General features: G+C 39.9%; 8 protein-coding genes and 1 long non-coding RNA gene across 13 annotated transcripts in view; 6 read left to right on the top strand and 3 right to left on the bottom strand.

Annotated features, from left to right (window-relative positions):
- LOC134642759 (E3 ubiquitin-protein ligase rnf213-alpha-like) overlaps positions 1-23,926 on the top strand; it is a 51,510-nt gene extending 27,584 nt beyond the window's left edge. Inside the window, exons 33-59 of the mRNA XM_065472029.1 lie at positions 2,234-2,354; positions 2,716-2,816; positions 2,919-3,098; positions 3,957-4,102; positions 4,314-4,416; positions 4,602-4,716; positions 5,186-5,390; positions 5,475-5,665; positions 9,619-9,750; positions 10,038-10,148; positions 13,414-13,656; positions 14,245-14,344; positions 14,842-14,876; positions 14,975-15,078; positions 16,649-16,802; positions 17,025-17,199; positions 17,382-17,470; positions 17,579-17,830; positions 19,537-19,666; positions 19,915-19,992; positions 20,360-20,540; positions 20,853-21,057; positions 21,712-21,789; positions 22,255-22,452; positions 22,576-22,665; positions 22,877-23,055; positions 23,709-23,926. Coding sequence (XP_065328101.1) covers positions 2,234-2,354; positions 2,716-2,816; positions 2,919-3,098; positions 3,957-4,102; positions 4,314-4,416; positions 4,602-4,716; positions 5,186-5,390; positions 5,475-5,665; positions 9,619-9,750; positions 10,038-10,148; positions 13,414-13,656; positions 14,245-14,344; positions 14,842-14,876; positions 14,975-15,078; positions 16,649-16,802; positions 17,025-17,199; positions 17,382-17,470; positions 17,579-17,830; positions 19,537-19,666; positions 19,915-19,992; positions 20,360-20,540; positions 20,853-21,057; positions 21,712-21,789; positions 22,255-22,452; positions 22,576-22,665; positions 22,877-23,055; positions 23,709-23,862 — 3,850 coding nt within the window. The 3' untranslated portion in view covers positions 23,863-23,926. The remainder of the gene's footprint in view (positions 1-2,233; positions 2,355-2,715; positions 2,817-2,918; positions 3,099-3,956; positions 4,103-4,313; positions 4,417-4,601; positions 4,717-5,185; positions 5,391-5,474; positions 5,666-9,618; positions 9,751-10,037; positions 10,149-13,413; positions 13,657-14,244; positions 14,345-14,841; positions 14,877-14,974; positions 15,079-16,648; positions 16,803-17,024; positions 17,200-17,381; positions 17,471-17,578; positions 17,831-19,536; positions 19,667-19,914; positions 19,993-20,359; positions 20,541-20,852; positions 21,058-21,711; positions 21,790-22,254; positions 22,453-22,575; positions 22,666-22,876; positions 23,056-23,708) is intronic.
- A 5,920-nt stretch (positions 23,927-29,846) lies between these two features.
- Positions 29,847-35,963, bottom strand: lsm4 (LSM4 homolog, U6 small nuclear RNA and mRNA degradation associated). The gene is made up of 5 exons (XM_063495192.1): positions 35,853-35,963; positions 35,293-35,334; positions 34,824-34,922; positions 33,552-33,732; positions 29,847-30,742 (listed from the first exon to the last, which is right to left on the bottom strand). Exons 1-5 carry the CDS (start codon positions 35,853-35,855, stop codon positions 30,624-30,626), a joined length of 444 nt encoding a protein of 147 aa, XP_063351262.1. The 5' UTR covers positions 35,856-35,963; the 3' UTR covers positions 29,847-30,623.
- A 1,316-nt stretch (positions 35,964-37,279) lies between these two features.
- LOC134643457 (pyroglutamyl-peptidase 1-like) lies at positions 37,280-47,075 on the top strand. The gene is made up of 5 exons (XM_063495823.1): positions 37,280-37,421; positions 39,148-39,200; positions 40,217-40,333; positions 42,111-42,343; positions 43,195-47,075. Exons 1-5 carry the CDS (start codon positions 37,388-37,390, stop codon positions 43,388-43,390), a joined length of 633 nt encoding a protein of 210 aa, XP_063351893.1. The 5' UTR covers positions 37,280-37,387; the 3' UTR covers positions 43,391-47,075.
- Positions 47,076-48,864: 1,789 nt separating this feature from the next.
- On the top strand, positions 48,865-60,895 carry LOC134642695 (regulator of nonsense transcripts 1). 3 transcript variants are annotated; one of them, XM_063494647.1, is made up of 24 exons: positions 48,865-49,239; positions 49,615-49,757; positions 50,425-50,514; positions 50,893-51,060; positions 52,209-52,389; positions 52,481-52,642; positions 52,976-53,060; positions 53,378-53,476; positions 53,648-53,756; positions 53,980-54,139; positions 54,394-54,512; positions 54,615-54,779; positions 54,895-55,009; positions 55,467-55,610; positions 55,883-56,096; positions 56,221-56,338; positions 56,549-56,705; positions 56,852-56,994; positions 57,208-57,382; positions 58,192-58,270; positions 58,364-58,528; positions 58,908-59,128; positions 59,614-59,736; positions 60,053-60,895. In XM_063494647.1, the coding sequence occupies exons 1-23, from the start codon at positions 49,069-49,071 to the stop codon at positions 59,731-59,733; spliced, it is 3,303 nt and encodes a 1,100-aa protein (XP_063350717.1). In that variant the 5' UTR covers positions 48,865-49,068; the 3' UTR covers positions 59,734-59,736; positions 60,053-60,895. The 3 variants fall into 3 exon arrangements, with proteins under 3 accessions (XP_063350717.1, XP_063350716.1, XP_063350718.1); XM_063494646.1 differs by having other exon boundaries at positions 52,976-53,063; XM_063494648.1 differs by having other exon boundaries at positions 52,976-53,102.
- Positions 60,896-62,627: 1,732 nt separating this feature from the next.
- ddx49 (DEAD (Asp-Glu-Ala-Asp) box polypeptide 49) lies at positions 62,628-69,289 on the bottom strand. The gene is made up of 13 exons (XM_063494649.1): positions 69,059-69,289; positions 68,752-68,875; positions 67,653-67,738; positions 67,166-67,287; positions 66,736-66,923; positions 66,133-66,273; positions 65,810-65,885; positions 65,423-65,499; positions 65,140-65,237; positions 64,966-65,040; positions 64,592-64,680; positions 64,333-64,404; positions 62,628-62,878 (listed from the first exon to the last, which is right to left on the bottom strand). Exons 1-13 carry the CDS (start codon positions 69,171-69,173, stop codon positions 62,708-62,710), a joined length of 1,434 nt encoding a protein of 477 aa, XP_063350719.1. The 5' UTR covers positions 69,174-69,289; the 3' UTR covers positions 62,628-62,707.
- Positions 69,290-71,906: 2,617 nt separating this feature from the next.
- On the top strand, positions 71,907-120,675 carry LOC134642892 (homer protein homolog 3-like). The gene is made up of 11 exons (XM_063494958.1): positions 71,907-72,322; positions 76,230-76,275; positions 95,159-95,315; positions 97,525-97,656; positions 98,132-98,239; positions 103,924-103,932; positions 106,645-106,781; positions 109,292-109,448; positions 113,579-113,689; positions 114,621-114,701; positions 116,060-120,675. The coding sequence occupies exons 2-11, from the start codon at positions 76,253-76,255 to the stop codon at positions 116,243-116,245; spliced, it is 1,101 nt and encodes a 366-aa protein (XP_063351028.1). The 5' UTR covers positions 71,907-72,322; positions 76,230-76,252; the 3' UTR covers positions 116,246-120,675.
- A 560-nt stretch (positions 120,676-121,235) lies between these two features.
- uba52 (ubiquitin A-52 residue ribosomal protein fusion product 1) lies at positions 121,236-123,207 on the bottom strand. Its single transcript, XM_063496451.1, has 5 exons — positions 123,133-123,207; positions 122,602-122,713; positions 122,123-122,209; positions 121,713-121,815; positions 121,236-121,393 (listed from the first exon to the last, which is right to left on the bottom strand). The coding sequence occupies exons 2-5, from the start codon at positions 122,702-122,704 to the stop codon at positions 121,300-121,302; spliced, it is 387 nt and encodes a 128-aa protein (XP_063352521.1). The 5' UTR covers positions 122,705-122,713; positions 123,133-123,207; the 3' UTR covers positions 121,236-121,299.
- Positions 123,208-126,957: 3,750 nt separating this feature from the next.
- LOC134642917 (uncharacterized) lies at positions 126,958-127,792 on the top strand. The gene is made up of 3 exons (XR_010096333.1): positions 126,958-127,072; positions 127,332-127,404; positions 127,604-127,792. It is a non-coding gene; the product is annotated as an uncharacterized LOC134642917 (long non-coding RNA).
- Positions 127,793-129,469: 1,677 nt separating this feature from the next.
- Positions 129,470-139,408, top strand: arrdc2 (arrestin domain containing 2). Of its 3 annotated transcripts, XM_063496450.1 has the most exons (8): positions 129,470-129,556; positions 130,379-130,633; positions 136,138-136,355; positions 136,454-136,556; positions 136,650-136,906; positions 136,996-137,158; positions 137,493-137,653; positions 138,061-139,408. In XM_063496450.1, the coding sequence occupies exons 2-8, from the start codon at positions 130,381-130,383 to the stop codon at positions 138,112-138,114; spliced, it is 1,209 nt and encodes a 402-aa protein (XP_063352520.1). In that variant the 5' UTR covers positions 129,470-129,556; positions 130,379-130,380; the 3' UTR covers positions 138,115-139,408. The 3 variants fall into 3 exon arrangements, with proteins under 3 accessions (XP_063352520.1, XP_063352518.1, XP_063352519.1); XM_063496448.1 differs by lacking the exons at positions 129,470-129,556; positions 130,379-130,633 and adding an exon at positions 133,458-134,760; XM_063496449.1 differs by lacking the exons at positions 129,470-129,556; positions 130,379-130,633 and adding an exon at positions 133,487-134,751.
- Positions 139,409-142,009: the final 2,601 nt, after the last annotated feature.

The raw sequence follows: 142,009 nt of genomic DNA, 5'->3' as shown, positions 1-142,009 counted from the left end.
TTTCTGATGATATAGAAACAAAAAAACTGAACATTGGTTTTTTTGTGATTGCAGCTTGCAGGCAGCAACATGTATTAGTGCAAACAAAATAAAGGGCATTGTCCTCTTTTCCAGTGAGCTGCTGTCAATGATGACACAATCTCATTTTAAGTGTGAATATATTGCCAGATGGTGCAAGAAGCAACAATACAGTGTAAAAGTAGTGACCCAGTATAAGTCAAATGTGAGCACAAAAGTAGCCTACGTAATTTCTTCCTGGAAATTCTAAGTATTAAATAACTACTATTACTCTTTGAACACTAACGAAAGTAACTCAACTGTGTAATTCTACAATGCTGCACAGTATCGTCACATGAAAAAAATTATTTTCTATTTGGGACATTGTATGTTGGGTCAAGCTTTTCATCCAACTTATTAAAGTCCTGCTTTACCACTATGTGACCACAGCATAAATTTCCATCCACCGCTGGCTCTTCCTGATAATTAGCAAGTGTAGCTTGTTGAGTCGGTTATTTACAGTGGCTTGCAAAAGTATTCGGCCCCCTTGAACTTGAACTGAGTCAATACTTTGTAGAACCACCTTTTGCTGCAGTTACAGCTGCCAGTCTTTTAGGGTATGTCTCTACCAGCTTTGCACATCTACAGACTGAAATCCTTGCCCATTCTTCTTTGCAAAACAGCTCCAGCTCAGTCAGATTAGATGGACAGCGTTTGTGAACAGCAGTTTTCAGATCTTGCCACAGATTCTGGATTGGATTTAGATCTGGACTTTGACTGGGCCATTCTAACACATAGATATGTTTTGTTTTAAACCATTCCATTGTTGCCCTGGCTTTATGTTTAGGGTCGTTGTCCTGCTGGAAGGTGAACCTCCGCCCCAGTCTCAAGTCTTTTGCAGACTCCAAGAGGTTTTCTTCCAAGATTGCCCTGTATTTGGCTCCATCCATCTTCCCATCAACTCTGACCAGCTTCCCTGTCCCTGCTGAAGAGAAGCACCCCCAGAGCATGATGCTGCCACCACCATATATGACAGTGGGGATGGTGTGTTCAGAGTGATGTGCAGTGTTAGTTTTCCGCCACACATAGCGTTTTGCATTTTGGCCAAAAAGTTCCATTTTGGTCTCATCTGACCAGAGCACCTTCTTCCACATGTTTGCTGTGTCCCCCACATGGCTTGTGGCAAACTGCAAACAGGACATCTTATGGTTTTCTGTTAACAATGGCTTTCTTCTTGCCACTCTTCCATAAAGGCCAACTTTGTGCAGTGCATGACTAATAGTTGTCCTATGGACAGATTCCCCCACCTGAGCTGTAGCTCTCTGCAGCTCGTCCAGAGTCACCATGGGCCTCTTGGCTGCATTTCTGATCAGCGCTCTCCTTGTTCGGCCTGTGAGTTTAGGTGGACGGCCTTGTCTTGGTAGGTTCACAGTTGTGCCATACTCCTTCCATTTCTGAATGATCGCTTGAACAGTGCTCCGTGGGATGTTCAAGGCTTGGGAAATCTTTTTGTAGCCTAAGCCCGCTTTAAATTTCTCAATAACTTTATCCCTGACCTGTCTGGTGTGTTCTTTGGACTTCATGGTGTTGTTGCTCCCAATATTCTCTTAGACAACCTCTGAGGCCGTCACAGAGCAGCTGTATTTGTACTGACATTAGATTACACACAGGTGAACTCTATTTAGTCAATAGCACTCATCAGGCAATGTCTATGGGCAACTGACTGCACTCAGACCAAAGGGGGCTGAATAATTATGCACACCCCACTTTGCAGTTATTTATTTGTAAAAAATGTTTGGAATCATGTATGATTTTCGTTCCACTTCCAAGTGTACACCACTTTGTTTTGGTCTTTCATGTGGAATTCCAATAAAATTGATTCATGTTTGTGGCTGTAATGTGACAAAATGTGGAAACGTTCAAGGGGGCCGAATACTTTTGCAAGCCACTGTACATTTGGGTGGCACATCAACAGCTACTAGTATCTCCTTCTTCATAGTCTTGCATATTTTGTACTCTGCTTTGTTATTGGTTATTTAAGAAGTTCCATGTTTCTCACTAAATTGTTATTGGAGGCTGACACACAGCTCAGTCGTGCCTAGGCTTATCTTGTTGTTTGAAGCATAAATATTTTATATCACATAAAAATTACCAGAATGATATGACACAGCTCTATTAGTGTGTATATATAATCCAGAAAATACTAACTGTGATCATGGACTGTAATATTTTGCAGTCATGGTTGGAAGCGCATCTACATCCTGTCATTGTTTGTGGAACATTTGATGCTGGGTTTCCAAAATGAAGACATTCAGCTCAGGACACTGGTCCTGAACCACATTAAAATCCTTAGTAGAGTAAGTGTGTTTGTGTATATGTGTGTGTTTGTTTTTAGTTTATGTTTTGTTTTGTTTTAAACAAAAGGTCACAGTCACACCTAATCAAATAACCAATCATTATTCAGCGCAAATTGTTTGATTTAGGTTTAATTTACAAAATAAAAAGACCTCTGTATTCTACCATACATCAGCAATTTCGCCTATGCAAGATGATGGAGGCACTCTTTTTGTCTGTAACCTGTCCATATTGCACAGAAGTCTGTTTTAATGAGACAAAGCACCTTAGTTGGGCATAAGATCGTTTTGTTCTTTTGTCTTAAATAAATTAATATAATGATTATAATTACTGTATTCTTTGTTATTTTAACCTATGTTTAAGGCTGTGGAGAGAAACTCGGATGTAAAGTCTACACAGGCTTTTGAAGCAGTAGTTGAAGTCCTGAAGTCCTGTAAACAGGGGGCAACTAATCAGATTTTCAGGTAAAGCCTTGTTTTGCTTTAAGCTGGCCTTTAAATGAATTTATATGAAATATGGAAGAATTTAAAGGTAATTTGACTGATGTCGGTTGCATTTTCCTGAAGGTTTGGAGGTGAATGTGGGGTGTGCATGAGAGAGCCTCTAGAACCAGTGGGGCTGCCATGCTATCACATCTACTGCTTAACCTGTATCAAGGAAAGCCTTGATGCAGGACAGGCGTTCTGTCCCACCTGCCGCCAACAATTACCAGATGACTTCCAGCCACATGTTTCTGAGGACACAAGGTGAGATTGTTTATTTGTGTAAATAGCTGATAACACACGTGTAAACATTCACAGGAATTGGCTGTTAGGAATCGGCTGTTTTTCACATTCATAAATATAGAGCTGCTTTATATTAAAGCCTTCTCAGAAGTACCTTAAACAGCTTTAAACTTAAAGAGTATGTGCAAAGTTTTTCAATCTTAAGGCTTCAGCAAAGGTTCAATCCAGAGTGCTGACATGATACGTGTTACAGGCTTATCCTACTAGAGTATTTGAAGGAATTACCTAAATGATAATAAGTAGATATGCAAAACATCACACAGGTGGAACCTACTACTGTCTGTATGCTTCAGGGTAACAAGATTGGCTCCTTTTGCCCCTTCCCTGGTTCAACTGTTATGGCAGGATTGCCATATTTGCCTTTATGAAATATAGTTACAGGCTGCCACTTATAATCGATGTGTCACCCATTCGTTCTACAACATTTTCAAATATAGCAGTACAGTGGCTTGTTGCTTAGCACTTTTGCCTCACAGCAACATGGTCATGGGTTCAAACCTGGGTAAGGTTGTTCTTTGTTGAGGTTGCATATTTAACCATGTGCTTGTGAAGGTTTTCTCTGGGAGCTCAGGTTTCTTCTGCTGTGAAAATAAAAGCTAATGCTATGTCATCCCAGGACACTCTTGCAAAAGAGAGTCTCAATCTCAAGAGTTTCACTTTATAATTAAAAATATTGTTTTGTAGTGTGCATAAAACACAGTATTAGTAAGTACACTGACATCCTGAGAGAGAATCAGTTCTGGGGAATCAGGTTACAAAGCTTAACGTTTGGCATAGTGCATATACATTATGTTTAATTTACATTTTGTATCTCTCCAGAGCATCTATCAAGAAAAATGCAGGATTCAGGCAACGTTGCAACAGTTTCTTTATTGATCTGCTCTCTACTATGTGCTTCAAGGACAATACACCTCCAGATGGAGGTGTCATCGCCCACCTTTTTTCCTACCTGATGACTGAGACAGGTACCACTTTGGGGGTTTTTTCACCTTCTTCTCTAAAGAATTTGGAATCCAGAGATAATTTCTCTTGGAATTACATGTGATCACTATGACCATAAATAATATAAATCATTTCCTTCCAGATTTCAAAAATTACAAAAAAGTGATCAAAATCTGCTAGAATAAATTACTATTGGTCTTTTTTAATGTTAACTTTAGATTATTTTCCAAACAGATCAGAAAGAGATTCACACCAAAGCTTTATCACCTTTTGACGAGTCTCCAGATAAAAACCCAGTTGTGCGATCTGTAATTCTCAAACTGCTACTGAAATTCAGGTAGGCATCCTACTATAAATATGTCACTGTAAATTACTCTTAGTCTGAATTAACATAGCTGTTTCAATGTTTTGAGCAGTGTTGAAAAGTTTCTCAGCATTGGGAGTTTTGCATGTTTAGTAATAAAATGTGTGAAAAGACTTGAACTTGTTTACCTTACCCTCTACGATTGACCTGTGTTTCAGCTTTGAAGAGGTCATGGAATATTTGCAGCAGCATTTGTCATCTGTTGAAGAAAGCAGATTTGTTGATGATGTGGATAAAACAGAGCTCTATGCCTTATACATCAACTGTTTGGAGGTAAAACTAGAAAAAAAACCTTTGGAAATTGTATTTAATAGTGTTACATTATACAAATAAACTGATGAGAAGAAGGTTTCACCTTTTTAGGAATTAAAAAGGATTTATAAAGACATTTTTTAAATTTTTCTAAAGCAAGTGGTAACTGAAGAATAACCACAACCTTTTAGGGAGCATGTATTATTCTCCAAAAACAAAAGTCTGAAACCCACTAACATAATGTAAATATTCTCCTTCTGGAATGAAACTGATCAGCAGAAGGAGGAGTCCTCTGTGCTGGATTTAGTGTAAATGTAAAAGTAGTTTCAGTCTACAGGAGTTGTTTATGTATTCTCAAACATATGTAGTTATCCAGCTATATCTGAACAGGGCACAGTTTGAATACCAGCAGTATCACAAAGTCCTTGGTTTTTTTGCTTGTTGCTGATAGAGGTCAGATGAAGTGACAGTTAACTGGTGATATTTGCAGGACTCCATCTGGGAGAAAATGCCCCAGGAGGGCAACAAAGCTGCAGAGTTACAGTGTTTCATTAATGAAACACAGTTCCTGCAGTCCTTTTTGGCTGAAGTCACTTCTGCTCCAGCAACAGTCTCTATTCAACACCTCCAGCATATTGCCCGACTGCGTGTGACCCTCATCATGGCTTCCCAGCTCATCAGTGACAGACTGTCAGGTGAGATATAACTTCACTACTGCATTGCACTACTATAGTTTCCAGTGCTTAGGAACTAAAACAACCAGTCTGTCGTTGTTGCAGGCAACAATGTCCCAGATGGAGCAGAAGATTTTCTAAACATGGTGATAAAGCTCTGTGGGGACAGTGGGAATAATTGGTACCGTGTTTACCTCATCCGCAAGCTCAGCGAATCACAGGGTGTCGAGTACGTTCAAACAATGGTGAAACAACCTGAGTTCTTCTGGCTTTTCCCTGAAGAGATACATCAGCAGGTACTTCAACAGTCATGAGTTATTTTACTGGCAAAAATATGAGTCAAAAAATAAATTCATGTACTTTTCTCCAGAGTATGAAATTACATCAAAAGTTATTTCATGGCACTTTATTATATAAGGTAAAGACCCTACAACATTTTAGACAGAAGTGTAAGCCGTAGTATAAGGTGAATGATAAGAGGTAGAAACGTTTGTACTGGGTTTTTGTTGGGAGGGGGATGGAAAAATACTAAAGGACACTCATTGGAGTAATGGCAGGGCTGTGTGTCAATATGCATACTTGTGTGTTGCGTTCTCGTGAAGTTGTGATACGTCATCTGTCAGAGACCAAGTACTGTTCCAATTCAAAGTACGCATCAAGCTGAGAACAATAAAAAATTCCCAGATGTGCTCTCGCTCCTTCCGTTTTATCGAGCATGCATTGGTTGTGACTTGTGTGGACTTGGTACAGCCAAATATCCCAGAATACATTTCGTCCGAAACTCAAACGCTAAAAACTTTTAAATACTACTCTTTCTGGGTCACAAAATAAACTTTTAGGTTATTTTCAGGAGAGAATGTAGCTCTGTAAACTTCAAATATCTGCTTGATTTATCAAAACATCACATATTTGCAAAAGTGCTCCAACATTTTCTGAGACGTTTGTTACACACCAGCTTGATAACAGACTGGGAGGTCAAGGTTCACTAGAGCCGACGAGAACAGCGGACTCACGGCACATCGTTTTCAAAACCCCCGCGGTCTTTCGCTACTCAGGTTAAACATGATATATAAGTCACTTAGATAAATGTTAATGTTTGGTTTATTTCAGTGTTCTATTTGTTCCTGAGTAAATTGGTTTGGCTGAGATTAGCTGACTCTAAATTAAATCTAACATTAAAAATATTTAAATTCAGGAGGAAACATTTTCACTGGGAACAAAAACAGCATGTTAATAAGTTGAGATTCTGAAGGCTGTTCCAAACATGATCCGATTGTATTTTAAATATTTGTTTAAGTCCCTTCCAAAACACCAGCTGTCTATTGTAAGTTTTGAGTGTCTACTACAGTAAAAATAAAAGTGTTCTAACATCTCAACTGTTTTAATTCAGGCATACATGTAAACTATTTTTATCAATAGAGAGATTAAGCTTGTGTTTCAGTCATGTAGTGACTATAAAACTATAAAACAGATGATATGTAAGCAATGTGTAGCAAATTAGTGCTTAAGATACTTTTTAAATTATCTTATTTCTTTAAAAAAAATCTACTACATCATGTGTAATTTTTTTCATGTCATGTGTAATTTCCATTGCAAATATTAATCACAGTTAAATTAAGAGAGGACGGCAGTAAAAACTCCGGAGCTGTGATGTCATCAAGTATACTAACGTTCCAATTGTAGAATGATCAAGAGTCACACGTTCTCTGCAAGTCTGGACTCCCGTGCAAACTTACAAAGTCCGGACTTAACGAGAACGTGAGTACGGACTTGCGTACTTGAGAATTAAGAAACGGCCCAGGTCTCGTGTGTCTGTGAGTTATGCCTCCAGTTAGATAACACCCACAACCTCCAATAATGGAACATGGTGTCAGAAGAAAACTGAAAATGTTATTTGGGCATAAGCGAAGGTTTTCAGCATTGGGACCAGGTTAGAGGTCAGCCAAGGAGGAGCTGTGCAAAAAGAGACGTGACGATATGAGTCAGTTTCAAGTCACCCCGCTGGAGAAGTTCACTTTCAGGTCCGATAACTGGACAAAATGGATAAAGCTTTTTGACAGATTTCGCATCGCATCTGAATTGGAGACGCAAGCGGACGAAAATTAAGTGAAAACCCTTATCTACACTATGGGTGAGGAGGCAGAGGACAGATTGGTATCCTTGCACCTGACTCCCGAGGAGGCAAGTGATTATGAGACTGTTAAAAGGAGGTTGGATGCTCATTTCGTAGCCCGCAGAAACATATTTGAGCGAGCAAAGTTTAACAATCGACAGCTTCTATACTGCACTGCATTGTCTGGCAGAACATGGTGGATATGGGACTTTGCATGACGAAATGGTGCGAGACAGATTTGTCGTGGGTCTGAAAGACAAACGATTGCCAGAACAGTTACAAATGGACAGAGAACTAACAATAGAGAAAGCGCTTAACAGAGCCAAAGGTGGCCCACACATGGGCCAGCACAAGGCCAGTTGCAGACACACTGGTGGTCCTGTGATCCATGTGTGGATTACCTCTGATCCTGATCTGAGCCACCAAAGGGCCGTCATTCTTTGCGGTATGTGGGCCATGTGTAAGTTGTGTGCAGCCACGGGGCAGTTGCAGACACACTGCTGGCCTTGTGCTGGCCCAGATGTCAGCCTAATGTGTACCTTAATCAAGCCATGTAATAAAAACATGTGTTGGAACATAATAGTGCAAAAGTAACATGACGAAACTCTGCTCAGACAGTGAATGGACTGATTCTTATATAGCGCTTTTCTACTCTCCCACATTACTCAAAGCGCTCTATACAACATGCCACATATACCCAATCACGCACTTTCTCTAAACTGAGTGCTTCCTAACTACATTCATACACATACACTCTTGACATACAGACTGGAGGAGCCAGGGATCAAACCACTAACCTTCCGCTCAGTAGGTGACCTGCTCTACCTCCTGCACTGGAAAACATGAGTAAACCCTCACTAGGTTTTAGATAAAGTGTACACTCACAAACCTCTCAAACCTGCATTTGAAACATTGGCTACCATAGCAGTATAGTATTGCAACATGGCATTTGGGTCTTCTAACTAAAATAGGAAAATAGGAACATAGATAGTGCCACCATTGCCAGACCTGGCCCACATCTGGTTGACATACACCCTGCCATGACACCAGTCAGTCAGAAGTGTCAGCTTGATGCCAGAATCTCGGCCAGACCTGTTTTCCGTGAGCCTTGGCCACATAAACCAAACCATAATCGGGCCAGATATGGCATGCCATCACATAAACAGTGCCATCTACGCCAGGCCTGGTGCATATCTGGATGACATACCACTTACCATGCCAGAAGTCAGCCAGCTTGATGCCGGCTTGACACCAGATCCGGGCCAGATCTGTTTTCTATGAGCCTGGGCCACATGCAACAAACCAGAATCGAGCCAGATATGGCATGCCATCACATAGACAGTGCCATCTATGCCAGGCCTGGCCCATATCCGGATGACATACGTCTTATCGTGCCAGAAGTCAACCAACAGTGCCAGCGTGGGAGACTACAGTATGAGCAAGATGTGGTAGAAACCAGTTGTGTTAAAGGGAAAGAAAACAAAAAAGAAAACCCTAGAGATAATACAAACAGCAAACAGGGAAAAGCACAACTGGAGCACAACTGGAGAATGAAGACACAAAGTGATGACATGCAGTAGTGGCATTTAAATGGATGAGCAGTGAAAGAGTTGCAAATGCACACAAGTTCAGATAGATAGATATGATACAAACCACTGCAGCGCAGTACCCATATTACCTACAGCATGCTCTAATCGTTCTAATAGGATATTATAGTCTACAGTATCGAACGCGGCACTGAGGTCTAGCAGAACAAGCACAAAGATGAGTCCACTGTCAGAGGCCATAAGAAGATCATTTGTAACCTTCACTAAAGTTTCTGTGCTGTGATGGGCTCTGAAACCTGACTGAAACTCTTCAAATAAGCCATTCCTCTGTAGATGAAACAAAAACAGCTAACTGTAGGTATCAGTTAGCTGTTTGACAACTACTCTTTCAAGTTTGAATGGGCATGGAACTGCAAGGTCCACCCATAGCACAGACATTAATTATTTGATTGTAGCTTTTCATTTACAAACACTGAAACAAACCATGGTGTACAACTTATGCCAGTTATTCAACTAATTCATAGTCACCAGAATAACTCAGGTCTAATTTATGTACTTAAACATATTTGCTTTGTAATTTCATTCACAGTGTCAAAAGAATGAAGATGGAGGCCTGATGGACCAGTATCTTGTGTATGGAGAGGAGTACAAGGCTGTGAGAGATGCAGTTGCCAAGGCACTAGTAGACGGCAACATCGAGCAGATAGAAGAAGTCTGTGAGGTATTTCTGTCCTGTAATAAATATATTACGGACACTCCTTCATGTTTCATCTACCTATTACTGTTATATTGTTTTGATGAAACCATGGGTGGGTAGTTTATTGAAACATTTCTCATTATTCATAGAGCACTGCAAGTGATGCTGTACAGTATCACTGCTAAGACCGTAAATGCTTAGTTGTATAGTTATTGTACTCACCATAGTGCTGTACTCTGTATGCCCATTTTTACTTGTATCTTTATTTATACTTGTGATTTTTATTATTGTTTTTATTTGAAATACACTAGAAATGTATGGCTACACGAAGGAATCGGACAGTGTTCCTCCTGCTGGCTCTTTTCCGAGAGGTTACAACTCTGTACAGATCTGAAAACAGGAGTCTTCATCCTACTCCCAAGGTATGAACAATGGCAAAATTAGAATCTGGAGAAAATGGATAATGTATTCAGACACTGCTAACTTAATTTTTTATCTCCAGTGGAGATAAAAAATTTTAAGAAACAGCTCTACTCTACGCTCTATCCCAATGTCTTAATTCCTAAGCCTAGCTCTAAATCTGAGTCCAGCCACCTTGCAGAGGAAAGTAATTTTAGTCATTTGCAGTGTTGGGCAAGTTGGGCAATTATACTTACTAGTTACTTCTTCAAAAAAGTAACTGAGTTAGTAACTGAGTTACAAGATTCTAACAGTAATTAATTACTAGGAAAAGTAACTGTTGCGTTACTTAAAAAAAAAGTTTAACCCTCTGGGGTCCAGGGTATAATTGGCATATTTTTGACTACTTTTGATTTTCCCTCTACATTTCACCTTTAAAAACTATTTAATTTGCCTTGTTTGGTATCATCCTTTTCAGCACAACCTCACGTGTCTGAATTTACAGTTATGTTTTCATTTTGACATACTGTATTAGCAAAACTGATCTAAAATTAGACAAAAAACATAAAATCCGAGTAGAAAAAGTTATATTTTTACTGTAACAACCACAAACATGTTTATTGAATCATATTTCATAACTTTAAATGCAAATATAAATTGTAAATTTTAAAATCCTATGCACAAGTTTTGCAAACAACAAAGTTATTTGCAGCCATTTACCTTTTACCCTTTTCTATAACCATTTCAAACTGTTTACATAACAATCAGCTGTTCTGCATTCAATAAGATGCCACACAAATTATTTGTGCCACTCCAAAAATTTCTGTCCACTATAAAGGAGAACATCACAGCCTGATACCTGCAGGTCTGACAGCAGCAGGTGTATCACTGCTACTGTTTTCTACCTGGAGACACCGTTTACACTGTAATCTGCCTTTGGTGGCTTTTTGGCAGCACCTGTAACATTCAGCAGTCGCCTCATTGTTCTGACACACAACACAAAACTATCCACTACACACTAACTACACAAGACAACACATTAACTACACACTCCAAACACGCTAAACGTCACAAATTTCTCACATCTCAAAACTCGCTCTCTCTCATTTCCGCTCTCTTTCTTTCTGTCTCTCTCTTTCTCGCCATCACTTCTAAAACTTCCCCCTCTTCCTAAACAACCAAATGTCATGTTACCATATAATTTTTTGATTGGTCGACATTGTACATTTTTCCACCAAGACGAAAGGGCTGTTTTTTGTTTACTTTTAATTTTTTTTTAATTTTTTGGTCATAAGCAGAGAGTGCTTGCTAGCGCTGTCCTTACACAGTAAACGTGCCGAAAGTATTCAGGAAAAAACAACTCGTATATATTGTTTATCATGACTCTGGTTTTATGTGGCCTATCAACACAATTTAAAAACTGGTATATATCACCTTGCTGCTTTGTCATCTTAAAGTGGTCATGTGATTGGTTTACTACGACTACTTTATTCTTCCTCAGCCAAACAGCAGCACTCATGTGATTGTTTTGCCCCCTTAGCTCCACCGTTACTTATTACGCCGTTATTCCCATCACTGGTCATTTATACTCGTGACCCTGCTCTTTTGGTCACTCCCAAGATTTCATGACTGTAGGTGAGTGCTGGAATGCAGATAACTGATAAATTACATCTTGGTTCTCTCTTCACTATAACAGTCTGGTACAGTGCATTACTGCTGAGGCTACACCAATCTGCCGGTCCAAGTTGCACTCCACCTTGACATCACTCATGAATAAAATCCCAAATCCCAGTGGTAAACATGAGTAAACCCTCACTAGGTTTTGGATAAAGTGTACACTCACAAACCTCTCAAACCTGCATTTGAAACATTGGCTACCATAGCAGTATAGTATTGCAACATGGCATTTGTGTCTTCTAACTAAAATAGGAAAATAGGAACATAAAAAGTGTCATCATTGCCAGACCTGGCCCACATCTGGTTGACATACACTCTGCCATGACACCAGTCAGTCAGAAGTGCCAGCTTGATGCCAGATCTGGGCCAGACCTGTTTTCTATGAGCCTGGGCCACTTAACCCAAACCACAATCAAGCCAGATATGGCATGCCATCGCATAAACAGTGGTATCATTGCCAGACCTGGCCCATATCTGGATGACATACGTCTTATCATGCCAGAAGTCAGCCAGCTTGATGCCGGCTTGATACCAGATCCGGGCCAGACCTGCTTGCTATGTGAGTATATACTCTACTACCAAAATTATTTACTATTAGCTGAAAATGACAAGTGGTGGAAGAAAAGAAGCAATAAAATACCATGAAAACACCTCACTACACAAATCTGTATTACTGGAAAATTGTGCATAAAATATCAAAATTAAAAATAATTGATCTGCAAAAAATGTTCTCCATCACTATTAAATGGATTAATATATTCTGTTTAATGTCCACCATCATATTCTATAAAGCATGTGTTTGCAGTAGCAAACTAACCCTGTGAGGACTAATGAAAAAAAAACACTTGTTCATAAGCTAAAACACTGGCCTACATCTTGATTTATCACAAAGTGTATTAAAATATTAATTTAAAAAAATGCTAAATTAGAGGGCTTGATCTGTGTATGACATGGTTAACTGTCAATATCTACAGCTAGTTAGACTATTATATCACAGATTGCCTTGCTAATGTATTAAGGCTGAGGTTCCCAAAGTGGGGGCGCGGTATGAACAAAAAAAAAAAAGAGACTGCTCGGACACTGCTAGCATAATGGACAGGTTTTTGACAGGGCTCCCACACAAATGCAAAGCAGAGAATGAAGCATCACCAAATATGCTTCCAAACCAACTTCCTTCGAAACCAAAGACTAGAAAATATGATGAAACATATCTTGGCTTTGGCTTCGCCTGCACAACGGCGGTGCCAAGGTAGGTCTCCCCAACAGAATTTGTTTCCCCTGCGTCAGGAGCACGCGCTGGGCTGTCCAAATCACGGACAAACAGCATCCCAAATTATTCATTTTTAGTTCACAAACACTTCTTATAATGAAATTTTGATGATATTAGCTCTTTATATATATAAAAAAAATACAGTGGGATACAAATATCAGGCTTACCCTCCCACAATTTGTTCCCCAGTTCAAATCACGGACAAACAGTATCCCACAGTTGTTTATGTTTTTAAACCCATTTTGCACAGAGACATTTATTATTATTAATACTGTTACACAGTAAAAAAAAAAAAAAAAAAGTGTGTTGCTTCTCTTAGTTGTTTTCTGTATCCCCAACAGCAATGTAATGGATTTGATGACCTCATTAACGGCTCAAGATACCTGCCTCAAAGAGAAGTAAGAAATTTTGCGTCAGCATTGATTTATAACAGACTGGGAGCTCTTACCATCCAACCTGGTAATACCATTGAGGAAAACACTGTCATCGAGCTGATCATCCATCTAGCAGCTGTGCTGCTCACAGGGAATCATCCTCTGCTGATGCCACTGAAACACATTGGCCTGTCACCTGAAAATATGCAGGTAAACAATGTGATTGTATATAAAAGATTGATTTAGCCACATGATTTTACCCATTAGTTTGTGGAATCACATTTCAAACCCTTGATTTTAGTTTTATATCCAGAAATGACTAGGTTTGGATAAGAGAGTGGTATGCTAATGTGCCTTTGAGCTATGTAATATGGAGTCAGGTTTATCTACAAAAAATAAACAGTTTTGGGAATTGTTATTTCAAAATAGTGCTCAAGGATGGACAGTGACCAACACATTTAAAATCTTTTTTTATATTAACCATTAAATCATCACAACTCCCACATATTAGATATTATTCCCATTACAGATACTCTGAGATAATGTCATAGTTAAGGCAGATGTTAAAACGAAGGGGATGAAAGCGAAGCTAGTCCTTATTGGCTGATAAAATGCACAAAATAAGAAAGTCAAAAAAGAAAAGGATCCAGGAATACAACTCAGCAAACACAATAACACTCAAAAATAGAAGAAGGATACATCTGTGCTGCTTACTCTCTGCAATGGATAACTTCAGCAAGATAAGATTCATGTTACCTTTATGGCATTTCTTAGATTTTCACTTAATTTAACCTACAGAGGGCTTTTATACCCACAATGCCTGATGACATGTTAGCTGTTGCCCAGGCAGCCATACAACAACAAGAAACACACTATCAGGGCCAGCTCACTTGGTATGGTAAGTATTATTCCTTTCATATATGCAAGTAAATTCATTTTTAATGATCTTTTCTTGTAACTGGGTATTCTGACAATTTGACAACCTTTACTTGATTTTCTCCCCTCACCAGGAAATCTTTGGATAACCTGTATTTCAGTCATCATGCTAAACCTTAAATGAGTTGAAAGACATTATGAAAAAGAGATATGGCTCCCAAAACAACCCTGAATTGAAATCTTTGGTAGAATTCTGCTACACCAAATACAATAGTACTTCCAGGGGACACAAAGCTTTTAAAAAGCTTCATTATGGGGCAAATTCACTAGAGATTTGTTTGTTTTGTTGGTTTTTAAGATTTAGCTGGTTATTTTTGCTGACCATTGAATAAAAGTTAATATAGATCGGTCAGATGTTTTACCAAGATGGCTATCAGGTAGCAAGACTTGGTTCAGGAGTAATTTGCATAAACTTGACCATAAATTCACAGATTAATCTATATTATGTTTTTTTCACAGTCTGCCCAAATAATCACCCTTGCTGTGTTGATATGGTAAGCCATTTTTATGCTGTTCCAGTTAATATATTCTTCACAATGATTACAGACTTGATGTGTTATAATTATACTGTATGTGTAATCTTGCACTGTAGTGCGGCCGGCCCATGGAGAGAGGCCGATGTCTGGAGTGTGGCGAAGAAGTTGGAGGGGAACATCACATAGCCTTGCCTGGATTCACACAAGTTCCGTTGCATGAGTGAGTGTCAGTAATTGTCAAGCAAAATACTGCATTAAATAAATCTCTTTACTGATAAAGTAAAACTTTGTAGAAAAAATTTGCTAGATAATTTGTCCTTTCTATTAAAACAATACTGGAATATTAAAAAGAAATTATTCTGGTATTTCGCACGAGGGAACCATCAAAAATGCAGATAAATTGATTTTGTACAAAACTTTCTGTTGTATAAAATGTGAATGACAGAAATCATTCAAGTTTGGGTTTTTTTATTGGTAAAACTGTTAAAAGAAGCACATTTGTTATGCTAGTGGTTTTTTTTTTAAATCAATATTATCCTTTATTTTGTGAAGTAAAATAAACTAAATTCCCATTGTCAATTTTTTAAACATATGATAAGTTTTAATTTTTGTGCATTTAAAAAGTTTAACAATGAGACTGCACCGTGAACAGAAAATTCTGACGAGACGATTCCGACCAGTAGTTTGATATCATTGAATTGCTCTGTCACGGCGATGTCTTTTGAGAATGGATCCAAAAGCAGACACTGAGAGAGGAATCTTTAAACAAAAGCGAGACTTTATTTGGGCTGATGTAAGGAGAAAACACAAAAGCTAAGGCGAAACAGGTATGACAACTAAACTGGAAAACTAACTATAAAAACTATGAAGACTGTGAGAACTATGATGTGGAATAAACAGACGACCTGACAATGAACAAAGGAAAACAGAGGACTTAAATACACACAGGAGGTGATGAGGGGAAGTGGAAACACATGGGGAAACAGCCAACTAGAATGAACATAATGATGCCACAGGGGAAATGACACTAAACACAATGACAAAGACACAAAGACTGTTTCAAAATAAACCAGGAAACACTGAGAAAATAACAGTAATCAAAGAATAAAACTAAAACACACAAAACACTGGGTCACAGACCCAGTACCATTACATACTCCGTGTATTCATTGTGTTGGAAAGGTTTAGTTTAAAAAAAAAAAAACTGTAAAGAATGAGTTCAGATTTTTTTTCAAGGATACTGCAGAAAAACTGGTTAGTATTCACAACCAGTTTGTATTAAAAAGAGGCTGTCACATAGTGATATCAAATTTTCCACAAAGAAAGAGTAACATATATCTTCAAAGACAAAATGTCAGTCAGAATACTTTTTTTTGTTTGTTGTATACAATACAGTTTTTTCTTTCTTTAATTTCTTTGTTAGCTGTGTTTGCTGGTTTTTCTTCCAGAGATTATTTCTTTTGAGATTGTAGATGCTGCATGTGTAATATAAGAAGCAGAGTTCAGTTTGTTTTAGAACGGCAACAGTTTGGTCTCTTTTTCTTAGAGTGGGTTTATTTGTCTTGTTATGGCTGTACTTTAAGTATACTCTTAAAAACAATACATATTTTATGCATAGTATAACCTTGTGAACTAATTGTCACTCATTTAATTTTCTAAAAGCAGCACAAGGGTAATATTATATTAACTATATTAACTTTCACATGTGTGCTTGCACTTCTAAATGTCACCTGTTTTGCACTGGGAGGAGACCTACTCTACTTTTGACTCATGCAAATCTGTTGTTTTAGGGATCAAACACGTCCTGGTCACATTCTGGGAGACCCTCAACGGAGAAACAACCCAGATGCCTTAGATACCAAAAACATGTCTCTGACTCCCTTTACTCTGGTCCGGCTAGTTACACATCTGGCCATGATGCTGGGAGCCTCAGAGAAACCCCAGGTGAGCTCTAATTTAGGGCTCTTAACCATCATAAATAAAGTATCTAAAGCTATTTTGTACAGTAGCTCTAATATTTAAGCAGCTTTTGGTGACTTGGTGAGACTAGCATTTTTTTAGGTTGTGTGTAGCTCACTGATTAATATTCTGCAAAATAGTTAAACTCAATGAACAATGTTGCTGTCTTGCATGTAGTATGATGCTATTATCCACTATTTTTTTCAGGTTGTCCAACAGATAATCCAGCCACCTGTGGAGGATGTCAGTTTGTTTCTCAGGCTGCACATAATAAAGGATCTTGAACAGCTGTCACAGGCACTGGGAAAAGGAGCTGACGACACTGTAACATCTGTTCACTTGGTGCTCAGATCACTTCAAGAACTACCACATGCCAGTAACTGTAAGGAAGCCATTTGTTAAAGGACTTACATGGCAGGACAAAAGACTGTGAAACAAACTTAATAATAATTTGAATAAAATAGGCACCCTTAGACAGGAATTGTTTGGGAGGATTAAATGTCAACAAATATGGAAACTGGTATTTGACTGTTTAACCAATGGCTATGTAAATGTTTTTCCTAGCTATTATCGACCCTTACCTTACATCCAAAGAATCCAGAAACACCTGGGAGACTACTGTGGCTACAGATATTATGACACCAAAGTTGAAGGCAATTCTTAAAATCACTATTTACATGTTTTGACTTTTTTCATTTTATAACTGATATTTTTTCAGTCTTATTTGTACATAACTGCCTTTGCCAATATTTTGTGTCCAGGATCTTGACCAACTCCTACAAGAGGCAAAGGGAACCATTAGAAATGACTCCCGTGTATCTTCCAACTTCATCATAAGGACGATCCACGGTGATGACTGTAGCTTCCTCGCCTCACTGCAACAGGGCTCTGAGGTCGACAGCTCAGCAGTGTGGAGCTGCAGGGAGAGGCTGTCATTGCTCAGCCTCACACACATCATGGAGACTAATGATCAAAAGGAGGAGCTCCCCCTGCTCTGGAGGTTCCTGCAGAAGGTGTGTGTCTCACAGATGTAAAGCTTTCACAAAATTATTTGGAATTCACTGCTCTTGTGCATTTCAAACAATCCTGAAATTTTCCTTTTGTGCATCCTTTATGTAACACCCGTCCCACGTTCTATTGAGAGGGGTCCTTACTACTGATACTCCCTTTTTGATGCTTGTGACATGAATTGTGCAATAAAATAGACTATATGGAAATAAACCAGACGCAAGCAGGTCAATTATAAAATACTTCTAATAAAACAAAAGAAAATAAGTAACATTAATAAAGTTGTTGAGCAATGGTTAGGTATCTAATATCAACTGTAACCAAATGATTAAATAATATGGTGGGCCCACACACACTCCTTAACTGCAACAGTCTTTCTGTGTTAACAAACACCTCATTGCAGGCCTGAGTCATGGCTCGGGTGCATTGGGACCTAAAACAACTTGGCCGCTTCACTTGTTGCCAAGCAGTAAAATAAAAAGCATGTGCAAACAATAGTACTCACACCTCCAGGCAGTTCAAGGGGATAGCGGGGGAAACTGTGTCAAGGCCACTAGCAGGGCGCGGCAGCAGCACTCGCAGCTACCGTATCCACGTGTTCCCACATTAACACATAAGCACAACAGAAGGGACCTCTCTGGCATGCCAGCAAGACCTCTGTCTCCTCCTACCAAATCAAATAACCCAGCTAAATGCCGATTTACATACCGTTACATACTGTCTCAGCGATATTACCATTTGCTAAATATATGAGTAAATATATGAGTTTCAAACACAACTCACAGATTCATATTTACCTCGCAGTAGGGTACAACAGTTTTCACACTGATCGTCAACCTGAAAATAAAAGTTTGTCACCTTCCCATGAACTCTGCGTCCACATGAAACTGTTCCTCATCTCTCCTCTCTCTTTCCGCGGAGTGAACACGGCTCCCCACTTACTCCAACCCACTCTACCTGAGACTACTTCAGGATTGGCCCGGAACTGTAGTACATACCAATACCATTACAGAAAATAATGACATACACCTCAAAATGCAAATAAGAACGCTGTGCATCTAATTAACACACATCACAAACCTTACAGGCATTTGTATTCATTCTTAAACACACATAACATTTACATTCAACCATCAAAATAAATATAGCCAGGGCTACATTTAGACTAAATGTCAAATTTGTCCTTATATATTATGACTTTTGATTTTTCTGTAGTTGAGCTCTTTCACTGCTTTGATTTCTTTTTTCCATTTTGAATCCCATTATTCATAATAGTGTTGTTTCTAAAACTATTTTAGAAATATTATTGATTATTACTATTATTTCCTGTGTGCACTAAAAGTTTTACTTATAGAGGGTCACCAGTATCTAACACTGATAGAAAGGTGGGGTCAGTTCTGGGCAGTTCACAATCCAATCACAGGGCTGACATGTAGCTTGACTTCAGACTACAAGCCCAAATTGGCATATAAAGACATGCAATCATTTGTGCCTGCTTCTAATTTGGAATTACAGATTAGCCAAACCTGTGAAATCTATAGATTTGATTAAACTACAGTATTACTTTGCAACACTTATTATCCTGATATTCTATATATAAAATCATAATAAATTACTCTTTAAAGTTTCAATAAGTGGGTCAATATTCTCAGTAACAGAATTAGAAATGACCAAAGATGTGATAGCCATTTATCTTAACTTCTTTTTACAGGAAAGAGAATTTCGACATATCATATTCCTCCCAGAAATCCTAATGCTGCAGAAACGTTTGGTGAGAAAGTACCAGAATGCAACTGAAGAGATCGTGGGCTCCATCAGAGAATTCATTGATCAGCAAATAGGTACAGAGATTAAATGGACTTTAACTTTGTTTTTTTCTGTAAATATGAACAATTGACTGTTGTACTAATTTGTATTCATTTGAAAATCAAAAACAAAATCTATCACCAAAGTTAATATTTGCTGCAGGGACAACTGACATATTTTTTTCTGTCTGTTTCATTTCATGTCATAAAAATGTAGTCACTGTTTCTTTGCCTTTTGTCTTTTTTTAAGTTTTTAGTCACTGTTTCTAAATTACTTGTTCCAGACATGAGCCCATGGTATCAAAAACACAGTGAGACCTTCCTGAAAACATGGAATGAGCTAAGAGTCTCTGTGACCGGCAGTAAGTAAAGCACTTATTCTGCTCTTTGTCTCACCTTCACATTCAATCTATTTATGTTATTACATATTTTCTTGTCTCTCCTTAAATTATTTTGTTCTGTGCATTGTGTTCAAATTAAAAAGATAAATAAATGAATAACATGTCTTCAATTTAACTTAAAATGAGAACAGTGCAGTTCTTGATTGATTTCAGTTGCCCTGTGAGAACATACATTTACAGTGTACTCTACATGACAATAGTCATCATTTTGTCTCCTACAGTCGAGTATAATAATTGGTGTTTTTGTGCATATACCACATAAGTCAAAGTAATGGAAAAAGCTCTATTACAAATAAGGAATTATTTATCTGTCCTTTCAAAACTATAGATGAAATAAAAATTCCAGAAGAATTTTGCAGCAGGGATTTGGACCTGGACAGTGACCTGCAGTACCTCCTGCCCCGTCGGCAGGGTCCAGGCCTGTGTGCCACAGGGCTGGTCAGCTATCTGGTGACTCTCCACAATGAGTTGGTGAATGCAGTGGACCGTCACACAGGAGAGGACAACAGGTACTTTTTAAAGCAGTTTATTCTGCTTTTTTTTCTACCTATCTATTTTCTACCTATCTGAAACTTCAATAGTCTTAAGTTAGGTGAGTCAAATGAGTATCATTCAGAGGTGTTAGTATTAAAAATCCTTCGTTTCACCCTGGAGCTTGACATAGAAACACAGAGCCACATAACCAATTACTGAGTCAGTGCTATTGATATATTATATATTGTAAATATAATACAGTTCAGTTTTGCAACATTTAACCAAAATTATTTGGAAAAAGAAATGTTGGAAGATTAAAGTTCATATCTGCATTGTGATGTCTGCAGTGACTACACAGTGAGTCTGACGGAGCTAATGGAGCAGCATGTGATCAGCTATGATGTGGAGAAGGACCTGTTTCCTCTGGTTTTGTCTAACTGCCAGTACAGCTTGGAACGTGGCCACGAGACAATATCTGAGTATGACCTGCCCAGGATCCAACAGCAGATCCTCACCCGCTTTCTGCAGGGAAAACCTCTCATTACCCGCGCAGTGAGTCCACACAGCCTGGTTTGGTTAAAACATATGTCCCACACCTTAAATGACCCAAATTCCTAACTACTGTACAATCTGGTGTTGACTGGATTGTGCATTACCTTCAGGGATCTTTCAAGCTCAGAATGAATCTTAGAAGGTGGTCATGCAACACCCTTGGTGTATATTTATTTGTTTTTATTTTTTGCATGATTCAACACAGTGAAATCTAAAAAGCACAAATGAGAAGGAAGTTCACTTTCTGTTAAACTTCTGTCATAACAGATGGCAGGGGGCAAGCTGAAGCTGAACTAAAAACAATACAAACACAAGCAAGACTAAGCTATTATTGTTTATTCCACATTTTTATCACAGGAATTGCTACAGCATGTAGATGTGGTTGTAAAGACCTCTGTGCAGCACATTGTTAAACAAACAAATAGTGTAATCAAATGTGTAGACCACTTCACTACGGAGATTTCATTTATTGTGTTGGTTAACTTCATTATTTGAGTTCTCATATTGTATCTATTCTGTGTGGTCATACTTATTTTGCAGTAATATCTATGTGTTTATATTGATTCACCACTTTTGAAATCCAAGCTCAAAACCATTCTGTTTAAAACGGCTTTTTTTGTGATCCCTAAACCAAACCCCCTGTTTTTTATTAAGGGAATTCCCACGTTGGTCAACACGCAAGAGAGAGACTATGAAACCATTTTCAAAACTGTTCATGGAAAAGTGCCACAGGTACAGTACTGCGTTAGCAAGTTATCACTACACTTTGATGTAATTTACAACTCTACATGATTATAGCTGTCTATGTATAAACCCCAAAATACATATTTAAGGTACAAAATTTCCAGGTTAAACAACAAATTTTTTTTCACTTTGTTTGTGCTGAGTCAAAAACTGACCCAGTACCAGTTAACAGCAAAAGCACTAACACATGATATGTGGACTTTAGATAGTAATGGATTATTACAGTTATACCAGATTAAATTCTTGTTTATCACCAAATCACAGATTTATTTCAGGCCTAATAGTTACAGCAAATAAAGCAATACTCCTGACATTCATCCAGCTGTATTTGACTTAAAAGTACTACTCAAGCTTTACATTTGATATTTATGCACATGTGCATGCACACAGCAATAAAGGGATTTACATAACTTGTGTCTTTTAGGTTCACTAATATTTTTGTTTCTCTATCAGAGTGTTCTGACATCTATGGCACAGAATACTGTGTCCAGACAGCTGGACTCCTACAGCGAGGTGTGCGAGGCTCTCAAGATTGTGGAGCTGCTTCTGGGTTTCCTCTCAATGACTGGTGGTGATCCCACAATGAAACTGGTCACTTACCTTCAGGAAATACTAAAGATGGACCAAAACATTGATCATCACATACTAAAGGTCATTACATGTACATTCTTTCACTCTGAGCCTCACATGTCAAACATCAGTATTAATAATAAGACAAAAACCAGATAGAGCAAACTGTTTATAAGTTGTTGAGGGGTTTTCACTTTTTTGCAGGCTTTTAGCAAATGTGAACTGCAGCACTGTGTTTGTCTGTGGCAAGTCCTGTCCTCTCTCAGATCTGAAAAAATGCTGCAACTCAAAAGAGTAAGTTTGATTTTTGCCTTTTTTTTTCAGATTCAAAATTGCCAGATTAAACATCATATGCTTATTTTTGAAGCTTAGCTTCAGTGTTAGATTAAATGAATGTGGCTTGTACTAAAAAAAGCACTAAATGGTCAGTATGACCATTAACCATATATGCCAATCCATCTACCATATACATACAAAATGCATGACTGCATGTCTTGTTAAAAAGGAACCCTTTTCGGGGTATCCAGCCGAGTACCAGGTGCCACTGACTGAGAAAAACAAGACTGAGCTGAAAGGATTCATGTCCAGAGGAAATGTGGACCAGTGGCTGCTTGAGATGCACGAGTTCCTCTTGTTGTGTCTGGGCCGCCTACGGGCAACTGAGGACTACAATCCATTATGGAGGTAAACCTGTTGTATAGTACCAGATTTTTGTTTGGTAATGCCATTGTTCTGTTTGGCCCTGATTTAGCAGGTGTGAAGAAAGATTTACATCCTAAACCTCACAGTCACTGCAGATGATCCTGTGTAGCCAAAATATGGATATATAAGAGTGATCTCAGAGATGCAAAGATATGCATACAGTTATAGATTAGTCTGAATGAAGCAAAATATTTTCATCTAAGTATTAAAAACTTAAAATTATTTATATTTAAAACTGTGTTAGTTTGTCTAATTAATTTTCAATTAAGTCTCTGAAAATGTGTGACAGTGTATAAAAATGACTGTAATTCCTAAACAGTTCATGCTACATCTTTATTAAAATACTTAAATTAAAGCTTAAAATCTGCACTTCCATCACGTCTTAAATTTTTCATTTAAAATCAACTGCAATGGCGCAGAGAGGCAAAGCTATCTTAAAAATGGTCTTTGTCCAATTACTTTTGAGTTTTTATGCATATTTTATGCCACATCACTATAGTGCCCCATCGTTTGGCCTTGTCTATACCAAAAGTGTGTCTTTATTATAATATGTTTTTAGTTTTCCTGCTAAGTAAAATTTATTTGCTCAAATGTAAAGTTATCTATTAAATGAATATATTCTTTCTTTCTGACAGTCTGAAGGAGGCGGTCAGTGCCTACATGGATCGTAAAGAAGTAGAAGTCGCTCTTTACGTGGAGGAAAACTTCTCTGAAAATCTGCAGCTGTCTCAGATAATTGAGACCTGGAAATACACCATCACAGCCAAACAGGAGTTGATGATGGAGTAATGAACTGAATAAATGCATAGAGAGATATTAGTTATCTAAAGAAGTAAACAAAGGCATTTTTTTCTGCATTTATTGATGTAATAATCATAGGATGTGTTGTGCTGTTAATTTGTTTTTGAATTATTTTAGAAATTCAATTCAAAAACCAAAAACTATATTTACATTTTAATATTTAATTTTTCATTATATTTTACTTCTCTTGCGAATGGTTTGAATTTTAAAAAGAAGAGTAATATTATCATGCTGCAAGGAGTGAATAATATTTCTCCATCTAATAGTCCAAAATGCAGCAGCCCGCCTCTTGACTGGTACCAGGAAATTTTGCCCTATTACTCCAGTTCTAGCTAGCTTGCATTGGCTGCCCTTAAGGTACCGTATTCAATTTAAAATACTACTCCTTACATTCAAAACTATTAATAAATTGGCGCCAAGTTATCTTAGTGAACTTCTCAAACCACATACTCCTGCTAGAACACTTAGATCTGCCACTCAACGACTTCTGACCCAACCCAGATCTCGGCTGAAGTCCCGGGGTGACCGTGCGCTTGCTCTGGCTGCCCCGGTACTGTGGAATACCCTTCCTCTCGACCTCCGCGCATCTGATTCCATTGCACTGTTCAAATCACGACTAAAAACCCACTTATTCAATCTTGCCTTTCCCTCTAGTTAATATTTCTTTTATGATTTTATATTATGCACTTTTATGCTCATTTAATTTCTTGTTTGCTCTGTACCTGTTGCTTGAGTTATCAGATTTCTATGACGTGTGTTGAACCAGAGATCTTAGTTTATAATTTAACTTTAAGTCATACTACTTCTTTGAACTCTTTTATTTGTTTATGGTCTTGTTGATGTTTGACTTGATTTGTTTATAAGAAAGATTAGAAATTACCTTTAACCTCTGTGAAAACAATGAAACAGCAAAGCAGAATAAACTCAAGCACATCATGAGTGAGCTGCTCATGTATTCACTGTGAGAGTATACACAGTATGACTGCTTTGATATATTTTATATATCATTCTTGCATGATTATGTTTTTGTTTTAAAGTAAAATCTTTTAGGGTGAAGTAACAACAGGATGGATTGATAAACTAGTACAAAAACTGCACATTTTCCATTTTTTCTTACATGTTAAAAAATTATAAATGTTCATCTGCATAAAAGTGACTTGAATACGTTCATTTAAACAAAACATTTGGCTTGCAGTATGAGATTATTTCCATTTATCTGTGGTGGAAAGGTTTTATTTTTATTTTTTTAGATTTTTGTGTGTTAAGCAACTTCATCAAACATGAAGTATGTAAGGAGATAAACTGAATGAGTTTATCAGTTTTATTTTTCATCTTTATAAACCAACAGGTTTTACTCTTCTATTTTTGTTTTATTATTTTAATTTTTCATTCCTTTACTGAGAAAATTGATGATGATTCACTGTTTTTATGGTATGTTTAGCATTATTCTTGCATTTATTTTACAGCTAAAGAACAAAATATGATTTAAACATAAACTAGTAAAGAAATTAATGATTGATAGTTTTCTTTTTACATTTTACTAACAGTGTGAAATACTTTTTGCTTGCATCAATGTGAAAGTCAATATTTTACATTTTAGCTATTTTCTCTAATACTTGGATTTGAAAAATTAAAAATAACACTGAGGCTCAACAAAAACAATGATACACAGCAAGGCAGATAAAACGAATGTATTATTTCTTCGATATGAGCCACCTGCTCATGTGTTGCATTTTGTCAATCTAAAAAAATACTAAGAGTTATTTAGAAAATTCAGAAATGCATTGTTGAATTTGACAATCATATAGTGTGAGACTTTGTTGATTTACTCTTTATGCCAAAGGATTATGTACACTTTTCTTTTTTTTTCTGCTTTCTTTTTTTTAATCAAGTATATTTTACTATTGACCAGCACTCAGAGACAAAATTGTATTACTTTTTCTTACATATATCAAGTATCCTGTATTGATTATTTGTTGTGTATCTGCTAAAAGATTAAAGTACATTGGAAAATGTTTCCTCTTTAATAGTCAATGAAGTAGTTGTTACACACATGTGACCTGAAATATATTATTCCTGCCATAGTTACACATTTTCAGTCACTTATTGAAATTTAACCCCCTCTAAAATAAAATAAAAATAAAAATAAAAATAAAAAGATCTGTTCAGCTTTAGGAGACTGTCTGACTTAGATATCTTCTATCTTATCTGGTTATTTTATGATTCATTGTGAGTAAATCAAAAATGTTTTTTAAAAATTTAAATACAATAACATTTTTTGTTGTGTTTTATGGTTGTTTACAGTGCGTTGAAAAAAATTCCTACCCCTTCAACTTTTAAACATTTTGTCACATTACAGCCACAAACTTAAATGTTTTTGATTGAGATTGTCAGTGACAGACCAACACAAAGTAGCACATAATTGTTAAGTGGTACAAAAATGATACATGGATGTGGATAAAAGTTGTAGATAGGTTTAAAGCAGGGTTAGGTTGCAGGGTTAGGTTGAGCAAGGAAAGCACTGGTCAGAGGAGTTTCTAAGAGGCCCACGGTCACTCTGGAGGAGCTGGAGAAATCCACAGCTCAGGTGGGAGAATCTGTCCGCAGGACAACTGTAAGTCGTGTACTCCACAAATCTGGCCTATAAAGAAGAGTGACAAGAAAAAAAGCCATTGTTGACAGAAAGACATAAAAAGTGCTGTTTGCAGTTTGCCAGGAGACATGAAGGGGACACAGCAACTGTGTGGAAGAAGGTGCTCTGGTCAGATAAGACTAAAGTTGGGCCTAAATACAAAGCGCTACGTGTGGTGCAAAAGTAACACTGCCTGCTCATCACCCTGAACACACCATCCCCACTGTGAAACATGGTGGTTGCCGCATCATGCTGTGGGGATGCTTTTCTTCAGCAGGGACAGTGAAGCTGGTCAGAGTTGATGGGAAGATGGATGGAGCTGGAAGAACCTGGAGGAAAATCCTAGAAGATCCTGGAAGAAAACCTGTTGGAGGCTGCAAAGGACTTGAGACTGGGAAGGAGACTCACCTTCCAGCAGACAGTGACCTTAAACACAAAGCAAGAGCTACAATAGAATGGCTGGGATAGACCCCACACCCGCAACCAGGCTATGAGGTCAGTTTCCTGATCATTAACATGCAAATTGTAATGACCACTGATCAATGGCCATGAATACAATTCACATAGATTTGGAGAATGTCTGCAATCACAGCATTGCAAGATAGTGAAAGATGTATCCCTATGGCTCCTCCTCTTTCTTTTTCATGTAAATAGCCTCCTTGACTCCCCGCTCAAACCAGCATTCCTCCCTGTCCAGGATGTGTACATCCTCATCATTGAAAGAGTGTCCACTGGCCTGTAGGTGTAAATAGACTGCGGAGTCCTGGCCTGACGAGTTGGCTCTTCTGTGTTGTGGCATTTACTTAGCCACAGGTTGTTTGGTCTCTCCGATGTATAAATCATGGCAATTCTCCTGGCACTTAACAGCATATACTATATTACTCTGTTTGTGTCAGTGGACCAGATCTTTGGGTGAACTACTTTTTGGTGCAGCGTGTTTTGGGGTTTTAAAGTCACGCAGACGTTGTGTTTAGATGTATCTCAGCTGTTCCGATACTCCTGACACATAACCCAGATAGCAAGGAAACATTGAAACAATGTTGAGTCAATATCAGGCGACGTCATTGAATCAACATTGAAGTGTGACGTTGACCTAACGTCACTCTTGCACCCATTTTTAACGTTGAAACAACGTCAGGTTTTGATGTTGAATCAATGTTGAAACCTGACATTGATTCGACGTTATATTTTCTAATACTGTTGACATTGAAACAACGTCAGATTCTGATATTGAAACACTGTTGAGCTATGGTGTTGATTTTCCACCTCTTTCGCACAGTTGTTTTTTATTAAAACAACAGTTAAATCATGACTGGAAATCTACCTTTCTTTATAGTTATAAACCTCTACTAGAGGTTTCTGCTTAGGCAGCAGTTGTCTTGCTCTCCTGGAGCTTTCTTTAGGTGCCTTCCCAGCTTTGACAAAATTCCAGCTAGGATAACCACATTTACTGAGGCCTTTTTCATATGATGTTCTTCTGCTTCCCTGGCTGCTGTATCTGTGTGGATGGTGTTCAGTTCAGGTTGTGTTACAGGATGAAGGTGATCATACCAAATACTGACTTCCAAGCTTATTAGAATTGTACAGACTCGAACTTTTGCATGATATTCTAATTTTTCACCTGTATACTATTTATTTCACTAATTCAAACTAATATATGATATAGACTCAATACATGTAAAGCAAGATATGTCAAGCCTTTATTTTTAAGATTTTGTTGATCATTACAGCTTATGAAAACCGCAATTTCAACATCTCAGAAAATTAGAATATTACATGAAATCAATAAAACAAGGATTTTAAAGAGGGAAATGTCGGACCTCTAAAAAGTATAATCATACATATGTACTCAGTACTTGGTTTGGGCCCCTTTTGCATGAATTACTGCCTCAATGCAGCATGGCATGCATGCTACAGCCTGTGGCACTGCTGAGGTGTTATGGAAGACCAGAATGCTTCAATAGCTGCCTTCAGCTCTTATGTATTGTTCAGTCTCATGTCTCTCATCTTTCTCTTAGCAATGCCCCATAAATTCCCTATGGGGTTCAGGTCAGGCGAGTTTGCTGGCCAATCAAGCACAGTTACCCCATGGTCATTGAACTAGGTTTTGGTGTCTTTTGCAGTGTGGGCAGGTGCCAAGTACTGCTGGAAAATGAAGTCAGCATCTCCATAAAGCTGGTCTGTGGAAGGAAGCATGAAGAGCTCCAAAATGTCCTTTTAGACAGCTGCGTTGACTCTGGACTTAAAGCACAGTAGATCAACACCAGCAGATGACACAGCTCCCCAAATCAACACAGACTGTGGAAACTTTACACTGGACTTCAAGCATCTTGAATTGTGTGCCTCTCCATTCTTCCTCCAGACTGGGACCTTGGTTTCCAAATGAGATGCAAAATTTGCTCTCATCAGAAAAGAGGACTTTGGACCACTGAGCAACAGACCAGTTCTTTTTTTTTCCTTTAGCCCAGGTGAGGCGCTTCTGATGTTGTTTGTTCTTTAGGAGCAGCTTGACAAGAGGAATATGACATTTGAAGCCCATGTCCAGGATCTGTGTCTGTGTGGCAGGTCTTGATGCACTAACTCTAGCCTCAGTCCACTCCTTGTGAAGGTCCCTCACATATTTAAATGGCCTTTTCCCGACAATCTTCTCCAGGCTGTAGTCATCCCTGATGCTTGTGCACCTTTCTATTAATGGGCTTTGATACAGCACTTTGGGAACATCCACCTTCTTCCGAAATTACCTTTTGAGGCTTTCCCTCCTTATGGAGGCTGCCAATGATGGTTTTCTGCACAACTGTCAGGTCAGCAGTTTTCCCCATGCTTGTGATTCCTATTGAACTGAACCAGCCTAACGGACCATTAAAGGCTTGGGAAGCCATTGCAGGTGTTTTGGATTCATTAGCTGATTAGAGTGTGACACTTTGAGCCTACAACATTAAACCTTTTTACAATATTCTGATTTTCTGAGCTTCTGAATTTGGGGTTTTCATAAACTATAAGCCACAATCATCAAAATTATAACAAATTAAGGCTTGAAATATATTGCTTTGCATGTACTGAGTCTATATCATATATTAGTTTCACCTTTTGAGTTGAATTACTTAAATTAACTTTTTGAGTTTCACCTGTATATATCTAGGTGGTGGTACCTATGGCTCAGAAGGTAGGTAGGTAGGTCCATTACTTAAAAGGCCCCAAAAGGCATAGAATAAATCACTGTATGAATTAATGCACTTTGACTATTCAGACTAGAAAAGCTTGATATCAGCACTCCTTAATTCACTAGAATGTTGAACAAGACCCTGAGCAGAAAACAGACTCAGACATGAGGACTACTTAATAATTACAACTCCTTTAACAAAAGCTGTTTTATTCTCATGTTCTCCTGTAAATAAATTACAATATCGTCTTTTGTTACAAAAATAAAATGAAACCCAACCAACATGTCACATGTTGGACTCTATCCATTTCAGACTTAAGAATATGAGAATCTTTTTGTCTGGATATCCTAACTGGTTGTCTTACAAACGCTTTAACAGAAGTGTTAATTTACAGGGACTGAATTTGTGTCTCCTGGTTATCAGTCTGCTGTTCACCTGCTGTGACTGACCCGACAGCGGAGCAAGCATACAAAAAAGAAAGGTCTCAAACCACAAAACTTCACAAACAACAAGGAAAACAAAGTATTCATGCAACAGAAGATGGGCCACTACACCATGAAAACTACACCTGAGGAGACAACCGCCAAAAACTAAAAGTAAAAACGTTTTCCCAGTGTACCAACAGACGCAAAGTGGAATTTAGATAATGTGGTTTATGATACAAAATGTTCTTGTTATAACGATATACAAACTGATGCTAAAGGAGGAGTCTGCCAGCTCTGGCCGATACACTGGCATCTTCATAAAAAAATGTTAATATCAACTTCCAGATGTTAAAAAACAAAATTCAGTGCAAAAGCACGGCTTCTCTTAACGTCTCACAGTGAGATTTCTGTGACAATCAGTCCTAACAAAGATCACAGCAGAAAAAACACACCACAGAGACTTTTTTTCTTCATGTGCAGAAGGAAGAATCAATGATTAACAGGATGTTGTCAGAGGTGCAGCGTCGTCCTTCAGTGCTGGTTCTTCATTCCCTGTGGTTTTCCTGGTTTCTTATCCGACTGCTGCTGCTGCTGCTGCTGCTGACCCCGACCAGGGCCAGTCATCCCTCGGCCACGGCTGCCAAACAGACCTACAGAGAAGATACAAGAGAAAGTCTGTGTTAGATCAGGTAACAGAAAGTATTCCCAATCCCCTGTAAACATGACCAAATCTTAATATTTAAAATTGATAGAAAAAAATACATAAAATTAATAATGCAGTTAAGGAGAATTGGTATGTATTAGTGGTGCAACGGATCACGTTTGATCCGTAATCCGAACCGATCCCACTCCATGGTTCGGCATGCACGTGATCAGAAGATTCGAAAAAGAAGAAAAAAAAGTATGTGTATGGTGCGCGTGGTGGGTCTGTCAAGCGATAGTTATGGCCAGTGCTAGCGGTCCAAGTGGAGGAGCAGAGGAGTTTGCGGTATTTAAGCAGCCCTTTGCTGCCCAGTCCGACCGGGCTAAAGCTATTACAAAAGCTATTGGGGTGTTTAGCTGCAGACGGGAGGCCGTATTCCGTTGTGCAAAACAAGGGGTTTAAACTATGATGAACGTGCTTGAGCCATGCTATGATATCCCGTTGCGCGTCCACTTTAGTGGCAAGATCGTTCCAAGCATGTATGAGCAGGAGAAGTTTAAAGTTATGGCTGAACTGTCCCAAGCATCTTCTGTTGCCCTAACTACTACAAATGGGTGGACCTCCAGGGCAACGGAAAGCTACGTGACCGTGACAGCTCATTATATCACAGCGGAGTGCGATATAATGAGCGGTATGTATTATTGTAGGGTCTACCTTACAATATAAAGCGCCTTGAGGCAACTGTTTTTGTGATTTGGCGCTTTATAAATAAAATTGAATTGAGTGGTAGATACAAAGCCCTATACTGCCCTATATTGAACCTTTTTTTTTTTCTTTTTTTTTTTTAATAATTGCGTGGAATGAGTCTTGAGTTGAATGTTTTTAACAGGCAAGAAATACTTCAATAAGTGAATACGCAAATGTTAAATCTTTGTCTTTTTTCTTTTTTTGCTGATCCGAAAATTGATCCGATCCGTGATTTAAAACTGTGATCCGATCCGAACCGTGAGATTTTTGATCCGTTGCACCACTAGTATGTATCATTGAAAACAGAAAAAATGTAAAGTTATAAAGAACCTGCCACCAACACCAAGTAAAGACCAATATACGTTTAATAACTGGAAATGCCTCACACCTGACTATCACAGGTTTGTCAGAGGAAAAAGAAAATCGGGGGTGAAAGATGCACTTGGGAATTAAAACTCCATTTTCTAAGAAAAGTACCTTAGCTAGGTCTAGGGAAATAGGGAAAAATCTGGTACTACTGCTCTAGCAGTACAGACTTTCAAGAGTGTATCTTAAGTTAACATAGATCCTTCAAACCCCCAAAATTTTTTTAAACAAAAAAGGAAGGTAGTAGATATGAAAAGACTTTAAATTAAACACTTACAAGTAGTGCTGGGCGATATGACGATATATATCGTGTGGACGATAGAAAAGTGTCTATCGTGCCATTTGTCTTCTATCGTTTCTATCGTTTCTGACCCGAATTTTACAAATTATTACATAAAATATATCATTAACCCTTTACAACCGGTCGGAGCAGGCACACTCCGTTTTCCCTAACTATTTTTAAATCCCTGTAGAACTAGAACCACATAAGGTAGCGCAATAATGTTTTTTTTTTTTTGAATATGAAACCGTAGGAGTTGTACTTATATCTTATTCCATTAGCTTGCCCTAGGTCACGGTTTCCTTCCACATATGGCTTTGCAAAAATTGCATAAAAAGCACTTGCAGCAACAAAAACATAATATTCCAGAAACACGCTTTGCCAATCCGATCAGCTGTTCATAACACTTCCTACGTTGGAATGTAAGTCAGCGCGAACTATCGCATGTCCGCCATTACCTGTCCGAAACCGGAAGTGACGTCACTTTCGCGGAAAATGTAGTTTTTTAAGCTTCAAAGTCTATGTTGGTGTTTTTAAAAGTCATGTTTGACTTTATGCTTTTCTGTATCGTTTCTGGGATGCTTAGAAGTCAAATTACACTGTTGGAAATAGTTTATTTTGATGCACATGCTGTGTTTTTGCAAATTTGCATTAATTTATTTTCATTTATATATAAAAATTTGTGTATCTCAAAAATAAAACTATGAAGACACTCAAAATAAATAAATGTAAAGATAAGCTCTGGCGGACTTGGTTCTATGGTAGGTCGTAAAGGGTTAAATAGCCTGTGGCTAATATATTAGTGTTGTCTTCTCACTATACATGCTCTTAACTTTATGCAAGAGAAAATAAAGTATAAAAAAATGATATTTTTCGCAAAGAAACTCTGTCTTGTGGTTTTGCAACATGGTGCTGCTTTACGTGCACCCGGATTTGCGACATACTTTACAGTAACTCAAAACAAAGACTGCACCCTCTCCACTCGCTGCTTACAGACTGCATACTTTCCAGATGACCACAGGTCAGGTGGTATATCGTGATATATATCGTTATCGTGATATAAAATAATTCATATCGTGATAAATATTTTTTCCATATCGCCCAGCACTACTTACAAGAAAAAATTATGAGGCTCCTGTTGGTCAAATCATGCATAAATGTATGTGGTAGAAGCTGTCAGAAATTTCAGCTATGATTACAATAATAGTCATGGGTTCCTAGATTGGTTAGGGATTCGATAATTCTTTAACCTCAGTGAAATTAAAGTTGAACTTAGATAATTCATTTTTACACTTATCAGGTGTAAATTTGTTAATTTATGAACACTCTGGAAAGAACTGACAGAAATGTGGAAACAATACTCAATACTGTCCCATGTTTATTAAGACATCCAGCACAAACAACAAAAGCTGCTTCCACTCACCTCGGCCACCTGCTCCTCTTCCTTTGCCCTGCTGTTTGTTCTGCTGGGCGCCTCCACGTCCACGCCCCTTCGACACCACATCCTCCTTCACCATATCGATGATTTCATCTGGGATTCGCAGATATTTGATGGTGCTTCCTCGGATGTAGCACTCAGGCATTCTCCAGAACTTATCTCCATCCTGTGAGAGGTGGAGTGGGGATGTCGGTTCATCAGATTGGCTTAACAATTAACTCAAGATTAAAAGAAAAAAAAAAAAAAAAAAAGCACTGTCTCATAAGAACAAACAGCTACATATATAGAAATATCTGTACTGAAACAATACTTTAGTAGTGTATTTACAGCAAAAGGAGAAAAAAAATCCAGAAGTTCACTCTCATTCCTGTTTCCCATTCAAAATTCCATGTAGCTATTTAGCTAGAATAATGTGTGGCTCAGTCCAAATCAGTGTTTTTGGAACAGTTAGAGATAGGGCTGTCCGATATGACCAAAATCTCATATCCCGATATAAGACATCTATCGTCCGATAACGATATAAATCACAAAATTTTTACATTTTCTGAAAATTCTGTGAATCTCAGGCGGCTCAACTTGCGTGAAGTGTTTCCAGCTGGTCGTCCTGTACCTGGAGTCGAATGTTTTAACCGATGCATGAAACTATACATTTTTAGACATAAGTTGTAACGGCCGCCGTTTTCTTTGTGAGTATTTATTACACAGCGTGCTGCGGGGAAAAGCCTGTTCTAACGTTTGAGACTAAGGTTTATCTTTTTAGCACCTGACGGCTCTTTTTTGCTTCTCATCCGTAAATACTCTGCATACTCTTTCACGTGATTCAGTGTATTTTGAAAAGTCTCAACAGGACCTTGAGCTTTATTCTGAAAGGTTTATGTGGAAAATAAACAAGCGGACACGCGATGGTTTTAACGACAACGCATAATAACAGGCTCTTATCCGTCTGTAGTGCGGTTATTTTAAATATAAGAGAAAGAGAGAACTTTAAGAAATTAATATAGCCACTAAAATATTGACGTAAACTGTTTATTTTGCGACACCACGAAACAAACGATAACGTAAAATGAAATGATAGACGTTTTTATATCGTCATCCGATATATATCGTTATATCGAACAGCCCTAGTTAGAGAAAAGCAGGGCTATGATGATAACTCTGCACACATCAATGACAGCTTCAAGTAATCACTGAAAACTGTCTTTTCTAACCATCAGTCATTAATCTAGAGCTTTATTGTAAGAGCAAGGTCAGTGTTACCCTGGATGTGCAGATGACTTCTCTCAGGTTGATGTTCATCCAGTTATCACAACTGACCAGGTGACCGTTGTACGTCTCTCCATTCTTCAGCTCCACCAACTACAGAGAGAAAAGATGAGGGGTGGGGGTGGGGGAAAGCTTGTCTTAGAATGTTTTCAGAATTCAGAGCTGTATTAAAAGTTTCAATACTCACTACAAAAAATAAACTGAACTTGTGCCAATTAAAGTTCTAAAAAGAAATTAGGACTGGCGATAGTTTAGCAAAATAAAATGAGACAGTCAGAGCTGAAGCCACAATTATATACAGTATAAATTTCAAAAGAAACCTGAATCATTTTCTGCTCACACACTTACAATTCACTGCTTTCTACATGTAAGAAATCTTGAGATGTCACTTTCTCTCCTCATGACTATTATTATTTTACAGCCTGTTATATAAAATTGTATACATGGTCCACGTTAGTCTCACCATAGGGTGGTTCTGGGCAGTCTTCAGCAGAGACAGGGGAAGCTGCAAAACAACAGAGAAGCAGGTCAAACATGGCGAAACGTGTGTAATCAACAGCATTTACCGAAGTGAGCACTGAAGCGAGAGTACATAAAACAGCCAGGAGTGTTTTATTCCAAAGAAAACGTCTCCATAGCCACGGTGTTTGGCGTAAAGACATGAAGGTGCTCTTATGTTCAGGTTTTTTAAGAGTGCCTTCAGGTCTACGTCGTTTACTCACCGACTCCTATGAACAGTCAGTAACCTTAAAACTGCAAGAGTATGGAGCTAAACGAGATTATAAATCCCCGCCTCAGCACGTTGAGCATGACCTAAAAGCTTTCTAAAGCTATGTGTTAAGCCTGCACTTATTTAAAAACAACTAGTTTACGTAAACGATGCTTAATTTAGCTGCTAAGCTAACTTCACATAGCTAACGTACCGAGTATAGAGAAGCAAGGCGATGCTGCTAGCACTGAGAATGCTAGCTGAAAATCTAGCACTCAGTGCCACTGAAGAGCATAAAAGTTTTAACAACTCACCATTTTGATGGTTTCTTGATGGTTTCTTTTTTTCTTTTAGTGTCTTACTTGCTAACACGATTTTCCCACCTACTGTTATTCTTTGTCTTCCGGTGCGGCGAGGCGCATTCATGGCTGTATTATATGATGCTGCCCTCTACTGTCAGAAACACGCATTTCCAATATTAAATGAACACGAACTGTGCGAAGATTAAAATGTGTATTTCTTCCATATGCACTCGAGATCTCTTTTCGTGTTTGCCACTTTAAAGGGATAGGAATAAGAATAAATAAAAAAATATCAAAATAATCAGATAGAAAATTAAAATTGCATTTTTTTTATTTTAGCTGCATCTCTCCTATTCCCAAGATATACTTAAGGTATACTTAATTTGTTTTAGTTACAAAAATAGTTTACCAGTGGGTGTTTAATTTAGCAGAGAATCCCCTTTATCTGAACCATGTTTTCTCCCAGATTTTAAAACTGGTAACCGGAGACTGTATGGCGTTCTGGTGGTGAGCAAACAGTTAGATGAGTTATTTAAAGAATTTTATTCTTCTTTCTTCTTACATTTTTAGTCCCTTACCAATTGTTTGAAACTATTGATTGTTAAAGTCAACAAATACACTGGGAAGTGGAGGAGAATGATCCAAATAACTGAAAAGTTTTCAGATATGAGACACACGATTTACATGAAATCCAAAAGCAGGTCAACAGCCAAAAACACACTGAGTTCAACACATTGTTCATCATTATAATGTAGAATACAACCATAACCATTTTCTTCTTATTTTAAAGCAGTTATTAGCAACAGCTCTCCAGGTTTTCTGAAGGTCTTTCAAAGTTTTTCCTTAGAAATTCGTTGCTTTTTAACATTTACAGTCCAGTTGACCATTTTCAGAGAAATGCTTTTTGTTTTTTTCTTTCTTTCTTATACCACTTACACTGACCTATATCATTTAAGTATAAAACAGCCATATTAAAAAAGGTCACGAGAAAGCTTAATAGAGTTCAAGTTGTGTTGAAGAATAAAGGTAAATATTGACTTTCATGCTGGTTAGAATTGTATAGACTCTGTTTTTTGCTTTATATTCTTTATTTTCATGTATGTTTGCACATGCTTCAATATATATCTGCACCTATTTCCCATTTTACTTGCAAAATATAAAGAAAAACGGGTAGCTCAAGACCTTTGCACAGTAATGTAAATAGTTTAATAGAAAATGAAAATAATATTCATTTTTGAAGTTACATCTTTAGCGCAGGGAATGAATGGATTTATATTTTTTTAATTAAACAAATAAATAAATGAGCAATTTAAAAAATCTTTCAAAAATGTATATTGCCTTTGTATACATTTTTGTAGCTTTTCGGGGGTTTTGCTGACGTAATCACGTCACGTCTTAGGCTGCCTGCGGAAGGAGGGAGTACCTCCGGTTTGGTTTGTGTGTGGGAGAAGGAGCCGTCAGCTCTGCGGGTTAGACTCTCGTTCTAACCCTGTTCAAAGTAAAGACCGAGAAAAAGAGGCAACGGTTCCTCGTGAACGGGACGGGAGATGGATAACAGTAAACGGGCTGTGGTCGTTACAGGTTTGGGATCTTTTATCCGCTGTCGTTGTCTCTTTTGTCTGTTGAGGAAAAGTTGAGGAGACTAAAGCTGCTCCATTAATGGCGTCAGGTCGTTCCTGCTCCACTCTGTTGCAACTGTACAGAAAGAAACGAGTAGTTTTGTGGGAGTTTTGACCCTTTAGAGTTTTGGGGGGAGGCATTATTGAATAGTTACACGCTACAGACCGGTTCGGTGGTCTCACCATTGTTTTAGATGACTTCAGTTGAAAGGCCGCAGACAGTAAACAAATTACTCCTCCAAAAACAAGCGCCTATTGTGTTGTCTACACATTTGTTTTGCTCTATGGACACGGTATAATATTTGTTTCTAAATGCTTTCAAATAGCCCGTGTTCATCTGAAGTGTTAGTCACTAATAATGAGCACAATACCATATGGCAGCAAAGGTAATAATGCATATATTTTCATAAATATTAGATGTTGTTAGTTGTGACTTGGGACATTATTGAAATTATTTCAGTTTAAAAAAAATCTGATATCATAGGAGTTATGTCAGTAATCTACAAAATATAGACAGATGAACAATAGATAAAGGTGAAAGCACAATACAGAGAGATTTTAATAATGAAACCTTTAGCCTAAATTATTGTTTTTTTATTCTTTATTGCTTTGAATTATTTGTATCGTCCTGTCCAATTGTTGTGTGTGATGCCTTTATAGATCTGTGGCTAAAAATACATATCCTATTCCCAAACAGGGACTAGGTTCCACTATTGATAAGTTATTGAATGAGTTTCTTTATGCTAGCTCATCCTGTTTAATCTCATTATTTTGCATTATGGTATGCTAGCGTGGACCTAGAGCTGCTGTTCATCAACCAGTCTCTGTGTTTTATTTCAGAAAACTTATTTTGCATCACTTGTGATTCAAAGTTACATCCCTATGTAATAATCACCAATTTATAATACTTGTTAATATAACAAGTACTGTGTATGCACATATTTGTTTATCTAAATCACACTCCGACGCAATTTCAAGTCCAGCTACATGAACATATTTTTGTTAGTGCAAACAGCAGTGTTAAATGGTGAGGTTTGGCAGAACAGACACATTAATTTGCTATTTACAGACACAAAGGGGTGCAGAAACGCGTCTCCCCAGCTGATAGGAGAAGTGTAGATTGCCTGGGAACAGCACCTTCACAATAGCAGGCTGGCTGGCAGCTGCCGGCCCCTCACTCTGCTCTTTTTCAGCAGCCTGTCAGACAGACTGATCCCCTCTCCACCCAACCCCCAGGGACCCAGTGACCCTAGGATAGACAGTGGGGCGGGGGAATCAGTGATAGAGCCTTATATAAACAGTCCTGAGTGAATTTCCATGGGCTGCTGAGATTTTACAGTTTTTCATTTGCAGTTGTGCATCAGGGGGTCTTTATTTTATTAATAATGAGGTGCATTCTTCAGAACAACAGTTTATAATCTCAAATAACAGGCAATTACATCTCAGTCATGCTACTGAAAAGGATGTTGCATTTGACATAAAAGACTAAATGTATACCTTTATATTGCAAATCAGCATCTCGCAGTCAACCCAAATCTTTAACAGCCCCTTTTTCAATCAGAAACTACATTTAAGGTCGTATCAGTAGAATTATTTAAAAAAAAATAAATCAGTCTTATAAAAATGGCTGTTTTTGCAGACACCACAAACATAATCCACATTAATTCAGCAGCTGACATCTTTTGCAGGTTTCGGGCCATTTGGAGAGCACACTGTCAACGCCAGCTGGGTAGCAGTACAGGTATTTATTGGCTTTCTTTGTTTGTTTGTTTCAGCATCTAATAAAGAGGTAATAATTTGCATAATTAGTATTTACACTTAAATTATTTTTTAAAAAGTCTGTATTTGATACAAGTTAATGTGCCATATAGTTAAAGTATGTGACGGTGTTGGATATATATATTTCTTTATACTAAACTTGTCGGCATTTTTGTCGTTTTTGCCGACACTTGGAAGATGTCCGTGCGGCAGCTCTGTGATGCTGCCGGCTGCCGGCCGGCTTCGTACTATGTAGCAGTGTTCATCAGAGGTTTTGTGTGGGGGGATGATGGTAGTTGTCAGGGTGTCTAGACGGACTTGATAAGGATATTAAAGGCAAACAAAAGGGCACATTGTGGCAGGGTCACAGACGTGGTCAAATAAGCCTCCTTTCAATACAGCTGGGAGGTCAGTGTCCAGGGCTATTTGTCCTGCAGGGAGACTGGGGGAGCTGTTGGGTTACTGGCTTTGAATTTGATACAGATTTGTTTGTTTTTATATGTGAAGTCAGTGTTTGGCATATTTTATTTCTTGATTTTGCTTTTGAAGAAGCCTGGGTTTGGGGTTGAAGTATTTGTTCATTCTGTTTGCCAAGTTGACTGTAAAATTATACCATTTGGGAATGGCAAAGCATTAAGAGATTTTTCATTTTTTTAAGAGACGAGGCATACAGGGAGTGAAATATATTTCCCAAGTGACCAAAAATTCCAAATTTGTGGAGACATATTTTGCAGGGAAATTAGCTGTCAGTGAGCATGAAGTAAAAGTGATAAGAGCACAGGCAAAGGAGGCAGCCTACAGTATCCTGTAAAGCTACTTTCAGCTGCTCTTTTATTCACAAGGGGTCGCCACAGCGCGTCGCTCCGCATGACGAATGCATTTCATGGCTTATCTACTGCAATTTTTGTAAGTTATCTAAATTTAACAGAAGAAGCTGAAACTGATGTTTCAACATGTGGAATGATTTCTAAACTTCAGGTTTTAATTTTACTCTGACAGGAACTGAAGAAGCTCGGGCTGGGCAGTGATGTGGATCTGCATGTACACGAGGTTCCTGTTGAGTACCAACAAGTCCAGAGTTTGGTTCCTTCATTATGGAAGCAGCATCATCCACTGGTAAGAGGAGAGCCTAATTTAACCTGACAGCATTATCGCGCTTTAAGACTGCCGTCCCCCAACCTTTTTTGTGCCACGGACCGGTTTATGTCCGACAGTGTTTTCGTGGACCGGCCTTTAAGGTGTTGCAGATAAATACAACAAAATAAAACCAGTACCAGTACCAAAAAAAGAAGAGTTATTCATAACACAAGGGAAAAGACCCAGGGACACTGAGTTAACGATAAAAACTATTTAAAAAAAAATAAAAAATAGCGCTAAAAACTGAAACCATGAATTTCACACCCGAGCCTCAACTCTTGCGGCCCGGTACCAAACAACCGGTCCATGGCCCGGGGCTTGGGGACCACTGCTTTAAGAGGTAGAAGCCCCAGTGAACAATCCGATGAATTATGGGCTTGAAAGTTAGGGGTGGGTTTTTATAATCGATTTATCGATTAAAATCAATTCTGGCTTGGATAACGTGAAATCGATTCATTAAAATCCTGAATCGATCTTTTCATATAAATTTATTTTGCCCGAAATGCCAGAATCTCAGGTGAAACCTCACTAAATTTCAACAACCACCAAACAGCTAAGACAGTAAATGAGAGCAGGTACACGGATTCTGCACAAAGACGTAAACACACAGCGCGGACCCGCAGATCAGAATCAGTGAGATGTCGCCTTTCTCACCTGACGGCACGGACACGGTCGGGGCTGAAAGCCGACAGCTCGCTGATTCTGATGCGCGGTTCTGCGCTTTGTGTTCACGCCCTTTTTGCGCTGATTCTAAAGCTGTTAGTTTTATCACTCTCCAAACAATATTGACTGAACCAGCAGCAAAAGAAGATCCAAACTACGCTTCACATAAACATGAATTCACTCTTACTTTTACTGTTTTGCTTCCACCACAATAAAATCACACTTCATGCACAGCTCTCTCTCTCTCTCTCTCTCTCTCTGTGTACTTCAAGAACAGTTTCCCGTCTAAAAATCTGTTTTCTGCATTATTCGCTTGCTTGTTACGCACAAGTCTACCGTTGTTTACAGCGATGTCGGCCGCTGTTCTTTTTTTCGTTTTACATACTTCCGAAAAGAAAACCTAATTTCTGCCGTTCAATACTGAACAAATTTAAACTTTTTAAAATTATGCAAAATGCAGAACGCTTAGCCGTGTCTCTAATAAAACCGCTGTAACTTCAGAGGTAACGTTCATATGTTGATTAATGGTTTTCTTTCGTTTTTGATGTACTGCAGAATATTTTTATAAAATCCCAGGCCAGGAAAACCACCTTCATGTTTTTCTGTTTTATCTTCAGCTACTTTGACACAAAGGCATCTGCTGTGATGCTCACACCTTTGATAAAGTCTTGCGTGTGTCAGCTTCCTTTTTATAGATACAAAAATATGTTAATGTACTGATCTGAATTATAATATTTCTGACTGTCAAAATTTCCCAGATTCAAATCGAATTGAAACAAATCAAATCTAATCAAATTGAATCGAATCGTGGATCGAATCGATTCGGGACCTTGTGAATCGGAAACGAATCGATTCTAGAAATCAGTGACGATACCCAGCCCTATTGAAAGTGCCTTTGTTAAAAGCTTGCTATGAAGGGGCTACATTGTAAAATTCTGCTTGAGCTTTTATCTTGAGTTTCCTTGCTTTTTTTTGTTTCAGTAAAATAATCCTAGGCCCTGTTTCGAGAGCATGGATGCCTCAGGTGTAAGGGAAGCCTACAATAGTCTAGTAATTCTGACTTTGTGTTTTTATTGTTTTCTTTGTTGGACAGTTGGTAGTTCATGTTGGAGTTTCGGGTATGGCCACAACTGTCACGCTGGAGAAGTGTGGAAGAAATCACGGCTACAAGGGCCTGGACAACAGCAGCTTCTGCCCTGATTCACAGTGCTGTGTTGTTGGAGGCCCAGACTGCATCAACTCGATCATTGACATGGAATCGGTCTGCAAAAGAGTGAATGCATCAGGGCTGGGAGTAGCCGTGTCTGTCTCTAGAGATGCCGGGAGGTCATTATTTAATGTGTTTTTTCTCTTATACCAAGTTGTGTATCTTTATCCGTCCAACTGTTGCATATACTGCTCACATGGCGGTACTTTTAAATAGAGATGGCTAGCTCAGAACTCGGCACAGATATGTTGCTATGATTGTAAATACTGAGACCTTATCAGCGTTTTTTTACTGAAGTTCAATTATTGGAGCCTGACTAATATTTTTTTGTGGCAAATGTTTGAAAGAAACTGTAATCACTATTTTTACTATAATGACAGATCGAAAACAAAGTTCCTAGTGATGAACAGACAGAGAACCTTGACTTGAATCTGAGCTTTCTGGAGTTTTTTATTTTTATTTTTTCTCATGGTTTGAATTTAGGGTTTTTGAAAGTTTCTACACTAGACTGACAAATTAGCTAGTTGCTTTAACTCTGCAGTGATAAATGCACTTAAGCTGCTAAACTGATGCTTTACTTGAAGTAAAGTCTGTCTTAGTCGAATCTAGAAGTTTTGAGAGAAGCTTTAAGCTTTACATTTCAAAGGCAGCCTGAAATTGTTCCGCTAGGCCACAAACAGCAGTGTTTCTGATACACTGACAGCTGTCAGTAACGATATAAACAGTAGTCACATTATGCAGTTTGGCCTTTGGGAAAAGGCAAAGTATGTTTACTGCTGTCAAGATCTAGCAGTGACATAACAATGCTTCAGTGTGACAGGTAGTGATTAGGGCTCTTTGAAGGTATGTGCACAGTTGAGTGGCTCAGCTGAGAGGCGAGTATGCGTCATGTAAATGCTGTTTTGTTGTTTGTTTGTGTTATGGAGTCAGTCTCTTCATTTATTAAATACTATCCTCCCTTCTCTGACAGGTATCTCTGTGATTTTACCTACTACACCTCTCTGTACCTGAGCCACGGCCGCTCTGCCTTTATTCATGTGCCTCCTCTTGGAAAGCCTTACAGTAAAGAAGACCTGGGTCGTGCACTGCAGGCCGTCATCCAGGAGATGCTGGAGCTTATGGACCAAGCTGAGGGGAAGATTCACTGCCAACAACACTTCCACTAAGTGACCTCCATATGCCAACTAGCCTCTCCAGCCCTTACCACACAAGAGAAATTGCACTTAATCACAAGTAGCCAAACCTCCCCCCCCCCTTTTTTTTTTAAACTGTATCTTTAATTGGTAATAATGACACTTCACAGTATAATCTGCTTTCAAAGTTTGTCTTGCTTCTTTGCTTCTTGCTTTGCTAGGCCTGATTCTGTTACGGTCTCATTGTAACGTAAGCTTTCAAAGAACTGGAAGCATTCTGACATTGGAGCAAAATGTGAGGAAAAACCAGATAAACACGGGAGCAAAATGCTGCTTGTGTTGTTCACATGCGGTCGCAGCAGGTGGTCTCTAATGTGGCGGATATTATAACCTGTAACCCCAAATGTGACTCCTAATAATGCACCTTATAGGGGTAGGGTTATTAAAATTATTATAGAAGACACATTTGGGGGAAACTGTAATCAGAATGGTTCTTTCTCAGATTTTTTTTTCTTAGTTGGTCACAATAGGTTTCATGTAGCACACATAAAAGTCTGCATTATGGATTAATATGAAACATCCAGCAGTAAACTGCTCATTTTATTTTCCTTCACATATTCTCCTCTCTGTATTCTAAAGCTTATCTGTGCTTTTCTCATTTATATTGAATTGTTTTCTTGAGTCCTTTTTCTTTATAAGAAGTTGTAAATTTGCCTTCTTTGACAAAGGTTATTTAAATCAGGGAACGGGTTGGTTCCAGCTCACATTTCCCCAGTTTGTCGGCCCAGTTCTGACAGAAACACCCCCTTCTTTCCAACCCTCCCCCACTGAGATCTGGCCCCGGGATGTGCAATGTTACTTCACAGATCTCATTCATTGATTCAGTGGGATAATTATGTCATACATCAAGGCTGCACAACTGGATTTTAACTGTAGAAAGTATGTATTAAACTGTAACAGATGAGTTATATAGAGTGAAGTAGTTCATATCATGTAGCCTTGTTGTTAAAGCGCACTTTGGGCATGACTCTCCCAGACTCACTGGATGGTGAAATAGTGACACTTGCTGTGATTTGTGTCTGAGGATGCCTGCTTGCTTTGACATTGCATATTTTATCTTAAACCTTTTAGAAGTCATTCTTTTGTGGTTGTGCAGCTCTAACTGTTTCCTTGATTAACTTTCTGTCGTTCCTGTCATTAAATCAGGTGTAGCTGCTTATTTTATCTGAGAATCTGATTTGATGAAGTTGGACTTTGCTTTCAGTCAGAATTGGGCCTCATTTCTTTTCTGTAGCACTTATTTTCTTTCTTTTCTTGTGTATTTCAGTTTTACTTAATCTGGAATTTGGACAGCATTTCTCAAGCAATGTGAAAGCTTCTGTTTTGTTTTTATTTTCTGTCACTTTAACTTGTGTAGCTTTCTAGACCTCCATTGTCAACCCTTTTCCTCACGGTGATTAGGACGTAGAGCAGGAATGCATGGCGATGACAGTAACACTCCCAGAGTAAATGCTCTTTTTTCTTTTTTTTAAAAAAAAATTGGATTGTTGTGTTTTGTCATCTCGATCACTCCCTGCCTCCTGAGAATCTGACTGCCTACACCTAACACAGCTTCAGTTCAAGTAATTTTGGCCTGTAATCATTTATATACTGCTAAATACAGTGTTCATGCCCCAACGATAGATCTGCAGTGGTGTGAAAAAGTGTTTGCTCGCTTCCTTTTTTTTGTATGTTTGTCACACTTAAATGTTTCAGATCATCAAACAAATTTAAATATTAGGCATAGATGACCCAAGTAAATGCAAAATGCAGTTTCTAAATGAAGGTGTTTATTATTTAGGGGAACCTACATGGCCCTGTGTGGAAAAAGTGATTGCCACCCAAACCTAGTAACTGTTTGGGCCACCCTTACTAGAAACAACTGCAATCAAGCGTTTGCAATAACTGGCAATGAGACTTTTACAGTGCTGTGGAGGAATTTTGTCCCACTCATCTTTATAGAATTGTTGTAATTCAACCACACTGGAGGGTTTTAGAGCAGGAACTGCCTTTTTAACTTTGCCTAGGCCACTCCAAAGCCATTCAGAGTTGGACTTGCTGGTGTGTTTTGGATCATTGTCCTACTTCAGAACCCAAGTGCGCTTCAGCTTAAGGTCACGAACAGATGGCCGGACATTCTCCTTCAGGATGTTTTGGCAGACGGCAGAATTCCTGGTTTCATTTAGCACAGCAAGTCTTCCAGACCCAGAGGCACCAAAACAGCCCACCACCATATTTTACTGTTGGTATGATGTTCCTTTTCTGAAATGCTGCACAGAACATTTTCCTAGCTCTCTCGGGGATGATCAAGATGTTTTTGGCAGATGTGAGATGAGTCTTTCTATTGTTTTTGGTCAGCAGTAGTTTTCTCCTGGAACTCTCCCATGGATGCCATTTTTGCCCAGTCTGTTTTATTGTTGAATCATGAGCTGTGACCTTAACTAGACGTGAAGTCTTTGATTCTTTAATGTTATTCTGGATTCTATTGTGGTCTCCTGGATGAGTCCTTGCTGTTCACTTGGAGTAATTTTGGTGGGCCAGTCACTCCTGGGAAACGTCACCACTGTTCCAAGTCTACTCCATATGACATAATGACTTTCACTGTGGTTCACTGGAGGCCCAAAGCCTTAGACATGGCTTTGCATTCCTTCCCAGACTTTATTGCTCAGGTGTTTCTTTAGATTGTGGCATGATGTGTTGCTTTTTGAGATATTTTAACCTGCTTCACTTTGTCAGACAGATTCTAGTTAAGGAGTTTTTTTGATTCAACAGGTCTGCCAGTAGTCAGGCCTGAGTCTATTTAGTGAAACTGAACTCAGCTTTCCAAAAAATTTGGTTAATCGCAGTAAATTCATGATTAACACATGGGGCAACTACTTTTGGAAATTTCTCTCTCTTAATCAGTGAAATCATCATGTAAAAACTGCATTTTGCATTTACTCGGGTTATCTTGGTTTAATAGGTGACAAGTATAACAAATATGTAAAACACTTAGAAATCAGGAAGGGGACAAACACTATTTCACACCACTGTATTTATGTCATAATACCTGACACTGTGTAGTGCTTCAGTAATAATTAAGCAAGTTGGTGCCATTAAATTTGAGTAAATTGCCGTTTTTAGCTTTGTATTTTGTTTTAATGCTGTTCTGTACATCACAAAGTGAAGCACGGAGCTGAACATAACTGAATTCCATCTCAGACCTAAACTTTTTATCACAGCTCATTTCTTGGTTGTGGTGTTTCAGAAATCTCTGATGTTGTTTTAGGTGCTGATATTTTACCTTGTGACTTTGTGTGTGCAGAGAAGTTTAAAAAAAAAAAAGAGTTGTGTAAGAACAGAATTTCTTCTCACAAAAGTTAAAGCCTCAAATTTACATATGAGGTGACCTCTGACCCCAAACTCCCTCCTGTGCCTTGATGTTGGTTATGTGTTTTATGAAAAGGCCTTACTAATTCTCAGTGGGTCAGTTCAGAGATGTAGTACTGATGCTGTCCTTGTGGCTACCTCAAAAAGTACTTTCTTTTTCTTTTTTTTTTAATATCAGTGTGTGCTCTACCTGTGTTTTGGGAGTATCCTCTGAAAGGTATGCTCGTCAGCTTCATTAACAAAGCACTGTTACAGTAAGTAATCCTGGCTTTGTAAAGGAAAGGCTTTGAAATAAAAGAAGTACAAGTGATGTTTGTGCTTTTCCATTCAGTACTCACTCCTATTGAAACCTTGTAATCGACATGTTGGTACAATGACCATGAAAGGCCTGTCACAGTTATTACCACGAGGCTCCACTCTATTGTTAATGACATCTACATGATTGTGATTCACCATCACAAAACACGGGTCACAACTCACAATATTATGAAGAAGTTAGGTTGCCTATATCTTAATCAGATCAGATCTCTAGCATCCTCTTCAGTCACACATGCCCATCACTACATCCATGATCCTTCTCTGTGGTCTATCCCAGTATACCCAGCCTTTTTCTCTAACTTTGTCTCCAAACTATTCAGCCTAAGCTGTGCCTCCTGATCATTCTCTTGGTTACTATCTTTAACTCTGTCGCCTCAACTTCTGCCTCCTGTCTTTTTTTTTTCCTTCCGTTTCATTCTTGCTGCTATCCTCCTGTCACCAATTCCATTTGATTCTGTTTTATTTACATAGCACCAATTCAAAAAAGCATTGGAAGATTATATTGGAAGATAAAGACCCTGGAATAAATCCCCAACAATCAGACAACGCCCTATGGGCAAACACTTGGCAACAGTAGAAAGGAAAAACTCCCTTTAACAGGTAGAAACACTCAGGGAGAGGTGGCCATCTCCTGTGACCAGTTGGGGGTAAGAAGAGGAAGAAGGGACAAAAAACCCAATGTGGAAGAGAGCCAGAGATTAATAATAACTAATGATTGAATGCAAAGTGGTGCATAAACACAAAGAGTGAAAATGAGGTGATTGAAGAAGAAACAGTGTATCATGGGAAGCTCCCTGCAGTCTAGGCCTTTTGCGGCGTAACTAAAGGAAATTTCAGGGTTGCCTGATACAGCCCTAATTATAACCTTTTTAAAAAATCAGTTTTAAGCTTAATATTCAAAGTAGAGAGAGTGTCTGTCTCCTGAATCCAAACAGGGAGCTGGTTCTATAGTGGAGGGGCCTGAAAGATGAAGGCTCTTCTTCCCATTCCACTTTTAGAAACTCTAGTAGAACCACAAATACTCTATTTATGCGGTATGGTACTGTGAGATCTTTAAAACAAGTTAGGACCTGATTATTCAAGACCTATTACCTGTGGAAAAATCACCTGACATTCATCTTTATCCTATGTTAACTCTTTCTCACCTCTCTGCCCATTGCTTTGCATGGTCGACCCCAAGTATTTCAACTCACCCACCTCCTCATTGCATCTTGACCTTTCCACCTGCCTCTCTCATTCACTCCTATTAACGTTCATTCCTCTTTGGTACATACCTTCATATCTCAGTGCTCTCGTAGACCTCTCATTTGATTGAATTCTTTAAAATACATTTTGGCATAGGGGCCATCTAAATGCTCACATTTAAGTTACTTAAGCAGACCCTGCCTTGGTTGATACTATTTTAAACAATTTTGCTGTTAACGTAATTACCTAAAACTCAATGATAAACTCGTGGGACCGAGTTTTTACTCGTTGTTAGCCATACAAAACATACTAAAAACACGATTAGATTAGATTTTTTTTACCAGATTTGGACACAAATTGGGAAGCATGCAATTTGTATTAAAAAATTAAAACAAAACAAAACAAACTGAAAAAAAACCTGTCAAAATATCGACGAGGAGCTAGAAGTATTATATGTATTAGTATTGCTATTTTTAATGGATTTCCTCACAGCGTTTCGTGACGTTGCTCTGAGACCCGGATATAGGATCAGAGTGAGAGCTCTTCCCTGTAGCGACTGTCTGTGAGCTGAGCTCCAGCCTCCGGTGAACGTCACACGTTGGGGAAGTCCGTCACCGCGGCTGTTGGACCTGCTGCAGCTTTCGAGGTTCCGATCGGTTCCATTTTTATTTAGGTTCAAACTGAGACTCTTAACGTCGGGCTCTAAACCAGTTGTCGATCAACGAAAACGCTTTGGATTTTAACTGTCTTTATACTAATCCCGGAAACCCGTCAGTAAAGCGAAAGTTGAGAGAGTCGAGATGAGCGTGGAGGCGTACGGGCCGAGCTCCCAGACCCTCACCTTCCTGGACACCGAGGAAGCGGAGTTGCTCGGAGCGGACACCCAGGGCTCGGAGTATGACTTCACCGACTTCACCCTTCCCAGTCAGACGCAAACTCAAGGGCAGACACAGAGCCAGCTGGACAGCCAGGTCTGAGGTTTTCAATTTCACAGGAAGGCACGAGAAAGCGCGCTTTACTGACGCTAGCTGTAGTTAGCTAGCTGACCCAGCGCTACCTGTTAGCCCGCTAAATTGGATAGCATTACTTAGCTCAGTGTTAGCTGGGTTGCAGCGTTAGCAAGCCCCTTAACTAAACTTCTGAAGTAACAGTAATTGTATTTTTACCTTTATTTTGAACTATGTTAAGTAAACTAAACTCGTGGGCGTAACTGTAAAAATCAAAGAGAAAATTCATGAGCGCTGACAACCTGTCAACTTATAATTTAGTGGCTCTCTCAGCGCTGTGTGCCTGGCTGCTAATCGTTAGCGGTGAGTTTGTTCAGTAAAGCAGGTGTTGTGCTGCAGGTAAATGGTCCCGATGAGGGTCTTCACAACGGTGGAGTGGATGATTCCGTGGCCAAAGCCAGCCAACTGTTGGCCGAGCTGAACTTTGAGGAGGATGAAGAGGACACGTACTACACCAAAGACCTGCCCTTGCACGCGTGCAGGTACGCTGGAAAAAACCGCACCGTGGCAGGATGTCAGCAGACTGCGTTACCGATGAACTGATTGCAGTACATTAGTTAGTGATCGTCATCTACATCACTAGTATGCTGTACAGTTTTTAGCTATTCACAATGGTTGAATTGCAGTGCACTATCAGAGGTTTATAATTTTAGTGCTACGATATGATTCACGTGGCCCTGATGAAATGTCAACCAGCTTTAGTACTTTTCACATTACTGCTTGAATCTCATTCCTGTTTACTTTCATAATCCTGTAAGAATACTAAACATTAAATTGACAGTGAAATTTATTCTTTTAATAAGAATTGGCAGTTAAATATGCAATTTAAATGTATTTAACTCTCTTAAATTGGCTTTCTGGGAGTGTTTGTGTGCATTCTGATTGAAACTTATGAAATACTGTACATGTTTTTGACACCTATTGAATATGAATTAGCTTCAGGAGTCCTGCATGTATGGCGGCAACATATTCCCATGACATTTCATATTTGTGGTTGAGGCATGTGAGCATGTAGCATTTGACAGGGTCCGTATAATATGCTGACTCCTTTGACACCCGATATCATGTGTGTAACTTTGGGTGTGTGTACAGTTGGTCTTTTGCTCTTGTTGTGTTTGCTCTGAACACTGCTGTGTTTGTTCCTTACAGCTACTGTGGTATCCACGATCCAGCGTGTGTGGTGTACTGCAATACCAGCAAGAAGTGGTTCTGTAATGGGCGTGGCAATACATCCGGCAGGTGCGTCGTCGGCTTGTCTTTATTTAATTGCATGTAGGAATCGGAAAGTGAAACTACTAATAACCTGAAACGATAACAATGAAATTTTCACACACTTCTGCCAATACCAGCCATATTTTGACAGACAGTTCATGTGGCATGTGTGTAATGAGAGATCTGTGAGAAGTAGATGGCAACTCTTGTATTTGCATTGGTTGAACGGAGGGCGTGTTCAGGTTTATTTACTGTAGATGCTACCAAGCAGTGTAATAGGAAACGTATCCTATTCACAGCCTTTGTTCATAGCTGTGAAGTGGGCCGTTTCCCACTTTTGCTCTCGGGCTCAGTGTCAATTTTTTAATTTTCTGTTTGGTTTGACTTCTATTGTCTGCCTCGCAGCCATATTGTGAACCATTTGGTGAGAGCCAAATGCAAAGAAGTGACTCTGCATAAAGATGGGCCGCTGGGCGAAACCGTGCTGGAGTGTTACAACTGCGGCTGTCGCAACGTCTTTCTCCTGGGCTTCATCCCAGCAAAGGCTGATTCTGTGGTGGTGCTACTCTGCAGGTATGTTGCTGGGGACTGTCCTGATTGAAACAGGACAATATTTTACCTCTGTGAAGCTTAATGTGAATATTTACATTTCACTCTGGAAGTTTATGATAAAGTTGTTTTCTTCTCAGTTATTTAGGTTTCTCCCCCTTACTTTAGACTTTAGGACACTGGTAAAGAGGCCTTGAAATGCCTGAATAATGAGATAGACAGAAAAAATGGCCAACAGATGAAGGTTCATGAACAAAATTGATGAACCTTTTTATTTTTAATGTATTTTTGCTAAAGAGAGCTCATCTTTTGCAAAATGGAATAATTTAGGGTAAATAATCTTGTCAAAAATTTATATGAAACACGTATTTAGAAATATTTTAATATTTTTAATTGACCTGTGTATTGCAGGCCCACCCCCCCATAGGCTCATATTTGTTTTCAGACATATTAAAGCAGCTCAAAAGAGGCTCAGAACAGTCAAGAAGATGTCTTAGGTTTTTTTTGGTTTTGGTTTTTTTCAAGTTAATAAAAAGAACTGGGCAGGTTTTGCATAAATGTTATGGTTTTATATTTTTTACCTTCAGTGGTCTGCTTAGACTGACTTAGCAGACTAGGATTAATCGTTCATTGCTGTTTGTGAAGGAGGTTAATGGAACTTGCTGCTCTCGTGATACTTTCTCTTCATGGTGGAAGTGTGAGAAACTCTCTGCTTCTGCCCTCTGATCAACAGAGTTCAGCACAGACACGTCTCAGAGCTGTGTGCGTACATACATTATGTACTATGACAGATGAATAGAGCTACAACACTTCTGGACTGTTACTTTCTGTTTGTGCTGGAAGTGGGAAATAAAGTCCCCGGCGTGGATTTTTCTCTGTCACACAAACACCAATGTGTTCAGCGAAGAGAGAGCCAGTGTTCTGACTATAGCACATAATATGCACTATCAATCAAAGTAGTGAACAGGCAGTCAGCTATAGAGTCTGCAGCTGTTGTCTCTGGACCGCTCTACTAATGTGCATTAAGCTTGAAATAGAGCTTGCGGCTCTGACAGTAAACATAACCCTCTGTATGGCCTCATGGACTTGCAGTAAGAAGTACTGTGATTTAACAGTAGTTTGATTAGTTTGAAACCTCCAATACTTGGCCTGAATCTTGTGCCTCCATTCAGGCAGCCCTGTGCCAGCCAAAGCAGCCTGAAGGACATCAACTGGGACAGCTCACAGTGGCAGCCGCTGATCCAGGACCGATGCTTTCTGTCCTGGCTGGTGAAGATCCCATCAGAACAGGAGCAGCTTAGAGCCCGTCAGATCACGGCCCAGCAGATCAACAAGTTGGAGGAACTCTGGAAGGTACGATCCACTTGTATGCCTTTTGCTCTTTCGGGGCTTGTAAGAGTGTTGACTTTGTTTGTTTTTATTGTTTTTTGTGGTTTTCCTACAGGACAATCCCACTGCCACCTTGGAAGACCTGGAGAAACCTGGAGTAGATGAGGAGCCCCAGCATGTACTGCTGCGTTACGAGGATGCTTATCAATACCAAAATATATTTGGCCCTTTGGTCAAATTGGAAGCTGACTACGACAAGAAGCTTAAGGAGTCACAGGTACCTGAACATGGTTTCCACACAGGAGTGCCTGGAATGTGGTTACTGGTGTTTTACTTCCAGAAATGTACATGGATAAAGTTTTTAATCTTTAAAAAGCCTTTAATCATTTAATGATTTTAATGGTATGGTGAGGATTATTTTATTTTCATGCTGAAGCAGGATGTGATGATAGATTTTCCAGACTACAGATGCGATCTGAAATGTGTTTTTGTGGCGAGAGGCACTTTTCTGATCAAGTGTTTTTACTTTATTTTCTGCAATATTGTCATAGCTGTGACATCTGGATTATTATACCTGATGTTTTGATCATTTTTCTCCCTCCTTTTTCAGACTCAAGATAATATAACAGTTAGGTGGGATCTGGGGCTGAACAAAAAGCGGATTGCCTATTTCACTCTTCCTAAGACGGATTCAGGTGGTAATTCTCTAAACTTTCCTTCCTCCCAGTGGTTCTGTGGTACAGATGTAGCTCCCATCCTACCCCCTTCCCCTCAATCCTTGCACGCAACCTCCCCCATCCCTGCATCTTTTGGTGGTATGCGTGCATGGTTTTTGTTGTTGTTGTTATCGTTTTGTTTTTTCTCCTCTTGCCTCTGTTTTGGTTGTGGGGTTAGATGAGTGCACGGTATTGTATCATGTGTTTTCATGAACTTAGTCCTGTCCTTAAATACTTTTGTATGTAATTTTTGGTAAGTGCAGGTTTCTAACTTGTGTCCTTTCACTTGACCCCAGATATGCGGCTGATGCAAGGTGATGAGATTTGTCTGCGGTACAAGGGAGACCTGGCCCCGCTGTGGAAGGGCATCGGTCATGTCATCAAGGTCCCAGACAGTATCCTTTGCACAGCTGATATGATCTGTTTCTTAATGTTGCATTCCAGTGTGGCCCTTTACAGCAGCAGTGACTGTCCTAACTGAGAAGTACAGACAGCAAAGCCCACACTCACCCACTAGAAATATTTTAAGGATAATGCTGGATTTCCTTAATAGCCTGTGTTTAAAGACTATGGAGATGAAATTGCCATTGAGTTGCGGAGCAGTGTTGGAGCACCTGTTGAAATCCCCCACAACTTCCAGGTGGACTTTGTGTGGAAGTCGACTTCCTTTGATAGGTAAGCTGTTTTATGCCAGGGCATTTAACAACATGCCGTACCAAAAGATCTTTTCTTCCTTTCCTTTCATTTCCACCTTATGTTTTCAGTATTCATTGTGTCTTGTCTTTTCTGTTTTTTGATTTGACTACCAGTTGTAAAGATTTCAGCTTAATTTAAATGCATTTGGTAAACTATTTTTGGCAGTAGCGGCTGACTTAGAGTTGTTTATGTCCTGCTGCAGGATGCAAAGCGCCCTAAAGACGTTTGCAGTGGATGAGACCTCAGTGTCTGGCTACATTTACCACAAACTCCTGGGGCATGAGGTCGAGGATGTCACCATTAAGTGCCAGCTGCCAAAGCGCTTCACTGCCCCAGGCCTTCCTGACCTCAATCACTCACAGGTCAGACTTGGACATTGTAACTCATACGACAAAACTTTTAGATGGCCATAATCTCAGTGTAGGACATAGTGTAACTTTAGTTGATTCATTTACTGTACCTTAGTGCAACAAAGACGTTTGTCTTTGTAAATTAATTTGGAAAACTCAAAGAAGAAAAGATTTCTGTTATGATCGCCAAAAAGTGTTTTGTGTTTTTGGCAAACTGCATTTGGTTTAAGTATCCAATTGATTGATTTTGTTTCTTGCATGTTCAGGTGTATGCTGTGAAGACGGTGCTTCAGAGACCTCTTAGTCTGATCCAGGGGCCTCCTGGCACTGGGAAGACAGTCACCTCTGCCACGATTGTGTACCACTTGTCCCGACAGGGCAACGGGTGAGGCAAAAATTGAGTTAACCCTTTTATACTTGGAGCGTGTTATTATTCCAGTCATGTAATTCTTGTTCCCTTTCTCTCTGTGGTGCATGTGTCCTGTAGACCAGTTTTGGTGTGTGCTCCCAGTAACATTGCTGTGGACCAGCTGACTGAGAAGATCGATAAGACTGGACTGAAGGTTGTCAGGCTGTGTGCCAAGAGCAGGGAGGCCATCGAGTCCCCTGTGTCTTTCCTTGCTTTACACAACCAGATCAGCAACATGGACAGGTCAGTAGCATGAGGGGAAATAGTCCTTCATTTTCCAGGTGTGACCATGTTATATCACAGATTTGGTGTTGTAATGTACTGGTGTAAATAATCTGATGTGTCTTTGTCTCCACAGTATGCCGGAGCTTCAAAAACTACAGCAGCTAAAAGATGAGACTGGCGAGCTGTCGTCTGCTGATGAGAAACGCTACAGGGCTCTGAAGCGCACTGCTGAGAGGGAGCTGCTCATGGTGAGGAGGTGTTGGTTTTCACTTTAAATGCAGCTGGAAGTCGGCGATTTCAGGCATTCTTAGTGCAACAAATGATTTCAGTCAAACGTTGTTTGCCTCTGAGAATTATTCTGTAGAAGCAGTGGCCTAATTTATACATTTTTTTTAACTACAAGTTGTGGTGCTGATCACTGAGGGCAGCAGCATTTAAACATCCACCACATTAGTTGTCCACATCCTTAGTTGCCTCTCCCTATTATAGACAGTTGCTGCCTTTGACAATTGTTTTTCACATTCACACACTACTGTGTAGCTAAATCCTGCAACTCCACTGGCCTCGGCCAGTCAGTACATGACAGTACAGGAGAAGAAAATATCACATTTCAACTGGCTGTCTGTACCAGTCCATTAAGATGATTCAATACCTTCTTCAACTTGGGATGCAGATAATGATCATAACTTCATCTTTGTTGTCCAGAACGCTGACGTAATCTGCTGCACTTGTGTCGGAGCTGGAGACCCTCGTCTGGCCAAGATGCAGTTCCGTTCGATCCTGATCGATGAGAGCACCCAAGCCACTGAGCCCGAGTGTATGGTGCCCGTGGTGTTGGGAGCAAAGCAGGTACAAAACCCAAACAGCTGCGTCTGTTCCCAGCTGCTGCTGTTTGCTTTGGTTTCTGTCATTTTTTTTGCATTAATAGTAAATGAAGAAATACTTTGGCACATGTCAACTAAAAATTTAAAGCTTTAAACTGTCATTTAAACTGTAGTAGCAGCTACTGTCAAGTATTAAAACTTTCAACAGTCTGAACATTAAGGAACATTAACGTTTTGTGTTGTGTTGTTAAACTAACCCAAGCGTCACGCTTATGTGGCTCTTCTTCCTCCACCCAGCTTATTCTGGTGGGTGACCACTGCCAGTTGGGTCCTGTGGTGATGTGTAAGAAGGCGGCTAAAGCAGGTCTGTCGCAGTCCCTGTTTGAGCGCCTGGTGGTCCTGGGGATCCGGCCGATCCGCCTGCAGGTCCAGTACCGTATGCACCCGGCTCTCAGTGCCTTCCCCTCTAACATTTTCTACGAGGGATCCCTGCAGAATGGTGTCACTGCAGGTTTGTTACGATTCGGCAGTTCATTATCTGGTTTGATGAAGGAGCAAATTGATTTCCGCACTGATTAGTAGAAGATCAACCAACTTATAACTTAACAATAATTAGACCGTCCTGTTCTCCTCAGCTGACCGCATCAAGAAAGGCTTTGATTTCCAGTGGCCACAACCAGACAAGCCCATGTTCTTTTACGTTACTCAAGGTCAGGAGGAAATTGCCAGCTCTGGAACCTCGTACCTTAACAGGTAAGTTCTCACATTTTGTTTGTTACTTGGTGGCATTTCACTTCAATCCTACTTAAATTTGCGGACGTAATTTGTTTTGGCCCCTGGTTTAAAACAACTGTGGACGTGATTGCATTTTTTTGTTTGTTTGTTGTTTTTTTTTGGCATCAGTTTGCCATAGTTAACTTTAAATGATTGTCCCAATATTGATACGATTGACTGTTTTTTCAGGACTGAAGCTGCCAACGTGGAGAAAATCACCACCAGGCTGCTGAAGGCGGGAGCCAAACCCGATCAGATCGGCATCATCACCCCGTACGAGGGTCAGCGCTCCTACCTGGTCCAGTACATGCAGTTCAGCGGCTCCCTGCACACCAAACTCTATCAGGTATCATAAAGAAAGTGAACAACTGGAGAGCCAGAGTTGAGAGTACACCGACATGAAGTTATTGTTTAAAGTTTAGCACACGATCAATCAGTTTTGGTCCTCTGTTTTTACAATGCAATTTCACCTTTTGTCGTGATTCATTATAGCAAGTGGAAATTGCCAGCGTGGACGCCTTTCAGGGCAGAGAGAAGGACTTCATCATCCTGTCTTGTGTTCGAGCCAACGAGCACCAGGGAATTGGCTTCTTGAACGACCCTCGCCGTCTCAATGTGGCGCTGACCAGGGCCAAGTAAGAACTATTAAAATAATCACAGTGGACAGATGAAGCACGGCTCAATCTATCGGGCGTTTCTGATTTGAATGACTCCTGTGTCAAATTTAGCTTAATTTTAACGATCAGGCTATATGAACACACACTAGATTGACTCTGTTCTGCGCACACAACATTTCACACTGCGTGATTTGTGTAAGCTGCAACCTACCCCTCATCTTATGTCTGAAGGTATGGTGTGATCATTGTGGGCAACCCCAAGGCGCTCTCCAAGCAGCCACTGTGGAACAACCTGCTGAACAACTACAAGGAGCAAAAGGTCCTCGTGGAGGGGCCCCTAAACAACCTGAGGGAGAGCCTCATGCAGTTCAGCAAGCCCCGCAAACTGGTCAACACCATCAACCCTGTGAGTAGGACTGAGTGAACGCGTCATACATTTTTTTTTTTTTTAAATGATGTATGAATCCAAACTAATACTGGGAATTGGCACCTGAGTAACAGTGGAAGTTGACTTAAAAAGTAGTTTAGGATCGTGATACCTTTCCATTACTACCTGCTTGGATTGACTTGACTCTGTTCGACTGGCATTCCATTACAACCTAATGTGCATGGTCGTCGTCACAGTAACGCGGCCAAGCGTCCTGTGACGTAAATTAGTATCCAACAAAGATGCGTTTTTGTGAACAAGATGCTCGTGACTCATTGAGTGACGCCATTGACCCGCTAGTCGGTGGCATGCAGTTTGACATCCTCACATTTTAGTACCTGGTATCAGGTGGCGAATCAATCAGAGTAGGTACTAATGGAAAAGGGGGCTCAACCTTTTGGTCACAAGATGTTTTTGTGTCTTTGCTGTCTATTTTTTTTTAAATGTGCCTTGTTTCTCTTTTGATGAGGAGTGTTGTGCTTAGCAAGTTGAGGAGAGTCTGATTAAAGGTGTCAACATTCACACGAGGGGGAGGCCTTTGTGAGATTTGCAGTCTCCCAAAACTGCCATGAGTGTAAAGGCTGCATGCATCCAGTCAGCTGTCACAGGAAGTAAACTGAAGGCATCAGTGTTCTTTTTTTTTTTTTTTTTTTTTTGTTTGTTTGTTTGTTTTGTTTTTAAGCTGTTTAGTGCAAATCAGTGAGTGCTAAATGGTGATGAGCTCTTGTGTATAAGGAGATTTTTGTCAAATCTGTTAATCTGTTCTAAACGTCACCGGTGTTTTCCAGGGAGGACGTTTTATGAGCACTGCAATGTACGATGCCCGTGAGGCTCTCATCCCTGGTTCTGCATACGACCGCAGCAATGGTAATATGTCAGCTTTTTTATTTTATTTATTTATTTTTTAAATTATTAAAACTTTGCATGCCATGTCTTATTGATACTTATGATCTCTTTCAGGTGGACGTCCATCTAATATGTACTTCCAAACACATGACCAGATTGGGATGATTGGTGCAGGCCCAGGTCCCATGGCTGCTATGAATATTCCTATACCCTTCAACTTGGTGATGCCACCAATGGCTCCACCTAGCTATCTAGGTCAGACCAATGGCCCTGCTGCAGGTACGATAACAGCAAAAGGAGAAGTGAGGAAAGTTTGTTTTTCATTGAAACTGCAAATCTGAACCTAAGAAGAAGAAAAAAGAGGGGAGGGAAAGTTGATAGACCTCCTCCTCCAGCATTGCTCGGACTAGTCCCACCTCAGACTACCTTAAGAACGGCACGCAGACAATTTATTCTGGATGTGTGTGTTGTTGTTTTTTTTTTTTTTTTAATGTTCAGTGATTCCAAAAACTTGCTGCTCACTGAGGGCATAATGCAAAGTCCATCAATGATATTTGATAACTGTCACTTCTCATGCCTTATCGCTACCCAGCATAATGACTTGACAGGTTTGTGATTTATTTTATTTTATTTTTTTCCTTCCCCCACCTTCTTAAAGGGCGTGGAGCAATGAAAGGTAAGCCTGGGCGTGGTGGGCGGCAGAGGGTCCGTGGTTCAGCACACCAGGGTGCCAGTCAGGGTAATGGACCCAACAGTCAGGCCAGCCAGGATGGAGCCTCCCAATCCTTCTCCCAGGGGCCACTGACACAAGGCTACATCTCCATGAGCCAGCCCTCACAGATGAGCCAGCCTGGCCTCTCCCAGCCGGAGCTCTCCCAGGTAACGTGTCACTGTTGCTTAAAGAAAGGAGATGCAGCGGAGAGTAACTGTTGTCAGTGTTGCTGAGTTGCTACATATCTTTTAAAATCCTTATAATACCAGTCTCCTATCTAGACCAGAGAAACTGTATTCTAATCCAGATTCATTCAATTATTTAAATAAATAAATAAAAGCATTACTAAAATTGGATTAGAAAAATTTCCTGTCTAAACACTTTCCAGTGTTTTCCACCTCAGGAACTACCAGGCACTTTTTGATTGGCCTGTTGTGTGTTCCCACTGTGCAAAACTTCTGCAGCAGTTCATTCAGGGCTGTTTTCAGGGGAGATAAAAGTGCCTGCTCAGGGGCAGGTACGTCTGAGTGTCCCTTGAAAACGTCTGGATGACTCTCAACACTGATCGGTTAAACTCTGAAGGCGTCGGTGGACAAACCTGAACAATTTTGGATGGAAAAACAACTGATTTGTGTACCGTTATGTCCTCCAGGACAGCTACCTGGGTGACGAGTTCAAGTCCCAAATCGACGTGGCTTTGTCCCAGGACTCGACCTACCAGGGTGAACGTGCGTACCAGCATGGCGGCGTGACTGGACTGTCGCAGTACTGAAGTGTAAGTACATGAAGTATGTCTTTAGCTGCAGTGTAGTGTCAAAGTATTCAGAGTAAAGCTGATCTCATGACTGAGTGCCACAAGCTTCAGGTGTCTCACCGATATTGGCTAACTTACAATATATTTTAAGTCCAGTTTCACATAAAACTTGGTGAAAGTGCCTGAAACCTTAAGATCATCCACTGGAAATGTTATATAATAATAATTGACTTGTGGATGAGCTAAAATCACATCTGGCATATATAAAACATGTTATGCAAAAGCTCTAACCAGCTTCTATAGAAAGTGAACTTTTCTCATCCGTGTTGTCTTGCAGGTTACCCAAAGAAGGGAGCTAGGCTTGAGCTGAGCTTAGTTCATCAGCTTTTTAATCTGGGAAATAATAAAAACATAAAATGGATACCTGTTTTCCTCTGCTACAACCGAAGCACCACCAAGTGAAAGCGACGGGATAGCGAAACCAAACCAATGACCAGCGAGAGAAACAAAGAGGGTAGAAGAAGAAGAGAGCACGAACAGACAGGCAGGGCGATGGCATAAGAGGCCGAGTGAACAAGTGAGAGGCAGGAACTAATGCCCGTGCAGAGTGAAGGGGGGAGGTGGAAAAGATGGCGGCTTGTGGTCGGGCTGCTGAGGGAAACACGAGAGGTCCAAACGGTCTCTCATGGGAATCCAAATGAGGTTGAGCTCCAAATAAAGTAATCTTCCCAACACCTTCCCATCCACAGTGTCTGAGAAAAGTTTATACGCTCGTCTTCAGGTGAAGATCGTAAATTTTCAGCAGAATTTGAAGAAACCTGGTTTCACGACCTGGTTGCAGTTCTGCTTCCCCGTGCTTAAAGCTGGTTGACTCTCAACCTGTGCAGTGCCCTGGACTGTTTTTAAAATTAGGTTTGACATGGGAGAAGCGTGCTACCTACTGTCTTCTACTGGACCCTCCAAACCTCAGCAGCCTCTAAAGAAAGCGGCAGTCGACGGACCCTCTCAGAGAGGAACGACAAACTCTGTTTCTGTGTCTGAGTCTGATATTGAAATGCCTTTCATTCGCCTTGAGAACCACTGGCTCGTTCACAAGGTCTGCAGTGGGGTGGTTTCGACCACCCATCAGTGGTGGAGTGGCATGGGGATTTCAGACTTTTTTTTTTTTTTTTTTTTTTTTCAAGACATGAGACGCGAATCCCGACGATGTCGCGATCATCATGGGACAGTTTACCTTTCTTACCACAGAGCACAAAATTGCAAAAAAGTCATTGAAACTATCAAACGTGACCAGCATTGAATATTCAGCTCGGCGTCATTTGATGTTTCAGCCAAGGCTTTTTTTCCCCCCCTCTTATTTTAATCTTTCGAACGACGGCGTCTTTGACGTCCTGCTGTCTTTTTAAAACACCCTGTGTACGCTTACATTGGCAAATGCTTGAATGCTTTTGCTCTGAGTGATTTCCTCAGGGGATTGTGGACTGTCCACACTCATCACGTGAATCCCTGCTTGAGGTAAGAAACTAAACGGGGACATTTAGATGAGGCTAACAGGCGGTCGTGGCGATCAATCAACCGCAAGAAAGTAGAAGAAAAGGAAGGTGGCTGAGGCAGAGAAGGAAACATGTTAAAGTCAGAGGTTTAGGAAAAAGAGTGGATTTTTTCATACCAGATGCCACTGTTTTTTCCACCTTAATGAAGCCATATTAAAGGTCACGTCAACCACCCAAATACAACGAAAGCTAATCAGGTTGAAAAGAAGTGTTTGAAATTCAGAAATGAACTTGACCCGAAAGACTTTTGGTTCCTGTGGATTCAAATTGTTCTGTTATTAACCCCCAGTCACTCACAGCAGAAAACGCCATCCAGTACTGATCGGGCGGTGGCAGAGAGATGAAATAAACAGCCAGTGAGACCAGAATCAGTGCCTATAACCGCTCACCCTCGGATAAACAGCCGCAGCACAAGCATGAATGTAGTTCCAGTCAAGACCAGCATTTTCAACAATTTTTCTGACACCAGAGGGCTTAAGAAACCCACAGAAAAGGACTTGTTTTATTTATATATTTTTATTGTTTGAATAAAATGAAGCGAGTGAGTCTAGCAGCTGGGCTGATTGAGGGGCAGGGGATACAAAAGCCACCTTCCTTCTCTGTGAGGTAAAAATGGAGGTTGTTAGATTTTATTTTCCCCTTCTGTGGCTGTTTGATTTGTGCTGAGCAGTTCCTCCGGAGTTGATCCACTTTGCTTTCGTCAGACATTTTGCTGCCGTGTGCATCGTTTCGTTGTGTAGTTTTACTGAAATATGGGATATATATCTATTTTTTTCGTAGCAACTTGCTGAGTACAGGAATGAGCGGGACGCAGTTTCCTTTCTCGATTTTTGTATCTTCTCTTCAAACTGTCCGAAGGATTGTAGTTTTTTAACTTCTTCCAGGAATGACACTTTCTGAACACAGCAAGAATGTACTACACCGTTGTTTCTCACCTGCTTCTTATTTCTGCACACACGTGACAATCATGTTGCGCTTTACATTGTTATGTTTGAGTTAGAAATAGTTGACATTTGTGCACCGAGTTCTTTTAGCATATCAACTTGTTACGGTGAATCCTAATGTGTTAGAGCTTTAAAAAAAATTATTAAAAAAATGTTGCCGTAATTTTTTTTCTACCATCTTCTGAGCTACAGTCAATTCCAACATGTGCAGCGATCATTGAAGATGTGATTCTGTTGCACACAGACCGTTCATTCACCACGTCATTAGGCTGAGATTTAATTCATGAAATAGAAGTCTCAATGTGATGTAAATACATATTTGAAACAGTCTTATTTGCAGTGCCGTTTCATCACAAGATGCTGATTCTCTTGTTAAACTGAATCAATAAACACTGTCAACTTCAGTTGTTTCTGTGGCTTGAAGTTTATTTGCAGGTACAAATATTACAGGTATTATACAGATACAGTGTGCAGTATATATACATGAGGCGGTTTTCATACAGTTGCCTGCGCCACCTCTTTCTTTTTCATCTGTCTTCTCTTCATCAGTTTCTTTTTTAGCTGTTTCTGTTTCTGAATGCTCTCCTGGATTTTCTGTTTGAACTTCTTCTTCTGGCTCCTGATCTTCTCCAGCTCAGCTTTCCTCTTGGCCTCCAGCTCTGGATCCTGAAATGGCAGGAAATGACTTCTTAAATACCAGAATGCTAAACTCACTGTAGGGCAGGTATCAGGTATTTTAGGCACTCTTGGTCTTTTACACTTTATTTAAAACACGGTGGACAGAGAGGCGCCTGCTGCTATCATGTGTGTCCATATTCATTACACCTGCGCAGCCAAAACATCACACTGCTGCTTCAGGCTTGTTTCACACAGGCTAGCTATGTACACGTACAGGTTATTCCATCAGTTCTCTGCTGCAAAAGGGCGCCGGACACTTGTGATGGATTTTCTCTTGTACAGGATCCATACTAAAAGTAGACATGGCCACAAAAAGCTACTGCCTGCATAACCTTTGACCCTCAGCGACCACAGCTGTGTTGTAGTCGCTGGCTTGACAAGATACTGAAGACAGAGTGGTTATTAAATGTTCTCTGCTTCATGCTCTGTGTGGGCTCTCATTACTGCTACATTACGTTGTCATCACAACAGTGATGATAAAACGATTAAAATCTATAAAGGACATAAAAATGTAACAGTTAAATGCAACACTGCTGCAAGGCACACTCGTAAAATAAAAACATTCAACTTGATTTAATTTACTTGAATCCTGCGCTTCATTTCTTTATGTCAGGTGAACATCAGAGCTCTGAAACTTTAAACTGGATGTATTTAGTTACAGGTTACTTTCCGACAGCCTTGCAGGAAAATATTATTGATTGTATGCTGACAAATGCCATCGTCAATTTTGCTCCAGCAGCTGCAATTACAGCACTATAAAAGACTTACACACAGTTTGCACTGCTGGAACTTTATAGCTAGCTCTCATTTTAGTTGCATATATCATTCCTTCATAATCTATATCACACAGTATCCTGTAAATAAATGAAAAATAACAATTAAAAAAAAATCCAGCTCATTTTAAACTAAAACTTGGCTAAAACATCGTGCACAGGTGATGTATTCAGCATAAGCTACCATGGCGATTTAGCCCGGTAAAAAGAGTTCACCAAGCCATTAATCTTGCTTTGCCGTTCACCCTTCAGGAGTAGGTGATGTCATCAGGAGACGGTCAAATACTGGATAACATTTAATTTGTCTGGTATTCATAGTTTTGGTGAGTCGATGTGTAACGCTGCTGTTCTGAATGTTTATGATCTCCAATCAACCTTAAATGTGAAGTAAAAGGCATCAAGCATGATTCATAAATATTTCAGAGTTTATAAGAAGCTGTTTATTTTTTACAGACCTTTCATAGACTCTACTCTAGTTTTACTATTTGTATTTATATCAAAATATTGAAATTATTTTGTCCCTTCTGCCTAAGTAGCAGTCACCCCGAGATCTGGAAAATAACGCCTCACTGTTGTTCAGACGTTCAACTCGACCTAAAAATATAATAATGATACTTCAAATCAAAAACAGAATAATGTTTAAATAGTTAACTAAGAGGCTGTACTCACCTTCCCCTCCAGGATCAGCTGTTTCCTCTTGTTGATCTCTTTTTTCTCATCAAAGTCTGTTGACTCGAGTTTCTGCAACATGGAGTTTACAGTGAAAACACTTAAACTGGTGAGGCAGGTTAAAAACAGGCGTCCCTGACTAACGGGACAATTTTCAGACTGTCAGTCATCGTGTGAAACAAGGAGCGATGTTCCACTTTAACTGGATTCAGCACAGTGAAAAGCAAGAGGTGAGAATAAGTGATTAAAACATCCATACTATCTCACACTCCCGCCGGGTCACGTTGACCTGGGTGAGGATCTTCAGGACTTCCTTCTCCTCTACAGGATATTCCTTCAGCTTGGTTTCTGTAAGAAGACGAGAGGCCAGTGTTTAAACACACGCGCACTTTGTGATATTTACAAGATGGTGATGAGCTGCAGATCTCAAAAAGCAAAAATCATTATCTAACCTCTTTTGCAATCAGAAATTGTGCAAACATCCAAGTTTAAGATAAATACAATCTCTAAAAGTCAAAAGTTTTACATGTTTTATTTATTAATGTTACCGATGGACTACAATCTATCCTGAGGTCCAGCTTTCCTACCAGCTTTATTCACAGGTCTTTAAACTGAGCCCTAGATGCGACTTACGAATCTGTTCTTCGATGGAGTGAATCAGGTGGATGTCGTACTGCGTAACCAGCGTGATGGACACTCCGTTTCTCCCTGCAGGAGGAAAACATCACAGTGTATGAGTGGTGTTTATGTCAGATGCGAGGAAGACGATTTCAGAAGAAAAAAAGAACCAGAAAAAAAAAAAAAAACCTGCTCTGGCTGTTCGCCCGACTCTGTGGATGTAGATCTTGGGAAGACCGGGAGTGTTGTGATTAATGACGACTTGGACAGTTGGGATATCCAAACCCCTGTGGGTGGGAAGTAACAGGAAAACGCATGTTTCTGCTTTGAAATGCTTTGTGGTGACTCCATTGAGGAGTGACAGAAACCTTAAACAGGCTCACACTACATAATGTTTGTGTCAGATTTGTTGATTAGAGTCATAAAAATGTGGCCTTTTCATTTCTTTCCAATGCTCTGTGTGCATTCTCACCTGGCAGCTACATCAGTCGCTATCAGGATTTTGTAGACGCTGGCTTTGAACTTGGCGAGGTTTGCAAATCGTTGTTTCTGAAGGACAAAAAGCACAGTCTGTTATTCTGTGGGCTCATTTACCTGCTGTAAAATGCTCTGATCCTTTTCAACAGACGCTCCCTCTTTGTCCCTTTAATGACACAAATATAATTCCCAGATATTTGTAGAGGACCTCTGAGGAATGGTGAAATCTCCAACACAGAAAGCAAAGTCAAATGCTTTGTAGGTGCAAAGTTAATTAACACCTCACTCAGCTGTCATTGCAAAGAAGCTGCCCTTAAAATGTCTCAGCAGGCGCCCTGCTGATGTCAGTTTGTGCCCTTGCTGCTGTTCACACAAGCCTCACCTGTTTCATCATGGAGTGCAGAGAGATGGTTGGAAAGTTAAACTCCCGCAGCATCATGGTGAGGATCTGACAGCTCCTGAATTGGTCAAGAAAATGTATTCAGTGCGACGTGAGCATAACCACAGCAACAAAAAGGCAAGAACACTCAAAGACCTGCACGCAGAAGTTTTACATCATTCATATGATCGTTTTTTTCCTCTTCTAAATCAAATATATGTAGGAAATTAACAATCACAGTCCAGACTGTGCTTCATAAAACAGCACCGCCTTGCTTTAATCTGTAAATGTGCACACAGGATGCTGAACCCCTTGTGGCTTCTTACTTGCACGTGTTGGTAAAAATGATGATGGACCAATCATCATGCTCATCGGTGAATGTCTGGATCAGATGAACCAGGTAGGCGTCCTTCACCTTCTCTGGAGTGAGGATGTATCTCTGGTCCAGCTCCTCTACCGTTCGTGTTCTGACAACATCAATAACAAAAGATAAATCTGACTGACCACTGATTAGATTTGATATTTCAAAAAATATAACAGACAGCATCGCTGAAGGTGACGGGGATTCAGGGCTTCAGAAACATCAGGTGATGAAACAACTGAACACTGTGGAGCCTCTGTGACACAGCGCTCACGCTCAGTCAGACTCTATTACATTTTTCTGCCCACGGAGATCAGATAACAGATTTAACCTCACCAGAAGAAAACATGTAAAGCTGAACAGAGAACAGAAAGCTCAGCTGCTGAGCTGCTGTTTTATTCTGTACACACTTTCACATTTTACATCGTTTCTTTTAGTTTTCTGTGAACGTATCCGGTGAAAATCTGCACACGCCGTTTCCCAATCTGAACCCTGCAAACAGTTTTATTCGATTTCTCACTGGACCATGAATAACCTGCAAATCCCCAGACAGATGCAGGTCACTCACTCTGATTTGCTCTCCCAGAAGAACGGTTTGTTCATGGCGATGCTCTTCAGCTCCTGCAGGGTGTCGGTCAGTGTGGCGCTGAACAGCAGCGTCTGACGCTTCGCCGGCAGGATCTCCAGGATCACCTCCAGGTCTTTGGTGAAGTCGGTACAGCCCTGCTCCAGCAGCCGGTCCGCCTCATCCAAAATCTGCCACGGACAGAAGGAGACACACAAACAGTCACTAAAACCAGGAGATATTAAATACAATTACATCAGTTACTGAACATCTAACCGTGGCTCCACAAGGTGGAAAAATACTAAATAGTGTGCACACTGGTGAAAGATTACAACTTTTATGTGACAAAAGTACTTGATATAAACAGAAGTTTATGTAACAACAATAATCTTATCACTGGATCTGATCTATTTCTGAGTTTCGGTGAACTCACCAAGAACTGGATCCTCTTCATGCTGAAGGTGTTGGAGCTCCGGATGTGATCGGCCAGTCGGCCCGGCGTTGCTACGACTACATGCGGTTGGTTGGACAGCTCCAGGGCCTGGGTCACCATGTCTGCCCAAAACACAGCAGAGTCAGCACAGAGCACGAACATCAGACAAAAGCAAACCAAGTTCATGGAAAATGGTGACATTGTTTGGTTCCTGCAGCTGAGCATCATAATGTTTTGAGCAGGACTCCCACCTTTAATGGTGACCTGTGAATTCTGCACAGGTGGACTAAATTCACTCAAAGCACAACAGAAACAGGTAAATTTGGCACATTTTTACACTCTGATTAAAGGTCAGCTGCTCAATCATTAGCCTAAACAAACTGATGGAAGATTCAGGGGAAAAAGAATCTCTGATGTTTATTCTTTTTTTTTTTTTTTTGCAAAAACCCCCCAAAAAACCTCAACCCAGAAATAAGAAAATAGTTACCCATTCCACCGACGATGATGCATTCTTTCAGACCCAAAGGTTTCCCCAGGACTCGAAACTGCTCTGCAATCTGATAGGCCAGCTCCCTGAGTGACATATTTACATCATTATGAGTTGAAAATATGAGAGGATTTACGGTACTGTGTAAAAATCTTGAACGACCCCTCATTTCTTTATATTTTGTTTCCAAGGAGCCAGACTTTCTCGTATTTTTTTAAGTGGTCTTAAACAATAGTTCTTTGGGCTTTCTGAAGGTCTTTCAGAGTTACTCATTGGACTGCTTTTCACTCATTTTCAGTCTAGTCCTTGTACCTGACCATTTCAGATGAATGTTTTTGGTTTGTTAAGCCAACACTGACCTATGACTCATTCAAGGATAAAAGAGACACTTAACTCAAAGGATGAACCAGTATTAGAGTAACACGCTCCAAAGTAACGTGCTAATGTAATAACATTAGATTTTTCAGTAACTTAGTAACTCTAATAAATTCAGTAATCATATTGCAGTTATAATTACTACAGAGTAACTTGCCCGTGAGAAAAAAAGCAGTATACCAAATTACTTTCTCTGGCGTGCAATTAAGCAAAGTACTGCATTACTTTTAAGATAAGTAAAGAGCAATGTGTACTGCTTTTTTAAAGCTACGACCCCAACACTACACATAACAGACTGATCAACGAAGCAATTTTAAACCGTATCTTTAAGCACTTTGTTACAAGCTGCCTGTAATAAAAACACATAATTTGTTCCCATTTCTTCAGTTAAATCTGTGAAAATTAAGATAACACAGCATAAAATAGTATTTATGCACCAACCCAGTGATTCTTAATCATCACCATGAATCCTGAATGTACATCGAGGTTATTATAATGTATAATAAAACTAGATATGAAAGAAGTTAGTTACCTAAATTTAACTAGATTTTTGGAAAAATGTAAACTAATTAATATGACTTTGTGAACTTGAAAACGAACTAAAATAAAATACAAACATGGAGGAAATATCCTTGGCTTTTATCCTGGTAAAAAACATTATTACAGCTTGTCTGATGAGGCATTACTGAGACTCTGGATGTCCACATCTGTCCCCTGCACTGACCTGGTAGGAGTGAGCACCAGGCAGAAGATGCCGTACGGGTCCTCTGAGAGTTTCTGCAGCACTGGCAACACGAACGCTGCTGTTTTCCCACTGCCGGTCTTGGCACAGCCCATACAATCCCGACCTGTGGAAAGAAACACCTCAACAATGATGGAGCAAATGTAGAGCTGCAGAGGAAGTCCACCTCCGCTGTGTAAATAACAGAGAAAGTCTTCCAGACAGCCTCAACACCACCTTAACAGTTACTCAGAGATCCTCCGGCAGGTATTACAAGCATATATGTGATAGTATTCCCGTCCTGTCTTACCTTGGAGGATAGCTGGCATGCAGTTTTCCTGGACTGGAGTGGGTTTGTTGATTCCCAGCTGTTTACACTGTTTAACCAACCAGTCTGACAGACCGAGGGAGGAAAAGTCGCCCATTTCTGATTTACCTCGTCCTCTGAAGCTCGGTGAGATCACCTGATGATAAAAGAATCGCTAAAATACTCTTATTTCAGTAAACACGAATACATCCTCGTGTGGCAGGTCCGCGGACGCTCGCTGATTACGTAACAAGAATGCGCCTTCTTCACTGCCGGAAAGTGCGCCTTGCTGCCATCTCCTGGTCGGTGTAGCGAACGACACTGAAAGCAGAGAGTGGAGCAAAAAAAACCCAGAAGAAGCTGTTGATAGATCGGTTAATTTATTTCTGTCTCCACAGAAATCCAATCTCATCTATTTTGGAACGATGCTAAAGCTGACCCTTCATATGTGAGCTGTTTCTCTGTGACATGCGCATCATTCAGCCTTTTTAAGGCATTAAAATTAAAGCAGGAACATGCAGAGCGTTCTTATGTGCCTAAATAATGATGTAATGCAGCGGTCCCCAACCCCCGGGCCTCGGACCGGTACCGGTCCGTGAGTCATTTGGTACCGGGCCGCGAGAGTTGAGGCTCAGGTGTGAAATGTATGGTTTTCAGGATTTTTATCGGGTTTTAGCGTTATTTTGTTATCGTTTTTATCGTTAACTCGGTTTTCCTGGGTCTTTTCACGTGTGTTATGAATAAATCTTCTTTTTTTCGGTACCGGTACTAGTTTTATTTTGTTGTATTTATCCGCGACACCTTAGAGGCCGGTCCGTGAAAATATTGTCGGGCATGATTGGCGGTCCGTGGCGCGAAAAAGGTTGGGGACCGCTGATGTAATGAAACTATATATGAGACCTTGGGCCCCCTCTGTAAGACTCGGAGGTAGTAAAGCCTCAATTTAATTAAACATTGCATATTCACAAAGAAATATGCACACGCAGTGGAGCTTGACGCTTTGCCAGCTTTCGAGTTCTTTGTGTTCAGCACTACAGATTTGTATTGACCTCTGAACCTACCAGAGCCTCAGCATTTTCACTGTAGAGCTGGGCTGTCTCTGCTTTGTCTTTGCAGCGCACATTTAAAGGAAATATTGAATAAAATGTGCCTATCTGCAAATCCCCAATCTTTACAGTAATATATATATTTGCCTGGATTTCTAAGATGTTGTTTTTATTGTGAAACACAAGCTTTCAGGGTTCTGATAGAGATCACCTGTCGTAAAGTTCTCACCATTCACGTCACAATGATGAAGTGAGACAAAGTTTCAGATCGATAAAAACCTGTTATTTTCTCCATGTGGCAGATTGTGTCAGACTGATCGCTTCGTGGTGTCACGTGTGATTAATGGCCAGCAAGATGAAGGGAATCTTTCACAGGCATCATAAAAATACACTTTCTCCGGTCAGAACTTGTTAAATTTCACATCAGTCAGAAAATGGTTTTTATGATCAGAAGTTGGGTTTTAGAGGCTTTGCAGTCAGCCACGTATCCTGATCTGCTTGGGCATAAACCTTGAACTTAAACCTTGACTTTTTCCTGGCTCTCTGTGCTTCTGTGCTGCACAGAACTGCAGCAGTCTCACATGGAAAACTCCAGAATCTCCTTTCAAAATCCAAGATTTGATTCTCTGCATAGATTTATTTGTTAATGTTTTGCAGATGATCATGCGAGTATTTGCTTTAAGTCTCACCTGCCACTGTGGGCTTGCGAAGGACAGTGTGAGTTAATTCAGTTACTGCTTGACTAGAGAGGCAGAAGAAGCTTCACCAAGAAAAACCCATCTGTGTCTGCACACCGGGCTGCCAGAGGTGATTAATGCCTTGTGTGTTAAAGGCAAAGGCCTGAAGGTTCAGCTCCATCCTGTCCAGACCGTCCAGCTGTGCTGCAAACTGCCTTGGACCGAGTGAAAAGTGTCTCTCTAAATTAAAAGGAGGATTGCTGAGATGCAAAGGCGAGGATCCGATGTTCCCTGCTGCCTCCCTGCAGCACAGAGGCGCAGTCAGCTGCATCGCTGTAACAGCCCACTGAGCAGCATGATTAGCGCTCCCATTGCTCTTCCACCACATTTGAGGCTCCGGTCTCCCATGTTCAGCCTATATTCATGCAGATAAATCAGTGGAGACTCTTTCTAAGCACACAGAAATGTTTCCAGCACTTTTATGGGGAAATATAGAACTTTAACAAGAAAACAAAATGGTGCAAACAAGTTTTGCTTTTCCAAAAAGAAACAGACTGTGTAGCGCTTAGCCGACCTGTCTATATCCCAGATCGGCGATGCACTGACAGCATTCGGCAAATTATGAAATGAAAAATACAACAAAGGAGGGAGTGGACTGTTTAATAGACTTAATCTCAGGAGATCCAATATGGCTATAAAAACTACAGCAATTGCTCTCAGTTTTCAGAGGCTTAATGCCTGCATCTGAGTTTAAAAAAACAAAACCAAAAACTCTAATCTAATCTGGCATATATTTGTACATTTCTATACTGATTTGAAATTATTGGGATTACCATATAGCTCTTTATAAACATCTTCATACTCACCATAATCTGGTTTGACATGAGATTAACACATTAAGTGCAGCAGTGCGCATCATGACTGATTGTTTGCTTAAGCTTTTGTCGTAAATAGCTATCGGGGGCGGGGGATTTAAGGCTATGACTATGCCATTTTGACATAGTTGTCATTCTGGCATATAAATGAACAGTCGAAATAATGAGGAGTTAATTTCCACGGAGCCCGTTAGATGGCACTGTGGAGGCCCCGCGGTCCCACAGAAATAGTTGAATGGAATCCCAGTGTGATCTGGCACAGTGGTGGGAGGGGAGCACAGCACACAAGTCCTGGAGGAGGTTTGAGCCAAGAGCACTGTGCTGCCCGACTTTTCATCGACATTCGTCCGTCTGTCCGAGCCGCAAAGCTGAGCCAAACGTTCGCGGTGCGTAATTACGCACGGATACGACAGTTCCGCGGTGTTCTTGGCTGTGGAAACCCCGCGGACAAAGAAGGGCAGGCGGGCTGGAGTGCAACTGACTTGAGCGGAGCGGAGTACTGTTGGAGGGGAAACTGGAGGAATCTGGAGTCGGAAGTGATTTGTCTTTTTTTTCCCGAGAAATGTAACTTACGTCCAGGATTTTAGGAAAGGAAAAATCTTTTTGGCGAGAGGGGAATTAGGAGTGGATTTAACCCCCAAAATAACATCTAAATCCTCGGAGCATGGGGTAAGTTGTGGTTTTGTCTGATTTTTTTTTTCTCTTCAAGTGTTGATTTAAAAAAAGAAGAAGAAAAAAGAAAAGCTGAATGTGAACTTTGTGACGAAGCAGCTTCGTTTCTGACGTTGTGGGTTTTTGATTCCGTTGGACGGGATCTTGTACAAGCTTTTGGAGCAATTCTACCGTTAGTTCACATGTGACAGTCTGCTGTTTTCTTTGTTTACATCCCGGTAGCTGCCGAGAGAGAAAGGAGTCTTTAATTTGAAGCGCAGATCCCAACTTATTTTGATCAAAACTCTATTTTTTGACCGCTGTGCCAACGAAGATAATCGCATTACGTGTAACCGTCTGGCTGTCACGCTGGCGGTTTGTTTAAAAGTAATGGTAATATTTTTATGATGACGCACACGGAGGTCATTTAAATGCTCCAACTGCTGAGACTTCCTCTACTCTGTTCCTCCCCACTGAAGAGAGAGTCTGCAGGCTGATTCTGTTGCAGGGGATCCTGGGTGGCTTCTATTGGGATGCTGTTGGTGTCATGCTGCGCTCAATCTCATTAACTCTGTCAGTGTGTTTGCGTGTGTTCAATTATACGTGCAGGTCTCCAGCTAGGCTTCAGATACACCTGAACCCTCTTCCCACTACCAGCGTCCAAGCTGTTAGCTTCCATCCTCTGGGAGACTTTTATGACGCTTTAAGATGCTCCTTAAATGAATGCAAAGCACGAGAGCATCATCTTTTATCTTTAATGTGATTTCACTGATGCGCCACGATAAGCTGGTACCCGCAGGAGGATTTGATTTCACTGCATTATTGCATTATTGTGGTTTTACATTCTATTTATTTGCAGTCTAAACTACTTAACGTAATCGTTCTCAGTGCACAGTAATGCAACAGTGCCGATATTTACCCGTTTACTGCTCAGATTAGAACCCGTTTCCTAAAACGTGTGCTCCTATACAGCTAAAATGTGATCTAAAATACATTTCAAGAACATTTATGTTCTTGCCAGCAAAATATTTGGCTTGGAAATGCCTCAGGGTCGAGCTTGAAGAGGTGTCTGGAGAGAGGAGAGGGACTTCTGGGAATATCTGCTTAGTGTGCTGCCCTGTGACCCCGGATCCAGATAGTCAAAAGAAGATGGATGGAAAATATGTGATAATGGAAAAGACTAGAAATCTGCACTGTAAGACAACGGTCATCCAGGAAACTTCTGATTTGAACAGTTTTTCAGTTTAATATTTTCTTTTATTTTCCGCCCAGTTTGGTTGGTTTCAGGGCCAAAATTGAGTTGGTTAGGTTAACATTTATGTGGCGGGGCATAGTCTGAGGACGCACCTGAGCGGCACCTTTTCTTTTTTTGTTCACAATTACGATTAAAAAAAACAAACAAAACTAAAGTAAACTGGCCAACAACAAGTAGCTATACATACCTGAAATTCCAGTATGAATTGTAATATTTCACTTGTGTTAGTGCAGTGATTGGAGTACTTTTACAAAGTGATTGCAAACTGCTGTAAAGCACCCACGCATTCAATTCTTAGGTTTCAAGGTTCGAGGTTTCAAAGTCATGGAAATATTTGTGGTTTCAGGGCTTTGAAACCACAAATGTTTCTCTTGCTGTCGTGTTCTCCATGTGTGAGATGGAGAGGGTGCACTGGAATGTGCTACTGTCAATAAAAGTCAGATTAGGAACTAAATATCCAACCCCAGTCAGCGTGGCATTATGCCACAGTGTCAACGCTAAAAGCTTAAAGTAGACTGTATCCACTCTGTTGATGCCAGCGGGGAAATGGTCCTCTGACAGTAACAAACAAGCAAACATCTGCTCCGATGGCCTGTGTTTGATGCATTTTCACTGTCAGAGCTTAAGCCAGGCATCAACTCTGCTTCATCCCTCTGAGCAGCAGAGAGGCAGCAGGATTCAGTCACCTGGGCCAAATGGCGAAAAAGAAAAAAGAAGAAAAAAAAGCTGGATTTAGTCACTGGGCCACCGTGTACTCTCAAACAGGAGTCTGCAGAACTCATAATATCCAGAGACAGCCTGCAGCTCTTCTGCACACTTGACAGATGGAGCAGAGTCTTGATTAAGAGTCGCTTCAGGTCTATAAACCAAATGAATTTTCACACAGGTGCTTTCAAGCTGCGTGCCGCTCATCTTGGAGTTCTTGTTCTTATCCTCTGACCTGGGTAGCCTGGAAATAGATGGAGATGCAGTCTTGATATAATGAACACCTTCTAGCTTTAGGTAACAGGCTGCAGATTTAGACAGGGTGAAGTTTATGATCAGTTTCTATTAATTCAACATCAATGCTCGGCAACAGCAATACATTAAAAATGGTTCAGAAAATCTCCATTTTCGGGCAACATTTGGAGGAGCCTAATGAATGGGTTTATTGTGTGTTAATGACACGAGAACTATGTATAAGTACTATTTTTAAATGGAGCTGTGGTCTTAAGTGCAAGTCTTTTCCATGTGTGTTTTTAAGCAGGTCTAACCTAAATGAAATTCTTTGTTTTTACCACATTTATGATCCTTGAAGTGTTTTGTGCAGGATATGATCATGTTCTCTTTGTACTGTTGATTAGTAGTATAGTACAACAACCTCCCCAGTTCCAAATAATTGTAACACTTTTACTCTTCCATGGAAAATATTAGCTCATTTTGAATTTATTGGCAGCAAAACATCTCATAAACGTTGAATCGGGGCAACAAAATGCTGGAAAAGTAAGTGTTACTGAAAGGAAACAACATTTTGCCATTATGTTATTTGGCAACAGGTCTGCATTTAATGAAAAAATATGAAGACTTTTAAATGTCTCCTCATTTACAGTACATAATATCATTCAAAAATATTCAGTGTCTGGAGAAATCGCTGTGCACAAGGGACTAGGCTGAAAATCAATACAGAGCTCCCATGATCTTCTGTCCCTCATGCAGCATTGCATTAAAAACAGATATGATTCTTTCATGGAAATCGCTGCATGGGTTCAGCAACACTTCCAGAAATCACTGTCTGCATGCACAAATGCAAGTTAAAGGTCTATGATGCACAGAAGAGGCATATGTGAACATAATCCAGAAATGCTGCCATTTTCTCTGGGCCAAAGCTCATTGAAAATGGACAGAGGAAAACTGGGAAATGTTCTGTGGTCAGACAAATCAAAATTTTAAATTCTTCTGGGAAAACATGGACGCTGTTCTGGATTTAAGAGGAGAAGGACCATCCAGCTTCTTATCAACACTCATCACTACATCAGTGCCTACGGAACTGGCAGCATGTGCATCTGGAAAGGCATCAAATAATACTGAAAAGTGTACATGCAATATAATGCTCCCATCCACACGTCTTTCTCAAGGAAGGCCTTGCATATTTCATTAAGACAATACTAAACGACACACTGCATCTATTACAGCATTGCTTTATAGTAGAAGAGTCTGAGCTGCCTGCAGTAGAGACCAAATTTCACCAACTGAGAACAATTAGAGCATCTTGAAACCAAAAATACAAGAAAGAAGACACTTTGAGCAGTCCTGTATCAGACAGGAATGGGACAACATTCCTCTCCTAAAAGTCCAGCAACTGGTGTCCTCAGTTCCCAGACATTTACAGACTGTTGTTAAAAGAAGAGGGCATGCTACACAGTGGTAAACATCGTCCTGTCCCAACTTATTGACGTGTCGCTGCCATCAAATTTAAAATGAGCTAATATTTTTCCTGAAATGGTAAAATGTCTGTTGTGAATAAAACATGGGTTTATGAGATCTGCGGATCACGGTGTTCTGCTTTCACTGACATTTTACACAACGTCCCAACCCTTTTAATGTGGACCCCCTGAAGCAGTGGCTGGTAAGATCAGCAGGTTTTATGCTTCACCTTATAACTTGAACTATCTTCTTCTTGTTCTGCTGCAGAGGAGTTGTCTGCCAGCTGTAAAATGTACCCGCTACACCGAGAGAGGTACAAACACACCGCTGTCTCTGTGTTGTTGCTCTGTCTGATAGGGATGGGTGATACCTCCTACCAATTAATGCTGAGCTTTAGGTCACTGTGTGTACCTTTCACTCAGCAGAAGCTGCTTAATGACAAACACCTGGGGTATTCAAAGCGTATAAGTTTGGTATCTATTAATATTATTTGTTTTTTGTTTTTTTAAAAAGTGTAAAAAGTAGCTCAGTATGAATATAGGGACGCTTGTAAAATTTAAAGTAGGGCAGCTATTAATGGAAATGTCACCATTGCGTCATGAAATTGTGAATTTTTACAGTTAGGGTTTTTTTTTGATACTCCAAAATAAGACATCAGGTATTAATACATTGGGGATCAATCCTCCCATCACTGCTTCATTAAATATTTATTTGCCTTTGAACAAAATCCACCCTCATCTCATCCCCCCCGTCGTGTTAATCCTCTGCTCAGTGTCTGTGGAAACTGTAACAAGATGTAAGATGTGATTCGCAGAGTGGAGGTTTCATGCTTGTCGTGATGTGCAAATGTTGTCAGCATGTTGTGCTGCCCTCGCTGTCATTACCTGGTGTCCCTTTTATCACGCTGTCGTCCTGTCACACACTTTGTCGCAGCTCAGCTGTTCCATGCGCTGTTGGATTGTTTTGCAAGTGCATCGTGTTGTACGAACTCTTGGCATGTTTTGCATGTAAAACCTCGGTGTTTAAAATGACTACAAATGTTAAAAAAAAAATGTTGTGGTGTAAAAATATACTGTGGATGTTCTTGACTCAAGTTAACCTAATGGTTTTTTTGCTCTGGTTTTTTTTTTCTTTTTTTTTTTGTGAAACACTTTCTTTGAGCAATTTAGCGCTTGTAGCTTAAAAGATGGAATTTCACATTTAAGATAAGATAAGATAACCTTTATTAGTCCCTCATGTGGGAAATTTGTTTTTACTGAAAGATTTTTCAGCATTCCTCATTCACAGAAGCCTCTTGTTGGTTGGCTGAACACAACTCTGCCCACTCAGTGAACACAGTCAGTATAAAAGGCCTCAGGCACATGAAAGCTGCACTGACAAATAACGGACTCTTAAAAGAAACGGAAGTTGAGTCCTCTCTTCTCTTCTAGGCCTTGACAATCAGTTGTATGTTTAAATCATAAAAATAATGAATGAATGGTGCTGGTGTCAGCTTCATCGTTTTTTCTTTTTCTTTTTAACTGTTAGTTGAGTAAAGCAAACTCGTATTTGTTTTTAGTTTGTGGGATTTTATTGTTTTAGTGTTTTGTGAAATTGAAAAAGCTGTTAGATGCAGCATATCTGGATTTAGCTAGCTCATGAAGACAATTTCAATACATGTATCATGCTTCTTTATCCTTTTATACACACAGAAATGTGGAGCCATCTACATTTGTTGTTTAAGGTGGCGATAACTGCTGTAATTAATGTAAGATGGATATAGCCAGTGTACATGAACATATAGTTTGAGGAGGATGGAGCTGATCAGCTAGCCAACTAACTAGCTAGGGCTAGGTCAATGCTAGCTAACTAGCTGGATTAGGAATGTGCACCCTTTTATTCACTGCAATGATATTTGTGATCCTAGATGTGCCAAGTGGAAAAACAGGCTTCCAAGAAAACATAGCCACTGGCTGGAAAAACTAAACAGTAGACTCCTTGGAGAAGAAGTGGCCAGTTAAATTTCTCAAGATTCCGCATAAGAAGGAGTTTTTTTTGTTCAAACACTGAACGAGTAAAGGATTGAGAAACCGAGGTAACTTCATGGTCATACAATAGTGACTTGTCAATCATAATGGAGCCTCCAGCTAAAACATACCAACGTTTTATTTTAATTTTGGAAAAGCAGTTGTGAAGATGCTAATCACAATTCGGTGCACACCAAAACATTCACACCAAGACCCCTTTGGAAGAGATGGTTTTGGTCTGGGTCCAAGAGGACTACAAAGCTGTTTCTTTAAGATGACTTCCATCAGCTACCAGAGCTATTTCTATTTCCATATCTGGCCAATAAGTGGACTGAATGTGACACATTTGTGGTTTGACCACAGTTTTCTTAGAGTTTTCTCTGTGTGGACCAGAGGAAATGAACCTGTGAAGACTTAAAATTAGCCAATGAGAAAGCTTAGTGAGAATGCAGAAGGTATTTCTGAATTTGCTTCACTTTCGAGACACCCTCCACGCTACATCCGTCGTATATATACAGTCTGTGGAAACAACAAAGTGCATCAAAGCTGTTTCCTGTAGGCAACTGAAGCTAGCTGTTGTCATGCTTCCTGTCGTTATGAGAAGCTAAGCTCCTGGCTATCAGTTTCTCATCTAAAAATTAAAGCTTTTACATAAATGCACATTAGAGGATTGGAGTTTGTTGTTGTCTGAATTCGTGGTTATACAGCACAGCACATGGCAGAGTATGATTATCAGTTGACATAATTACTGTAGAGTCATAGGAGAGGATTAAGATATTTCAGACCAATATAAGCTCTTTTACTGTTGAAATGTTTTGTAACATCACAGAGCAGCCTCCATGTGCATCGTACAGGGCGTCTACACTTTGAACATGTTCAGTTTACCCTCAGCATAATGACAGTAAAGTGGATTGTCTGTGTCCTCGCTCTGGTCAAGGACAAAACCAGCTGCTCTGTGGGGAGAATAACCTCTTAATTGCTGTTCTGGAGACATACATAATTGAATTAATAACCAGTCATCTTGACTCACTCGCCACTTCCATTCATCTCACCTCGTTTTGCTGCCTTGAAAGTACATAAAAGTGAAACAATGGGGGGGAAAAAATCAGCTCTTTCTTTGTGTTTCTACCTGGCTTTCATGCCCTGAATACAGAAAACACTCTGGCTTTGTGTCACCTACACAAATCGTGACAACAGTCAGCCTCCTGCAAGAGGAGCTGACCTTCACATAAGTGCAGTGCTGCTGCTTAGCAGAGCTCGAGTTCACGTTAGGGCGTTTTTCCAGTTAAAGTGAAATCAGTGAACCGTGGAGCTGCTTGATGAGTTGTTCAACTTCTTCTAATCAAAGAAAATCTAAAGTGACAACCATAAACCTCCAAAGCTTTCCTTACTTTGTGCCAGAGTTGGAAATTTGGACAGATATGGGGACTTGTTTTGCAGCTACAATATGAGCTGGTGTTTCACTTAGCTGTGCTATTTTGGTATGTAGTTGTAGCGTGTCATGTTGCCCAGACACGCCAGGCACTTTCGCTGGCTCAGGAAAGGTGGATGCGGGGCTACTGGCTCTCAGAGGTCGGAGGAAGCAGACCCTTTAAAGGAGAAGTACTGTCAGAAGAACAAAGAGAAGCAAAAACATTTTCCTGTTTTGGTAATCCCGACGCTCCCAGAGGGTGCAAAGCCACAGCAGGCTGCCTGTTGTTTGTTGTCTTAATTCACAGATGGTGAACAGTGATGCTCAGTTGATGTGCTCGTTTAGAGTGAATTTAACCCTTTTCAGATGGATGCAGAAATTAGGACAAATCCATGTTTGTGGGTCAAAACCTCACTCATCAGCAGCCACTAGCATCCCCCACCTCTCTGCTGTTTTAGGACCCCTAAAGCAGAAGCCTTTGGAAACACTGCTGACCCATTTTCATTTTCTGCACAGCCTGAAACTGAAATTTTGAGATACTTCCCGATTGTGTCTGATCAGTCACTACTTATCCTTCCTTTATGCACCATGCTTCTACCCCAAAACTGTTTTGTGGAAGGAAAAAAAGACATCTCTGGCTTGGCTAGCAGTATTGAATTTAAAATCAAATGCAGGTGTCGGTGACCTTGTGTTGTAATAATTGTGCAGGGAAATTCTGCATTCGTTCATGATAATCCTGCCTAAATGCACAGGAGGTACACTCGGTCTACTTGAATGGTGCATTTTCAGGCAGACTGACATGAATGGTGTGAATGTGAAACGCTCTTCTGGAAAGAGGTCGTTTGCATCAAGATTCTATTTTAAAATGAAAATGTATTCATGTGGACATGGCCTTAGACCATCTGCAGTCTTTGCAATCACATCTCCTGCAGTAGCAAAGCTGACAGCATTTTTAAAAACAACATATTCACACACAGTGTTTTTTCAATCTTTTGAAATATTTTCTCTCCCACACGAATGAGGGTACATTTCCACAAATCGAAGGTCCTTGCTCTAAAATCTGTAAAGCCACTTGAGGCACATTTGGGATTTTTTTTTTCAAGACTGGGCTTTATAAATTAAACCGACTTGATGTTGGGCACATGGTGCTCTAATACATCAGACTGGAGAAGGTGAAGCTGTCATCGAGCTGACTGATCTGTAGACGAACTCAGACAAACACAGGGTTTGTGAGAATAGGTAAAGTGGACTTGACTATAAAACTGGGTTCATTTATATTCTGATTATAGGAAAACTACTCTCACAGGACACTGTTAGGTACTGCTATCAAATAAGGGCTCCTATGTTAATATGTAACTTGACCTGTTAAGATGTTTTTGATTGAAATAGCTTTTGATTTCAGTGAAATTGATCTACTAATGCTGCAAATTCAACAAATGACCATTTTCAATTCTCTACAACCCATAAAATCTTATGAAACTCTGTGTGCGTAATAAATTGGAACAGTGCATTTTAAGGTTTTTATTTTTGAAAAACATACTGTTTTCATTGGGAGTTTTGTTCAGTAACACTTGAATTGTACTCTGTTGGTCGATGACTCGAAAACTATGCCCACTGTCATTTGAATCGACTATTTAGGAAAAACAGAGAAAAATATCATTTGCATAATAATTTGGAACGCGGTGTATGTAGTAAGTAATAATTTTCCACGAATGATTGATACAGCACTCTGTGTGGTGCAATGAATGACACTGTACTTCTGTTTTTTTTCTTGCTGAGTTAGCACAAGAGGGAAACGGCTACTCACAGCGGTCATTAGTATTCATAACAAACTTTCTCTTCCTCTTAGGAGTGAATATGTCTTTAAAAGCTTCCCATAGTCATAAATTATATTCTCCTTTCTTAAAACTTTGCCACCTTGGCTGGGGTAAATGTTACTAAAACAGAACTTTTTTCATTTTTAAAAATCAAAGCCTTTAGTTAACTAACAAATTCAAATGTGTTTTTTAAGGTCTACTGGTCTTGGTGTATCAAAAAACTTTGGAGCTCTGTGTACCTTGTTTGTTTCATAGTGTGAGTTCTTGTATACTTGCAGAATGTGGTGTGGGATAGTCTTGCTGAAATATCCAAGACCTTCTTTGAGAAATGTTCGGCATTAACGGGGCTTCGACAGATCTCACAGTCGCTGCCATCACAGACTCTGGCTTGTAAACTGTTTGCATGACGGTCCATGCTTCTGTGTTAATCTAGTTCATTTTTCAGCTGTTTACAGCAAGGAGTGTTTGTTCTACACGATGTGTAAATGCTCCTTTTTTGACCCTTTCTTAACCTCCTGTTCTTCTCCGCCTCTACTGGACCTCCTGCAAGCTTTCTCCTCTTTGCCTTTCAGATTTGAACACTGGCTTTTAAGCACAACCAATACGATTTCTGGCAGTGACTTCAGCAGCTTTCCACTTTCCTCAGGCTATTTACAGTCCCTACAGCTTAAAGGCTTCATTATTGGCAGTTAGTGGAGTATTTTCTCAATGGGCGACTGGTCATGTTTGACTGCAGGGCCAAACAGGAGGGTGCAGCTCCTATTTAACAGATCAGAGATCTGGTGGTGGTGAATGGGTACTGAGGTTAAGAAGAGAGATGAAGAAAGCAGTGAGAGAGGATTAGAAAGTGATGACTTGGGGTGAAGCTCACACAGCAAAGCCATAGAGTGAGTGTGTGTGAGTGTGGTGGGGCAGATCAAGACTGAATAAGAAATGCTTTTTAAAAAGTCTAAACTAAAGTCCACAGTTATAAGTTTATGCACAAAGAAGATATCAGGATGAAAGTATTTCAGTGTTTCTAGCATGATATACAGTAAGTGTACCAAGTGCACGAAGGACCTCTGGTTGACTTTATGCAAACTTTGCTGAACTCTTTAGACTTGCTGATGGGAAAAATCCATACTGAAGAACAATCTTTGACATGAATAGTGCAGTTTAAAATTTCACATCACGGATAGATCACATTTATTTATATCCAATATAGTGGAATATTTCATAGTTAAATATTTTATGTTTTGAACTGACACTACTTGTTAACAAAACTTCCTTACCTACATTGCAATACAAGAATCTTAAGCTACACATCATTTCTTTACACTTTGCTTCCATGACCTGCTTGTAATTTTTTGAAGTGCTCTTGAGCAGCAGTTGGCTTTCTTGAGGTCTTTTCTTTAAACATTGGCTGCTTTTTTTTTTTTTTTTTTTTTTAAATACATTTTTAGTCCTGTTCTTGTGACCGACTATCAGAGGAATAATGTTTTTGACCTATGAATCATTCAAAACACAACTTGGCATGGTGTGATGCATTACTCCTTAAAAAAATTGAGGAAACTGGACAAGTGGAAGGCCTAAAAAACAAAACTTCAGTGGAGAAGTATCTGAAATATACTTAAGAAATAGGAAGTGTAGCAAAGACCTGACACAGGAGCTGAGGGATGCATGTAATCATTCAGTTGATCCATCATCAGAAGTGGGCTCAGTGGAAGGGCGGCTGTCAAGAAACAGCTGAGATATGGAAAACTACAGAAGAACTGGACTAAAAATCAGTGACAACTAGACTTATGGAGTCATGAAGTTTTAGTTCAAATCTTGATATGTGAAGGTGTCTACAGCCATCTGTTAAACACCTCAGCTATGGTTCAGGGCAACAGTTCAGGTACTGATGTTGATGGAATTATTAAGACAAAAGCACAATCAGAGTTTGATCCACAACTACAGTAACATCTAGAATGTGACTTACTGGAGTTTTTCAGGATGAAAAAGATCTCAAACAAACCTGGATAAAAAACACACACAGAGGAACACTATCGGTCCTGGATTGGCCTCCCTCGAGCACAGATTTCAACATTACTGACGCAGTGTGGGATCATCTTCCCAGAGAGTGCAAAAAAGGCTCCCAACATCCAAAGAAGAGCTTTGAATGTCCTTCAGGAAGCCTGGAGAATTCTTTTTTTTTCTGGTTAAAAAACCCCCATGTAGTTTATGCACTTTTTCTTTTAGCAATTTGTGTAGTTACTATGGACTTAATGCATACATATTATTAAAATTTGGAATATAACGGTTGTATAGATGTATAGCGATTTGAAAAAATGCACTGCAGCATGTAAAACTGCAAAGATGAGCTCTGGCAGACTTGGTTCTATGGTGAGCTTTAAAGGGTTAAAAAAATGACAAGACTTCCTTTAGAGTTCAAACTGTGTTGAAGAATAAGGTGGGCATACCAAATATTGACTTTCACCTCATTAGAATTGTACAAACTCAGAACAAGTCAGCCTTAAATATTTGCTGTAGCAGTGTCAGATATTTTATTACATAGATGTGTTTAAAGTTTCCTATCACCAAGCGCATTGTTTGGTTTGTCATCTTTTTTTTTTTTTTTTTTTAACAGAAGCATATATAAATATCTCAGTTTCAACATTTGGCATTATGTTAATCTCATCTCTGCATTATCTTGTCATTTACATTCTACGTATCTCAAGGAGCAACCATCTCCTCATCTTTATTATATGAAACAATCTGCCAACAGCTTTCAGTTGGGCGACTCTAATCTAATGTTTATGGCAGACAATAATATTTATATTCTCACCGTCAAAAGATAAAATCCTGCTCAAAACATCAGATATGGATCAAGCAAATTAACAGCACCATGAAAGTACTTAATTAGACTCAATAAAAACAAATTATCTGGCTCCATAACGGATACTCGGGATGTTAAAGGCAATAAACCAATAAGCCAAAAATAAATAAGAATTAACATCAAAGCAAAGCAGCTTCTGTTGGGATTTCCCTTCTATCATATTTTCATCTTAATGAGAAATGATGAGTGACTGCTTGTCAGCTCCCAGCCGTCACAGCAGATCACACACAAATTAATGTCCCGTCGTTCATTTGGCCCGCCTTGACGCCGCTCCGTGAAAAGCCTGTCAAGCTAATCAGCTCAGACAGGATGCGTCACGTCGAAGTTTGATGATATGAGCAGATTAAAACAGGATTAAATTCCTCCTGAGGTGAACGAGCGAAAACACTGCACGGCAGCTTGGCAGTCAGGGAAATACACATGCTGATTGTGCCTATTTTAACATCCTCTTTTTTTGCTGATGCTTATGTTGTACTTATTGTCAGTCTTCCAGGTGCATTACACCTTTTGTTAAATATCAAAACCACTGTTTAGTCAGTCTTTATGTCTGTAAAGCATCTTAAGCCCAAATTATACTTTCGGGGGTTTTTCATGTCCTTACAAACGCCAAAGTCCACAGCAAGATGCAGTGATTCTCCTGCAGGGAAAACAGATTCTGAAACACATGAAACCTTCATTTGAAGTCGACCACTATTCTTCATTGACTTCATCAATGACATCACTATGTAACACATTTACACAAGGCTATCAAGCTGTAAAATTGCCATGCCCTTGAAATAAGAGCAGTTACCTTGCAGCTTCTCTGGCTAAAATGTCTCAACCGCAGGCAAAGCGTATTAAATGTTCTGCTGCTGGCTGCCAGAGTAAACACAAGAGTCCTCATGCACTCCTTTAGTGCTGAGGAACAATCAGAAATTGTGCAATATTTTAAGACCCATAAAGGCAAGAAGAAAAGGACTGCAATTTTAAAGACATTTCTGGCTCCACGGTGGAATATAATGGGCACTCTCTTTGCTTAAGCTCTACTTCACTGCATTTTCTAAAATTCAGCCGAGTAATCGTGCTGACAAACAAAGGAAACTGAAAACATAAAAAGCTCTGCTAGGGCTTGAGGCTTCACCTCAGTTTGGCAGAGGAACAAATGGTCATGGGGCAAGTCATTTTTGAAGTGGCAATGTCCTTGGATGAAAACATTGTGTTTGGGGTAATGTATGAAGGTCTGCAGTAGCTTTGCCTTCACCTAGATCAAATTCTTTTTCAAATGTGTGGCTGCATTTCATGGTTTGGTTCCAGGGGTGCCTCCAGAATTTATTCATAGGGGTGGCCATATGGGGGCCACTAAAAATATTGGTGTGACAAACCAAAAAAATGGTGTTTGCTGTATTATCATGCTGTTGTCAAATAAAGGTTATTTGAAAAATATGGCAAAAAGAGAGAAAGAAAAGAATATATGCCCACTTAATTTCCTGCTATTAAATTTGATATCACCAAAAAAGGTACTGGGGGGCCAATGCGTTTGGTTCAGAGGGATGATTATGAAATAACCTTCATTTCCTGTATGCATCTCCATTTATGCCGGCAATAGAATGCCAAAAAATAAATAAATAAGGAAATGAAGTATGTAAGACCTCAAATTTATGTGTGTTACATAAATAAAAAAATGAGCTTCCCACAGTTTAACAGGTTAACTGGCAATTCAACACTGGCCATAGGCATGAATGAGTGTGAGTGGATGGATGATGGATGAATAGCACACTGTTCATCATATTTCATACAATATAATATAGTTTTGTTCTTTATGTATGAATTAGAGTTGGTCTGTGAAATATAGATGCTTAAAAATATATTTTAGCACAAATAAATTCATGTATGTAATTATTGTTCCCTCTGTTGCTTTAATTTGCAGCAGCATGCTGATCCAGTGTCTAAATACTGTCTAAATAAATGTATACTTCAATAAAAGATTCTAAAGCAATCATCAGAAACTATTCAAATCTGCTGAATCTGCAGCACTTTTAAAAAAAAAGATTGATTTCATGTTTATGTGATGAGTGCAGATTTTCATGTCGGATCATGTTTTTATTGTACAGTGAAATTTTCATATGGCACTAAAATGCAAAAACAAATCAAAAAACAAACCCTTTGTATGATTTTTGTTTGTGACTATTAGAAGTGGATAGAAGGATACGGACAAATAATACAAAAAAAATAAGACTGTAAAATAAAATCGTAAGTCAACAGCAAGAAAAGAATTCCTACATTACTGACTCTGTTCTGAAAACAGTCTTTAGCATTCAGCCTTCTGCTGTATTTAACACTCTGTGAATGCATTTTACGATGCACACGTAAAACTTTTCACAAAACACTAAACACAAATGTTATCCACAAATCGCACATTGTTTACGTAGTTGTTTTGCACACCATCTTATTCCACTGAGAATTTTACAGTTGAACTAAATCCACTGTAATGCACGTCTGCTTAATGTAATGTGTGCACACTGTCATTACCATACGATGTGGACATAAACTAGTGGGTTTTAGTCTATGAGGCGTGCACCCACTGGTGAACTGAATATATATCATTCATGAAGGGGGAAAAAAACAAAGAATCTGCAGATCCTACTGTACTACTAAGATTCAATTTGGCATGTGTGTAAATAATGGATGAGCAATAGCTTCTGAGAAATAGCTTTGGTAACTTGCATTATTTAATGATATGCTAGGCAATGTGTTTGGGTTATCTATCCTACTTAGCTGTGCAGAGCTGTTAGTGGCCGATGAAAGCTGTAATGTTCATGTAAAGAGTGAAGTGGACAGTACTTTGGTTTGTTTAGTGTAATCAAACAAAACTAACCAAATGAACTAAAAATATTTATCCATTTAGTCTTGCGATATAAAGAATTTCACCTTTTGATGCTAACCATACCTAACATGTCTTTAAAAAATAAATAAAAATGCCACATTGGCAAAAATGTGACATTTTTATGAAGTTATTAGATATCATTAACAAAAGTTCTGACAATGAGCTGCAAAAAGTTCATAAAGAGACATTTAGGTCTATAAAGATTTTTTTTTCTTTCTGTTTTTTGTAGTTTTGCTTCTGCGCACCACCACACTGGATTTTAAATCAAACAATCCACATGTGATTAAAGTGGAGACTTTCAACTGTAATTGAAGTGGTTTTAGAAACAAAAGAAAACAGTCCTGCATGATTGGACAAACTAATATAATTTTAAATCTAAGGATTAATTTTAATACTCAGATGAAAATCCTTTTGCAGGCTAGCACTCATGGACATCATCAAATACTGTTTCCTCCCCTGAGTTGCTTTGCTGGAGCTTTCACCGCAGCTGCCTTCAGTTGTGGGTCTCTCTGCTTTGAGTTTTGTATTTTAATAACTAAAAAGCTGCTGTGTTGGGGGTGCATTCAGGTGACTGATGTGCACATTGAAGAATATCCCATTATCCATTTGCACTGTGATGAACAGTTGACAGCAGCTGACTCAATCTGAGCAGAGAGTACGGCCATGTACACTCCAGAATTCATCCTGATACTTCTGTCAGCAGCCCTCAATAAACACTAAGGACTTTTCCCACTGGCAGCTCTACATGCCCATGCCATAATGCTACCTCCACTGTGTTTGACAATGAATGTCTTTGCATGTTGTTGTAAACGTTTTGTATTTCCATTCATGAAGGCTCCTCTGCCGCCTGCTCGGACTGTAGACCTTGACAATGACGCACCTACCTCCTTAATAGTGTTCTTATGAATTTGTTTTTCTTAACCAGGGAAATTCTGCCAGCATGCACTTTAGTTACCGTATTTTTCGTACCATAAGGCGCACCGAATTATAAGGTTCATTAAGCGAAACAAAATGAGATAAGTCAAACTTTACTCAACTCATTCTTCTTGCTTCCTCCGCTTCTGTACCATTGAGTCATTAATGTTGAATTCTCTCGCAGCTGCTCTATTCCTATGGTGTTGCAGTATATTAATGACTAACCTCATATTGTGGATGGATTATCTCAGTAGTTCTCCTGACTGAAGTTTGGTCTGTTTACAGCATCCTGCCATGTAATTGCATTTGTCCCAAACCATCGGGAACCCTCACGTTAACTTTTATTGAGTGGAAAGATAGGGTTCATCCTCCAGCTTCACTGTGTTTGTTATGCTAACATAGGTGTGTCGCTAGCGACCACGTAGCACATCGTTATATACCAGCTAGCCCAACTTCAGTAACCCTACAAACATCACTGCTGTTTAGTTTTCTGTCTTCCTTTATGTTGGAAGTGATAGCAGAGCTGTACCTTTGAATTTTTTCATTAATCTCTCAGTCAGAACATGCTATATCATGTTTAGGTGGAAACTAGCGAGCTAACTTCCTGCTAACTTCCAACTCCGTTAAATTTAATAAATTCTGTTTTCATGGGTGCCTGGATGTTAAACTTAATTGTTACGCCTGGTAAAGCAGCAACGCTGATCATTTTATTAAAGATGAAAGAACTTAGACAGTTTTAACTCTCAGTGATGCCGCAGAGTTCGTTTGACTTTGGGACCTGAAGCGGACCGAGTTTTGGCCCCAGAGGCTCCTGACTACGGTAGCCGTAATGCTCAGACAATCCATCAAGCGTAGCTTATCAAAGTTGTACTAAAACATTTTTTGACAGATTTTTGAGCGCCGTGTACCACATAAAATCCGTTTGAGGTCAGTAAGCACAACCAGAATTCATACATAAGGTGCACTGTAGATTTTTGAGAAAATTAAAGGATTTTAAGTGCGCCTTATAGTGTGGAAATACGGTATCTTCTGTGGCCTTTCACTCCAGCCTAGAATTCTGTTTAAGAATGATGCAGATTATTGATTCAGCCACACCTTGTATTTTATTTATTTTCTCTCTCTGATTAGAGTTAATTTGGGTTTTCAGAATAATGATGTTCATCTTCAACTCTAAAATGAACTGAACTTTGGGGCAGCTGTTGCAAAGCTTGAACTTACACAGCTCTGGTGATAATTAGAGCTATTTTTAAGACTCTTAATTTAGTTCCCTTCAGTTTATTGTCATTACACAAGCAGAGCCAGTGCAACACAATTTTCATGCAACATATATAAGAACAGAAACACAGAAACATACAAATCCCTTTATAACTTATTAGCAATACTCAGTAACATAAAAAAATAACTACTGAAATATTTGTTGTTGAACTGATTAAGTGGTTCTTTCAGCTATAACGGGAATAATCTATTACAATAAATAATTATAAATTAATGTCTTAATGGCAGTAAAGAGTTTCCGGGAATCTTTGAAGGATTGTTTTGTTGGGGATACTCTGATATACTCTGTTATAAAAGCAGCTACTGCATTTCTTGGTTTTTTTTTAATGTATTCAGGGTCAGAGTGGAGAGTCAGGAAAAACACGGACAGGCAAAACCTGGCAGATACGAGAGAGAAAGCTCTGCTGGGACATCAGCCAGCAGAGCTACAAGGCTGAATTCTCGAGTGCCGTTCAAACCTGAATGGCACAATCACTGTTCATGCCTTTCTGGGACATTTTATCTTTCCTTCTGCAGATCTCTGTATCCATGCACTGCACAAGTCTGCAGCTGTTTGACGTAGAGCTTCTGAATCGGATGGTGATTTTGATGCACAGCTAAAAATAGTAGCTTAGGAATTACACCTTGCCACAATAAAGTCACTTGAAGTTTGCTTTAAATCTTTATTTCCTGCCATTGTCAGAGGATGGAAGAGTAAAGCAGCTGTGTCTGAGCTCTTGAATGAAATTTAAAGTTTCTTTTAATCCACAACATGAACTTCCAGCTCTGACACCACATGGAGAAGGGGGCATTCAGCCCTGAGTCCAGCCGCTACACTCCACCTTCATGATAAATTAATACCTAAGAAACATTCATATGAATTTCAAGGATAAGGGTGCACATACAGAATGAGAGATCTTATCGAATGTTTCACTGAGCCAAAAAGAAGAAAAACAGATCTCTGCAGTCTGTCTCCTTCAAGCTTTTTCTCACCAATGAAATCATTCCTCTCAGCGACAGAAAAATATTACTTGGCTGCTGCGTGCAGCAGAGGCCATAAACAGAGGCACCTGATAGCTACATCTGGGTGACGGGTAATAGATACAGTGCCAATGTTCTATAGAGGGAAGCCATCAGCGAAAAAGACTGCTTTAATACACTTCAGCTGACCTACGTGGCTGTTTTCACTTTGCAGCCGTTCATGCTCAGTTTCAAATTACTGCTCAGACATCTCCGATAACGGTTCATTACCTCCGTTAGGAGGAGAATCACATCCCAGATAAATTTAAACTGACAGTGATGCAGTAAGAATGGAATGAAAGCAATTATTTTGAAATCTCCACCTCCAAGACCATCAAATATGGAGTTTAAGCGTGTGTGATATTATTCTCTGCATTGCATTAAAGTTTAAAGATTTGTCCAAACTTCTGCTGCCTTCAAGTATCACATGGAGAATTGTAATTAGGAGTGGATCGCACATGAAAGAAGAGCTGGAACTTTAGTGTGCTAGAATCAATTCATCGTTTGATTGGTTTCTCTGCTAATCCTCGTCAAACCTCTGTATTTTTCACAGTTTTCATGCTGAACTAGGGCAGTGCAGTATACACAAAACAAAAGTCTTGCTTGATTGAAAATATATCTCACACCTATCCATTTTCAGTAGGAAAATGCTTGGTGTAAAATGAATTACTATCTGTTTTCATGACCTGTTAAATGTCAAAATAAAAGCATTACATGAGCTTGAAATTTGTTTGGGCAAGCACTGACTCCAGCAAGAAGGGAAAAAGGGCATGAATGAATGATATTGTATTAAAAATCGCGATATGTACAAGAAGGAACAGCGCTGAATTTCTCCCTACAGAAATGGGCAATGGTCTGTGGTAACGACACAGATAATAATACATTTGTAAATGTCTCAACTCATCAACTTATTGTGAATGACAGTGAAAACCAAGTAAAACAATGGAGTGTAAAGCGATTGTTGTCTAAAACAAGTAATTTAATTCTAATGAGCTCGAAAGCCAATATTTCTTGTGACCATCTTCATTCTTCAACAGAGCCAGAACTGTGTTGGGCAAACTTTCATGTCGTTTCTTAAAGTAGTCTCCACGAATCGTTCTCCAGGCTTCTTGAAGGACCTTCAAAGCTCTTCTTTGGATGTTGACTGACTTTTGTTACGTTCTCTGTCAAAATGCTTCCACGCTGCTTCAGATGTTGAGGTCTGAGCTCTGGGGAGGCCCGTCTCTGACTGATAGTGCTCTGCTGTGTGTTTTTCTTCTTTTACTACAGTGGCAGTGTGTTTGGGATCATTGAAAAATAAAGCTGTGTGGAATTAGGTGCATAACACATTTAATTTCACGGTGGTTCAAAATCTAAAGGTACTTTTCTAAATTCACCATTCCATCAATTTGACTAGATCCTCAATGTCACTGACTGAAAAGCCTCAAACTATGATGGAGCCTCCACCATGTTTTAGAGATGGCTGCAAAAAATGCTGTTTGGTTATTTATTTATTTATTTTTTGTAGCTTCAACATCAGAAATTGGATCAAATGTGACGGACTGCCAGAGAGAAACGATATTAAAAACTGATAAAACAAAAAACTGTACAAGTGTGACTAACTGTTACTGGCACTTGTATTGGATCATTATAATACATTGACAAGGATAAAGCATATTGCATACTGTTGCCAAGGAAAATACAATATTTGGTATGAGGTGATTGCTGTATTTAAGCTAGCAGTATTCATCAGCGTAGTGTTGTAACCAATATGCAAAAAAATAGAGGGTTGCAATGATGTTTTTCATATTTCCATAACACCACAGTAAAGAATTCATGGGATTCATTTGCATTTTTCCTGATTTGAAATATTTTATCCTCAAACGTAAGTGCTGGTGAAATTTGTTGTTTCATGTGGGGTGATGGATTAAAATATTCTGCTACTTAAATGTTGCAGTATTAAGGGTTGAGACTGAATGTTCCTCTTTGTGTAGCCATGTCTAATGTTATCAGTGCTCTGAAGTGACTTACTAAGTAACAAATATAGTAGCAGAGTGGACAACTATTACTGCGCAGCTTTTTATTTCATGATTTTAAGTAATCGGTGCCACAAACAGGATACCAGAAAAGTCAAACCAGCTGCCAAACACGGTAGTGGAGGGGTGATGATTTAGACGTGCAGCCAGAGGACCTGGGCACCGTGCAGTCACTGAGTCAACCATCAACGCCTCTTTAACTGGCCTCACATTTCTCTAGAAACGAATGTGAGGCCATCTGTCTAGTAACTAAAGCTTTGCCAAATTTGGGTTATACAACAAGCAAATCACCAAACAAAAACAGAATGGTTGGAAAAAGAAAATAATCAATGTCAAATCTGTAAAGTCAAATGACTTTACATAAAATATTTTCTATTTAAACTCAATTTTTTTTTAAAGATCTCTCTTTTTTTTTTGTCCCTCACAAAAATGTGAGCAAAGCAGTTCCCACTGAACTCTGAGGTCTAAAGGTTTTTATTAAAGGAGTTCCTGCTCTCTGAATGCTTGTGTAAAATCAGTGCCTCACATTTTCCTGTCCTTGGGGACATTATGATGGAACATTTATGGATAAAAAATGTTAGTGTTTCTTTAGCCTCAGTGAAAAAAGTATGAGCGAGTTGTCAGAATATTATTAGAATAGGAATGAAACCAGTAAATCCAGTGTGTACATAGACTAATGTGATATTTCCTTACTTGTTTTTTGACTGAATCCACTTTTGGGTACTATCATTTCTATCAGAAATAAGTGATAGTCCTTATATCTGTTGCTGCAGCCATCCTGGACCTGAAGGACAGAAATCTGCTCGCTTGCTGGTGCTGCTATTGTCCATTGTCTCTTGTACTTCAGCATTTGTGCTGAAACACTAAGAACTATTGTTTGTATGCAAATGTTGAGTAATGCCAAGCAAATCCTGCAGGAACAATTCTTCATATAGTCATTGCTGACCTATATGCATGCCTGTTTCTCCTGCTTGGAGAAGGACCAAAGCCTCCTCACGTTGCACATTATCCTCATTATTGTTGCTATATAATTGACTTTCCATGAGAATGGCTCATTGGCTACACTGACTTTGTGCAAACTCTATTAGCTGTGTAGTGTTGCGTGAATTCTCCAAAGATCCTGTGCAGTCGCTCATTGTCCAGCCCACAGCGAGTCTATGTCATTGTCTTCAAAGAGGCCGGGGCTCTAATTGGACCGCTAGCGCATAGCAAATCTTCAGCTTCATTTGCATCAATAGCCTCATTACACCAGGATGGCATGAATGACCTCAAGGTCTGTGAGAAACACAATCACATTTAGAGATTGGAATATTTTAGTTGATGATTTGCATCCTGACAGTTTTACATCAAAGAATAATGATACTGAGTCACTGTTTTTGGTGGATACAGGTGGAATAGTCTTAGATTAGTGAGCTAAAAACTGTTTTACAATTTGCAATTTTCCCTATGGCTCAAAAAGATCAGAAAAGAACTCAGACTACAACTGTTTTTCCAGAAAAAGCAAAAAACAAACACTTATTAACAGAATTGCCTTATTTTGTCTGTAATTATTCCATCCAACATTAATCTGTACAGCGACTGCCAGCTAAAAAGAACCTGCTCCAACCAAAATTAGCTTCACCCAAGTTTCAGGAAGACTCAAAAGCACCGCCTCTGTTAGAATTTCAAGCCAGCTGCTCATTAAACTTGAGTGAAAAAGGTAGAATTATATTCTATAAGGTAGCATCCCGGTAATTTGATAGAGACATTTGATATTACTTGAGTGAGATCCTGATCCGTTCAATATTTCAGTTCACTTCAGTTCATTTAAGAGAGTTTTGAGGGTTATGGGTGTTACTGCTGACTCCTGCTGTTGATACCTATGATGTAAATAAAATGCTTCGAGTGAGTATTTCACAAGGTTTCTGTGCTTTGTTTATATTGTTTTCTTCCTGTGTTATTATCCTAAAAAGCAAAAACAAAAGAAAACAAACCAAAAAAAATAATAAAATAAAAGGTAGAGCAAGTTTAACTGCAAATGAAATTAGTGACAGGAAGACTGAAGTGTCAAAACTGTCCAAGCCTGTTTGCTTGCTGTCAGGTCAGATATCCATGTGGATATCTCAGAAACTGTGCAAATACAGCCACGGCTAGTTTGAGTGAAAAATAGAAATATTTATCTTACTACACACAGACCCTGTGTTCCACTTAAAGTGACAGTCCACCATTGCTCTGTGATGCTCCAAAGATCACTCCTCTTTATATTCAGAGCCCCTGAAGAGTTTCTCCTCTGTGAAAAGTGGCTCAGCCGAGAGCGTCACATGCAGACAGATTTACGTCTCCTGAGAAATCAGGCATGTAACGGCTGACCTCAGGCTCCCCTCTCTGTCTGTGATAGAGCTGAGTGACAAGTAAAGAGTTCAGGCTGAAGGTGATACATTTACCTCCCGGTAGAAGTGACGTGTTGTTACAAAATGATTGATTGCACTATACATAAACAAATTAGGCGCACTCGAGCAAATATGCATATGTGCCGAAACATTTTTCATTTAATTTGATGGTCCATATGCTAAATGCTGTATTGCTCATAAAATAAATAACAATTTTCTTCTTCTCATGCCGTTTCTCTTACTATATAAATATATTTTAAGAAAAGGTACATAACTGCAGATTTATTTCTGTCAACATGTTGGTAAATATAATCTCCTGCTGGCCTTAAGCAACAAAGCATGTGGCTTACAGATAAGGCTTCAAACATGAAGAAACTTAGAGATTGCAGGCAGATTTGGACAATAAATAATTCTTAAATTCTCCAGTTATGAACAGATGTGTTGACAGCTTTAAGGATTGTTTTCTTCAGAATTCAGACATCAAATATAATCATGACCTTATTAAACTTGTCATTTTTGTAAAAAATAATGTTTTAATGTGATATGTAGAAATGTCGTTTGAACATGCTCAAGTTGTCCCTTTAATTGTAAGTGTACATGCCACTGTGCTTTGTAATGAACGTGACACCAAACAGTCATAAGTTAATTTTTTCCTCTTTTCCTTTAAAGAGAGCAGCCCATCTTCAGTGCCAGAGCTCATGTCTTCCAGATCGACCCGGCCACCAAACGCAACTGGCTGCCGGCCAGCAAACATGCTGTCACTGTGTCCTTCTTTTATGATGCCACCCGGAACGTGTACCGCATCATCAGTGTGGGTGGAACTAAGGTAGGAGCCCAAGACTCTTAAATCCAGTCAGAGGGTACACATGTAGTCAGATCTGTGCCTGTTCACATCACTGAAACACAGATCTGGAATAGTTTTAAGAATGCCAGGACAGATTTGAACACAGTTCTACTGTATAAGCCAAAACTGCACGGGGGCTGTAAGAATCCTGTACGGCCGAGTGGTGTCAAACACAGGTGCATGTATGGGTTTTATTATAGACTGTATGTAAACAATGGAGGTAGCTACTGTCACATCACGCAGTGCTTTGCAGACTTTTCGGCTGCTAGCCTTTAGCTGCATCCATAGACTCTACAGATGCTCCGGTACCTGCTTTGCTAAATCTAATAAGACTAAAAAATAAAAAATAAAATTTCAGCACAGACTTTTTGAATGTGCTGTATTTTATGCATTAAAAAAGCTTCAAAAACACCACAAACACAGAGGTAAAGCCTAGCTTGGCAGCTAATAGTTTAATAAGGCACAACTGGTGAAAGAGGACCTCCCGTAGTTAGAAAGGAGAAACTCCTTATATAGACTATTTTTACATACATGCCAATGTAATTTGGATATTTTACAGGAATCTGTGCAGTTGATGTATTTTTGGCCATTAGAGGAACTGCAGTTTTTTTGCCATGTTTTATTTTTAATCCTCTGAAATTGCTCCTTGCTTTTATAATTCCCCATCGGGTCACTTTTGAGTCATTCAAGTGTTGCCACAAACTCTGGAGTTGAGGCACATTAGACAATGAATCGTCCTCAGGTTTTTACGATGAAAGCAAACCACTTTCTAAACAAACTTTCTCAATTCTTTTAGCATCCATGAATTTTATGAACATTTGTTTCTGCATTTATTGAAAACATTTCTATTAAATACAGGAAGCCTGAGGTGTGGGACTGTGTGAATTAGCATTTTTAGGGTTGTCTCTATCACACCTCCCCTCACATACTGTATATTTTCCTATACATTTTGCAGCAGTGGCCCTCAGACCCCGGCTCTTATAGAAAGCAGCTAAAACCCACCACTTTTGTTGTGAAGCACTTTGTGATATTTCTCTTGAAAGATGCTGTGTAAATATAATTTTACTTTACTTTTATCTTAATTGCATTTTCCTCATCTGGTACTAGTATAGCACTGATGTAGAGACACTCTGTTTGTGGAGTATTATATTCTCCTCTCTTGCATTTTATTTAGCAAATGAGATTCTTTGAAGCACTGGAAGAAGATCTGTTTGCTTTGTGGCTGTTATGGGTGGGATTGCATTACTCAAACACACCCATCGTCAGCAGAAAATCTCCAACGCACCCACATTGGTAACGCAGCCTCCACAGCAGCGCTGAAGCACCTGGGAGTCCCTAACAGGATATCTTGTTAGTGAAAGAAATTCAGAGAAAACGCTGCACTTTGTTGTTTTTCAGCCAGTTGTGCCAATTTGCCACCCTGAGACTGGAGGCTTTTGGAGAAGAGAATAAAGAAATCATTTGGCAACAAATTCACCTCATCAGACTGCTCACTCGAGAATATTACAGAAGAGATCGTTGCACAACAGAACGAGCTTTTTCACTTAGCTCGCTTTCCGTGGCCTGGTTATAGGTTGTTTTTGTCTCTGATTGCAACTGTACCTGACACAAATTTATTTTTAATGTCAGAGATTATAGTCACATGATTCGTTTGGTGATGCTGTGATTGTTGCTCACACACTGCCCTGTTTGCTGTGATGAGCTACAGTGAATAGATGCTCTCTTTTCACTCAGTTGGTACAAATGAAAAATCGTTTTTTTGTTGGCAGTAATTATTAATGTCCTTCTTCTGTTTGATTTGTATATCATCATTTATCCCCGAAAGGGATCTTGGAAAACAGACTTTTGAAATAACTTGACGAGTGCCAAACATCTCACTAGTTAATTATGATGGTGAAGATCGTCCACCCTGACCTTGATTGGTTTATTAAAAAAACCCAAATACTTCATATCTTAGATTTATGTTTATCTGTAAGTCCTCTGTATTTTTTATAGATGTAGTCTGCATGTGCTCCAGTCTACATATCAAATACAACATATTTAACATCTTTTTTTGTGCCTCTTTCTTATTTATGTCCTACATTTCTGGCAGCATTGCTTTATTTATCACAAAAAATAGCCCACTTTTCCTTCAGGGATCTTTCTGCACTTTATTCATGTGATTTATTGTTTTTACTCTCTGTGGCATCAGGCCATCATCAACAGCACCGTCACCCCCAACATGACTTTCACCAAAACCTCCCAAAAGTTTGGCCAGTGGGCAGACAGCCGGGCCAACACCGTCTACGGTCTGGGCTTCTCCACAGAGCAGCAGCTGCAGCAGGTGAACACCACACACACACACACACACACACACACACACACACACACACACACACACACACACAGAGTCGCTCATTTATTAGATTTCGCAAACAAAGAGGAGATTTAAGAAAGAGGACTGTGAAGCAGTAGAGGACACTCCTGTGATGATCAAGGGCAGCGTTTTCTCTTTGGTTTTGAACATCTTTCAGATTATATTTAAAATGCATCCACAACACATGTGTGCATTTTCATTTTACTGCAGTGTTTCCCTTGGTGACGTTCATTCATCTTCAAGATTTCTCTGTTTACCTGAAATTAATTAAAGGGAGTTTAATTTACTAGATTTAGCGCTTTAGATAATTTATTGCAAGATCAGACAGACTTTAGTGCCAGAACATAAGTTGATCGGACACTCTTGATATTCTACAGGAGGAAGCTTTGTGACGTTTTCAAACCGAGTGTAATTTCTGTCTTTTCTCTTCCTCAATCTGCAGTTTGCTGAGCAGTTTAAGGAGGTGAAGGAAGCAGCCCGTCTAGCCAGAGAGAAATCCCAGGAGAGGTTTGAACTGGCCAACCCTGCACTCAACATCGCAGCTCCACAGGTAAAGCGATGGTGCACTTGCTTAAATCTCTAAAAAAGACACGCTGTCCTCTTACTCTGGTTGATTGGAGCATCCTAGAGGGAGAAAATCGAAACTCTGTATCTCACAAGAATCAAAGTGAAAGCAGCTAAAAATCATAACAGATCTGAGAATTACCATCAAAGAGATATCAGCGTTCAGCTATACGACGAGGGAGGGATGCACGCAGTTTTGCCAAACAAAACACAAATCACTGCTTAAAAGGTTTTCTACTTGCTGGTGTGGAAGTTCACTTTCCAAACATGTTGTGCACAGGAACTGTTTTTTCGTGAAGGGAAGGGAAAAACAACTGCCTGGGTGTTATCCTGAGGAGCTGAGGCAGGTTTTTGAGCAAACGTCTGTCTGCTGAGCTGCTTAAAGGCAGCTTTTAGATGCTTTTAGCGTCCCAGATGAGCGCTGTTTTGGGCTGCCGGGAGGATTGTTAAGTGGTAGAGATCTCACTATGTAACAATAGTGTGCGTGGTTTTACTTCAACTAATAAATCATTACAATAAAATGAGGAAAATGTAATATAATTTGTTTTCTTCATCATATTTAAGAGCTGTTGGTAACAATTTTAAACCATTAAACACACATCTATAAGAATCTCTGAGAGAACATTAAGCCATGGACAGCAGGTTCAAGTAGCAGACTTACTGTATGTCTTTTAAACAGACTTGATGGTCTCCGTGACCTTTGCCCCAATATGACAGCAGAGTGCTAATATCCCGACAAACTCTGTGCCTTTGTTTCTATTTTAAACATATACAGAAGCACGAGGGATTATATGATCCCCATCTGGCCGCTCCATTATTCTCTCGCAGGCTAACTCCATTAAAAGATTTCATGAATGAAAAATGGAGGCAAAAAGAAACGCGAGCGCTGAAGGTGTTCAGAGGGGCAGTAATGGCTAGGACTGAAAGAAAGGAAGAAGAATGACAAATCCGAAGTACGGAGGATAAAGAAGGGTAGATGGAGGTGGGAGCTCAATCATCTATAATTGAAGAGAATCTGGCTGCTGCTGAAAGGACAATGGGCAGCTTTTGTCCTGCCACAGTAGGCAGTTTCTTGGTGAACTCGATAAGTCAGGGGTTCAGGTGGAGAAGTGAAAGTTTGTCAGCGGTGGAAATTTTATGTCCATCATCTCACAAAAGCTGCTCCATTGTGACATTGTATGCTGGAGCCTAAGGCACCGAGTGGTATTTACAGAAGCTGTGATTTATTAGTTGCTGTTTTTTTTGTTTTTTTTTCAAATGGAGGAAACAGTATCTCTTGCAAACATTTGGAAGTCTCAGAGGTGCTCTGCCAGCCTTTGTACATTGCTTATTTCTGCCAAGTGTTAGAGTTGAGAGCGGCTTTGGATGTTGTAGCAATGCAGATTCAAAACGGAGTAAAGTGCTTGTTTATGCTTTTGTGCGTGTGCACTAAGCGTAAGTCTTAACAAAGAGCCACTCGGCAGCTCCAGGAGATTGCAGAGTCACGCTGCCAACCACAACCTCACCACTGAGACTCTCAGATAAGAGCTGATAGTATGTCGAGGCTGAGAGAAAACACTCCTGGATACAGCAAAGCTGGAAAGAGCTGGATTTTATCAAAGTATGTGACAGTTAATGGTAAACCTTTGTTAAATTTGTGTGCTGGTACCTAATAGACCTGCACACAAGCTGATGTGAAGGGTCTGTTCTGAAACCAGATGAACGGGTTTGTGATGTTTGCTGAGGTTAAAGCCAAAATCTCCACTGTCACAAATCTGCCAAGATTACTGTGCTAACTTCTGCTGCAGACCCAATCTGCTTCTTAGGAGGTTATAGTCACAGTTTTTGATAGAAATGTTTGGAGTGCCACAGTCTTACGCCACTTCCCCGTCCACTTTATCAGTTACACCGCACTAGTGTTGTGTTGGACCCCTTTTTGCCTTAAGAAGTGCCTTCATTCTTTCTTGGATAGATTCGGCACTGGAAACATTCCTCAGAGATTTTGGTCAAGACTGTGGCATTTAAACGATGCTCAGTTGGAACCTAGGAGTCCCAATCTGCCAGGAAAATATTCCCACCACCAGCTTCCTGAAACATTGATAGAAGATGGGATGGATTCACGGTTAGGTGCTTTTTAGGTCAAATTCGGACCATTCTCCTCTGACCTCTGACAGCAACAGAAAGGCATTTTCACCCAGAGATCTGCCTCTCACTGGTTGTTTTCCCTTTTCAGACCATCCTCTGTAAACCCCACAGATGGCTGTGTGGGAAAATTCCCAGTAGATCAACAGTTTCTGAAATATTCAGACCAGGCTGTGCAGCACCAACAGCCACGCAATCTTCAAAGTCACCAAAATCATTCTTCCTCTGATTCTCGGTTTGAACTTCAACAGGTTGTCTTGACCATGTCTACCTGCCTTAATGCATTTCATTTGCAACATGTAATTGGCTGATTAGATAGTTAGGCTAATAAGCAGTTGAGCCGTACCTAATAAAGTGGCCAGTGAGTGTACATTCCCATCTGAGGAAATACATTGCATAAATATGTTCATAGTATATTTATGCTTGGTCCTGATTTGCTGCAAAATAAATCGCAGCAAATACCCATAGTCTGTTCCTAATTGATGAGACTGGGTATTTATCAGAGGGAATATTCAGTAGGTGAGTGCAATTAAAATTCATTTGACTTTGATTAAAGTAATTTCCACATTTCCTTCATTAAGGGACATCTCGATGAACAACTCCAGTGTCAGCACACTTGCTATATTATCTAAAATCCCAAACAGAATACTTCCTAGTGCTACATGTGTCATCAGTCTCTCAGTCAATGTATAAAAATTGAGGTAATATATTTTTTGTCACTAATTTAAGTCTAATAAACCCGTGTTCAGCATCTGTACAGATGATCTGCTCAGCTGGGAAACAGTAGCAGTAACACTTGTGGTGCACAAACATAGAGCATCAAATACAACAGTCCTGGGAGTGAATCCTATGTTATGTAGAAAGATGTTTCGGCATGTTGCTGGACTTTCGCCATTTGAAATGATCATATTACAGAGCTTAAAACTACTTCTGTTGTCATCTCCTTTTTTATGGCAACACTAGTTCTAACACATGTTTGACATTGTTGCTTTGCAGTCGGTGTGCACTGTCAGCACATGCAGGCGTTAGTAGAGGAATTGATAAGTTCAGACACATATGATGCTTTGCAAAATTTGGACCTGGTTCCCAAGTGGTCTCTGCATCTGTGAATGCCACCACAGTTTCTCTCAATCCAGCTAAAGCTTGGCTATTTCAAGCTAACATAACGTAGCACAGAAAACACAAAAAATTTACAATTACTGTTGCTATGGTGTCCCTAGTAGCTATTTTGAAAGCTTAAAGTTTGATCTTTAAAACCATACACATATCTTTATATATATGATTTGCTGATTAATTTTGAAAAATGCAGAAAAGAAGTAAATAAAACACATTTTCATTTGCAGTAAGGACACCGGGCATAGAGATATGATTTTAAGCTCTCAGTCAGTTGGTGTAATGTGAAAGGCCCGCATCACTGGGAGGTCAGAGGTCAGGGTTAGTAACATAATAACAAGCAGAGGTGTTACTTGCAGTCGCCATGGCAACAAGAGACCTGTTTTGTTGGCTGGTTGATTTTGAAAAAGAAAAAGACTTCTCTCAACACATGAATATGTTTCAATAAGTCAACCACAGACACACACAGAGAAATGTCACCCGGTTAGAACTGCAAGGTCAGAGGCAGGCGAACAAGCTGGACTGATTTCTCAATAAGACAGCAGTCATTGATTTTGTGGCAGGCCGTAAACGCAGAGGCGCTGTGGCTATTATCACGTCGTCTCTCTTCTGGCTCACCGCAGCGCATTGTAAAACACCATGCTGCTGACTGTCTGCGGCGGTATAATGTGGAAATAATACCCAATCAACGTTGTTATAGGCTGCGAGCACACGAGGACGAGGCAGGTTTGAGCCACTGCCAAGTATTGATGGCAGCTCCAGTGTGGCTGTAATGCCAGTCAAGAGCTCCATTAAGGCTGTTAAGCTTTTGTAAACAGTTGCCAATGTGTGAGTACTGTTTAAAGTTCTCTACAAACACATGGGCACATTCTGCCTGACAGCAACTCGCTCGGTTGTGCAGAGCGGAGTTTAAAGCATTATACAAGCGTTTGTTGAGAAACTTATTGTTCTTTAATTAACAATACAAAAATACTCGAGCAAAGGCACAATGAATCGACAAACGTCTTCCTAACTTCCCCGTGTGCAGTTTGGGAGAGAAGCTGCATTATTTTGTCTTGTTTTGTTTTCCTGCCAGTGCATCAATAGGTCTTGTATCACCTACAGTTGGTCAGTAAAAGCCCTGCGGTATTGCAGAGCTGTATCTTTGCAGCCTCAGGCTTTACCGAGCGCATATTCTGCCCCTGATACTGTGTGTGTGTGTGTGTGTGTGTGTGTGTGTGTGTGTGTGTGTGTGTGTGTGTGTGTGTGTGTGTGTGTGTGTATAGCAGCAGGGGATCTGCATGCAGCGGAGCTCCGGCTTTCTGGCTTATTTGCAGAGCTTAAAGATGAGATGGAAGAGGAGATGGCGAAGCCGGCGAGATAAAATAAATGAACAATGATAAACAGACAGAGCTGTAACTGGGATAATAGTTTTAAGGAACTGAGAAATAATTAGGAAGAATATTTCACTGTATTTAAGGGTTTTAATACACGGTGAGAATAAAACCCCAACCCAGATAAACTCCTGTATTTTATTGGCATTAATTAGCTTCTAGAATGATTTTCCTTTATTATTACAATAATATCCAGTTTGAAATGAGTTTAAACACGATTGCACATTAAATGTATGTCTGAAACAGTCCATATGTATTCGTGTTTCTCTCAGCGTGATCGCAGCAGGCTACAGAAGCTGTTACCATCCTCTGATGGCCAGCAAACATTTGTTTCTTTTCCTCTTCGTCTCCTACACTCTATGCATGTCGAGTCAGAAATGCCAGCTATCAATATTTTAAACCCCTGTCTTGACATTAAAAGCAGCTGAAAAGTGAATGCGTGACTGTGTGTTGTTCAGTGGGTAAGGACAGGTGCTTCAAGGGAAACCTGAGCAGGTACCTTCAGATGCATAGAGACATGAATAAGTCAAGTGGGGGGTATAACTGAGAGAGAAAGAGAGGCATTATAGAGCTAAGGAAGCAAATGGACTGAGGCTGGGATAAATAAGTAAACAGTGTAGATGTACTTAAGACAAACAGTGGTGTGGAGCCGTCATGAGGAAAGCTCTCAGGAAAGCAATATAATATTTACAGTTTCTGGGATTCCACCTATTATCAAGCCGGGATTCTCTCGGCCGCTTGCCTGTTCCTTCAACTTTCCCACCGCATCTGCGAGCCTCACTTACTCACAAGTTCTCTTGCTGTGTAGCACCAGGTTCCTACTACTGTGAAGGCTGTTTTTGTTAAAAGGAGACCAAAATCACTTGTAAATGTCTAAGAAATTGTTTCACTGTGACAAGCAGAGGAAATCCACAAGCAAAAAAAAAGATCCCTCGCCATGCTGCTGATAACTGCTTTTGCTTTTACTGTAAGAGGGGTTTTTATCATATAATAACATTTTTTTCTCTCTCGTCTTCTTTCTCTTTTGCTGATGCATCGTGGGACGCACGCTCATCCATCTCAGCTTTCACAGGTGCGTGAAAACACGAACCCCAACCTACAACAAACACAACAAAGACGAGCAGCTCCTCTTTTGTCGGAGGAACTGCTGCTCGTAGATTTGGTGTTACACGGACACTCGCGCTCAATAATTTATCTGGAGTCTGATCAAAGTCGACTTGAGAGCAAATTAAAGCTTCAGAACAAACCGGGCGTTTGCCGGGAAAGGGAAAACAATCTTTAAGTATGGCTACAACAACAACAAAGAGTGTAATCGACTCTGTATTTCTTTTAATTTAAGAAATACAGAAAACTGAATTCATCACGCCTCCCCCATCATCAGGGGAAACATTTCATTGATTTCTTTTTTCTCCCCAACATCTCCTGAAAACAAAAAATGCACAAATGCATCCTTTAAAAACTGGAAGTTGTTTGAACTCTGGCTAATTAGTCCGTGTTCTTAGCGTCTCTGTTTTGTTTCCACTCAGTCTGTTAGCAAACAACACACCAAATTTAAAAAAGGGGGGGAACCTGCTGTAAATTTGCAATCCCATTTATGACTTAAACATGATCTGTTCTATGAATTATTCAGCAATACACAAAGTCGATTCGTTGGCTTTGGGGGTCCGGACTGGAGTTGTTTTAGCTTTGATTTTCCTCCTCTCTCATTCCTTCCTTTGGACACAGAGCTCATCCACATTGAGTCAGCTGTGTGTTTTATTTCCATATCCATCCATAAGCATAGACTCAGAGCTGCTGAGCTATAGATAATAAACCGTTGTCCTCAGGGGAACAGAGTCAGGCTCACTCAAATTAATAATACAAGCTCTTTCTACAGTAAGTGCAGGGTTGCGATACTCCAGTGAGAGACTGGGCCGTTGACGAATTCAGGTTTGGGTTTCCATGAAGAGGAAGAAAGAAAGAAGGCGACGGGTGGTATAGAAATGTGCCTGAGCTAATTCATCTGCATGCTTTTAAAAAGCAAGTGGAGCTGCCTTTTAGCCCACAGCCTCAGATTTACCAGAGTGGTTCCCAAAAGTGTGTGACAGTAAGCATGAACCGTTTTCTGGTCAGCAGGGAATGTAAATATCAAAGCAGATTGGTTAGACAAGCCAAGTATAATGTCAGATTTTAGGTCTCTTTTTATGTTGCTCAGTTTGATTAAGCTAAATACTTGGGCTAAAATATGGGTATGATGTTCGGCTTAACAAATATCTCAGAAATCTGTGCTCAGATAATGTGTAAAGGAGCGGTGGGTTCTTGTGGATTAATTTTAAGAAGGCTCTTGTTATTTCCACCTCTACCAGCCAGCTCAATAATTCATCTGTTATTTAGTTTTCAGAAAAAAACAAATAGTTTACATTGATGTCTTGGTATATTTCTGTAGCCTCCTATTAATAATTCTATCTTAAATTTAGTCCCTGACTGACATCAAAGGAGGTTTGGAGGTCAGTTACTGGGTTTACAGTCCATTTTTCAATAATAACACTTAAGGTTGACTGAGGAATTTCTAGCATTTAGGAAACTCTTTAAAATGACCTGTTCTTTCATAAATGTTTGTTTTTTGCTTGATTTTATACGCCTGTGGCAATGGGGCTGAAAACACTTGATTCAAAGATAAAGAGACTGTGTGGACAATTATTTTGGTTCATCAAGTGAATATTTATTCAAAAAAGGCAGTGACTAAAAATTTGACTTGGCTTTCATATTTAAGGTGATAAATGTTATATATTTGACAGAATGAAAGTCTGAACATGAAATATTCCATGACATCTGCTGAGGAGGATCATGTGATATGGAAGACAGCTGTTGAACAGCTGTTGCTGTTTGAAGTTGATTTTTATATCTGTTATTTACTTTTATTATGACACAAGCTAGTCTGAAATTAACAGTTAATTTTCCCTAAACCCTAAACCAGCTTCCAAAATGAACGTTGAATCCCTCCAGTATGTAACCTGTGCTACCAGTTCGCCTCTTACCAGATGTGCGGTGTGTCATTTCTCAAGCAATGCACACACGGTGACACGATGCACATAATCTTTCTGTACACACACGCAAAGATGAGCCCTTGGAAGGAGCAGCTGTATCTTAGTCACTTCTTGTTGAATCAGAGTCCAATCAGATCTGTGATGCTGTATGAAAGCAGCTGGGCTCCACACATGGCTGCTCGCTTTGTGTAGAGCCTGTTTACAGAAGCCCAGATGGGACATATCAAGCACCGGTATGTTGAGCTCTGTCCTGTGTTGTTGCTACTGTGTTTGGTTTGTTGTGTTCTGATGACAGGTTTGGGTATAGGGATGTTAACGGAGGGGCCACCAGTTTAAGCCTATGCTTTGAAGAAAGAGCAACAGAAATGTAGAATTATTGGCCTGCATTTGGCCATGCTGGTCTGTCAAAGCATTCAGTGTCATTTCTACCACACACTCAATATAACAATGCAGAATACTGGAAATGTACCCTGTTAAAGTGCTCTTGCCACTTAATCGTGCACTTTCTGCTTGAGCACTCTTGTTGTCTGATATGAAAACTGCAGCGCAGCTCCTGAGGATTTACGGCGTAATCGCAAACAATCCCAGGAAGAATCCCCTTTTTCCAATAACGCTTCCATGAAAGGTCCTGGTTTATCTAGCCTCTGTCTTTTTTCTTGTACTACACGAAACTGATGGTTTGACATCATGTCATCTCTTCAGTGTTCAGATCCTGTTTGTATTGTTATCCCCGTTGGTCCGTGCGCTGTCTGTTTCAGGAGCTGTCGGAGGACCGCCATTCACCGCCGCTGCTGACAGTCAACGGGCCCGGGGAGGAAAAGCTGTTTCGCAGCAAGAGTGCTGAAGTGGAGCTGACAGCAGAGAAAGAAAGGGTCAAGAAGATGTTGTCTGAAGGGTAATAACAGATTGTATTTCTGCTCGAGTCACCAAAATGCTTAAAACTCCCTCAACAGATGCATATACAGACAGAAAGAAACCCATAAAATGAAAATGTATCATATTGCTTTATTTTTATATAAAAATAAAGCAGATTATTTTATAGGTGTCAAACAGCCATGGGCTATCACTGTCAGATGTGCATGTGGGAGTACTGAAACTTTTAGAAAGCATTCTCTTTAGCTTGCTACCTTAAGAAAACTTTTCTGTATTGCTTAGTCACAGTACGAGTGTTTTCTTCACTGGAAATCCAAAAGTATTTTAAACAAATCTGTCACTCCCTCCTTTTACATACTGTACTAAGAATGGATAAAGTAACGCTTTAACTATAAGAAAACTCCCTGTTATTCACGAGTGACATCAGGTTTCTCCTCCTAAATGTATTCATACGCATGTTGCCAGATTTTGATCGTATTGAAGTACTGGATTATCTTTTGATTAAGCTCATCACTTGGATCCTCCATCCTTTGTTTCACGTAGCAGTGTACCCACTCGTATAATCCAGTGTCTAACCCCCAGCTTGGCTGCACGAGCATATGTAAGAACTCAAAGCACTGAGTAAAAAGTCCCCTGTATCCTGTCTGAGGCGGACTTACGAGGCATTAAATTGCAAAGCCTTTATAGAGTGCACACCATTGTTAAGACGTCACACTTCTCTGCTTTTCGCATTCAAAGAAACTGAACGCATGACTTCTTTGGCGCGTAGTGATGGTATTGTGGATGTGTTCCACAGATGAGGAAAACCGTTATTCGTCCAGGAGGCAGAAGCGGCACTCACTCTGCATCTGAATGCTGTCTTTTCAGAATAACATCATTAGTGAACATGCAGTGGAAACTGGAATGAATTGTGCCTTTTTAGTTCATATTTCACTTAACGTTCAGGTGATTTCTGCACTGTGGCATCGAGCTGCATCGTGGGAAACGAGCACCGCTATGGCCAGCTTTCCTCGCTTTACATGCTCCTGAGTGGCTGGAATCAGGTGTGTTTAGCCAATCAGAAGTTAAATGGGTCAAGCAGGTCAAGCAAATATGTGATTTTTATTTATTTTTTATTTATGTAATCCAAAATCACAGATGCCTCAAAGCGTTTACAATAAGAACACATAATTTTAAAATAAAACATGAGACTGAGTGCTAGCACAGTAGCAAGTGATGAGATATATATAGTTCTGGGTGTGGGCACCACACATCTGGAATATTTAGTTTTGATTTATTCTAGGAACTAAAAATCAAGAAATACAGTCTTTTATTTATTTATTTATTGGAAAGCAGTGAATGGCCAAGGACTGAAAATGAACCCTCCTTACACAAAAGCTCAAACATTGCAGCTAATTACCTAGAAAAGCAGCAGTGAGTCGGTCTGAGCTCTTCTACAGGTGGACTCTCCCCTGGTCTGCAGTGTGGTATGTGTGCATATCTGTGCCTCTTCTGTAGAAGGCAGATTAAACAGCATCACCTGAGGCCTAACCATAACGTTTGTGCTCTTTTTAATCTATATGTGTGTCCATGACTTAAAACCACCCAGGCCTAAAAGGTGCTAAATTTTGCAGCTCATAATTATCATCATCATCACAGCGGTCATTATTGATCCCTCAACCTTCCATCTGGGACGAGTGAAGCACTTCTCAGCTGCTTTACAGCCTATTATTCCAACAGTTTTATTTTATGATTGTTTTAAGCCAATGCAGGCCCTTCTCTCCCGTTGCTATGGTGAGGGGTATTATGGTTGCCAGCTTTAGTCGTTATGGTGGAGACTCTGCTTCCTAAAGAGGAAGCTCTCTGCTTTATTAAATATCCCCACTGAATTACGACCTTTACCGGCACACTGAATCTTTCCCACAACTTAATAAAGCAGAACAAATTACCGCTGTTGTTTTATTTTTTTTTTAGTACCCTGTGGTACAATTTCCCACTGATGAAGGTGAGTGTTGCTCTGCTCTGTTGCAGATTTGGAACAAAATGATTCTAAAAAAAACCCCAAAAACCAAGAAAAATTATCATGCCATAATAATTATTTTTGCATTTCCTGGTCCACTTTAATTCCTAAAAAATATTTGCTGAAGCTTTTTAAAGGCATAATAAAAAAAAGCTCACTGTAGTAGCACTTGTCCAGAACTTGAAAGACATGACTGATGAAAAAAGACATTAAATATAAAGTCATAATAACATTCATAATTTGCAGAACTCGTCTGTCTCCTTAAATTCATTAAATGTCAATAAACTTCATCACACAGCTACTGCAGAATAATAGAAATGTTTCACTCCATTACCTCTTTATCTTCTGCTTTCTCCTTTCCAAGGTTTCGTTCCAACAGTGTCAAACATTATCTGTTTAAAGTAGCATCATTTAACAGTTATGATTGGTTCATTCGATTGGTTTGGTTCAGGTGAACAAAGAGAATCATTTAGCAAGACTACCAGTTCTTCAGGCGAATTAACGAAGTCTGTGTGTGGCGAACTTGTCCTCAGGTCTATGTGTGAGATCAACTTGGAAGCTGAACTCTTCACTCTTCAAGACAGCAATGCCAAGCTGGTGGCAGCACTGCAGGAAGCTAACAGCAGCGTGGAACAGTGGAAGAAGCAGCTGGCTGAATACCAGGAAGAGACCGATCGCCTCCGAGACCAGGTGACCTTATGTAGTGCACAGAGGAGTTATTACAGTAGGCTTAAGTTGAGTCTTTTTCAGTCAGTGTTTGAAGAAATTCACATTATACTTTGAAGATGACACTGAAGATGCTTTCACAGTCTTAGGAAAAACGATAAGAGCCTGATTGACTTGTTAATACAGAATTTTATTTGAAGTCACTTTATGAAAGACGGTAATGAGACGACCAATGTGACTTATTGATCTAAAAGAAAGTACAGTGCCGTACCAAAGTCTTAAGCCACTCCTCATTTGTTTATATTTCTCTAGGAAAATGGGAAGTAAGTGCAGCAGTTCCTGGAAATATGTCCAAACATACATGGAAATATAGTAAATGAGTAAATCACAACTTTAATGAGTTTGCACTTCTTAAGGAAGTCTTGTCATTTCTTTAAGTAGTCTTCAGGACTAGTTCTCCAGGCTTCTTGAAGGACATTCAAAGCTCTTCTTTGGATGTTGGCTGCCTCTTGTTCTGTTTCCTGTCAACATGATCCCACGCAGCTTCAATACTGTTGAGATCCCGGCTCTGGGGAGGCTGTATAACTGCACTGGCAGTGTGTTTGGGCTCTTTGTAGCTCTCCCCTGACCTCCTCTGTACATATTAATGATGATTTGAACAAAAGCTCTCACATTTGGATTCGTCACTCCTGTTGCCACTGATTTTTTTCAGTTCATTTCTTGTGTATTTTGGCACATCTTAGCATTTCTCCCTATTTTCCTTCCTTAAGAACAGCTTCTTCACCTTCCAATAAGACCACAGCGGACTTGTTTTTTTAGGCTGGACTGAAAAGCCAATGTCCAAAAAACTTCAACACAATAAGTGTCCTGTTTTATGCTCCTGCACTGTATGCTACAGTGTGTGATTTACAGTAAGCACTATGGGGGACTTGTAAACTGGATATACAGCCCATTGTGCATTGTTGTTGTTGATAATTGTTTAGAAATTATTTATTTATGGGTATGATGTTAACCTAAACTAGCACAAATGCATCTATGGAGTTTCTTCTATAAAACTTTGTTTTACTCATTTATACAAATGTGTCAGTATCACACTAAAATCCCTACAAGGTCTGCTCCAAACTGCAGATGCATTTTTCATCTAGCCCCCCTCCCTGGGATATTTTCTGTTGACGGGCTCCCGTGATAATCGCAGGGCCAGAATGCAGACATTTCATCTTTAATTTAGGGAGAGGAAATTCTGCCCTTGGTCGAGCTTAACAACGCAACTTTATTGCGACAGAATTAAATGCTACTGCTGCAACCCAGTCTGCTCTATAACCTTTACAGTACTGGCTCTTTTCAGATTGCGTTTTTTGTTTTTTGTTTTTCAATTCATCTATTTCTGAGTGCAGGTGAAAGTTACACACCTCCCCCCCAAAACACACACACACACACACACACACTGTAGCAAAGTCAACCAGGTGGCTGGAAGTAGAGCAGGCCTCCAGGGTTTGGTAACAGGGTGGCAGGGTTTTTTTTTTCCTTTTTTTTTTTTCCTGGAGGGGGGTGAGGGTAGGACACCCTATACTGCCCACCTCCTCCCCCCTCTGTGCCCCAGTTAGTGGAAGAAGATAAATCACTTCAGGAGCAGAAGGAGAGAGCATGGCTGGCTTTCTCCTCCCTCGTCACACTCTGAGCAGCTTCAGCCATGTTTGTGTTTGTCCACCACAGAGAGGCTGACAGCAATTTGTATGCATTTAAGGATATTTGAATAGTTCTTTTTTATAGTATATTTTTCCATTTTAGTGTATCTTCTGCCAATCTAGTTTGAGTTTCATTGGCACATACCATATAAATATGTAACAATTAATCAAATTAACTACACTTAACAGAAAGTTTATGTCAGCGCTCTATTGCTGTTGTAAGCAGATGCGTCTCTGTTTAGTTAAAACAGTTAAACTTTAGTGGGAATATTACAGATACCACAGTTCTTACAGGCTTTCTCTCATGCTACACTATTTGTGTGGAGTTCAGAGAGATGGAGCTACTGCCTCTGGGGACGGTGGCTGTCGCTTACAGACCAGGTTAAACCAAAGTCCCCACCCTCCCTTCCCCAGCCTGCATTGGTTTTTGTGAAGCTCGGCTTGGCTGGAGCAGCATACTGTGGCATCTTTAAAATGCCACTTTGAAATTACCTGTTAAAATGCAGAGGACACGCTTAAAGGAGAGAAAATGAAAAGTCGGCCATTTCTGCAGCACTGGCATTAAAATAAACCGAAAGTAGAAGATCAAGGGCTTGTTTGAATCCCACCGCTATTTCTTTTTCTCAGATTTGTTTGAGCTCTGCTCTATTATGCATCGTAAATGGGACTCTAAAGCACAAACTAGTATTATTTTGGAACTTTCACACTGAAGCCATAATTTATCAAAAATCTCAAGTATGTAGGGGACATCTTCTCATTTCTTATTTCCCATCAACAGTCAAACCCCAGATACATTTATTGTCATAGAACAGTAAAGAGTAAATAATCACATTTAAACAACTGGAACCAGAGATTTTCTTGCATGGTTGCACAAAATGTTAAATAAAATTACTGAGTTGATTGTTTCACTGGAAGAATTTTGTGTGATGCATTTCATTTTAAGTAATTATCAAATAGAAGCAGCAGTCTAGTCACATGTTTTAGTCCCCATTGGCATGCACTCGTTTAATTTAATACAATACAAAAGGCTGTTCAATATGATTAAAATGGTCAAGTGATCTCGAGTAAAACGGTAACCTTTCGTTATTGCTCAATTGTCTCGTTATCAAGTGCTATTCCTTTAATCAAATGGGGAGCAAAATTAAATATGTTATTGTGACCTCTAGCCCTGTCACTGTTTGTGCCTCGGTCTGTCTGTTAAACTACAAAGGCCTAAAAGACGGCCAAATCACAGACTCTCAATCTCATCGTGTTCAGACTTCAAATGCTGCACAGTTTGTCCTTGTTTCGTCAAACCGTCTGTCAAATCTTGACGGTCTTTGACTTTTTCATTAATATGCTAAACGCATGGAAGTGGGTCAGATTGGGAAAATATCTTTCATCAAAATCTTTCAAAAGGTCAAACCCCCTCGATCAGCTAAAAAAAAAAGTCTCCAAGGCGAGAGGCTTCAGTGCTGTGCCCATTGGCAGCAAAGCTTTTTTCCACAGAAGCATTTTAAGTGTGTGTGCGCGCGCGTGTCTCTGTGTGTGTGTGTGTGTGTGTGTATCTGTGTGTGTGTGTGTGGTGGGGAGCAGAGTCAGAAGAGGGGATGAATAAAGAAAATGTCCTTGATTCATTTGTAAATTGCACAGCAGTGTGGTGCATGATGATTGTATGAGTCTTCACTAAATGGACTTTTATTAGCTGTGAAAATCACTTCACTTGCTGTGTGTCTGCAAATGTTAGACGGATGGTAAATTGTTTGCGCATAGGTTGTGTTGGCTTCCATTAATAGCATGAATTAATTCTGTGCATTGTGAAAATTATATCACATGTTAGGATTATACAACTTTGGATTCTCAGGCTAACTTGAATGCGTTGTTCTCCCCTTTAAAATGAATCTCTGTTAGGCTGATTCTTGTTTGTCATATCTGTCTGTGAGAAAGATTATGTGAAAACATAATAACATGAAAACTGGACTGATTAGCTTCAAGATTAAATTAGATTTAGCTAAAACTAAATCAGACGGTCTCAGGAAATTAGATTGAAATTGTCTGGCTTCCATACTTCTGGTTTGCTGTCGATTTTCATCAGTCAGACTCGTAACTATGCTGGTTACAAATGAGACTTCTTTTTGCACAGTTTGATACATGCTTGATTACTGTTTACAGCATATTAAGTATAATATTTCACATCGCACTAGTTCTGCCTGAGTTACATTAACAGCCTGAATCTGTGATCCCATGTTCCCGTCCATGCTTCTCTTTCGATTAGTGAAACTAAACATGGAGTGACAGTCGCCGCTCCCTATTTCTGGATTTCTCTTCCAACATTTAAAAGGCCCCCATCTTTTTAAGATTTGTGATATCTCCCAAAACTCACCTTGGATGGAAGCCTTTAGAAGGTGGATTTAGATGGTAGTCTTGCTTTTCTTATCTTATAATGTTGTTTTTAATGTTATTCATTGTGTGTGTGTGTGTGTGTTCCAGGTGGCCGAGCTTGAGGCCCAGCTGGGGCGTCCTGCTGCTGGACAGCCTGGTAAAGAGGAGCTGAGCCGGTCACTGGAGGAGTTGGAAGCCCTGCTGCGAGCCAAAGACCAGGCAAGACACCAAATTTCCTCTCAGCAATGCACACTGTCCAAATCTATTTGCCACCTTAAAGGGAAGCTCGGTGTATACCACTAGCTTAATTTACAAGAGCATACATTATGTACTGCCAGCAGTCTTTTGGATGTGTGAGCCTGAATCTTCTTCTGATATTCAATTACGCCATAAAAACTCTGAAAGAGTAAGTGTCATTTTGAATATCTGTTCTCTAAATCATCTTTAATGCATTAAATGAAATATTTTCTTGTACTTTTCTAAAAGGTAATTACCTGATAAAATGCTGCAGAGTTCGTGCAGACAACGAGAGAAGAATGTGTTTACTGGCTTTTTTCGTTTGTTTGTCTCCTAAGATCTGGATTCAGCTTTGAGGCTCTGTCGTGTCTGTCGCTTTGATAACGCTGAAGAGTGCTTTGATAAAATGTCACAGTCTTACAGAACACGACCGAGCAACGCTGAGACTCGAGATGTAGATGTTCCGAGCCGCCTCCTCTGTGCCGAATGACAGATTTCTGACGGCATCTGTAACTTTTCTAAAACACACATCATCTTGTCAAACGTTGCTTGTTTCTGTGGGTAAAATCAATGTCCGCTAATGCACGCAGGACACGCTGAGCCAAGAAACGTTTCCTCAGGATAAATAAAAGCAAAATGCTCCTTTGAAAGCAGCCTGCTGCTCTCTGCCAGCTTCATTAACATAACCACATCTGTCCCGTCGTTTAAACACAGTCCACTTTTGGCAGCCGGATTCATGCAAGGTCACAGCGGCATGTTTCCCTCCCTCCTTCCCAAGAAGATGAAGGCGTCCCAAATCTTATCGCTGACCCCCTTTATAAAATTAACGAGGAACGCCGCTTGTCCTCGGGACATTGATGTACACTAATCGGAAAGACGGTGTTGTAATTATTTGGAGTTACTGTGTTTTCAGGAAATTCACAATCTACAGAGCAAGAAAACAGATGTTGGCGAGCTAGAAAGGGAGAGGGAGGAGGCCATGCAGAGACTCAAGGTAAGCTGCAGTTTTGTGACTGACTCATCAAATTGGACAACTTTGTTGTGCTGCACAAATAACACATTTGTGGAAAATGTCACACATTTTTATAGCTCAACAACTATCACTTCTGAAGTTGCTGATTTTCTTCCTCGCGCTGTAGTAAAATGAACATTTTAGGACTTTTTTTACTCTTTGCTGTACAAAAGATTACATTTGATGATGTCACTTTTTAGGTCGGTAGAATATGCTTTTATATTTTTCAGTTTTCTGATGGTATGTTGGCTAATAAGTAACCACTCGTTCTAGAAAGTCATCAGCAGATTAATGTATAGTTAATATAATGAATCCCTATATTAGATTGCAAGTGTGACATCCGTCAACCTGATAAGCAATGAAGATGCTCACCAGGCTGACTGATGTGTGTCAAAGTCTTCAAAATGTAAAATTATTGGCGCCGCTAGCTGACCGGTTGTGATTTTCCACAACAACCAGACATAAAAGGGATTTTTTTTTCTTTAACAAACTGTTAAAATACTTATGCATAACCTTTAGAGCATGTGCATGACACTGACCTAAAGCACTCTAGTCCTAATAAAGGATTTCTTTTTAGTTGGCAGTTTTCATGATCTGTTACATATAAATGTCCTTTTGCTGTTACCCAAACCAGGGCATATGAATAATCAGGGACAGCTATAAAAGAGACCGTACAGTTCAGACAAGAGTAAGTGTGGCAAAGAATCTACAAAGGTGAACTGAGGGCTCCAAGGAGAAAACAAATTGGATTGAATTTCCTTCTTAATGCTTGAGATGAGACTTGATGCATATTGCATAGCTTTTATTAGGTCCTCTATCATTCTTACCGGGGGTGTCAGTTGTGAATTATCTGTATTCATATTTGACCTTTGCTGTCCTTGGATTTATTCCATAAAGTACTCATCTGTGCTTTTTCGCATACAGAATTACCCCATAAAACAGGAAACTTCAGATTTGAATTTGGATTATAAACAGTTTAAACTGAATTACTCTGAGAGGAGTTTTTTAGCAAATTTTATAGCAGTCGGCAGCCGCAGTATCTCACTGGAATACATCTGTTTTACAGCATATTTTCTGAAGTTTAAATGTATAGAAACACAATATAAAGGCCTGTACTTTTTCTACTCGGTTAATTGTGATCCGGTTTTTCCCAAAACATAACTTGTCAATCTTGTCAACATATTCTGGAGAAACCTGCAAAATACCTGCAGAAACATTGTATTAAAGACTAACATTTGTGGCATTTTGTGGATAAGAATGTGGGCAAACATGCACTTTTGGTAGCAATTACTGGGTTAAATGAAAAGTGAAAACCTGAATTAATAACCGTGCATCTGCAGGATCTGGAGAGACGAAATGTGGAGCTGGAGGATCGCGTTCAAAGCGCAGAAAAAACCCTGGCCTCCAACCGGGAGGAGCAGGCGCACGCGGAGGTCGAGGTACGACGGATCATTGATGTTCTGGACATCAAAATCGGTGACCTGAACAACCTGAAAGAGAGTCTGGCAAAACTGGTCAGCAAGTAGCCACAGCAGGAGCTGGGGTGCATCTCCACAGTCTCATTCCCACCAGTTTAACTGATCTAACGGCAGAGACGGGATCAGAGCAACATGGAGGCAAACACACTATAGTTGAACTTTCTTTGTTTTTCACCATCAGTCCAGCATTGGAAACCTCTTAAAGGTGCTATGTGCAGAGCAAACCACCATTGCCATTCACACCATTCATATAAAAGCCCTTCTGTTGCTGGTGCCATAAAAATGAGCACTTTTCAGACTTTTTTATCTCCTCATTCAGACATGAGTCAGATTTACATTATGGCTTCCCTCAGACGTATCCACAAAGTGATGCAATCTTTGCAATACATGGAGCATTGGAGAGTTTTAGTGACTTAAACACACTCTGCCAATGCTGAAACATCACTGAGTAAAAAAGAGCTCTTGTACTGAGCCTCCTGCATCGCCCTCCACATTGCATTCCTCAGATTACCTTGCGTCTTGGCGAGCCCTGTCCTCTTTTTCCCTCTGCTATGCTAAAGTGATGTATAAATGTTACTCGGTCCACCCTAGTAGGATTGCTGTCGCAACATAGAAAAGTTACCGCAGTGTTCATTTGGATGTAAACCGATGCATTCAAATGCCGTGCGGTAAATGGAAAGAAGTGCATGTCTGAAAGTGGCTTTTGTCAAAGTCTGACCTTGTGATTTTCAGTAGTAAAGAGGAGAGGTGAAGGATTTCAACCTAATGGTATATAACACCCTGAGTTGATTACCGTAGAATTTTGCAAAGGCAGATATTGAAGGAAGATTTTTACCTGACAGGGTTTGTACTGTTCTGTTTTCCTGCAAAGTAGGAAGTCTGAAACCCTCAAACCATGAAAACTGCAGCGCTGTAAGAGCAAGGGTTTCATCAACCTTGGGAGAGCTGTGAAATCAAATATAATCTGCTTTTATATTTTATAGCTAAGTTAAACATAAGCAACTTTTCATAAATCTCGATGTTTGGGTCATAGAAACAAAGTGGCTTTCCATAAATGCTTATTTCAGTGCAGTTTTGGCAGAAGCGTTTTCTCTTTTTTCAGTTCTTAAATTTACGTATTTGTCATGTCTGCTTTTAAAAAGTGACGATTCTCTGCTGATACTGTGGAGATGCACCCGGTAAAAGTGTGAGCTGTGTAAGAGCCTCTGGAAGCAAAGGCCCTGAATAAACTCTGCTCTAGTTCACCGTCATCAGCCTAGACTGGTCTGACACCAGCCCGAACATCTACAAACTCAGAGATGCAACAACCTGCTCCCATTCTGTCTCCTCCATCGCCAGCGTACAACTGTTTTTGTTCATGTTTTATAAGGACTGCTCTTTCTCACCACTTACTCTATTATTTATGTTCATCGATGAGTTACTCGCAGTTAGGATGGAGAAAACGGCCACAAATGTTGCAAAATTCAAGCTGCAGGAACTGAGTTTGTTATGGACAGTAATATCAGCAGCTCTGGTCTGTACACGTGCCGTTTTCCCACCCGGACACTGAGATTGCACTTCAAAGCGTGTGTGCCAAGTTTTATTTCGTTTACATTTGTCCGTGTTCACAAAGTTATATAACAATTCTGCTTAATGTACTTTTTCCTTGTTGCTTAACACTATCAGTTACCATAATAGTAATAACCCTAGAGAGAGGCTCGGTGGAGCTGCAGAGTAGATCACTACAAGAGCCCTGCATGAGCTCTGCAGAAGCCCCATACCTGCCAAGAAATGTGAAGCTGTGTGTGTGTGTGTGTGTGTGTGTGTTTACCAATACTAGTTCAAAACCATTGATGTGAGGACATTTGGAACGACCCTAACAACTTTAAAGGGTACTTTGAAGGGACAGATACCCCCAAAATGTACATGTTTTTGCTCTGGTGAGGGTGACGATTAGAAGCATCTGCTGCAGACATCTATGCGTTCTCTTGAACATAATGACCACAAACACAAACAATGCATTTGAAATCAAAGAAATAGCAGAACTTTTGACCCTGGTACTTTGGTGTGAGCTGGTTTGTGTAGGAGTTAGTTTCTTTCTGCCCAGCTGCACTCACCAACCAAACGAAGATTGCAGCTAGTCAAGTTTACAACAGAGCTGAGGAGGCTGCTGTTAACGTTTACATGCTGTCACGCTGTTGTGAGTAGAAACTTCTCATTACAGGTAGATCCAGTGATACAGCTGATAGGCTTGGTTAAGTAGACAGAATATAAATCCTACATCAAACTGCTCACAAGGCAAAACTGCCTTTTAGTTCCATTATATTAACTAGCACATGCCTGTGCTGTAGGATTGTTTGCTGTGTTACAGGTGTGTAAAGGCTAAAATCAGGTCAATTTAAAAGCCTGTCACAGGTGATTGCCAGGCAACCTATACTATATCATAAACAATTGAAACTTTTTGGATATAAATTAGATGCTATTGTTATGAAATAATAAGATTTGATGCTTTTATAAGGTGTTAAATGCTAAAAAAAAATTACGAGGTGGCTGTCATGTGATATGGATAAGAACCTTCCTAGGATGTACCTGTGTGCCAACTTTAATTGCTCAAGTACTGGTTTTGTAGGAGGAGCTGGAGGAAACAAATGTTGCATATTATAATAAAATCTGTGTATTATAGTAAGATGAGAAGGTAGATATGTCTACAGCTGAGGTCAAATAGATTTAAATGGATAAATAAAACTAGATGTATCTTATTTTGAGGTGAAATGTCCCTTAAGGCTTTGTTTTTGTGTTAATATTGGCATAACGGTAAGGTTAGGGAGCACGAGTGTCCTCACATAAATGGTGAAACCTGTGAGGATGTGTGCGTGTAACCTCGGACTGCTCCAGTTAAAAGCACAACTGCAGAAGTTTTAGTAAATTGGTACTTAATTGACTTGTCTGTCAGCGCTGTATGAGAATTTCTGATGCACAATATCTATCGATCTTTGCTTAATGCCCTGCAATGAATTATTGATTTCTTCGTATGACAGTAATAGTCTAGGTACAAATAAGGTGCAGGTCTTTGCAGCTGGTGATGCAGTGACTGCCAGAATCGTAACATGTCAAATTGTGAAATGTGTTAATGTAATAAACTACAATATAATGTAATAGCATCCCCTTATTACCCCCCTTACTTTCCTTGTTAGTGTTATAGCATGTTCAGCTGACAGTGTATATGATATACTGATTTAGGATTCTCTTAAGTTTTACTGCAGATAATCAAAAGAATTGCTGCAGCAGTTCTAATTCTGAATGTACTAAATATGTTAATAATGCCACATTTCTGCATTATATTGCTATTATCACATTAACACTTGGTATAAAGATTGATATTTCATCACTTTGACAAGTTACAAAAGGTCTGGGGGTTTCTAACATCAGCTGCTACATGCAACAATTAACAAATTAGCAATAATAAAATTCTAGCTTAATTGCCTGTTAATAGTTGATACAAGCACTTTGTAGATAATGAGTCCTCTGCAAAGTCTTATGTTTGCATTTTTTGTCATCGCTCCACCAGATTATGCGAATTTGCTACCAGCCTTTAGTAAGCATGAAGAAAACAGGCTAGCAGCTCCTCTGGATAAACTCCACATGAATGACATCAGAAACACTTCAAACGGCCTTATTCCTGTGTTTGAGTGCTGCACAATAACACTGCGTCAACGCATTAGGAGTAGTTCTTGTGTGCTGCAAGAGTAAATACTTTTTCATTTTAGAATAAGGATAATTAAGCATTTCACAATACGTGATCATGATACAAAATATAATCAGTGGTCTTAAAACTGACTAATGTGCAGTATTATTGTGTAGCTACATAACATGAAAGGAGTAATCCAACTCATATTTCAGGACCTGTTGAGTTAAATTGCACTTCTGTCTCCTTGTAGAGATTTGGTGTTTTATTATCATCATCTGTGGCTGCAATGATAAACCACGTTTTACTACTGCACTTTATGGTTCTGTTCAAATATGCCTGTCCTGAAGAGTTAATAATACACTTTGATACCCCTTATTGTAAAGTCTCACAATACATTTTGTGAAATGCAGATCACCAGCTGTTTGAAGGATATATTTTTGAACTTGAGTGTAGATTCCTCCGAAAATACGGTGGAATAAGGACTTTTAAAAAAACAAACATCTGTTGCCCGCTCTGAGAGAACGCAGTATCAAAGATGTCCAACAGAAGCCACAACTGGAATCGACAAACAGCCAATTTATGAGTGACACTGATCTTCATCTCATGTCAGCTTTTACCCATCATTCATTGCCATCTGACACATTTAACCTTTCAGTATGACTAAATACCTCAGAATAGTTTAGTTCAGGTTAGTCTCATTGAAGTGTTGTGAAATACAAAGAAGGTACAAAAACTGAATCTGAGGAGAGCAGGTGCTTGTATGGGATTTGTATATAAAGGTTTTAAACATTAAAACTGTCATGCAAAGTCACTGCTGTGGTTCTTGTGTGATGAACCCCCCCTCCCCCCCCCTCCCCGCCGGCAACCTGGTGTTAATCCTCACATTAACTATTTCATAAATACAAAAAGTGGAAAAGTCTACTATTCCCTTCATGTTGCTTGGGTTAGAACAGTAACCAGTGGGAAAACTTGTATTTAATCATCAGCCAGGTAAAACCTGCACACTAACTTCTAAATCACTACACCAGCTGCGTATTTTGTTGCCCAACATTGATGTCAATTGACACGTGACATGTGGTTTTGTTGTAAACTACACAAAATTAACATCATCTAGTTTTGGAACAGAGCTTAAATTTAATCCTAAACCAGATCCACGAAGCAGGTTTCATGAGTATCCCAGGACTTAATTGGGAGCTCTTGTTAAATCCCAATAGTCAATTACACCAGCTTCACCTTACTGCAGTTAATCTGGTTATTTTTTTTTCCTGGCTGTTAATTTAGCCAGCACAGCCTTATGGTCACTTTTCTCAAGTGAATTTAACAAACACACACCTTACCTTTTCATTAAATAACACAAATCAGACAAGCAGCAGTTTTTTTTTCTACATTTATTTTAACACAAAATAGCACAAAGTGCCAATTTAGTTGTAAATGTTTACTTCAGCTTCTTCTTGGGACGAAGGTTGTTGGTGTGTCCGCACTTCTTCTTGCGGCAGTTGACAGCACGGGGGTGCAGACGGGCATAGCACCTGCAAAACAAAAAGGTCAGCGTACCAATTTAAAAACATTCAGGGTTTAGAAATGAAAAAGATCCTGAGAAAACCCACTTCAGCCAAAAACTAAGGTCAGCTGTTCCCAACTGCCATTTCAGGTGACACTAAAGCACTGTGCAACCAAACCAAAGTAAATCTACCTGATTATTTCTCAATTCAAATATATACAAAGACCTCTGAAAGTAGTTTATAAGGTCCTCTACCAACACTGAATTATATATTTTAAAATGTATATCAACAGAAATAAGAGCAGGCCTGAGGATAATCAAATTTTCATACTTAGGACTGGACTTACTTGCGGCAGATCATCTTGTCGCAGTTGTATTTCTGGGCCAGTTGCCTGAGTGAGGGCTCAATGATGCCACCACGCAGACGCAGAACCAGATGGAGAGTAGACTCTGGTGAAAAGTAAATACATCATGTTAATGTCAAATTTATATTTAAACAGAAAGCCTACTCTACCAGGAAAACTGACGCACACCTTGGTTATTGAAAAGTCAATCAAAAATCATTTAACAGAAAAATAATGACACCATACCATAGCTACATATCCAAAATAGCGTTAAACACAAACTACTGGCAACTGTAGCAAAGCATATTTGTGATACAAAACAAATTTAATGAGTACTTTCTCATAACGCTTTTATAATAGGCAGCTTGTCTACTGTGTGCTACTGCCAACTTCAGAAACAACACAGCCGTTACCTTTCTGGATGTTGTAGTCGGACAGTGTGCGGCCATCCTCCAGCTGTTTGCCAGCAAAGATCAGACGCTGCTGATCAGGGGGAATTCCTGTAAACACAACGCTAGTCAACCAATCTGCACTTTAACATGAACATTAACTACAACAGAATCTAAAGCTAAATCACTTCACAGGTTGCTCCAAACAAGTCCATCTATGTCACCTTTGTGGTCTAATGTGTGATTTTGAATGCAAATCTGTTTCAACTGGTACCTTAAGCCATAACAGTCTTAAAGGCAAAGAACCCACGTTTCTAATTCAAAACCACAGCCACTAGAGTTCTGGACACTAAATATCTACCAATTCGCAGTTTCATGTATTAAAATGTAGAGTCTGGCTCACTCGAATTGCCCCTTTTATTTAAGGTGTAGACCAATTACATCTTGAGCAGCCAACTATTTTTCAAGAAGTCACAACCGTCACATTAGACGTGTTAGCTCACCTTCCTTGTCCTGGATCTTTGCCTTGACATTTTCAATAGTGTCACTGGGCTCCACCTCAAGGGTGATGGTCTTCCCCGTCAACGTCTTCACGAAGATCTGCATGTTTGCAGGCTGTTCACAGAAAAATGACGTTAGCTTTAATTTTAGCCGTGTAGCTACTTAGCTCGCTGACTGACCACAGTAAAAACCGAATCGTTGAATAATAAAGCTAGATCATAAAAGCTTTGGCAATTTTTATCCTAATAAATAAACTCTTTTAATCATTTTGCCGACTGTCGACGCTTTTGGTAAGTTAGCATTACATTAGCAAACGCTAGCAGAAGAGGCTCGTTGCAGGCCTTGCCACATGCTTATCGTCAGCGCGGAATTTAATCACAATTATGTCAATTTTATTCGTTGAAACTAATGTAAGACTACATCAGACATACAAGCTGTCATTAGAGGATGAAAACGATATCGTTTTAGTCAAATTCAAACATTTATTATAATCTTAAAAACGATAAATATTGCTGAACAAAACGTGTACCCACCCGGCCGCTAGCTGAGCCTCAACGAAAAGAGAGCGGAAGAGGCTGACGCTGAAATACGTCACTTCCTAATTTGCTGTCTCTTTGCGAATAAAATGTGATTAGAAGTAAAAGTGTTCACATTTTTAAAACTGTATTTTTTCATTATGAAAACATTTTAGATATTTCCCCTTTCATTTAGCCCCGACGAACGCTGTAATAATCAGATCTGTACACCACGGAGGCTTATAAACAGACAACTCGAGCGAGCGGTGTAATTCGCTCTGACACTTCATACAAATCAGTTAATTAAATAATACCGGCATAAAATGAGTGAATATAACGATTGACAGAGTGCCGACTCTCATTGTGAATTATATGAACCTGTGAAGATTCAGAGTGGTCAAAAATGAACTTTGACGGACACCTGCTGTTGAAGAACTGGAAGTGACTGCGATCACCGACAACCCGTATGAATGAAACAAAAAGAGGCTGCTTTTTCATATGTATGCATTTCCACATCTAACTTGAATTTTGTGTCTTATCAAAGCTTTTTAAATATATTCTGTATTTTAATTGAGCTCCCATTATTTAAAATGCTCCCTAAAGCCTATGTTTCCACTGTAATGTTGAAATAATCATACTGTATTGCAAAAGGACATTTTAGGTAATGTTAGGTTTACAGTAGTGCTGAGCTGTGAAAAAATAAACCTTTTAGCTTATTTTGAGACAAAGACGGTTTATTTTGTTTTATATTTTAATCATTTCAAAACATAGACTGTTAAGCTTATGCCCATATTTTTAAAATGAGTTAATTGCGTAATGCATTTTTATTATCTATGATTATGTATTATGGTACCAATAGACAAGACTTTAGAGAGTTAACACCACCAAAGAAAAGGCAAAGAGGAGTCTACTGTGTCCTCAGCAAGGCATTTTTCTGTTTTGGAAAATTCTCATACCTAAAATAACACAGACATTTTACATATCCTTGTTATGGAAATACATCTTCCTGCTGAATAATTTTGTGTCCACTCCACTCACTGTCTTTCGACAGGTAACAGGACACCACAGTATTTATTTTTTTCTCTGCAGGAGCAGCAAGCAGCAGTATCAACATTACCATGTTCCACAGCACAGACGTTTCTATGGCGAAGCATTGCAGCATTTTTTTTTACCTGCTTCAGAATCATATTTATGCTAAACAAGCAATTTACAGTAACTCGAGGAGGACAGTCGTGGTATTAAGTATGACTGTCTTGTTGGAGAAAACACTGATTTCAGCCCGTCGAATGGGGAAAGAGCTGCTCCCATCGACCAACATCCCATTTCTGTACAGAAACGTTCCAGATGCATACTCAACCTGTTTCCAAGAGGAATTCCAGCATTTTAATTTAAAGAAGGTAGAGCCATGACATCACCCTATCCCAGCCCAGGGGCATGCCAAGGACTTGGGGTACACTGAGTACTTCACAGACACAGCGGTGTCCTACCAGCATCACTCATTGCCACAGATTCCCCTGATCCCACGTGCCATGCATAAAACTAACTTCAAGATGGAAACAGACTCTCGGATGGTTGAATTCCTCACCACGCAGGCCCAGAATTTCCAGGCTCATTCGTTACAACTCCCTCAGAGACCCATCCGACCAACATTCGCCACCATGTGGATCCAGCATGTGGAAAAGCTTCTGGAAAGCACCATCCGAGTGAGCTTCATTCCACACTCTGGCTCTCCTTTTGTTAAAGCTACAGTTAAACATCTAGCTTAGTAAAATATACACAATTAAGATATACTCAGATTAATTGTTTTGGATTTTCTGGTAAAACTGAAAAATCCACATTAGATTATGGACTTCTTGCTAAAGTGTCATTTGACTGACATGAATATTAATCAGATCTGGGTGTTTACTCTCAAGAAGAAAGTAAACCTTTTCAAAATGCCATCCTTTCAATGTCATCACCTTGTAACGAATAACACGTATGAGACCTCTTGTGATTGTGAGCACTCATCTACGAATCCTGGAGAATGTAATGTTTAACAAAATCATTCATTTCTCTGTAGAAGACAGAGTTCCCACAAATAAAGGGGACGTGCGTGATCACAGCTTTGTCTCCGAGTACAACAAAACCTTTCAGGGAACTTGGAGCAGGGCTGCTCAATCAGTGAAACGGGTAATAAAGTGGGTGCAGCATCTCTTACGTCATGAGACATCGCAATGATAGCTTTATATTCTGATAACGACGTGGCTGGGATGAAAATCTGAACTGCTTGATATAAACTGTTCTAGTAGGACAAATATTTACTCTGATACAAATTTCCATGAAAAAACTGAAATTCTCAAAATTCTCACAACTAAACTTTTCAACCTGATTTAGGTCACATAAAAGTCATAATGCTTATGTTATCTTGCTATAACACTGAATTAATTAACAATAAAATTACCAATAAATTAACAATAAAAATAATATAAAGGTAAAATAACCTAACACTGACTACAGCTTTTCAACTACATGCAATAAATGTATTACCCACAAGTTTCTCATACATTTGCACCCAATGCCATAACTGCAAGTCATGATTAATAACTGAATTTAGTGTCTTCCCTTTAAATCCTCATCTGCTCCAGGGAACCCATTTTCTCAGGTCTATTGTCAGCTGTGTGCATAGTCTGACCTGGAGTGTCAACTTAAAGTAGATGTGCAGAAGTGAAAGGAGTATTGACCTTTTCATGAAGTTTTCCAGGACATGGGTGTTATCAGCACACAAATCATAACGGTGGCTGTTGTTTTGTTTCCCTCCAGCACACCTCTTCAGTGCCTCTGGGTTTGATCGTGTGAAGATTGTGGAAAGACAGACGACCCACGCTACATCATTCAGTCAGCCCGGTGTCTGCAGGTCTGCAACCTTTCTGCTTCACTGGAAAACCCCTTCCACATGATCGGCTGTATACACAAAGATGTCAAATAGTAGAGGCAATTAATGCCATAGTGCCTGGTGCCTCTCTTTATAGCTCTTTTTTTTTGATGCAGTAGTCCTGCACTAGTCCTGCTTGAGATTTAAGATCTACAGTAGCATTTACATCCAGTTGATTCAAAGGTCATTTTAAAATGATGCAAAATATGAAAATTATTACTAGTTTCTGAACTCCCCACTACACAAATAATGAATGAATTATCTATGTTTTTGATACAGGCAGCCTGTGGTGAAAGAGCAAGCACAGCTCAGCCTTAAACACTGCTTCAACGGACTCCTGGTCCTCCACAGCTAGGGAGGACTTTTGTTACCACAAGCTGGGTTAGAATATTCTTCCATGCCCACACAGGCTTTTTTTCTTCCTAGTTTTCATTCTTGGTAACTAATAATTCACAACACCGGAATTATTAAATCAAGCTAAGCAAAAGTTCATGGCCCTTGGATACCAAGAAAGAAGCTGGCATCCAAAGGCTATGCTCATTGTTACGCGTACTCTTTGTCTAATTTGAGGAGACATGACTCAGCAGGAACACTTTTACTTGATGATGGTCTGCATTCATCTGCTATACACAGTGTTTAAATGTTAATATTTGACTACAAGTTTAAAGCCAGATTATCTTTTTGAGTTTATTCTGTATATTATGTTTCCAATCTTTCTGTCTTAGTAAAAAGTCTAAAAAAAATAGAGTGAGGTCATGGATTACAGTTTGATGCAGGGTTTCACCTGAATGATCTGTAGGTTGACTGTGCGACTAAAAGCTTCTTTTAAAATCAAGTCATCAAATCAAGTATTACAATACAATATTAGGATAAAAATGCAATGATATTATATTATTCTGTATTCATTTTTCTGCCTGGATTTGTCTGTTTTGTTTATTTCCCAGAAGCTCCAGTTGTTAGGATTCAAAAGTACAAAAATGTTAGTTCTCTACACAAGGGATGGATGAGAGGATGTCAGTCCCCACCAACATAATCTCCTTCTCTGATGTAAGATAGCATACCTCCTGCTTAGTTTTGTATTTTAAACATTCACTAACAGATAAAAAATGGTTGTTTTTCACTTCAGGTTAACTTGACCCATAGAGTTTGGACTTACATTTGATGATGATGATGTATTTTGCTATGTTAAGCTTGATGTAATGATCCTCCTGTGTTATATCTGATGCTATTTTTCTTTTTCTTTTATCTTTCTTTCTTGATCAAAGAGATATGTGAATATATTAAACATTTTCATTGTGTCTGGCAGAACAAGGGTTGGGCCTCAGCACCACCAAGTACGACTACCTTCCTTTGAAGATGGACAGACCAACTCTGCATCGGTGCAAAAATTAACTTCTTCTCTTTACTGTATGAAGGAGCCAGGATTGTGATATCTGCTCCCAAATTAGTAAAAATAATATTAGTGGCAAGACTACTGCACTAATTATATACATTCTATTTCCTTCCATTTTTGTCTTATCCTGTGAATCATTAAATAATATTGATTATTCTGTTTATTGATCTTTGCTGTTTAAATAGAGCAATATCAGGTTTCCACTGGTCCAGCAGCATTTCAGAACCAGCAGCAGTGAGGACTACGCAATCAAACCCTTGAACCTGCATCGCCCAGGCTGCATTAGGCGTCATGTGACTGAGAATAGCATTTTTTGTTAACAAAGAGTGTTAAAGAGAATATGTGATTATTACTGATATTGTTATTGTTTAAAAAGGCTTCTAAAAATGAATAAATCCATGTTTTAAAATTTCACGTAACTGTTTTCATGTAGCAGTTTGTGAATGATTAAGAAGGCCAAACACAGGCACTACATTTTCTGCAAGCTTCTACAAAAAACACAAACATGTACTGTTGTTCAAATGTATCCTCGTGTTAATCTTTTGCCATGATCCTTGAGTGCTTTAAAAATTACAAATCTGTTAAGTTCAGGGTTTGTTTTTTTTGTTTTTTTCAGAGAACTGCAGAAGAATTCCCATGAACTTGCTGGCCTGATCATAATAAATAAATGTTTACCCAGGCTAGCACTGTGTGAAATGTTGAGTCAGTGTACAAGTGCGGCTTTAGCAGTTAGATGGCTTAAACATAAACCTTTAGCCTCATCTGCAATATCTTGCAGAGTTAAAGCGGCCTCGAACCTGACTGTCCTGCTTCCACCCTGTTTACACTGTCAACGCTGACTGCCAAGAAGAAGGTTACCGTGTGTTTCGGAGAAATATTCTCATCCCCTCCTTCAAGCATGACTGACCACAAAACTCCATAAAAACAATCCATGTTGTAGCAATACACAGCCTTGACACAGATAAGCAGGCCCTGTTGATAAAATATTAATAATAGTAATAATGAAGAAGCCTGCAATGGAAGCAAGCAGGTGTAAACAAACTGACGCTAGAGTTCATCAACCTGAAAGGCAACAGTCCAGCTACGGGCTGGAAAGTTAGCAGGCCAGCCAGTGAGACAGGGCAATATCAGATTAAACCCCAGAATACACCAGATTAGAAAATATCAGCACTTGAAGTAAATGGAAATGATTAATAATTAAGCTTTCAAGACATAGAAGTTTAATATTAACAAGTGCTGATGAAGGACAACTATGATTTCACTGATTTATCTGAACTGCTGTAGACATGTAAACCCAATACATGTAAATAATGAATATACAGCATATTGCACTGATACAACATTAGACAGAAAATGCTGAAAAGGATGTTTTTATTTTTTACATTTGATTTGATTTATTAATCACATTTTTATTATTAATTGACAAAACTCTGGAAACACAAAAAAGAACCGAGTGAGTAATATGATCATATCACAACTTAATCCAGTTTAGACCAACATGTGAGCAGATCTTCTTTCAGCCGGGGCACATGACTGAGATGCAAAACAAGAAAACACTTTTCATTGGCCTTGTTCTCCTCCTTTTTAAACGCCTGACATGCGTACAGGCACGTCTGCCTGACATAACTATCATAGAGAGGCTTTTACATTTCAAGTTTAATACACACTTTTTGGTATTTATAATGCAAATAGAAAAACTAGTAAGAGAACTAAGCGTTGACAGTTCAAATGAAAAATACACACGGCCTTCAAAATAAAAGCCTGCAGTCAACCCTTCTCTATCCTTAACCTATTTTTAGTGACGCACTTTTTGTTTATATACAGACATAAACACGGGTGAAGTATGCTACAAACGGTGTAAATACAGCGGGAAAAATCACCTTGTTAACTGATGTACAGCGAGCACACTCCACGCGGTCCTTCCTCCTCCTCCTCCTCAGCGGCAAAGTGGGCGGGCATGTGCGAGCATGTGCTCTTCTTCATTGGAGTAGAGCACGGAGCTGTCTTGTATCTGGGCGTTGAAACCTGCCCCCGTTCATAAAGCCCGGGCTTCCATTTAACATTCACTGAGTCAGAGCGAACGCGGAGTTGAGCACGTCGACCCTCGCGAGGACCTCTACGTCTCTTATCTTCCGTCGGTGAGTTAGTAGGAGCCTTTTAAACATCACTTCAGCGGTCGCAGCTGTTTTAATAAGGCGCAGTTCAGGTTCTTAACTCTGGACTCTTCTGGACGCTTATAAATTTGACACGTAGCAGCCGCATAATGGAAAATAATATTAGGCTGAACTTGACTTGATCCAAATGCATTAAGATAAACAGAAAACGTGTGTTGGTTGTTACTACAGTATTATAGACACGACACAAAGCAGATTTGGCTTTGGTGTATATAGGGAAATGTTTTTGTAATATTGTTGACTGAATTTAAATGCGTCGGGGACAAACAGGTAACTAAAACCATCCAAGTAACCATTTGGCCTGATTTTTGTTTAAAGAGCAGAAACACTGGATCGTTTTATTATTATGAAGTATGTTTGTAAACCAAAACAGCCTGCATAATAGTTGCTATCTTGGCCTATACCCTAAGTAGGACCACCCAAACCCCACCCTACAAATAACTCTGAAAGAAAAACTGCAGTACTGTATGTTGGATTCGAGTTTTATTTAATGCATTGTACACGTTTAAATTCAGCCTTTAAACATGGCAGGTAGGACATCATGCATAATTTCGTTGTGTCATGGTTCCCTAGTGTTTACAGAAGCTTTAGAAGCATTCATGTCTCCAGCTGACACTCTACAGTATATATACTCTGCCTGACTGTTTCTATTTGCAGTAGACCTATATTTTTTACAGCACCCAAAAAACAGTTTTGCACACTTTTGCATCATTACTGTGGCAACCTACTCAACCTCGGTGAACAGTGTGTGCACGTTATGTGCTGTTCTTCTGTCCTTGCATGTAGAAATGGCACTGAGCTCCATAAAGTCCTTCACCCTAGAGCTGGATGGTCCGGCTGATGCGGCGTTCACTGGAGGGGAGGTGGTGTCTGGCCAGGTGGTCCTGGAGCTGCGCAGGGCCACCAGAGTACACTCCATGAAGGTGCTGGGACGAGGAGTAGCCACAGCACACTGGCTGGAAAACCGTGGCATGAACTCTGTCTATAATGACTACACCTCTAAAGTCACCTATTTCAGGAAGAGACAGCATCTGATCAGAGGTTAGTATTAAAGATTGCAGATGATATTACTGACATGAAGTAATTAGTATTCTGTTTGTACAGTGGTTAATGTTCACTCCGACTGTAAAATATCGCCAGGTGAATTTCCACAGTCTTTTTTTTTCAAGGTTCTGTTGAGACACAAACACACTATTAGGCTCACACATAATGCAAAAGTTGCAAGTAAGAAGTAGATCATTTTTTGCCATTCTTCTTTATATTTAACAAAATAAACGACTGAGTGAGCAAATGAGTTAATTTTTGATGCACTCGATGCAGTGACAGTAGTGGTGAACACGCAAACTATTAACTGCGACTGCTGGAAAGGGCAGGACAGCACATTTAAAGATACTTGTATTATTTGTGTTGAACCTGATGCCATTCTCATACTCTTTTTCTATTTCTTCTGTGCCATAATGTAGCTGTGTAGTCTTATTGTCAATAAAGTTTCTGCAGTTTGCGGCTCTGTTGCTAAATATAAACGTAACAACTGTATTTCAGTGTATGTTGCACCTGGTGGATGAAAAGTCTTCTCTCTGCGCCAAATAATGTGGTGTTAAACTGCTGAGCTGCTGTTTTGTGTGCCAGCTGGTCAACACTTCGTCTTGTAGTTGATGCAGTTTGCAAACTGGAGCCACCTGGGCCAAATGTGTTGCGCGGAAACCTGCGTGAGCGACCAGATATATCTGCCAGATAGCATAATCTTTGACATTAAACACAAACCCATTAGTGTAGAGTCCAAACATATGCAGCTGGTTCACTGGGTATGACGTCGTACTGGACGTGGTACTGTAACGTGTTGAATTCTCTGAACATGGACAGTATCGAGAAACAGAGAGCACAGGCCATCGTAGCTGTGTAAATAAACATAGTGGTTAATGTTTCATAGGATGCTGTGTTTGACTCCATATTTTGGGCAGATAAGTAGATGCCAGTAGTTTTAGATGCCAGCAGCTGCAGTGCAATTGAATTGAAATTGCAATTCCAGACTGTGCATCATTATCTGCTGCAACAGTTGCGCCTTCTGCACTGTGGTTAAAGGTGCACTTAGCATGTTTTTTACATTCATATTAATTATACAGCCTACATTTAATCCTAAATCATATATATCACTGTCTACTTTAGACCTGATGCCTTTCCTTACACAACACAAAAGAGATTTGTTGTTACCACTACACTATGGAGGCACCTCAGTCACTAAAAGAACAACAAAATAAAAGGTTTCCAATTGAACTCATTGTAGTTTTCCTCATCTCATTCATCAAGTTTGGAAGAACACTTTTTATTTTATTATTGATTTATTTACGATTAGCCAAACAGGAGAGTTATCCGTGGTTATTTCACCGTGTTGAACTTCTAAATCCCACCATACTTATACATAAAATAAAGTGTGCTATCTAAAGCAATATAACTGTCAAATCCTCACAAAAATATGTGATTTCACATTAGTTTAGATTTTGTAGCAAATTCCAATTTTAGGCAGTGAAGCCTAAAAAAACTGTTTAGTGTGAATAAGGTGTAGAACCTGTGTATAAAAGATGGACCTGGTGGTACAGCTTTAGCTTTGCTAATAGCCACAGAAAAGAAAAAATGTCTCAGAAATGTTGTCAAACAAATGCAGTTTTGTTTTGTTTTTTGTTAAACTTTATTGCACAAGTTGTACGTGTATATTCTGCACTGGTGTGGGTTGTACAGAATAATGTTACACTGGCACAGACGCTGGGAGGTTTGTCCTGTAAATGACATTTGCAGGACCTCTCCAGGAAATAGCAGCGCTAATTATTTTTGCACAGCCTTAACCTTCTGATGTGTCCTACATCTTCCCAAGAACAAAATCATATTTCCTTTTTTATATTTTATACATTTATTTATTTATACCTGGTGAGTTTAGAACAGGAGTAAATATACATTTAAACATGTGGGATGTTGTATGTGGTCTGGGCAGAAAAAAAAGGAGAAGGTAGAAGACAGGAGAAAGAAAGGAAGGAAGAGGGGGAAAGGGTGGGTGGAGGGGGACTGTTTTTAAAAAATGCAGCCTGCGTCACTATGGCAACAAGGAAAACAAGCCACGGCTCTCCTTGGCGCCGCCCTCTTTACCGTGCTGTCAGCTGCTGCTGTTCCCCATTCTTTTTGCAGTGTTTTTTAAGGCTCATTGTTCTCCAGTTTTCTGTGAATTAACGCAGAAATGTACGTGACGCTGATATTTGCTGTGTCGTAATTTAGTTCGTGTATTTGTTTAGTGAGCAGCTCCACACACAGAGGAGCCCCTTAGCTCCCCCTCTGAGGGTAATCATACAGAGTCATCTGCACAGTGGGGGTGATCTATCAGGCATGTGCAGAAAGCCACATGGCCTTCTGCATTAACGCATGGAGCACTTTGCAGCCGGCTTTGCTCCTGCTTACCAGCAGGTGGCGTGCTGGCTTTGCTTTTAGTCCAAATCGGAACTCCTTGCATGCAACTTGTTTGCTACAAGTTAAGTTTGGGCTTGAGTTGATCGGTTGATGGCAGTAGAGAGCTGACTCTTCGTCCGGGGAACAAAGACGTAAACAAGTTTGTTTTTCACAGAGCAGACCTGATTTTTGTCTGAGGACTTCTGGACTGAATGAAGAGAACCTGCAAAAGTGGCCGTGATGGCGGATTAAAAATCCCCACTTCTGCGCACAGATCACTCTGTTCGGACATTTTTGGAGCCGAATGTTAAATTTAAAGAAAGACGTCTGTATTGATGACATAATTAAACTGTCGCAGAGCTTTTCTTTGCGTTTCATCTATGACTTTTCTTTATTTTTCTTTAATAACTGCTGCTTGTGTTTGTACTAAATTGCAATAGTATGTTAAAAGAGACAGGGGAGAAGTGGAGTAAACAGCTTCGGTACCGACTGAAACTACCCTGAGCCGTCCAGGGTCTCTCCCAGACCGAGGCATACCCAGTAAGCCTGTTTTCTTCTAAGAACCTGTAACCATCAATCATCCCCAGGCCCCGTTTTCCCCTCCACTGCCTCCACACCCAGCCTGCGTGTTTGTTATGCTGCCTTCAGGCTTGGTTTGGAAATGTGGGCGTTTGTGTGTGTGTGTGCCTGTGTGTGGGAGAATTGCTGCACCTTAACAACCCGACAAAATGGAAAGTAATGCCGGGACTTTTTGCTTGATAAGCAGGCCAGATGAGCGGCTGTTGTTTTCAGTTTCATTTTCATCATGATTACAGTCTCATGTTAATTCTGACATCATCTCGTGGACCCCGCTGTGAGCAAGTATCCCTATGGTTGCATACCTGTTGCGTCCTCCTGGAGCAGGAGGTCAACTTGTAAACACGCAGAAAAAGAAAAGAGGTCAAATTAGACCAACAACAACCCCCTAAAAACACGGACGCACCACTTGTTTCTCTTTTGCATTTGAAGTGGGTTTAGCCTGCTGTTTACCAGATGTGCTGTTTGAATCCTGGGAACTTCAAGTTCTCGTCTGTCCACTTTTTTGAAACTTGATAGGTTTTCTTGTTTACGTTGACGGAGTAAAGAAGCTGTCTCGACTATGTCTTATTTACAACAACAGCAGTCTGAAGGGTCAGCGCCAAGGAGGAGTTCCTGAAGGCAGCATCGCCCAGCCTTCAACCCTCTCCTGAGGCCTTACATAATGATCCGTAGACTCCGCCCACTTTCTCAGCCTGCAAAAAGGGCCGCCGTCCGAAAGTGAACATCATATCGAGCTTTCGAGCACACGAGAGTAGGCGGCAGCAACCTGGAGAGCCACTCTCAGCACCCTTTAAACACACTGCGAAGGAACAATAAAGGAATCTCTCACTTCTTTTCGTTTGAGAACAGAGAGGAGTCGTAAAACCTGCAAAAAATGATTTTCGACAAGCTGAAAAAGTTTGACATAGTCTTCGACTCTCCGGAGGTGGACTGTCCTCCCGTGTACAGCAGTGGGGATGTGGTGTCCGGGCGGGTGGTGCTGGAGCTGTCCGGGGAGAGTCGGGTAGACTCCCTAAAGCTTCACGCTGAGGGTTTTGCAAAAGTGCACTGGACCGAGTCCCGATCGGCGGGCTCCAGCACCGCGTACACCCAGAACTACAGCGACGAAGTGGAGTACCTGAACCGCAGAGAGGTGCTGCTGCAGGCAGGTCAGTCCAGTAAGTCTGTCAACTCAAGCAGCCAAAGTGTCCTCTCTGTGATCGAGCGGTCTAGACAACTGTGAAAACAGCTTATCTGTGTGGGGACAATTTGTCTGCAGACTTAAAATAGTGTGTTTCAGGATGTTTGCGTGAGATGGTGACAGGGATGAGTTCTGTGGCTGTGCAGAAGTCTTGATAAAGTCTAACTGCCCCCACTTCTGTAGTTAACCTTAGATCGGAGACTTTGCATTGGTTACGAATGATTTATAAACTTGTAAACTAGAACAGCAACTCGTATAAACGCTGGCAATGAAAAAGAAAACCATTCAGGTTCATTTCTTTTACTTCCTTGAAGAAGAATACGTGAGCATGTACATAAAGATCATAGAGCAGCAGCTGCTTCCTCACCCCCAAAACGTCTGTGGGGAAAAAATGAAAGAAGTAACACTGGCTTTTCCAAACTGAAAGCAAATCCAGACTTGTTTTTCCCTCTCTTCTGCATGCTGACTTAGCCTCAGGTTTCTGGCTTCATTCATTTGGACACAGAGCTGTTTTTGGTTTAAAGTACAGGCAGGAAATGGGCAGCCAAGGGCTTTGTTGATTTTTCTGTTGTTTTCCTGCTGAGTTTAGCCTCTATGCTCGGCTGCACGTTGTGTGAAAACCTGCAGCCAGCAATGAGAAAACACATCATGCAGCACATATCAGCTGAATCTGCTTTGGGGGATTTTGCTGATGGGCACGAGAAAGACTTTCTTGTTGCAGCCTACTTGACCCGTGAAGTTGACATGTTGTTGGTGTTGTTTAAATGAAATTGGAGTATTCATCTAACAAAGGTTCACCAAAACCAAAACACGCGTCCCCGGATTTGTGCTGCAAGAGTGAAGAGAACCCAGGAGAGTTGAGACGGGCTGTGTGATATTGCTCGAGGAAAACATGTTCTCAGTCAGCACAATAGAGAAGGAACCGCCCCTCTGAGCAAGCAAAGCAACCATGTGATTGCAGAGAAACACAGGCTTACGGGACTATTCCTATGAAACAAGCATTATTCATGTAGAATACTTTTGTGCCTGTTGTGCTGCATAGTTTTAAAAGTGGGTATTTGCTGCCAAATAAATAAGCTTTCAGGTAATCAGAGTGCATTCCACTGTCAAGTTGAGGTTTATTTCCACAGTCGAGCAAAGCTGATGCAGGTTATATGAAGTATACATTATACATACCATTAAATCATCAAATAAAACAAAGTCTGTGCTACCTGATCGTCTGCGCTGTAAAACTTCCTCCTACCACAGAGCGAGTCTCTGCCCCTCTGTTATAGAAATTGTTTTTGGAAATTAACAAAAAAAAATGAAACAACAGGTGACTGACTTTTAATTTTTTTTCCCCTCTTTCTTTCAGATAACGGTGAAGTGACAGTCCTACCTGCTGGCAAACACGAGTTTCCATTCAGCTTCCAGCTGCCAGAAGAAACTCTGGTCACCTCCTTCGAGGGAAAACATGGCAGCATCCGTTACTGGGTCAAAGTTAAGCTACACAGGCCGTGGGCCACAGTCAGGAAAATCAAGAAGGAATTTACAGTCATCGAGCCCATCGACATTAACACACCAGCCTTACTGGTAAGTGCCTCAGACTTCACATTTCATCGCTGGGATTTGTTTATTTATGCATTTTGAGGGTTTTATGGAATTTGCTCACTGGTTTTTATAATCTCCAGGCACCACAGGCGGGTACGAAGGATAAAATGGCGCGGGCGTGGTACCGCAGCTTTGGGCAGGTGTCAGTAACTGCAAAGATTGACCGCAAAGGCTACACACCAGGTACGCACATTCTGCTTTTCCCATGTGCTCAAACTTTGCGTGAGCATTTCGTAGTGTCTCGTCTTTCTTAGCGTGCTTTTTCTCTCTCCACAGGCGAGGTGATACCGGTCTTTGCCGAGTTCGACAACTCTACCTCCAGATCTGTTGTCCCCAAAGCTTTTATCATTCAGACGCAGACGTTCATCGCCCGCGGCACCATGAAGCAGAAGCGCTCCGTCGTGGCCACGCTTTGCGGTGACATCGTTGGTGCCAAACGTCGGGAAACCTGGCACGGCCGCGCCATCAAAATCCCACCTGTAGGTCCGTCCATCCTGCAGTGCCGCATCATCAAAGTGGAGTACATGCTGAAGGTAAGCTGCCGGTCTAACATTGGCGCTGCTGCAGTTCTGAGTCCGCAGTCAGTCCAGGTAGCATAATAAGCTCTCTTTCCTCCCGTCAGGTTTGTGTTGATGTACCCGGAACGTCCAAGCTGTGTCTCGAGCTGCCTCTGGTCATAGGCACCATACCCCTCCATCCCTTCGGCAGCCGGACATCCAGCGTCAGCAGCCAGTACAGCGTCAACCTGGAGTGGCTGCGCATGGCCATCCCCGAGCAGCCAGAGCGTAAGTGTCCCGTACTGCTTTATGGGAAGAAAAGGAAAAATTCCCCACATGGCAAACAACTTTTTCTTTCTTTTTGCCAGTATTATTTTTAGAGCGTGCCACTTTTTGCTTTGACAAGAAAGCCACAATACTGCATGAGTCAGATGTACAAACAAAGGTTTTGGTTCCACAGAAACTCATGTTGGATCAGATCAGTGTTTGTTACTGCCAAAGGCGCTTAACGTTACGTGGGGTTTCAAAATGAAGTCATGAGTCAGCAGCTCGATGTTTGGACCTGTGCTGTTCCGTCGCGTCAGGCGAGTTTACTCATCCTGCCCGTGTTTTTTCCCTGCAGCTCCTCCAGATTACAGCTCTGTGGTGACCGAGGAGGAGGCCGAGCAGCGCCACAACGCCGTGGCCTCGCAACAGGCTGATGACCTGAGCGGGATCCTGGAGCGACCCCTAATGGCTTTTGTCCAAGAGTTTCGCTTCAGACCTCCACCAGTGTACAGCGAGGTGAGTCACCATTGGCTGGAAGCGACTCCTGTTGTTTACTGAGATTGAGTGGCACATATAAAAGCATATATATATATATATATATATATATATATATATATATATATATATATATATATATATATATATATATATATATATATATATATATATATATATATATATATATATATATATATATATATATATATATATATATAAAATATAAATAAAGGCCTTTTATTCCCTGCTTACTAAAACCTTGAGATCTCAGCTGTGTTGTGTAACAATAGCTAAATAGAAACAAATCTGTGGGTGTAAGCAGAGTGTAGGTTGAGCATAATTGAAGAGTGTTTTATTCAAAGACTGGATTATCTGCTTGCCCAACCTTCATCTGATGCATTTTGTTTTTCTTTTCTTTCCTGCAGATTGACCCCAACCCTCAGCCCATCAACATGAGACCTCGCTGCATGACATGTTGAACCAAGAGCCCTACCTGAGCTTCAAGCAGCCTCATTAACGAAACAAATCAAGAGATTTGTCTTCTCCCGGATTATGTCTCTCTGATTAATAGCACTTGCTAACAGATTGACTGGAGCGCCAGGAGACGGAGCTCACAGGAACTGGATGTTAGTGGAGGAGGTGCCACTTTGTTTCCAGTCCAGTAAAGTGGACGCTTTCCTGTTCTGGCTGAAAGGAAAGCAACTTCTCTGCTTCGGTTCCTGTCCTTCCCAAGTGACTTTTGGCTCCCTGCGTGGTGAGCTACAAATACCTCCCAATCAACGATTCCCTAACGTGAAGATATCTATATATTTTTTTGTGTTTTCAAGGAATTTGGGACATTTTGGGAAGGGTTGAGATCACTTGATATTCACCAGGCAGAAAGTTGGAACTGAACCTGGCATTCAGATGTCTGAAAAAGGCGCTCTTGATAAGATGGCCGACTGTCATCTTTGAGTGGCGTAAAGAGAGAAGTGCAATTATTTCCCTCAGTTTCCAACTTTCCCTATGCCTGACATTTTTAAAACACACATCACTATGCATTGTGTGCCTACGGTGATTTCTGTTACTCGAGCGCATACTGTATCTGTAGGTGTGACGGTGGAGCAGAAAAGTTACGCATGCAGGTAACAATATGTAAAAGGGAAAAAAATATGTGTGCCTTAATTATCTGCAGTTGAAGTTTGCATGACAGTTTCAGGGAGCTGTTCTCTCAGACAGAGCTGGATAGAGCTGAATGTATCCTGCAAGAACTTAGAACAAAAAAGAAGCAGTCAGCATGTATGTGGATGAATTCCAAGAGCGTTGTTGTGTTAACACAAGGCTCAAGGCACTGAAGTGTTAGATAGCTGTGGTGTTATAATGCAGTGGTAATAAAATAGGGGGTTCCAGTTTGCTTATAAAACTGCACGAGGCTCATAGATTAGCTCTCCCAGCTGCTAAACAAAAGGACAGGAGGAGTGGAGACCTCCAAGCTGTGTGGACTGAATCTTTCGGTGGGAGCCAGATGCCTCGGTGCTGTGGGTCAAGCCTTTAGGTGGAGATGCCACTGAAACATAGGGACAAAGAACATTCCAAAAAAAATCTTCTCAAGGATTATGTTTCTCCTCAACTTCCAAAAAAAAGGAGTTTCAGAAGTCTTCAGGTTCAGCTGTGTGACTTCAATGGCTGAAGTTCGACGAATGTATTATTTTTTTTATACAAATGCAATTGTTGATTCACAGTATTGCCAAAATTTTTGTAATTGTTTTTTCTAATAAATAATTTTTGAACAGATGTTTGTTTTCAGTGTTTCCTTGACTGGTATGTGTGCTAGGACGCCCGCTTTTTTTCTTTTTTCTTTTTCTTTTAAAGGAAAATAATAGAGAGTCTCTGTTTAGCAATGTTGCGTGCCAGTGAATTGGAACAGCATCTCCAACACCATGAGTCAAAGCTATATTACTGCCAAGGGCAGGGTTCAGTGGAGAAACAAGCTAGGCTCAGTGATTCAAATTGATAATTACAGACTGAAGTTCAGCCAGTGACATTTATTCTATTGCGCACTTATGCAATCAAACTTTTCTCGGTGCTTTTGGAGCTCCACAAAATAAAAATGGAGTCACACCACACTGCGGATTTCACTTTGTAATTTGTTTACGAATAATTAGTTCTTGCTTTATTTTTTTGGTTTGTTTTTTCCACCACATAAACACATAACACATTGGAGCGAACGAGCATAGCTATAATCATGGCTAAAAGCCAAATCAGAGGAAATTCTCAAGGGTTTCTTCTGCAAACAGCAATTAAGGACAGAGGGATGTCAGATGGGTGTGGATGCAGGATAGTAGTGTGGCTGAAAAGCTTCAGACTTTTCAAATAAGTAGAATTAAAGTAAAACCACTTTCTAATCACGAGTTTACCAAAGCGTCAGACCAAACCTTACAAGTGGATGCAAAGATTAGGTTCGGCACTAATCCTAATGAAAAAGCAGAAGATAAAGCAGTAGTTTAAACAAAAATACCCCTCTCCTGTTGCCCTGCACCACATGCTCAAAGTCCAGACAGGCAGGATACGTGACAGCAGCAATATTAATATAGTTGTGTGCACAGACAACGCTTGTTCTGTTTGAGCGAGCTTGTGTACACAGATATGTTTTGCTTTGACACCTGTCTTTAATTATATTTCACTCACTTAAATAAGAGTTAAGGCTGTAAGCATAACATGTATTTCAGCCCTCCCAATACGTCACCACACATGTTTGAAGGCCTAGAGTTAATCCAGAGACCAAGTTTACTTTGTGCTGGGAAAAAAAGAAGAAAGATGAAAAGAAGATGCACTAGCCGCATACATCTTCTAGCTGTAAATGAAAGAAGTTACTAGCAGAAGTCTTGTAATACACACCACTGAATATAAACAGGGTGTTTCTGAAATGTTGTGAATTTAACTGTTTAACCTTTTCCAGCATTAGGAAACTTAAACCTCATTCTTGTAAACAGATAAATTCAGCCATGTTTTCACCTTAATCTCGATGGATTTATTCAGAAATGGCTTTTAAAATATGAATCCATGGAGAATGTAAAGCAGAAGAGAAGAGAAACACAGTTTAAATTAAAAGTTAGAATGACCTTTTGTATTGAAATGGTTGAAATGATTTGAAGCATGTGACATGCAGATGTCTTCCTGATGTTCTGCGGTGACCTCTTGGTGATCCCGCATGTTTTTTTAAACAAACTCTTTCACACGGAAAACAGAAGTGCCGTCCGCTGTTTTCCTGAAATCGTGGATAACGTGATTCTTTCAGGCGAGCCGATGTTCTCCATTTGTCTCGATGAGTCACTAAAAGTATTTTCAGCTCCTGCTGTATCAAACTAGCTCAACTGGTTCAGCGTGTGCCAATCATAGTTCAGATATTATGTTATTTGCAGTATGTGCAAGTACAATTTTACTTATTACGTGACTTTGAATGTGTTCTGAGTTACCCGTCATGTCTTCAAAAAGGTTTGGAAGGAAGCAGTCACTGTGGAGTCACATATCTTAACCTGCATGCCTCCATGCAGGTTAAAAGTCATGCCCCTGGCTGTTGTGTGGCCCCAGTTTAATGGGACTCAAAAGGCCGAAAACCCCCCAAAACATGCCCGGCAGGTCTTTTTGTACATTGGGTTTCCTGAGCTGACTGAATTAAAGAGTCTACCTGCAAAACTCTGGAGAGAATTTTACTTAAAATCGTAAATTTTCTTAGGGATGCAGAAAACAACCAATGGCAAACATTAAGAAAAAACGTGTCTATTTCTTCTAAAGTAAAGGACAAAGAGAATGACAGATGCAGAAAGATGATGTAAACGTTAACCCTAACCACGTGCCTGCTGTCGTGCTTTGAGTGCGTCATTAACAAGTAAATCCAGGAATTTTTGAAGGATAACTTGGTCAGCGAAGCATTCCAAGAGATCTGTGCATACCCTTTATGCCTCCCACTTTCAAAGTTGGAGGAAAAAAGCTGAATAACAAAAAAGGCCTTTGACCACTAAGTGAACGTTTCCTCTGACGTCTTTGTTAAGCCCTAAACAGGTTAATATAATGACGACGCTCCATATGGAAACAAAGATGTTGACCATAGTCGGGACAGGTTGTCAGCATCACATTCCTGATCACTAATTACATTTTGGATTTCTAGGCAGTAATGTTCTGGAACACAAGGTGGTTGCGTGCTGTGAGTGGTAAACAAACAAACCCACGAGTGTGTTTATGTGACTTGCCTGAGGAAAACGATTGCTTTAGTTTGTGCTGGACTTTCAATTAACTCTACGGAGCTAAAACGTCTGTCAGGATGTCATGTAAGCTTGTTGTTTTACACGCATAACATCACACGAGTGTAAAAACAGCAGTGCCACTTTGGGAACG

The sequence above is a fragment of the Pelmatolapia mariae genome, linkage group LG15 (genome assembly GCF_036321145.2).
Source record: "Pelmatolapia mariae isolate MD_Pm_ZW linkage group LG15, Pm_UMD_F_2, whole genome shotgun sequence".
In the NCBI taxonomy this organism is placed as follows: domain Eukaryota; kingdom Metazoa; phylum Chordata; class Actinopteri; order Cichliformes; family Cichlidae; genus Pelmatolapia; species Pelmatolapia mariae.
The sequence above is the reverse complement of the archived record's forward strand: the minus strand, read 5'-3'. Positions and strand labels throughout refer to the sequence as shown.

Excerpts from the sequence above, each read along its gene's own strand:
- lsm4 (XM_063495192.1), bottom strand. Across the intron at positions 34,923-35,292 it reads CTGCCCAGAACCACCCTATG|TTGGTGGAGCTGAAGAATGG; the intron begins GTGAGACTAACG and ends TTCTCTCTGTAG. Across the intron at positions 33,733-34,823 it reads AAGTCATCTGCACATCCAGG|GATGGAGATAAGTTCTGGAG; the intron begins GTAACACTGACC and ends CACCTCTCACAG.
- LOC134643457 (XM_063495823.1), top strand. The coding sequence starts at position 37,388 with ATGGATAACAGTAAACGGGCTGTGGTCGTTACAG. Across the intron at positions 37,422-39,147 it reads ACGGGCTGTGGTCGTTACAG|GTTTCGGGCCATTTGGAGAG; the intron begins GTTTGGGATCTT and ends CATCTTTTGCAG. Across the intron at positions 39,201-40,216 it reads CCAGCTGGGTAGCAGTACAG|GAACTGAAGAAGCTCGGGCT; the intron begins GTATTTATTGGC and ends TTACTCTGACAG.
- LOC134642695 (XM_063494648.1), top strand. The coding sequence starts at position 49,069 with ATGAGCGTGGAGGCGTACGGGCCGAGCTCCCAGACCCTCACCTTCCTG. Across the intron at positions 54,780-54,894 it reads CAGATCAGCAACATGGACAG|TATGCCGGAGCTTCAAAAAC; the intron begins GTCAGTAGCATG and ends TTGTCTCCACAG. Across the intron at positions 58,529-58,907 it reads GACCAATGGCCCTGCTGCAG|GGCGTGGAGCAATGAAAGGT; the intron begins GTACGATAACAG and ends ACCTTCTTAAAG.
- ddx49 (XM_063494649.1), bottom strand. The coding sequence starts at position 69,173 with ATGGGCGACTTTTCCTCCCTCGGTCTGTCAGACTGGTTGGTTAAACAG. Across the intron at positions 67,739-68,751 it reads CTGGTGCTCACTCCTACCAG|GGAGCTGGCCTATCAGATTG; the intron begins GTCAGTGCAGGG and ends TATGTCACTCAG. Across the intron at positions 65,238-65,422 it reads GCGACTGATGTAGCTGCCAG|GGGTTTGGATATCCCAACTG; the intron begins GTGAGAATGCAC and ends TCCCACCCACAG.
- LOC134642892 (XM_063494958.1), top strand. The coding sequence starts at position 76,253 with ATGTACCCGCTACACCGAGAGAG. Across the intron at positions 76,276-95,158 it reads TACCCGCTACACCGAGAGAG|AGAGCAGCCCATCTTCAGTG; the intron begins GTACAAACACAC and ends TTTCCTTTAAAG. Across the intron at positions 106,782-109,291 it reads AAGAAGATGTTGTCTGAAGG|GTCTATGTGTGAGATCAACT; the intron begins GTAATAACAGAT and ends ACTTGTCCTCAG.
- uba52 (XM_063496451.1), bottom strand. The coding sequence starts at position 122,704 with ATGCAGATCTTCGTGAAGACGTTGACGGGGAAGACCATCACCCTTGAG. Across the intron at positions 122,210-122,601 it reads AAAGATCCAGGACAAGGAAG|GAATTCCCCCTGATCAGCAG; the intron begins GTGAGCTAACAC and ends TTGTGTTTACAG. Across the intron at positions 121,816-122,122 it reads CGACTACAACATCCAGAAAG|AGTCTACTCTCCATCTGGTT; the intron begins GTAACGGCTGTG and ends ACTTTTCACCAG.
- arrdc2 (XM_063496448.1), top strand. The coding sequence starts at position 134,478 with ATGATTTTCGACAAGCTGAAAAAGTTTGACATAGTCTTCGACTCTCCG. Across the intron at positions 136,356-136,453 it reads TTAACACACCAGCCTTACTG|GCACCACAGGCGGGTACGAA; the intron begins GTAAGTGCCTCA and ends TATAATCTCCAG. Across the intron at positions 137,159-137,492 it reads CATCCCCGAGCAGCCAGAGC|CTCCTCCAGATTACAGCTCT; the intron begins GTAAGTGTCCCG and ends TTTTCCCTGCAG.